Raw genomic sequence first — 121,896 nt, forward strand, 5'->3', positions numbered from 1 at the left:
TATAATGCAGTTTTTGCAACATATCAGAACCGTGGATTTTCTATGTTATCTTCAAACATATGTAAAAAATATTTTTTTTAAATGAAAGGACTGCAAGATACACTCATAGCTCAAGTGTGGCTTTCTCTGGGGAGGAGGGGCAGAGAGTTGGGAGAGTGAGTAGAGGTGAACAGGAACTTCAACTTTCTTTGTAACTCCTAATGCTTTCTTTAAAAAAAACTGCACAGTCATAAAACACTGGAAACAAATGTCAAAATGTAAATGATGGTTAATTCTAGGTGATGGGAAATATGAGTAACTGTTATTTTCTTCTTTGTCCTTTTGGGGGTTTGCTTTAGTTTCTTTTTTTTTTTTTTAATGCAGGGATATTAGTACACAAGTGTCCATAGCACCATTATTCACAATAGCCAAAAGGTGGAAGCAATCCAAATGTCCATCAATGGACGAATGGATAAACAAAATGTTGCAATGGAATATTTAACTCTGCCTTAAAAAGGAAGTAATTGCTGACATGTGCTACAACACGGATGAACCTTGAGGACATTATGCTCAGTGAAATCATGCAGCCACAAAAAGACAAATAGTGTATGATTTTACTTATGTGAGGTACCGGGTAGTCAAAATCACAGAAACAGAAAACAGAATGATGGTTGCCAGGGGCTGGGGAAGAGGAGAGAGTTATTGTTTAATAGGGGTAGAGTTTCAGATGTACAAGAGTTTTGGGCATGGATGGTGCTGATGAGGGCTTCCCAAGTGGCTCTGTGGTAAAGAATCTGCCTGCAATGCAGGAGACGCAGGTTTGATGCCGGGTGGGGAGGTGGGGGGAGATCCCCTGGAGGAGGAAATGGCAACCCACTCCAGTATTCTTGCCTGGAAAATCCCATGGACAGAGGAGCCTGGTGGGCTACAGTCCATGGGGTCGCACATGACTTAGCAACTAAACAACAACAACAAATCAGGCCGATGCTTGCACAACAGTATATGTGTATTTATTTATTTATTGGCTGTGCCACAAGGCTTGCAGAATCTTAGTTCCCTGACCAGGGATTGAACCCAGAGCCATGGCAGTGAAAGCACTTGGTCCTAAACACTGGACCGCCAGGGAATTCCAAATACATGTATTTAGTACCATTGAACTGTCCACTTAAAATGGGTAAAATGGCAAATTTTATGTTATGTCTATTTTAACAAAATAAAAAATTGTAAAAAAAAAAATACAGTAGAAGACAATTCTATTTAACAAAATCCTGCTATTAGACATTCCATCAATCTAGTACCATACATCATCAAATATAAGATGTCAACTGCAGAATGCACCATTATTTTATGTAATACCAAGAAAGAAAAACTGGTACCAATTAAACTCTGATATCAACTGATTAAAAGACACATTCTATTCCAAAGATGGTAATTTTTTAAGTGCATCTTAGATTCAAAAGAATATGGTAAGCAGTGTGTATACTAAATGATCACCTTTTAAAATCCACCTGCAAAGTTCAGATTGTTGTTGTTTTTTTTTCCATTTGGTTGTGCTGGGTCTTAGTTGTTGTGTGTGGGGTCTAGTCTTAACCAATTAACCAAGAGGGAAGTCCCCAGATTGGTTTTTAAGTGTAGAACACCTGTCCTTTGTTTTTTGAACAGACTGTGTTTGCAAATCATCTCAGACAAATAAATGGTGATTGTCTACCTAAAAAAGAGAAAAAAAAGCAGTGATGAGGTTCAGGAGTGACTCTGTGTGTGTGTGTGTGTGGCTTCAGTTGTGTCCCACTCTTTGCTACCCTGTGGACTGTAGCTCTCGAGGCTCCTCTGTCCTTGGGATTCTCCAGGCAAGAATACTAAAGTGGGTTGCCATGCCCTCCTCCAGGGGATCTTCCAATCCAGGGATTGAACCCATGTCTCTTATGTCTCCCTGCATTGGCAGATGGGTTCTTTACCACTAGTGCCACCTGGGAAGCTCAAGAGTGACTGTGTGACCCATGAAATCCCCAAGGTCAACCGTGGCAAGGATGATGAGAAAGTAGAGTTGCCCAATGGGTGTGGTAATGTAAATGTCATTGGAGATCTTGGCAAGAACAGTGTCTGTAGACAGAGGTGGAACATGAGTCTGCATGAGGAGGGTCTGAAGAGAAAAGGCTAAGAGGAGTCGGAGTGTGAATGTGAAGAGCCGACTCACTGGAAAAGACCCTGATGATGGGAAAGATTGAAGGCGGGAGGAGAAGGGGATGACAGAGGAGGAGATGGTTGGATGGCATCACCGACTCAATGGACATGAGTTTGAGCAAACTCCAGGAGATGGTGAAGGACAGGGAAGCCTGGCATGATGCAATCCATGGGATCACATGACTTAGCGACCGAACAATAACAATAGGCCCCAGTAGCCTCTTCTGCCAGTTGTCAATACCACCAGTATGGTTTGTCTTTTCTTTGGTGTGTATCTTATGAACCCAGCTGGACTGTAAGAACCTTAAGGACAGGGACTCCACATGATGTTTCTTTGGGACCCCCATGATACTGATTGGCTGTGCAGAGTATTCATTTACTCCTATTTACTGAGTACTTGCTGCAGGCTGGGGTCTGTGCAAGGTGATCCAGATCAACAGTCCCTACCCTCAAAGAGTTCATGGCCCAGATAGGAGGCAAACGGATAATCAAATAATAGCAAATAAAATGTCAAGTGCTGTACTAGAGAAATGTAGGGTGTGGTGGGGGCTGAGAGAAGGAAGAGGTTAACTCCTTGGGGATGAACAGGGAAGATTTTGCTGGGGAAGTGGGGGTGTGTGGCAATGACAGAGCACTTGAAAGACGGCCAGGAGTGTTCCAATGGACTGGAGGAGAGAAGGCAGCAGAGGGAGGACGCAGAGTCACAGAGGTGTGGAATAGTGTGCGTGTTTGGGAAAGGGCAGGTCTTTTGATGTGGTGGTACGGTGGGTGGGGGCACAGCAAAGAACAATGGTAGGAAAAGATCCTGGAGAGACAAGAAAGAGTGGACTGGGGAGAGCCTCATGTGCCAGGCTAGGGAACTTGGCCATACACCCGGGGTTAAGGGGAAGGACGGGATCAGACTTTTAGAGAGAACTCTGCAGTGACAGTGGACTAGAGGTTGACTTGCTTTTGGCAGTCATGGTTTTAGAAGCAGTTTGCATGTGAGCTAAGTCGCTTCAGTGGTGTCCGACTTTTTGTGACCCTATGGGCTGTAGCCCTGCAGGTTCCTCTGACTATGGGATTCTCCAGGCAAGAATAACTGGGGTGGGTTGCCATGCCCTCCTCCAGGGGATCTTCCTTGACCCACGGATCTGACCGGCATCTCTTACATCTCCTGCATTAGTGGATTTTTTTTTTTTATCCCTAGCACCACCTGGGAAACCCTAGAAACAGTTTGTGCATGCGTGCATGCTAAATTGCTTTAGTCATGTCTGACTCTTTGCAACGCCATGGACTGTAGTCTGCCAGGCTCCTCTGTCCATGGGATTCTCCAGGCAAGAAGGCTAGAGTGGGTTACCATGCCCTTCTCCAGGGGCTCTGCCTGACCCAGGGATCAAATTCATGTCTCTTATGTCTCCTGTGTTGGCAGGTGGATTCTTGACCACTAGTGCTACCTAGGAAGCCCCTAGAAACAGTTTACTTATATTTAATTAGGTGCTGATATTTAAAAATCGAGAAATTTCACAAGAAAGCCTAAATTCCAGCTTCTTGAGCCACACATTGTTCTAGGATAGACTTCAGCCAAAGCTATCTGTTATGGAAGCTGTTATGAATTGAATTGGATCCCCACCTCCCACCAAAATGTTGACGTCCTACCTGTAACTTTGAACGTGACCTTATTTGTAAATTGAGTCTGTTCAGATGACCAGGAGAAGATAAGGTCATCAGGGTAGGCCCTCTTTTTTTTTTTTTTTTTGGCTGCAGTGGTTCTTTGCTGTGTAGCTCTGGCTTTCTTTAGTTGCCCAGGGCATCTCTTGTTGCAGAGCAAGAGCGCTCAGGCTACAGTCGTTGTGGCACCTGGCCTTAGTTGCCCTACAGCATGTGGGATCTCAGTCCCCAGACCAGGGATCGAACCCCTATCCCCTGCATTGGAAGGTGGATTCTTAACCACTGGACCACCAGGGAAGTCCCCAGGGGAGGCCTTAATCCAGTACAACTGGTGTCCTTATATAAAGGGGAAATTTGAACAGACAGATGCACACAGAAGAAGATGATATGAGGATGTGGGCTTGGGGAGGGGGTTGCTATCTATAAGCCAAGCAACAGCTGAGCTGCCAGAAGCTAGAAGCGAGCGTGGCGGATTCTCCCTCCCATCCCTCAGAAGTAACCTGCTGTCGTCTAGATTTTGGATTTCTGGGCCCTGGAACCATGAGATACAATACATTTCTGTTGTTTGGGCCACCCAGTTTGTGGCACTCTGTTAAGGCAACCTCACGAAAGTAGTACACCCCACTCCTCCCTCTTAGAGGGTGCCTCCATCCTCCAGTGGTTTGAGTTGTTAGGTTTGAGTTGTTGCCCTTGTTGGGAATGGATTCGAGGTAGGGGGCAGACTGAAGCCCATCTAGGCGGTGGTCTGTGGTGACCCTGTCAAGTGGCGGGAAGGGGGCAGTCATGAGCGCCCCGCGGTGCTGGTGCTCACTGACCAACGTAAGGGCTTAGCAACAAGCCCAGAAGGGCTGGAAATCAGCTCCGAATTCCAGACACATAGGGGCTTTCCTTTTGCTCGTGTATTTTCTCTTACACAGCATCCCACCCTCCTCCATCTGACACCCCAGCCACACACCCCTCTTCCAGGCTTGAATACTACTCCGTGAACACTTTCTCCCAGCCTCCGGGTGGGTGTGATTCAGCAGCCTTTGTTGCAACTTCCTGTGACAGCTGTAACCTCTGTTCTCACTGAATTGCTGAGATTGCTGATAAATGCCAACTGCTTGGAAGTTTTTATAACTAACTGGGAATGTGTTTTGTGCCAGTCCATGGAAATTTAGTGAATTAAAAGTAATGCTGTTTTTAGGTTCACGTGTGTCCATTCAAGAAAAAGACTAGGTCTCAGATGAAAATCATTCTTCCAGCCATTTCCCTGTTCGAAACCCCGGCAGCCCAACAGAGGGCGAGTGCTGCTACCTCACCATTCCCCATGCGATCTTTCTTGCTCACATTTTGATTATTTGGAAAAGGATTGGAAGAAACAATAGAAGGCAATCCAACCCCCCATCCCCCAGCCTCACCAGTAAAAGAAATGTCAACGGCTAAAGAAATAAGATGCTATTCAGGTGGTATCCTGAATAGGATCCTGGAACACAGAAAGAACCCCAACGGGCAACCGCGGAATCTAGGTAAAGCCAGTCATTTAGTTAATAGTATTGTGCCAGTTTTAATGTTTTTGTTTGGATAAATGTACCATGATTATGTAAGATGTTAACCTAGCAGGGAGTTGGCTGAAAGGTCTATAGGAACTTGGTGTACTACTTTTGCAACTCTCTGGAAATCTAAAACGATTTCAAATTTAAAAGTTTAAAAAGAAATTAAATATATATATTTAAATGTCTCTGTGATAATTGGTGCAGAATACACCTTTAGATTTATGCTGTTTGACCCTCAGCCCTAAGTATGGTTTAATGGCCAAAAAGAGATCAACCAGATGATTGACATTTGGCAAGTGTCTATTCATGGCACTGCAGGGATACAAAGACAAAACCACATAGAATCCTGCCCTGAAGAACCTTACTCTCTACTGAAGAGGACGAACATATGTATGGATAGCTACAATATCAATCGGAAAGATTGATCAAGATCTTGAAGGTGAAGAGAATTTCAATACAGACAAAAGCCAAGGACTCAAGGCTGAGAGTTGCTGTCAGCAAAACACACGGGTGTGTGACTTTTTAGGAATTGACTCCCTGGACTGTAACCTGCCAGGTTCCTCTGTCCATGGGATTCTCCAGGCAAGAATACTGGAGTGGGTTGCCATTCCCTTCTCCAGGGGATCTTCCCAACCCAGGGATTGAACCCGGGTCTCCTGCATTACGGGCAGATTCTTTACTGTCTGAGCCACCAGAGGAACCCTACCACAAGAGAGACCACAACGATGAGAAGCCTGTGCACCGCATCTAGGTAGTAACCCCCCCTCTCTGCAACTGGAGAAAATCCGTGCACAGTAACGAAGACCCAGTGAAGCAAAAAATAAATATTTTTTAAAACTAAAACACAGCTTCAAATTTCTGCTGTGACTTGAGTTGTGTGACCTTGGACAAATGTCTAAAGTTCTCTGTATGGCTTTTCTCCCCATTTGTAAAATAATAGGGTAAGGCTGGTAAAAGAGTTTAGAGTGGTAGCTAAAAGCCTAGACTTGAAACCAGACTGCAAAACCGCTGTGCTCCCCTGTGGCATGGTTAGTCAAATGACTTAAATCTCTTTGCGGGCCTGCTGCTAGCATTTGGGTCTACCAAGGCAGGAGTATAAAAGGGAAGCCCGCATATCTTATGTCTAAGCATTTAAGAGTTATAAGTCAAGCTAACAAACAGTTTTTTAAAAATATATGTTTTACCCTTGTACTGAGTTGGCCAGTACAATTAGGTATAGCAAAATTGCCTGGTGCAACAGGAAAATTTGGCCTTGGAGTACAGAATGAAGCAGGGCAAAGGCTAATAGAGTTTTGCCAAGAGAACACACTGGTTATAGCAAACACCCGCTTCCAACAACACAAGAGAAGACTCTACACATGGACATCACCAGATGGTCAACACCGAAATCAGATTGATTATATTCTTTGCAGCCAAAGGTGGAGAAGCTCTATACAGTCAGCGAAAACAAGACTGGGAGCTGACTGTGGCTCAGATCATGAACTCCTTATTGCCAAATTCAGACTTAAATTGGAGAAAGTAGGGAAAACCACTAGACCATTCAGGTATGACTTAAATCAAATCTCTTACGATTATACAGTGGAAGTGAGAAATAGATTTAAGGGACTAGATCTGATAGACAGAGTGCCTGATGGACTATGGATGGAGGTTCATGACACTGTACAGGAGACAGGGATCAACACCATCCCCAAGAGAAAGAAATGCAAAAAAGCAAAATGGCTGTCTGAGGAAGCTTTACAAAGAGCTGTGAAAAAAGAAAAGAAGCGAAAAGCAAAGGAAAAAAGGAAAGATATACCCATCTGAATGCAGAGTTCCAAAGAATAGCAAGGAGAGATAAGAAAGCCTTCCTCAGTGATCAGTGAAAAGAAATAGAGGAAAACAATAGAATGGGAAAGACTAGAGATCTCTTCAAGAAAATTAGAGATACCAAGGGAACATTTCCTGCAAAGATGGGCTCAATAAAGGACAGAAATTGTATGGACTTAACAGAAGCAGAAGATATTAAGAAGAAGTGGCAAGAATACACAGAACTATACAAAAAGATCTTCACAACCCAGATAATCACGATGGTGTGATCACTCACCTAGAGGCAAATATCCTGGAATGTCAAGTCAAGTGGGCCTTAGAAAGCATCACTACGAACAAAGCTAGTGGAGGTGATGGAATTCCAGCTGAGCTGTTTCAAATACTAAAAGATGATGCTGTGAAAGTGCTGCATTCAATACGCCAGCAAATTTGGAAAACTCAGCAGTGGCCACAGGACTGGAAAAGGTCAGTTTTTATTCCAATCCCTAAGAAAGGCAATGCCAAAGAATGCTCAAACTACCACACAATTGCATTCATCTCACACGCTAGTAAAGTAATGCTCAAAATTCTCCAAGCCAGGCTTCACCAGTATGTGAACCATGAACTTCCAGATGTTCAAGCTGGTTTTTGAAAAAGCAGAGGAACCAGAGATCAAATTGCCAACATCTGTTGGATCATCGAAAAAGCAAGAGAGTTCCAGAAAAACATCTATTACTGCTTTATTGACTATGCCAAAGCCTTTGACTGTGTGGATCACAATAAAATGTGGAAAATCCTGAAAGAGATGGGAATACCAGACCACCTGACCTGCCTCTTGAGAAACCTGTATGCAGGTCAGGAAGCAACAGTTAGAACTGGACATGGAACAACAGACTGGTTCCAAATAGGAAAAGGTGTTCATCAAGGCTGTATATTGTCACCTTGCTTATTTAACTTATATGCAGAGTACATCATGAGAAACGCTGGGCTGGAGGAAGCACAAGCTGGAATCAAGATTGCCAGGAGAAATATCAAAACCTCAGATATGCAGATGACACCACCCTTATGGCAGAAAGCAAAGAAGAACTAAAGAGCCTCTTGATGAAAGTGAAAGAGGAGAGTGAAAAAGTTGGCTTAAAACTCAACATTCAGAGAACTAAGATCATGGCATCTGGTCCCATCACTTCATGGCAAATAGATGGGGAAACAGTGAAAACAGTGTCAGACTTTATTTTTTTGAGCCCCAAAATCACTGCAGATGGTGACTACAGCCATGAAATTAAAAGATGCTTACTCCTTGGAAGAAACGTTATGACCAACCTAGACATCATATTAAAAAGCAGAGACATTACTTTGCCAACAAAGGTCCAACTAGCCAAGGCTATAGTTTTTCCAGTGGTCATGTATGGATGTGAGAGCTGGACTATAAAGAAAGCTGAGCAGCAATGAATTGATGCTTTTGAACTGTGGTGTTGGAGAAGACTCTTGAGAGTCCCTTGGACTGCCATAAGATCCAACCAATCCATCCTAAAGGAGATCAGTCCTGAATATTCATTGGAAGGACTGATGCTGAAGCTGAAACTCCAATACTTTGGCCACCTGATGCGAAGAGCTGACTCATTTGAAAAGACCCTGATGCTGGGAAAGATTGAAGGCAAGAGGAGAAGGGGACGACAGAGGATGAGATGGTTGGATGGCATCACCGACTCAATGGACATGAGTTTGAGTAAACTCCGGGAGTTGGTGATGGACAGGGAGGCCTGCCGTGCTGCAGTCCATGGGTCGAAAAGAGTCGGACATGACTGAGTGACTCAACTGAACTGTACTGAGTTGGCCAAAAATTTCATTCAAGTTTTCCAATAAGGTGGTATGGAAAGACCCAACCAAACTTTTTGGGCAACCCAATACTTTGACAAATATACCTCCAAAGTAACCTTGAAACCGGGTTTTGAGTTGAGAATTCTTGGGTTCCTTGGAGTACCAGGTCAGAATGTGGCTGAGCTAGATCGCTTCTGTTCCTATTTATGGCTCCTGTATGCACCTCCCACACCTCAGACCACATGGGCAGAATGTATCCACACCCCTTATGAGTAGCCAGCCCTGAGTATGGAGTGTACTCAATGGCAGGGAAGTTTGCCCTTGCAAGGACAGACCCAGGGAAGCGGTTGGTACAGTTGCTGAAAGTGGACCCTGGCTATTTGGACAGGGAGTTCTGGAGTCCTGGTTCTCACTGTGTGGTCTAGAAGAATGCCCAGGCTCAGGACGGGCATGGCTTCTTAGACCCAGGGGACTCCTTGCCTATGAAAATGAGCACAACAGGAAGTGGGTCAGAGTGAAGCCCTTGTAAGTGCAGGGCCTAGGACAAGGGCCCTGTTGACATGTCTAGGAAGATGCTGTCTCTTTGGGCTTCAGTTATTTTTAGAGGGACACACTCGCTAGGGTTTGCTCAGGGCTTTCATGGTTGTAGCACTACAAGTCCTGAATTCTAGGAAAAACCCTTAGTCCCAGGCAAACTGGGAGAACTGGTCACCCTCACTTCCTCATCTTTACAATTCAAGTTAATAAATCTCATAAGATTGTTTTGGGGGTTAGCATGAGTTAACAAACATGGAGTGTTTAGACCAGTACCTGCCATGTGGTAAGTGGTCTATGAGTATGTTCAGGCTATTAACATTTTTTTTCAATTTTTTTTATTGTAGTAAAACATATGTATCATAAAAAGTACCATCATGACTATTTTAAAGTATACAGTTCAGTGATATTAAATACACTCATAATGTTATGCAACCATCACCACCATCCATCTCCATAACTCTTTCCATCTTATGAAACTGAAACTCTATCCTCATTAAACAGTATCCCTCATTCCCTCTTCCCCACCAGCTCCTGGCAGAGGTATTCCCAGAACCATACTTGCTGGAACATAGAATATGTCTGCTTTCATTTTTGGTTTTTTTTGGCTGTTCTGGGTCTTCATTGCTGAGCATGGGCTTTCTCTAGTTGCAGCGAGCAGGGGTTACTCTTCATTGCAGTGCACAGGCTCCTCATTGCAGTGGTTTCTCTTGTGCAGCACAGGCTCTAAAGCATGGGCTTCAGTAGTTGCTGCCCATGGGCTCAGTAGTGGAGCACGGGCTTTCATTGCTCTGCAGCACGTGGAATCTTCCTGGACCAGGGATCAGACCCGTGTCCTCTGCACTGGCAGGCGGATTCCTATCCACTGTACCACTAGGGAAGTTCATAATAGTTCCCTTTTTAATTTTAGAATGAACCTCTATACTGTTTTCCACAGCGACTGTACCATCTTACATTTGCATCAACAGTGCACAAGGGTGCAATTTCTCTACACCCTCACCAACACTTGTTTTTTACTGGATTTTTGATAGTAGTCATCTTAATTTTGATTTGCATTTACCTAATGACTATTGATATTGTTTATCTGCATTGTGTATATCTTTTTTTTGGAGGAATGTCTATTCAAATACTTTGCCCATTTTCTTTTTGTTTATTTTTTGTAAAAACGTCATTGAGGTATAACTGACAACTGACATTATGTTAGTTTTAACTATACAACATCATGATTTGGATATTTGTATGTAGCAAAATCATTACCAGAATAACATCTAATTAATATCTGTCACTCTGTATGTTAGAAAATTTTTTCTTCTTGTCATGAGGACTTTTTAAGATTTACTTTCTTAGCAACTTTCAAGTATGCAATGCAATATTATTAACTATAGGCACCATGCTGTACATTACATCTCCATGACTTATTTATTTTACAACTGAAAGTTTATACCTTTTGACACCTTTCACCCATTTCATCCACTTGCCCCACCCCCTCCGCTCCAGCAACTACCAAGCTTTTTCTGTATCTGTGAGCTTGCTTCTTTTCATTGGGGGGGGGGGTGTTTTAGATTCTACATAAAAGTAAGATTAAAGGGAATTTGTCTTTCTTTGTCTGACTTATTTCACTTAGCATAATGCCCTCAGTGTGATATTAATGCCTTATCAGATATATAATTTGAAAATATGTTCTTACATTCTATGGGTTGCCTTTTTACTCTGTTGATAATGTATTTTGACACACAAAATTTTTAATTTTCCTGAAGTTCAATTTGTCTGTGTTTTTCTTTTGCTGCCTGGTGTCACATCTAAGAAATATTGCTAAATCCAGTGTTACGAAGCTTTTTTCCTATGTTTTCTTCTAAGAGTTTTATAGTTTTAGATCTTACATTTAGATCTTTGATGGATTTTGAGTTAATTTTTTGTATATGGTGTGAGGTAAGAGTTCAACTTCATTCTTTGCATGTGGCCATCCAGTTTCCCAGCACTATTAGTTGAAAAGAGTGTCCTTTTGCCCACTGAATGGCTCTTAGCACTCTTGTCAAAAATCATTTAACCATATATGCAAGGGTTTATTTCTAGGCTCGATACTCTGTTCTGTTGTTCTATATGTCTATCTTTATGCTGGTACCATGCTGTTTTGATTCCTGTAACTTTGCTGCAATTTCAAAATCAAGGAGTATGAGTCCTCCAGCTTCATTCTTTTAGTTACTATCATTTAAAATATTCCATTGTATTAGAAAGACTCCCCTGTGGCTCAACTGGGTAAACAATCCACCTACAATGCGGGAGACCTGGGTTCAATCCCTGGGTTGGGAAGATCCCCTGGAGAAGGGAAAGGCTACCCACTCCAGTATTCTGGCCTGGAAAGTTCCATGGTCCATGGGGTCACAAAGAGTCGGTCACAAAGAGTCAGACACAACTGAATACATCTTAGCACTCTTGTCAAAAATCATTTGACTATATATGCAAGGGTTTATTTCTAGGCTCGATACTCTGTTCTATTGGTCTATGTGTCTATCTTTATGCCAGTACCACACTGTTTTGACTCCTGTAACTTTGCTGCAAGTTTCAAAATCAAGGAGTATGAGTCCTCCAGCTTCATTTGTTTAGTTACTATCATTTTAAATGTTCCATTGTATTAGAAAATGCTGTTTCTATAAGTGGAAGTTTACAGAAAGAGGGAAGAGTTGACTGTCTTTTTGAGGGGACTGGGTTTTGTTGCTGTGCACAGGCTTTCTGTAGTTGGGGAAAGCAGGGGCTACTGTAGGTGCAGTGTGTGGGCTTCTCACTGTGGTGGCTTCTCCTGTTGCAGAGCATGGGCTCTAGGTGCATGGACCTCAGTAGTTGTGGTTCAGTTCAGTCAGTTCAGTTCAGTCGCTCAGTCATGTCCAACTCTTTGCAACCCCATGAATCACAGCACGCCAGGCCTCCCTGTCCATCACCAACTCCCGGAGTCTACACAAACCCAAGCCCATCGAGTCGGTGATGCCATCCAGCCATCTTATCCTCTGTCGTCCCCTTCTCCTCCAGCCTCCAATCCTTCGCAGCATTAGGGTCTTTTCCAATGAGTAGACTCTTTGCATGAGGTGGCCAAAGTATTGGAGTTTCAGCTTCAACATTAGTGCTTCCAATGAACACCCAGGACTGATCTCCTTTAGGATGGACTGGTTGGATCTTCTTGCAGTCCAAGGGACTCTCAAGAGTCTTCTCCAACACCACAGTTCAAAACCATCAATTCTTCGGCATTCAGCTTTCTTCACCGTCCAACTCTCATATCCATACATGACTACTGGAAAAACCATAGCCTTGACTAGACGGACCTTTGTTGGCAAAGTAATGTCTCTGCTTTTAAATATGCTATCTAGGTTGGTCATAACTTTCCTTCCAAGGAGCAAGTGTCTTTTAATTTCATGGCTGCAAGCACCATCTGCAGTGATTTTGGAGCCCCCCAAAATAAAGTCTGACACTGTATTCACAGTTTCCCCATCTGTTTGCCATGAAGTGATGGGACCAGATGCCATGATCTTAGTTTTCTGAATGTTGAGCTTTAAGCCAATCTTTTCACTCTCTTCTTTCACTTTCATCAAGAGGCTCTTTAGTTCTTCTTCGCTTTCTGCCATTAGGGTGGTGTCACATGCATATCTGAGGTTATTGTTATTTCTCCCGGCAATCTTGATTCCAGCTTGTGCTTCCTCCAGCCCAGCGTTTCTCATGATGTACTCTGCATATAAGTTAAATAAGCAGGGTGACAATATACAGCCTTGACATACTCCTTTTCCTATTTGGAACCAGTCTGTTTTTCCATGTCCAGTTCTAACTGTTGCTTCCTGACCTGCATACAGGTTTCTCAAGAGGTAGGTCAAGTGGTCTGGTATTCCCATCTCTTTAAGAATTTTCCAGAGTTTGTGGTGGTCCACACAGTCAAAGGCTTTGGCATAGTCAATAAAGCAGTAATAGATGTTTTTCTGGAACTCTCTTGCTTTTTCGATGATCCAACAGATGTTGGCAATTTGATCTCTGGTTCCTCTGCCGTTTCTAAAACCAGCTTGATCATCTGGAAGTTCACGGTTCACATACTGGTGAAGCCTGGCTTGGAGAATTTTGAGCATTACTTTACTAGTGTGTGAGATAAGTGCAACTGTGTGGCAGTTTGATGTTGCCTTTCTTAGGGATTGGAATGAAAACTGACCTTTTTCAGTCCTGTGGCAACTGCTGAGTTTTCCAAATTTGCTGGCATATTGAGTACAGCACTTTCACAGCATCACCTTTGAGGATTTGAAATAGCTCAACTGGAATTCCATCATCTCCACTAGCTTTGTTCATAGTGATGCTTTCTAAGGCCCACTTGCCCCAAGGCATGTGGGATCTTCCTGGACCAGGGATCAAATCCATGTCTCTTGCATTGGCAGGTGGATTCCCCACCACTGGACCACCAGGGAAGTCCATTTGTGTGTGTTTTTAAAAATTTTTTTAAATTTTGATTGTGCTGGATCTTTGTTGTGGTACATGGGCTTTCTCTAGTGGTAGCACCTGGGAGCTTCTCTTTAGTTTCAGCGTGCAGGCTTAGTTGCTCCGCAGCATATGGGATCTTAATTCCTTGACCAGGGTTCAAACCTCCATCCCTGCATTGGGAGGTGAATTCTTAACTACTGGACCATCCAGGAAGTCCTGGAAGAGTTGAATTGGACTGAAGTTTTAGGCCTGAAGGGTGAGAGCCTAGCAAAGCCTCTAACAGAATGGAGAAGCGAGATGTGGTCGATAGGAAGATGTTAGTTCAATGAGGGGTTATACTGAATTTGAGGGCTTTATGGAGCATCCATGAGGAGGTGTCCTTTAGGTAGCTGGAAATGTTTTTTTAGAGTTCAGGGGAGAGATGGCAGCTCAAGAAGGCATCCCCATAAAAGGAATCATTAGAAGAAGGCATGGACTTAGATAAGAGAGATGAAGGTTAGACCACAGAGTGAGAAGATGGCAGGAGCAATGACACCTTGGCCCCATCCCACTCACACATTTAATAACTTTACCATATTTTGTTGAGTCACAAATGCCATTTATTTTTAAGAAGTTATTTTATGTGCCACTGAGAAAATATGCTATCAGCAATTATGAAATGGTATTCATGGACTAGGAGCACACTGATTTTAAAGATACTCAAATGGGGGGACAAAATACATCTTAGAACTGATTAAATAAGATATGTGCCAGCCACTGTGTCAGGCATCATGGGGCGGGGAGGGGGGAGTGGGATACAACTATGAAAAAGATCTTGCCTTCAAAAAGCTTCCAGTCTCATGATGACACTTGCAGATACTTCTACCAAAAGATAGACACACTGATACAGTGTAAGCACCAGAGCTGCTGTAAGATCAGCTGCTGCTTGTCAAGTATTTATAGGCATTATTAACATAGACAAAACTGACAGCCATGTCTTTCTCGGAATTTCTAGTCCTCCCCCCCTCCTTTTCCCTAACGCCTGAAATTTCTGGGGACAAAACCTTTCAAATTCATTTTTGAATGAATTGAGATAATGGACTAAAATACCACATGGTGGGTGTTGAACTGGTACAACTCCTATGAAAGGCAATTTGGCACTACCCAGATTACAAATCTGTTTGTCCTTTGACCTAGCAATACTACTCTAGGAATATATCTTTCAGATATACTTCAGTTCAGTCGCTCAGTCGTATCCGACTCTTTGCGACCCCATGGACTGCGGCACATCAGGCTTCCTTGTCCATCACCGACTCCCGGAGCTTACTCAAATTCATGTCCACCGAGTTGGTGATGCCATCCAACCGTCTCATTCTCTGTTGTCCCCTTCTCCTCCTGCCTTCAATCTCTCCTAGCATCAAGGTCTTTTCCAATGAGTCAGTTCTTCGCATCAGGTGGCCAAAGTGTTGGAGTTTCAGCTATACTTACCCCTCAGATATACTTACCCAGATGGAAAATACAATCTATATTAGCTTGTTCATTACAGCATTGTTTGAAATAGCAAATATTAACCTAAAGGCCATGGACAGGGCACTGGTTAACTAGATTATGGAGCATTCATACACTGGATCCCAGATCCAGGAAATGCTTGACATATGAATATGGAAAAGATCCCTGACATGTGTTCTTAAGTGAAAAAACACTAAGTGCAGAACAGTTACAGTAGACTGCCATTTTCTTATGAAGGGGGGATTAAGAATACGTGGCTACAAATTTGCTTACATACATGTAAGCAAAATTGCTTAAGTGATGAAAACCCTAGGACACACAAGAAACTAGCAACAATGGTAAAAGTAGGGGGAGGGTAAGTAGAGAATTTGGCAGATGGGGATAAATGTCAATAACCTCAGATATGCAGATGACACCACCCTTATGGCAGAAAGCGAAAAACTAAAGAGCCTCTTGATGAAAGTGAAAGAGGAGAGTGAAAAAGTTGGCTTAAAGCTCAACATTCAGAAAACTAAAATCATGGCATCTGGTCCCATCACTTCATGGCAAATAGATGGGGAAACAGTGGGAGACTTTATTTTTTTGGGCTCCAAAATCACTGCAGATGGTGATTGCAGCCATGAAATTAAAAGATACTTACTCCTTGGAAGGAAAGTTATGACCAACCTAGATAGCATATTTAAAAGCCAGAGACATTACTTTGCCAACAAAGGTCCATCTAGTCCAGGCTATGGTTTTTCTAGTGGTCATGTATGGATGTGAGAGTTGGACGGTGAAGAAAGCTGAGCACCGAAGAATTGATGCTATTGAACTGTGGTGTTGGAAAAGACTCTTGAGAGTCCCATGGACTGCAAGAAGGTCCAACCAGGCCATCCTAAAGGAGATCAGTCCTGGGTGTTCATTGGAAGGACTGATGCTGAAGCTGAAACTCCAATACTTTGGCCACCTCATGCAAAGAGTCTACTCATTGGAAAAGACCCTAATGCTTGGAAGGATTGGGGGCAGGAGGAGAATGGGACGACAGAGGATGAGATGGTTGGATGGCATCACCGACTCGATGGACATGGGTTTGTGTAGACTCCGGGAGTTGGTGATGGACAGGGAGGCCTGGTGTGCTGCGATTCATGGGGTCGCAAAGAGTCGGACATGACTGAGCAACTGAACTGAACTGTACTGAAGTAGAGAATTTGCCAGATGGGGATAGATGAGGGAGAGAAGGAGTAGGAATTTTCATACTTTATTTCTCAACTGTGTGAATGTGTTTATTTATTCAAAATGTTAAGTTAATTGAACTTTTAAAAATACTCCATGGGAAGAGTTAACCCAGAGACTATGATTTCTACCCAAAGGAGAAAGTCTATTAGGCATCATTCATTCATTTATTCAGTAACCTATAGCAAAAGAACCTTCTCTAGCAATAATGGTTAACAAGGCTTAGCACTGAGAGGGGCCAGGCATCGTGCTAAGCACTTTCACATACATCATCTCACTTAATCCTCACCACCTCTGTCTGGTGCAGGTGTTGAGCATCACAGAAGTGGAAGCTGAGGATGAGTGAGGTGGTTCTTGCCTAAAGTAACCTGCAACCATCCAGGCCCCACCCTCCAGGGCCAGGCTCCGTCTGGGCAGGTACCACGGATACCAGAGACACAACTCTGCCTTCTTAGGCTTAGTTGTCTAGTGAGGGAGAGAAGCAAGTAAAATACCAGATTCACAGAGGTTTTGAACGGGGAAGAGAGTGTTAGAGCATGATGCCTAAGGATTAAGGGACAAAGGGGACAGCGAGGCTGGGGACAAGGAGAAAACCTCTCCCACGACATCTTCGGCCAAGGACAGGCCCTGTAAACAGCAGTGGAACTCAGTGGCGCCTCTGTGGGAGACAACCCTGCAGCCTCACAACCAACAATGAACAAAGGCAGCCGGTGCTCTGTAAGAACAGAGCAGATCTGACAACAGCCGGACTTGTTTGATCAGCGTAGACATCCTTTTGGACTTTGAAGCCTGAAGGGCTCTCCTTTAGCTGTCTACACAGATCAAATAAGCTGGATGGTTGCCATATCTCAACTTCACTTCGTGTTAATCCATAGTCACAGCCAGCTCCCCAGCAATTCAACCAAACCATCTGAGCAGAGGCAAAAATAATTCTCATCGGCAAAGACAGATAATCCCAAAATGTGAACGTTAACTCCTCGCTGCCACTTCAGGAGAGAGTGCATTTTGAAATTAGTTCTTGGAACCTTCCAAGAAGGGAGCTTCTGCCCCTTTCCAAAGTGAGATGGCAAAGCTGTTTCCTCTCTCACAGTTGAAAGCTCATCCGATTCCAATGCTCGTTCATGAACACTCAGAAGAACTGACAATACATAGCTGTGGTCTAGCTCTCAGAAAGGCAGCCCCACCCTAAAGCCCCACCAAACCCTTTTTTGGGGAAACCCGACTCCAATCTCCTCAGTCCTTAAGCAGCAGTGGGGATCTCAGGAAATCCTTGTCGCAGAGACTGTCAGGACCAGGCATCTAACAACAAACCCAGAAGCCAAGCGGCATCGTTAAAAAAGAAAGATGAAAAATCTACATGAGTTCTAACATCTTCTTTCCTAGCCATGGTTTCCATGGAAATAGACATCTGCTCTAGGGAGAAAGAGAAGGTGGGGCAGGGGGAAGTGGTATAAGTGCTTTAAAATAATCAGTGTTTTGAAAGATTTTTTTTTTTCTGCCACAACATTAATCGTCAGAAAGGTGAGACTTTTGTGGCAAATTTTTGTATTAAAAAAAAAATGCGTCAAATGAGTGGGACCTTCCTCTGCAAACCTCCAGATCAAGTACAAAGACTTCTAGATAAAGCGTGGTTCAGGGTATAACAGACTTCTCAGCCTTGGGTTTCTTGCTCATGTGTGTTGCCTGTTAATCTGTCACTTTTCAGTGAGGTCTTATCCCGACTCCCCTCCAGTCTTCCTGACGATTTCTGAGGTTTCGCTCAGAAAACTGACAGATGGGAACACTGGATTGTTTGGCGGCTAAGTTTGGTCTGAGGAGAAGAGAGCTCAGAATCTGAATTATTGCTGGTCCTGCTCACATGCTAAGGGGAAAACCACTTAGATTGGGGGCGGGGGAGAGGCCGACCCCACACAAGGGCAATTGTTGGAGAAAATGCTGCAACAAGCATATTTCAGGCAACAGTGCATTGCTAATTGTTTGCTTTGTGTGGTGTGTCTGCTGCCTGTATAATCCAGTTTTCCTTGTCTCAAGCACCTATGAATTATATTTAACTCCTGCATATCCATAGTAAATAGCTAAACATGGGGAGTCTTTAAATTAGGACTCCTGCTCCATCAAAGTAGGTCATGTTTGTTTCTTGGTTTGGGGGAGGTGGAGCCCATCATTTTACTAAATGACGTGTCCTTCTGCCTTGTCAGGATCTCAAGGTAGGTGCTTTGGTGTAATGACCACCACCAAGGGTGGTGGGAATGGGAGAAGGGGCTTGGGAACCATGTTCATTTTATTTATTTTTCCTCTGTCCCTTCCGTGTTTAAGAATGAGGCCAGCTGTTCTAAGATAGCCAGGGTCAGACCAATTTGTGTTTCTGCTGTGCATCTGGTCTATCCAAGGCAGGGGGAACTGTGACCTTGTGGCTTCTTTTGTTTTGATTCTTTATAAGGGCCCAGCACCGATGTGGGAGCACGTGCTTCAAGAACAAAAGCAACACTAAACTGCAGTCTGTGTAGTCTAGAACTGCAATTGAGCTTCCTTCCCTATCGTCCGTCCGGTAAAAGGCTTGGCAGAACAGATGGAGTCTGCATTTAAGCCGAGTGACTTTGTTAGACCAGAGGAGATCAAATTCCAGAGCCTTTTTGCTTTCCCCCCACAGGTCTCTATAGAGGGTCACCAGCTCGGGGACCCTAAAACTGTAGCGAGAACGCACGCAATGAGTTAAGGGCCACGCCCGTGCCCTGTTGGGGCTGAGTGAGTTAGATTATGATGATGTCACAATACAGGTGACAGGTGGAGGCGTCGAGTGGCATTGTCCCGTCACAAGGGCTTGGGCGTCTTAGGTGGCTGCACCGATGGGGCCCCGGAAGGGCAATGCGCTGTCCCAAGGGAGGGCTGCCCTTGGGGTGTGATGTGGGGCAAGTGGCTCCACAGAGGTGGAGTCCAGGGGGGCCACTGTCTTGAGAGGTGGAAACGGACCTTGCCCCGCCCTTTTCCTAAGAAGGGGAGAACTGGTTCAAACCCAAGCGGGGGGTCACCGCATCACCCCCTTCCCCTGCCAGACGACCGTCCCGGCCCCCCCCCACCAGCTCACACCTGGAGACCACCCCCCACAAAGCAGCCCCCACCCCTGGCATTGTCCGTCTGTCCCACCAGCCTGAACTACACTTCCCGATGTGCTCCGGGGTCCCCAGGGGCGGGGTCCACTTGGGCTGTGGGGGGTGTGGGGAGGGGTCGGCACGTGCCGCCGCTCCCAGCCAATGCGGAGCCCGGCGGGGAGGTCACGTGCCGCTGTTTGGCGCTTTTGTGCGCGCCCGGGTCTGTTGGTGCTCAGAGTGTGGCCAGGCGGCTCGGGCTGAGCAGGTGGGTGTGGGACTCTCGGGAGGAGGCGGCGGCGGCCGGCCAGGGGCAGCGAGAGGGACGCGGCCAGCGGGAGGGGCCGGCCCTGGGGCAGCGACCCCCTGCTGGAGGCCGGCGGGCGGGGCCGCGGGCCGTAAAGGGGCTGGAGGGCGGGGTGGGGGGTCCCTCCGCTTTGTGTGTGGCTCGGGCGGAGCCTCGGCTTTGTCCCTGGCTCCCTGGGGGCGCGGCTGTGGTGGGGAGGGGGTGCGGCCAGCTGGGCGAGCTCGCCGCGGTAGCCCCGGGATGCCTTCGAGGAGACAATAGGGGGCGTAGGCCCACCCTCCCCCGCCCCCTTGCAGGCGCGGGCCCCGCCGGGGTCCCCATTGTTTGAAGGGGCGGGGCGGCGCCCCCAGGGAGCGATCTGGGGGCCAGACTGCGAGGCCGGAAAGGGCAGCGCCCCCGCCCAGCGTTCGTGAGGCTGCCCACGAAGGCTGACACCCCCACGAGAGCTGTCCGGTCCTCTCGGCCCGGGGACGCCGACGGCTTTGGGTGGCGGAAGATTGGGAGCGAAGGAAAGAGGTGGCGAGCCGATGGCGAGTACCCCACGGTTTCCTCCCGAGTACTGGCACCTCCTGGCCAGCTGCGGCGGGGCTGGGGGCGGGGGGGCGGGGGCCCGCCTCAAGGTGTTTTTGGCGGGAGTTGATGGGGGGCTAGTCCGCGCGGGGCGAGCCCGGGGTGGGCGGGGTTACCCGGATGGGACCGTTAGCCCCGCCCACCCCTCCCCTTCCCACGCGCGCGGGCTCGGGGGTGTTGAGAGTTCGGGGAGATTCGAAAAGGCGCGGGGAGGAAGGGGCGGGGCCCGGGGCCGGAGTGCAGGGCGGGCTCTGATTGGCCGGGGGGCGGCCTGCCGCTATTCCTCGCCCGGACCAGGGCCACGCCCATCCTGGGTCTGGTGCGGGGAGTCTCACGCTCCGACGGGCTTAGAGCATTTCCCTGCCTCGGATTTTAAGTTCCCGCTGTGGAGAACTTGTGTTCTTACGGGTTTGACACTAGCCTTGGGTCTGCAGGAATCATGACCTTTGAAAAGATCGAGGGATGTAGAGTTTTTTTTCTTGGAAAGATTCTGCATAAGGCAGCAAAGAGGTGTAACCTAAGACCTAAAGCTTCATAAAATTGTTAATAATTCATGTTAACCCGCTGTTGAATGAGGACCTTAAACCGCAGGAACAATAGGAGCGCGACATTATTGGTTAATACTAGTTTGGGCGTTTTGTTTTCTACATGGCAGACACAGACAAAGCAGGGGTGGGTATTTCTCGTTTGCACAAAGAGTGTAGGCAGTGTTAAGATGGCTCCGGTCTCACTAGGCGTTGAATCTGCACTATCTTCTCACCAGGGAGAGAATATACTGAGGGGCGGGGACCTCGTGATTTAAATCCCTGTCTAATTTTAAAATTCTTAAGTAGATTTTGAACGGGGAAGCTCAGTTAACCTCGTCTACAACCAACATTCTATTCCATTCAGATTTCCCAGTGTTTGAGTATTTTACAGATTTTAAAACAATTTTCTAATTAATGATGTCATTTAATTCCACGGTAGTGGATTTTTTTGACATTGATTTATATGGATGTGATTTGAGGTCCCTTTGAATCAATGACATGGAAATGCAAAGAAATTGATTGCATGCTTTTGAAAATCGTTTTCAGGGTTTTCCTTGCCAGTGAATCGTGTAGAGTACACTGCCAGTCTCTTGTCTTCTCTTCACCATGGCTTCTTCTGGTAGGTGATGTATTTGGAAAAGCTGAGATTGTGATGGGCTTCTAATTTTAGAATAGGAGATGGCTCAGGTCTTAAGCCATCTTAACTTGGCACTTGTGTTTTGGTCTTACCAAAAAAAAATCTTATAAATTGGAGAGTAATTAAAGAAGAAAAATTACCACTTGAATGTACTGAGAGTACATAGTTAATTGTTTCATTGTTGGACGATTTGGTTTGGTCTAAAGCGAAATGTGGAGTTTTGCATGTTTTTGTTCTTTTCAGGGAAATGATTGTCAAATACTGATGTCTCAGAATGGTGTTTATCAATCCAAAAATGTTGAGCTTTGCTTTTCTGGGACATGGTATTTAGATAATAATTTCTTGCCTGTAAACACAGCTGCTTCACCAGCCCTAATTCTATTCATTAAATTGATTTGGTTTTTAGAAAACGATGGAACAGTTTATTAGAATAGGAAAAACTCCATTTTTCTGAATAAATTATAAATATGATCAAATCCAGATATCCAGGTGAAAGAACTGGAGAAGCGTGCCTCAGGCCAGGCTTTTGAGCTGATTCTCAGCCCTCGATCAAAAGAATCTGTCCCAGAATTTCCCCTTTCCCCTCCTAAGAAGAAGGATCTTTCCCTGGAGGAAATTCAGAAGAAATTAGAAGCTGCAGAAGAAAGACGCAAGGTAAACACCAATTTACAGAAAACCAGATATTAATATAACGTGGCAAGTCTGTTTTATAAGAGGAGGGAAAACAGAATTGTAGCTAGATGGTGACTATAACTGTGAAAATTACAGTGCCAGTGGCAGGGAGAGAATACCAGCCATCATTTATTGAGCTCCTATTGTGTACCATCTCCTTTACTTACATAGTTCTCCTTTTCTACCTTGACCCTAGAGGAGGGTAGGTGTTGTCTCAGATACTGGACTAGAAAATGTTCTCAGGAGTGTTAACCCATTTCCCTGAGTCATACAGTTAGTACTGGAGCTAGAGTTTAAGCCCAGTTTTGTCTGAAGCCAAAATTCATGCTTTTCATGCTTTTTCTTTGGAAAATAGATTGTTGTTGATTCGTTTTTTTGTCTCTTAAGGTTTTGGGGTTTGGTTTTTTAAGTTTGTGTGTGAGTCTGTGGTTTTTTTTGTTTTTGTTTTGTTTTTTGAAAGCTGTACAATAAAAACATTTTAAATTGCTAGTGACATGATTGTGTTGCTCAGCTGTCATACTGGTATTATGGTAGCTTTTATCTAGTACTTCTGTTTTAAAGTAGGTATCTTTAAAAAGAACTAATCTAGAGACTAATATAGAACCCTATATGCGAGACAGAATAAGAGACACAGATGCATAGAACAATTTTATGGACTCTGAGGGAGAAGGTGAGGGTGGGACGTTCTGGGAGAATAGCATTGAAACATGTATATTATCATATGTGAAACAGAACACCATTCCATGTTCGATGCATGAGACAAGGGCTCAGGGCCGGGGCAATGGGATGACCCAGAGGGATGGGATGGGGAGGGAGGTGGGTGGGGGGTCCAGGAAGGGGAACACATGTAAACCCATGGCTGATTCATGTCAATGTATGGCAAAAACTATTACAATATTGTAAAGTAATTAGCCCCCAACTAAAATAAATAAATTTATTAAAAAAAAAGAACTAATCAGAAAAGTCAGCAAATATTAATATGCTTGTTATAGAAAAACAACCACAGAAGTTTATAAATAAATTAAAAAATTCATATCCTACTTTGCAGAAATAACTATTGGTAACATATTGGTATATTTCTTTCTTCACTGTCCTTCTAGTTGTTAAGAATTTTACATAAATTCTCATTTAGTCCCTCTTTCTAGCAACTCTTGATTGGGGTGCTTGGGTTCAATTTTAAAATTAGGGAAATGAAGGCACAAAAAGGTGAAGTAGTAACCTGCCTGCAACCAACACAGTTTGGTGCTTTGAAGTCTGGTACCTTTAACCCCGTGCATACACTTTGGGGCCCCTTTTAAGCTGCTGTAGCGTGTGCTGTGCACATTTCAGTGCCACGTGTTTTCTGTATGTGCACTGACCCACTGTCAACAGTGAATTATCTCCCCAGGAAGAGTGGCTGTATTTGCAATGGTGTTTCATCTCCTACCTGCTCTTCTATTTAGTCCAAGTTGATAGATTTCATGTAGTTTGAGTTCATGGAAGAGATGCAGCCAAAGGCAGGACAGAGAATTTTTTTTTTAAAGAATCAACACTGGCCCTATAGTCATTAGCCAGAGCTTTACATAGTTACTGGCTAAATATAGTGAAACTCTTATCATGACTGGGATTTTGAAGAAGAGAATTAACAGAACCAATGGCAGATGCTCTGAAGTTTTCCTGCAAGTTGATGCTTCCAAACACATCGGAGTCTGGTAATAAGCTATTCTGAGTCTGTTGAAGGAGGCATACCATGGTAACAGAGTTCCACTAGTCTGGAAGTTAATGCAGTGTCCGTAGAAAAACACTAATAAGCTTTTCCTTGAAACAAACCTTTGGCTTAAATAGTAATCTAGAGGCTTAGTTTTAATATTTCTATCATTTCTGTGGATTTTATTTTATTTATTTCAATGTGGTTACATTTTTTACAATGAGCTCATTTTCTTTAGGTAGCCTTTGACATTAAAAAATCAAAATTCTTTACAATAAAGTGCCATTTCTAAGTATATATCACTCAAATCATCTTGATACCATTAAGCAGTAAATCTTACAAAGATTTCCTTAAGGAATAATTGGGCAAGAATCTCTGAACAAATATGGGCAGTTTTCCAAAGTAAATACAAACACTAGGAAAAGAATATCATTTTTACGGTATTCTGATAATGGATAATTCAGGTCCTGACTTCAGTATTATTTAAAGGAGTCTAACTTTCTGTCTTCAGTCTTCTCAATTAATAATTTCTTCTGTGATTTGAACTAATGCTATATAACATTTCAGAGAGCCTAGCCTGTTAAACTTTTTTCCAGTCCCATGAAGCTGAGGTCTTGAAGCAGCTTGCTGAGAAACGGGAGCACGAGAAAGAAGTGCTTCAGAAAGCGATAGAGGAGAACAACAACTTCAGTAAAATGGCGGAAGAGAAGCTGACCCACAAGATGGAAGCCAACAAAGAGAACCGAGAGGCACAAATGGCTGCCAAACTGGAGCGTTTGCGAGAGAAGGTTGGTGTCCCCTCCTGGCTTTGAGAGGCTTAAGAGCCTGAGGTTTGATGCACCAGTGAAATGGCTTGAACTCTTAGCCTTGCTCACACGCGCTTGGTGTCTTTGTCATCAATTTTGCGGTTAACAAGTTAAATCCAGAGGTGTCTTATTTTAAAATAAGAAGGAATATTCCCTAATTTGCAGCACAATTGCCTGTTCTTGGGAAGAGCAGTAGAAGGCTGAATCATTAGGTTCAATGAGTGACCTAGGAAGTTTGAAGGTGATGACTTAGAACTCTAATTATGTGATTCCCATAATACATATTTATATAATAATAGTATATTATTATATATGTCATATAATGTACGTGCTAATGCTGACTGGGGCCTCTTGGGGGCGTGACCTAGCAGGCTGCCTTACCTGACTGGCGGTGTACACTGTTTCTTTACAGGACAAGCACATTGAAGAAGTGCGGAAGAACAAAGAATCCAAAGATCCTGCTGATGAGACTGAAGCCGACTAATTTGTTCTGAGAACTGACTTTCTCCCCCTCCCCTTCCTAAATATCCAAAGACTGTACTGGCCAGTGTCATTTTACTTTTGCCCTCCTGACAAATATTCTAGAAGCTGATGTAGGACTGTATAGGTAGATCCAGACGGTATGATGTTGTTTTAGGGGCTAAAGGGGAGAAACGAAAAGTGTTTTACTCTTTTTCTAAAGTGTTGAAGTCTTTCTAACGTAGCTATTTTTCTTGTCGCATCTTTTCTACCTCAGTACACCTGGTGTGCTGGGCTAATGGCTAGTACTGTATTGGCTCCGTGAAAACATGTCTGTGAAAAGAGTATGTAGTGGCTTCTTTCAAATTGTTAGATGCTGAATATCTGTTCACTTTAAATCCCAATTCTGTCCCAATCTTACAGACGCTACTGTACTTGAATGGTTAATAAAACTGCACAGTGCTGTTGGTGGCAGTGACTTCTTTCTGTCCAGGTAATAAGTTGTCCAGTAGTAGAGACTCTCCTAGTTTATATTTGTTCCAGGTGGGGCCTTGGGGCTGCTGGCGCACATATCCCTGTGAGTTCTCTGCCCTGCGGTTTCTTGCTCCGGAGTTGTTTGCATTGTCTTCTTCCACAATCGTCACTTTGTTGTGATGCCCCAGCCCAGATCAGCTGTTACGATAGTCTTTCAGATGTTTTATTTGCAAACAAGCATTTTTTGTTTTCTGTGTCCCCATTAAAAAGGCAGACTGAAGGCGCAAATGGTGTTTCTAGAGAACAGTTTAGAGAAACCTTAAAATCCTAGTTAGAGATACTGGGTGCTTTATTTGCTTTATGTTACAGGCTGGGGTTGGGGGTGAATCCTAACGCTTGCCTGCCATAGAAACCATTTCTCAAGCATCAAAATATTAGTAAAACTTTCTGTACCCCTCTAGCAACCCCTGTGAACTGATAGAGGGAACCTTCTTCTCTGGAGCAACATTGACTTGGGTGGTGAAGGTTGGTGGTTGCTTTGTCTTGCATCCAGAGGCTACAGTATTTACAGTTTTCACCGGCTTGCCTCTGAATTCTGGGAAAGCCTTTGGCAGCTTTCCTAGGCTACTTGGGAAATAGCCTTAATTACATATGATTATTTGCTTCTCAGACTATCTGCAGAAAAGCTCTTGGAAGCCACACATTTACAGTGAAAGAGTTTCCAGGATGACTGCTAATACTGGAGTGGGGTCAGCATGTTGCCACGCTTGTGCCTCTGCAGCTCTTGATTTGGGTTTTATCAAACTGGTAAGGATAATAATAGCCTATCAACCTTCCTGTGTTGTTAGGATTAAAGAAATGTGTGTGTGTATGTGTGTAGTAGAGCACACTTAAAACTAGTCAGTATATATTTCTCACTAATAATGATAATCATTTTTAACCAGAGGCTAGTGAGGGAGCTAATAAGTTTATATTGAGTTGGAAATGACTGTGCAGCCTTTAAGTGCCTTGAATTGACTTAAAAATTTATAAGGTGATCAATTGTAGGGGTTCTGAAAGAAGATTGAATTTAAAGAGTCATGGCTGTATAGGGCAAACAGGAAAAGATCAAGTATAGTTCAGTATAACGGTGGCAGTATCTAAACACAGGCCGAGGTGAAGCTTGTGTGCAGAAATGCACCGTTGTCCGTCTTCAGTCTGTCCTATGGTAGGTATTAGAGCTTTGTGTGGGTGAGATGGTACCCATGGGAACCTTTAAAGCACCAGTTCTGAGTAGCTTGGATATAAAGATGGCCCGAAAGTAGAAATCCATCAGTTATGATACTAGATGTCCTACAGAGAGCAGTAGGTTTTTGTTCCTGTGGGACATGTGGGGAACGGAACAGAGCTCAGGAAAAAACAAGAAGAGGGTCTAAGATGGACCTGAGGAGGGATCCCCCAGTTGGTTACAGCCAACCCCATGGTGGCCCTGACTTAGTGTCAAAAAGTGGTCCTGAGTTGCCACCTTGTGATAGCAATTGTCATGGGGGACTGAAGGAGATCCATCTCACCCATAAAATCAGAAGCCCTGGCTTTTCTATTTTACCTCTGACCTTCAGAGAGGTTATTAGTTTTCTCATACATAAAAAGAGAAGATTGAATTAGGTTAAGTAATTGCCACTCAAATTCTTTGCCTGTGACTTGGAAGGAGGGCTTCCCAGATGGTTTAGTGGTAAAGAATCCACCTGCCAGTGCAGGAGATGCAGGAGACTCAGGTTCGATCCCCTGGGGGAGGCAATGGTAACCCACTCCAGTATTCCCGCCTGGAGAATCCCATGGACAGAGGAACCTGTCCTCTGGGGACAGTGCATAGCGTCTCAAAAGAGTTGGGCGTGACTGAGCAACTGAGCGTACGTGTACGTGCACAACTTGGAGGAAAGGAGGAGTGCGTGTCCAGGAGCTCCTGGGGATTGTGTCTGTGCTTTCTTGGGCCGGAGGACTCGCCTGTCTTCAGAGTGAGCCAGGCCAGCTTCTGGCAGCTCTTGTGTCAGAGGTCAGAAGTGGTTTGACTGCAGCCTGGGGGCTGTCGCCATAGAGCACACTCTGTTTCCTTTGACTTGAGTGGAAAATGAGGTGCATCTCTTCCTCTTGAGGCTTTTGTGCTTGGATGTGGTGATTTGCCTTGGCAGAAAGGGGGGGCTTGAGGAATGGGAAGAAGGCCCTTAAATGCACGTTTAACAAATAGCTACAATGTGCCCGACTTTGAGCTATGTGCTAGGGAAGCAAAGATGAAATGGGGTCCCAGCGCATCTTGTGTTTATGCCTGAAGCGGGCGGGGGGGTTGTGGAACGCCTTGGTGAGAATATGGCCTCAACCACATGCTTGTACTCGGCCAAGTTTCAGTGGTTTGGTGGAGGGTGTAACCACAGGATTTGCTGGTCTGGGAAGCTTAATAGAGGAGGGAAGACTTCAGCCAGTCCTCTGAGAAATCAGATATGGACTTAATAACACTTCACTGACTGGGAGGTTTTTGCAGAAACGAATTGGCGATTTGTTATATGAGTGAATTTTGAAACACTGGTCAATAACGTTCGGGTGACAAAAGACATATGTCTGTGGTGAGTAAGTTGTTAACATGTACTTTATGAGAACCTGTCATGGTTACTGGCTCACGGCAGGCTCTCATAAAGATGCCCTCTCCATTCCCTTTATCCTGAGCAGTGGGGGCTTCAGAACACAGGAACAAAGCCATTCTGAGGGAGAGAATGGAGGCCTGGGGCAGGGTGAGTCGGAGAGAAGGTGATGGAGACCAGAGCGGGAGGCTGTCGAAGCACCACGGGGATGAGGTGATGAGCCTCTGAGCTGGACGGGGGCACTGGGCTCTGGAGACACTGCACCAAGGAACTGGGAGGCTTAACTGCTGACTGTGGGCAATGGGAGGAGAAATAACCACTCCAGGGCTGGCGGGGGAGTGGTGTTGCCAGTCCGAGGCTACTGTGGGGTGAGCAGTTCCTTCCGGGCGTTGTTATGTTGTCTCCTCAGGTCCAAACGTGTGAGGTGGGTGCTACTACAGGACAGAGAAGTAAACGGGTCTAGGAAGGTGAGGTAACGCCCACAGCTCTAGGCCGGTCAGGGTCTAACGGGGGCACTGAGTCCAGGCCTTTCCTGGGAAGGGGGGCTGCTTTGGCATTTTGACATCCCCTCTTGTCCTGAACCATCCCCCCTCTGCTCCGGATTCAGCCAGTGCTGCACTCTCAAAAAGGCCATAAGTGACCATCTTCTGTTCTTCTACGGAAGAAAGATTTCACCCCCACCCACCAGCCCCTTATAAAGGTGTTGCTTTCTTCTGTGTTTTCCTCCCCATGAAGAGTTTTGATTTCCAGTGACATTTTAGCACCGCTTTGTCCTCCCAGATAACTGCTTGGCCACCTTATTGTTAGCTGGGTTTCTGAATCACTGTTGAAAGTGATTGCTTGCGAACAAGAATATAAGGCCAGGCTCCTTAGAGAGGAGCTTCCCGCTTTGAATGGGAAGTTGGATTAGATACCCTGGAAATTGCCTTCCACATTCAAGCCTAGTTCCAGGTCTTCTCTACCTGATTAGATCGGGGATCCTATCTTGGCCATCGAGGGTTCCTCCACTGAGCTGAACTTGAAGGCACCAGAAACATCACTGGCACTTAAGTCTCTTGCCATCTGCCTCTTGGCCTAGGTCAAGTACAAGATCCACAGTGTCCCAATGGCTGAGGTCCCTGCCAGTGGAAGCTAGCATTCTGTACTTTGGCGGCACAAGGAAGGTTTTCTGACTCGTTTTATACAGACATCCAGATTTGTAACACGTAACTGTATGATTTGATGCATCAGCCTCTGAAATGCATCAGCCTCAGTGGAGGGGCTCTGGACCGTAGTGGGAAAGGCCTAGCCTTCTCCCAGTGAGATCAAGAGCAGTACCTTCGTTGGGCACCAAATCCTACCAGGGGTAAGTGTGGGAGATTATCCAGATGCCCATGGCCGCCACAGCAGAATGGAGAGCACACAGGGGACTGAGCTCTGGGGGTGCAGCGGTTCCTGGGCCCAGGCTTCCAACCTGTGACCTCACACCTCTCGGGGGGAAAAGCTTCTGGGATTGGGGAGGGGCTTGATGGGGTACTCTGAGAAGCCTAGGCTCCCTCTTACGTGCTCTTACAGCTCTCTCTACTTTGTGGCCGTGACTAATGATCATTTGCATGATCTCAGGGGATCCCCAAGACAACCCTATGACATTATCATGCCCATTTCACAGAAAAGGAGGCCACTGAGACAGGTGAGGATATTTGCCAGAAGTGACATAACTTACCAGGGTTGGCATCAGGAATCCAACCCCAACCCCATGCTATACTGCAGCTCCTCATGTTTCACAATGAATTCATTATCGTGATTATTTGTTTCTCCAGTAAGAAGGAAGGGTTCCCCCAGAGCAGGAGCTGTGCCTGTCACGTCACTGGATCTCCAGCACTGAGCCTGGCACATGGTGGGAGGTTAATATGTACTGAATTAGATGACTGTGAATGGGTGGTGACTCCTCTGGGCACCTGAACTGTTCCTGTCCTGTGTGGACCCATGGGGAGTCAACCCGATTTTCTAGAAACAAAGGCTGGCTCTGTCCTGGCTTTGCAGACAGGACTTGAAGGTGCCCAGTCCTTAACATCCTTCTCAGATTCAAGATTCAAACGCACCAACTGCTGGCCTGCAGCCAGAGTTAGTCCACAGGCTTGTTGTCTTCACTCTGTGCCATGCTTTAAATTTTTTAAAATTAGTTGACAATTAATTACAGTTGAAAATGTGATTTCAGGCTTATCTTGAAAAGCCAGAAAATCCTGCAACCCTGTACTCACAGTCCCACCCGGAGGTAATCAGCAAGCTCTGAGCAGGTGCTGCCCCCTTGCGGTGGCACTTGCACGCTACAGCACTTCTGTGCCTCTGGCCCACCCACTTCGGTCCTTATGGATGGCAGGCCCCAGATGCAAATACAGGCGACAGTTTGCAGGGGTTTCTTTTTTTGGCCACCGTGGCAAGTGGGAGCTTAGTTCCCCAACCGGGGATTGAACCTATGCCCCACGCATTGGGAGCACAGAATCTTAACCACTGGACAGCCAGGGAAGTCCCTGCAGTTCTTGACAGAGATGATAGCCACTTTATCAGTCCATCAGACATTTACTTTTTTTAGGTCGAAAGCCCAATCGGTACAAAAGGATAGATAAAAGCGACACTCCCTTCTAACGTCCTCCAGGCTGGAGGTCCCTGTGTTCCCTTCTACAGACATGCTGCATCACTGTGATCACAGCCACCAAACCACTCACTGGCACCTCTCACGGGCCAGACACCAACTGGGCATCAGAATCACATGGCACTTTTTCAAAATACAGAGACTCAGGACCCTCATCAGACCTTTGGAGGTAGACTTTCTAAAATTGGAGCTCAGGTGTCTAGATGTTTCAAAAACCCAGTGTTTTCTGTTGCTCAGCCAAGCAGAGACCACTGTATCTGACACAACATTCCAAACACAGGTCCCACTCTGCAATCCCCACAGCCTGGTGGAAATGTGCCCGGAGTCCCAACCATCAGGGCAGCTGCTCAGAGCTGTGCAGACTATACCCTGTGCACAGGAGCACCTAGCCAAGACCTGAAATCTAGCCAGGCCCTCAAACCAAGGCCCACCCAACCCCAGAGGAGTAGGCACCACTTTCAGATTTTCCACATCAACCATTCAATGAGAATACATGCAGGGAGACTGTGCTCTGATGCAGGGACACAGACGGGGGCTCCTCAGTTCTGCTCTGAGCCCAGGATGACTTCCTGTAGCAGGTGATGCTTGGGTCAAGTTTGCTATAGGGGTTAGAAGCAAAGAAAGCACAACTTTATTTCTCTCAGGTAGTTCACCCCACTCCTTCCCCTACCTCACAATTCACTATGCTTGTCAGGGGCCACCAACAGGAACACTTAATTAATTATACACATCAAGAAGACCCTGGGAGACAGATTAGGGTGGAAGGAGGGGTCCAGGCATAAGTCACATCAGTGTGTCTGGCCTGGGGCTGCTTGGGGTTGACTGGCTTGGTATCCAGAAGTTTCTGCTTGAGAAGCAGTGGGTAAAGAAATGTTCCTTCTGGAAGTTCTCCTGAGAGACTGCAAAACCAGAGTCCACCTCTGAGCAGCCTGAATCAGTTCTATCAAAGAGCAGCCCTGGGATTGCTGCTGCTGCTGCTTCTGCTGCTAAGTCGCTTCAGTCGTGTCCGACTCTGTGTGACCCCACAGACTGCAGCCCACCAGGCTCCTCCGTCCATGGGATTCTCCAGGCAAGAACACTGGAGTGGGTTGCCATTTCCTTCTCCAATGCATGAAAGTGAAAAGTGAAAGTGAAGTCGCTCAGTCGTGTCCGACTCTTAGCGACCCCATGGACTGCAGCCTACCAGGGTCCTCCATCCATGGGATTTTCCAGGCAAGAGTACTGGAGTGGGGTGCCATTGCCTTCTCCGATTGCTACCAGTCCATAAAACATTACCGGTCTGCAATGAGATAAGAACAGTAATTGAAAGTAAGCATTTAGGAACTTTTATAACAGTCTAACAAGGTTTGTTGAAGACTATTCAAGTTGAGGCTGGCATTTTTATTTCATCAAAAATTTATTGTAAAATATACATAACAAAATGTACCATATTAATCATTTCAAATGTACATTGCAGTGGCATTAAGAACATTCACAATGTTCTGCCACCATTACCACTATCTAGTATATTTAATTTTATAAAAATCTAAGTTCTTAGATTAAAAGCCTTTTTTTTTTTTAGTTTGAGAAGCATTGACCTAAACTTTGACCTGTGGGCTCTCAAAAGCCTTGAAGATTTGGGCGAGATTGAAGGGCTTAATTCATTGTTTAATCTTGTTTCCCCAGACTGTTGAGATCTGCCCCAGAGAGTGATGGGGGCTGAGGCCCAGGCTCCCTGGGCTAGAGGTGTGGAGGGATGGGTGCCACTCTGGAAGGGAGAGGAGATGGCAGGAGAGGCATTGTGCTGCCCGCGGCTGGGGCAGGACGGGCTTTCCCTGGGCAGGGCTGCCCCATTCTCCGGGGGGCAGGAAGGCCGGATGAGAGGTGCGGGGTGTCTGGCAGGCCTTCCTCCTGACTCAGCCTGGGGAGGCTGTTGTTCAGAATTCTAAGAATGTCAGCTCCAGCTGGAGGGGCCCTCAGTGATCAGTGCCTACCCTCCTTGTTTAGAGGAAGAGCTTGAGGCTGGAGAGAAAGGATTGCCCAAGGTTACAGCCACTTAGTTTTGGTCCCAAATCCGGGCCTTGCAATTCCCAGGCAGAAGTGCGGTGGAGCTTTTTGGAATCACACAGAATGGAGCCCTGTTAGCTCTTCAGGGGCTGGGGGCATCTGTGCCCTCACCTGTGAAATGAGGATAATCCCTTGCAGGACAGGTGAGTATTGAGAGTCTGCTGAGTTAAATGAAGCGCCCAGCGCAGGGCATGGGCAGGAACAAGTCAGTCCCCTGCCCCTCCCTGTCCCTTCTTGCCCAGTGACCCTCTTCTCAGTCTGCCCTTTTCCCTCGCTGTGGCCGAGGGGACAGGACAGCGGGCCCTCTCCCTCTGGATGGTGGAGAACAGGAAGCATAAACCACTGCGCCGGGCCACCTGCGTGATTCCTCCCGCAACTTGCCATTCCTCCATGCCTGGCTCTTCTGCTGACTCTCTGGGCGTCTTTGAGACATTTTTGTTCCTTCTGGGGCTCAGAACATTTGTAGAAGGAGAGTGTTGAACCAGAAGAACTCAAGTCAGTTTCGGGGAGTGGGTACTACAGTTTGGGGTGCTTTATATTTCTGTATCTTTTGTGGGAGAGTCAAACTCCCAGCGGACCAGTTGCCCCTGGGTTACAACCACCTGCCTCTTTTGATTGTCATCTCTTTCTCTTTGGATTTTCTGACCCTTTCTGACTCTTTCCTATCTCTTTCCTCCTTTTGCGGTTAGGGGGTTTTGAGCACGTACTATTTGCTCCACACTGTATAAGCGTTTTGCATATTCCATCTTACTGAATCCTTAAGACTTTCTTGTGAATTAAATATTATTATTCCATTTGCATGGGAGGAAACTGAGGTTCAGGTGGCTTCCAGTCACCGACCCCAGAGCTGGTTAGCGGCTGAGCCAGCAGGAGGCGCTCTCAACATTATTCCCCAGATGGTGAGGTCATCTGGCCAGAATAAGGCAGGCTCCATATGGCGTCTGCCTGTGCTCATCTCCTCCCTCCCATTTTCCACCGACAGGGTCTCACTCCCACCCCAGAGACACTCTGCCTGGCAGGATCACTTGGGCAGTCAGTTCAGTTCCGTCGCTCAGTCATGTCCGACTCTGCGACCCCATGGACTGCAGCACGCAAGGCTTCCCTGTCCATCGCCAACTCCCGGAGTTTATTCAAACTCATGTCCACTGAGTTGGTGATGCCACCCAACCATCTCATCCTCTGCCGTCCCCTTCTCCTCCCGCCTTCAATCTTTCCCAACATCAGGGTCTTTTCCAGTGAGTCAGTTCTTCGCATCAGGTGGCCAAAGTATTGGAGTTTCAGCTTCAGCATCAGTGCTTTCAATGAATATTCAGGACTGATTTCCTTTAGGATGGACTGGTTGGGTCTCCTTGCAGTCCAAGGGACTCTCAAGAGTCTTCTCCAACACCACACACAGTTCAAAAGCATCAATTCTTTGGCGATCAGCTTTCTTTATAGTCCAACTCTCACATCCATACATGACCACTGGAAAAACCATAGCTTTGACTAGACAGACCTTTGTTGACCAAATAATGTCTCTGCTTTTTAATATGCTGTCTAGGTTGGAAGTCAGTGGGAAGGGTTTGGATGTTGGTGGAAAGATGGTCAGTCATTGGTTCCTGTTTCTGACTTGAATCTCAGGTTATCACGTTCCCTACCTTCAGTCTCCTTCCTCTCCTTACTCTTTAGATGTCTAAGAGCTGAAAGGTCCCCTAAGGGAACATGCAAACAAACCTCTCCATTCATCCATTCATTCATTTATTCACTGAACAAATACTGAATCCTCCACCATGCCAGGCAATCTTAGGCCTTGGGGATATGGCTGTGCACAAGGCAGACGTGGTCCCTGCCCTCAAGAGCTTACATTCTGGTGGAGGAGAAAGACAATAGAAGAGCTTATGAGGAGTGCATGGAGAAAATGAAAGGGGTGATGTCATAGGCAGTGATCCATGGCAGAGAGTGAGGAGCCTCTGGATGGGCAGGGGATAGTGCATTCCTGGCACACGAAACAGCTTGTGCAAATGTCCAAAGGCAAGAGCCCGCAGGTGTGAGGAAAGGGTGCAGACAAGGCCTGTTCAGCTGGATGGGGTGAGCAAGAGGGTCTGCTGCAGGGAGGCGGTCAGGGCCCAGCCATGCAAGCCTGTGGGCCACGGTGGGGATGCAGTATATATATTCTGTGTAATGTGAAGCCTCTAGGGATTCTAGGGGTAATGTCTGTAAAGGATCCTTCAACCACTGTGAAGAAGAGAATGGATGTAAAGTGATCAGGAGTACAGGAGGGAGAGATGAGGGAAGCTTGGCCTAAGATGGGGTCAACAGGCTGGAGAGGCAAAGTTGGGTTCAGTATCTATGTCACAGTGGAGACAACAGGACGCTGATGGGTTGGATGTGGGCCATGAGGTAAGGGATGACCCCTGAGTTTTTCACTTGGGCAGCTGAGTGAAGGTGTCGTCTACTCCAGTGAAGAAGTCTGGAGATGGGACATATGTGGGGGCTGTGGGCTGGGAAGAAGCAATGATTCCATCTAGCAATCACGGCAGACCTTGCTGACTGCCTGTCAGTACCTACTCTCTCCTTCCTTGTAACAGAAACCTGATGAACTTTTCTTTAAGTACCGATCTTTTGCCCCTTTTCCATCTTCCTCCTCCCTGCCTGGAATGGAAACATCATCCTAGAGATACAATATCCACCTTGTGACCATGAGGGTAAAAGCCATATGATAAGATGGCTGGAGCAGAGTGGTAGTCGGAGTCTGAGTCTGTGGTTACACTCACGAGCTGACATACCAGTCTTGGACTGTCCGCCCCCAAGTTCTTGTTCTGTGAAACAAGTTAATCCTTTTACTAGTTCAAGCCACTGTTTTGTGGCTTTTCACTGTGTGTCACTGAATACAGCTAGAGCTAATGGAGTCATGCTGAGTTTGAACACACCCAGCCCAGGAGGAGGACAGGTAATTAATATGTATCACAGTGTGATGGATGTTAGTTGTCAGAGGAGTCAACAGAAGCACAGAAAAGGGGAACCAAGTCAGACTGGTGTAATGGGGATCAGTCAGGGAGGGCTTCCTGGAGGAGTTCACATCTGAGCTGAGGATCAGAGGAGAAGTAGGAGTTGGGCAGGTTTAAAAAAAAAAGCAGCAATGAGTGTTTCAGACAAAGGAGCAGCACATGGAGGACTGAGAGAGGCGAGGTGGCAACGTGAGGGTGATTGGACTGCAGATGGAGAGGCACTAGGGAGGCAGGAGTCTGGGAGGCCATGCAAGGTGTTGTCAGTTGGGACAAGGGGTTTGGGGTTGACTGGGAGGCACCAATGGATGGCAAGCAGGGTGGGTCCAGGTCAGATTTGTCTGGGCACCCCATAAACACTTGTTGATGGAATGAACCAGTGGCAGAAGGAATGATAACTGTGGGTTTCCATGCAGGGAGGCGGCGGTTGAATGACCTGACAGCGGAAGGACAAGCCAGCCAGACACCTGGATGCCAGATCACCATTTCTCCCAGCTCTTTTTCCACGACTCCCCCGACTGGACCAGCACATCACTCTCCAGGATCCTTTGGGGAGCCTCCACACCAGCCCCCACAACTGCTGCCTTGGCCCCTCTACAGTGTGTTCGCCAAGGCAGCCCCATGACCCCTGGAGTCAGATTCTTCATCCCGGCGCTCGGCCCGATGCCTTTGCCACCTCAGCTGCATCCACATGGAAGAAGCCACTGCCATCTGGCCCTTCACCCCCCATGCAAAGCTGGCTTCATGCCCACAGAATGTTGCGATGAACACGTGACAGGACAGATATGCGAGCGATGAACTCAGAGCATGAGAACCGTCCTGACCCTGAAGGGCTCCCTTGACCTGGGCTGACAAGGAGGAAGATCCAGCATCATCCCTGTCCCATGGCTTCACATTGCTCTCAAACTCTGAGATCAAGAGAGAAAATGACCCAGGTCGGGCATGAGATGTCCAATATCCCCTCGCAGGTGCTACTGCCCAGGTGGTACCCTGCCGGGAGCCTCTGTTCAAGCCACCAGGATGGCCCTGGGCTCCGGAACAGTGTCAACCACATGGTGCCCGTAGTGAGAGCTAGTCCTGCCCCCACCAGTGTCTGGGCTTGATTGACAGTGACTCGAGAGACACCCTCATAGAGGTCCTGACAAAAATAGGTTATGACTTCACTCCCACAGCTGGGAGGGAACTGGTGCTTGAGGTGGGGGGAGCAGGGGGGAAGGTGGGCACTGAGCTGGACCCGGAGCAGGAGACAGGCCTGCTGTCCTCGTGCTCCTTCCTGGAGAAGCGCTGAGCCTCTGATGGAAAGGAGGTCGCCCTTGGTAACGCGAGGTCCAGTTGCTTGGCAAGAAACTCTCTGATCCCATCACCTACTCTTCCCCTGCTGTCATCAACGTGCCAGCCAAGGCCCTGCATCAGGGTTTTTGTACAGAAGTCCCCTCTTATCTGTGGGGGATATGTTCCAGGACCCCCAGTGGATGCTTGAAACCTCAGTACGGAACCCTATCCACATAGCTGATCTTTTATCCTACATGTACATACAAACCTATGATAAAGTATAACTTATCAGTTAGGCATAGTAAGAGATTAACAACAATAAAAATAAAGTAGAACAATTATGGGCTTCCTGCGTGGCTTAGTAGTAAAGAATCCGCCTGCCAAAGTAGGGGACACCAGTTTGATCCTTGGGTGAGGAAGATCCACTGGAGGAGGAAATGGCAACCCATTCCAATGTTCTTGCCATGGGAAATCCCAAGGACAGGGGAGCCTGGCGGGCCACAGTCCATGGAGTCCCAAAGAGTTGGACACGACTTAGCTACTAAACAATAACAAGAACAATTGTAGCAATATACTGTAATAAGTTATGTGAATGTGGTTTCTCTCTTTCAAAAGTTCCTGTTGTACAAATTTAATGCCTTTTCCATGTTTTGTGGCTGTGCCATGGGGTATGTAGGATCTTAGTTCCGCAACAAAAGATCAAACCTATGCTCCTTGCATTGGAAATGCAAAGTCTTAACCACTGTGCTGCCAGGGAAGTCCCATGCCTTTTTCTGATTAATTAAGCATTTATCATGCACAGTGCCCATAACTTTTGCAATTTGAGGCACGATGTCAAAATTAACACAAATTTCTTTACCTTCTTCACAATCCCATGGAGAGAAGATCCAGTCAAGCTCAGCATGGAATTTTTTTTTTCTTTCCTTAAGCCCACAACTTTCACTCTTTCAGTTAAAGGAAGCACTTGTCTCTTTGGCATATCTGAATTGTCAGCATCACTACTCTTGTGCTTTGGGGCCATTACTACGTAAAATAATGGTGATTTGAACAGAAACACTGCATCACCCGACAGTCTTTCTGTAACCCAAATGGCTACTGAGTGAGTAACTGGCAGGATGTGCTGGACAAAGGGATGATTCTAGGCCTGGCCAGGACCGAACTGGACCGCACGAGATTTCATCATGTGACCCAGAACTGCACATGATTTAAAACTTATGAGTTGTTTATTTTTGTACATTTTTATTTAAAAAAAATTTATTTACAAATTTAACTGGTTGGTCGTGGTTGTGATGGGTAACTGAAACCGAGGAAAGGGAAACGGCAGATAATCGGGAACTGTTGTACTTGCTCTTCCCTTGGTAATCACACAAATGCTGCTTTATCCACAGCAAGGCCTTCTCCGGTCACCCTCCCTAAAACAGCCACCTCCCTGCCCCCAGCATCACAGTCTTTTCTTTACCTTCCCTCATTGTAGTCACAGCATTCATGCTTATTATCGTCCCCCTGTTAGGAGACAGGTGTCTGTCCTGTCCTGAGTCCCTGGCTCCTGGAATAGGGCCCAGAACACAGTAGGTTTTGCTGTTCAGTCGCTCAGTCATGTACGACTTTTTGCGACCCTATGGACTACAGCACACCAGGCTTCCCTGTCCTTCACTATCTCCTGGAGCTTGCTCAAACTCATGTCCATTGCGTCGGTGATGCCATCCAACCACCTCGTCCTCTGTCATCCTCTTCTCCTGCCCTCAATCTTTCCCAGCATCAGGGTCTTTTCCAGTGAGTCAATCTTCACATCAGGTGGCCAAAGTATTGGAGTTTCAGCTTCAGCATCAGTTCTTCCAATGAATATTCAAGACTGATTTCCTTTAGAATTGACTGGTTTGACCTCCTTGCTGTCCAAGGGACTCTCAAGAGTCTTCTCCAACACCACAGTTCAAAAGCATCAATTCTTTGGCGCTCAGCCTTCTTTATGGTGCAACTCTCACATCCATACATGACCATTGGGAAAATCATAGGTTTGATTATATGGACCTTTTTTGGCAAAGTAATGTCTCTGCTTTTTAATATGCTGTCTAGGTTTGTCATAGCTTTTCTTCCAAGGAGCAAGCATCTTTTAATTTCATGGCTGCAGTCACCATCTGCAGTGATTTTGGAGCCCAAGGAAATGAAGTCTGTCACTGTTTCCATTGTTTCCCCAACTATTTGCCATGGAGTGATAGGACCGGATGCCATGATCTTCATTTTTTTAATGTTGTTTTAAACCAGCTTTTTCACTCTCCTCTTTCACCTTCATCAAGAGGCTCTTTGGTTCGTCTTCACTTTCTGCCATGGCACTTTCTGCCACTCATCTGCATATATGAGGTTATTGATATTTCTCCTAGAAATCTTGATTCCAGCTTGTGCTTCATCCAGCCCAGCATTTTGCATGATGTACTCTGCATATAAGTTAAATAAGTAGGGTGATTGAAGGCAGGAGGAAAAGGGGACGACAGAGGATGAGATGGTTGGATGACATCACTGACTCAACGGACATGAGTTTGAGCAAGCTCCAGGAGTTGGTGATAGATAGGGAAGCCTGGCGTGCTACAGTCCGTGGGGTCGCAAAGAGTCAGACACGACTGAGCGACTGAACTGACTGAACTGAAGCAGGGTGACAATATACAGCCTTGATATACTCCTTTCCCAATCTGGAAGCAGTCCATTGTTCCATGTCCAGTTCTAACTGTTGCTTCTTGACCTGCATGCAGGTTTCTCAAGAGGCAGGTAAGGTGGTCTGGTATTCCCATCTCTTTAAGAATTTTCCAGTTTGTTGTGATTCACACAGTCAAAGGCTTTAACGTAGTCAATGAAGCAGCAGTAGATGTTTTTCTGGAATTCTCTAGCTTTTTCTATGATCCAACAGATGTTGGCAATTTGATATCTGGTTCCTCTGACTTTTCTAAATCCAGCTTGAACATCTGGAAGCTCTTGGTTCACGTACTATTGAAGCCTAGTTTGGAGAATTTTGAGCATTACTTTGCTAGTGTGTGAGATGAGTGCAGTTGTGTGGGAGTCTGAACACTCTTTGGCAATATGGTGAATGCAGTAGGTGAGCTACTCCATAAACACTTGTTGACAGAAGACGCCTGGGCCACTGACGAAGCCCATGTAGCCTATAACCAGGTGTGTCCCTCCCCCACCGTCATTGCCGTGACCTCTCTGTGTCTCTAGCTCCAACGCACATGTCTCCCACCAGCTGTCAGAGGGAGAGTGGAAATTTCCATTTGACACTGGAACAGTAGCCACGTTCCCTGAGCTAGAGGGGCTGAGAGGAAATTTCCATGAACCACCTCTGGCAGCCTGATGGAGTGGTCAGGGAGTCCAGGGAGGGGCCGTGGAGGACCTCTCTCATGGACCTCTATACCTGCCCAGCTCAGCCTGGTGTGCAGCAGCATCTTCTACGGATGGGGACTGCGGATTGGGACTCTATCCGGGCTTATCTCACACTAGCTCCAGCCTGCCGGGGTGTCCTCCACCCCTGAAGCCAGAGGGACCCTTAGCCATCATCAAATTCAATCCCCACCTTTTTAAGACGGAGACACTGAGGCCCAGAGAGGGGAAGCCATTTGTCTTGGGTCACACAGAACGTTAATGGACTCAAACTCAGTTCTCTGACTGCATTTTTGCTTCTTTTCTCTTTTGTTCCTCCCCTCCCTCCCAGAGTCCTCCAGCTAATCTTTCCCAAGGGCCACTTTGGGCCAGCCCACTGCCCTGGACCCTTAACTCCCTGCCCTAGAACCTCAGGCCTTGAGGTTCATAATATTGCCACTTCCTCCGAAGAGACCTCCAGCTGCTCCTGCCCCTCCACCCCACATATCCTGTCCCTGCCACCAACTTTGAAACCCATTTGAAAATCCTGATGCCCTAATTGCTTCTCATATCAATTCAATTAGAATGTCTGAGGGTGGAGTCCAGTCATCGGTATTTTTTTTTTCTTTAAATCCCTGGGTGATCCCATTGCAGCAAAGTTTGGAAACCACTGTTTCGGCCTTGATTAATATCACCTCCCCCTCCTGTCCCTGGGTCCCTAGGTTGCAGATTACACGGTGATATTTATTTTTTCCATCGAGATCTACTCTGGGCGCGTGAACCTGGGCCTCAGGCCAGATTTCGGCTGAGCAAACCTCTCCCCCTCCTGCTCCTGTGCTTTGCCCCGCTCTGTGCTTCCAGTCAGACTAAATCATGTGGTCTGACTTGTCTCACCAGCAAGTATGCATTAAATATTTACTGTTAATGATGTTAATGACCTCAGTCTGGCCAGTAAGAACTTTGATGTGGAAGAAAGAAAATGCTTCTGGTGTCAGGCAAACCTGGGTTCTAATTTGGGATCTGTTTGCTCTTTCTCGGTCTTAGTTTACCCAGCTATGAAGGGAGGTTGAGCGGGGGGTGTGAAATGCCTACCAGGTAGTTTCCGTAAAGCTCAAAGATCCTGCCTGAAATATGGAGAGGGCCCAGCAGCCCCGCATCCCAGTTCCTCTGGGGCTAGGCTGCTCTTGCCCAGATGGTAGGGAAGCATGATGGTTTCTGTGGGTGGAAAGTGGAAAGGAAGGTGGCTGTGAACCTGCCCAGGGGTGCTTCTTCCCAGGGCGAGGCACCCACAGTGGAGAGGTGCAGGGAAATGCAGAAACAGAAGGGTGGGGGTTCGAAGGGATCAGCTGGACAGGGCCACCACCCTGCCTGGAATGCAGCATGAAGCCTTGGTAGGGCTTTCTCTTGGGAACCCACAAAAGCACCCCATAAAGACAGAATCTGCCCTTGGGTACCAGCTGCCCAGAAACACTAAACCTCAATCACAACCACACTAGACAAAGAATACCTCTTCTACTCCTATCTCCTCCCTTGACTTATCAGAGAGGGGAAGCTTTAGACCCAAAAGAACATGATAATGTTAATGGACAATAGGACTGGACTTTTGAGGACCCAGAAGTTGAGACTGTTCTTGTACGCCCGAGAAGGAAAGGCTAGAGAAGCATCTCGGGCTGGGACAAGATCTTCAGAAAGATTAAAGGGGCGCTGGCAAGAACACACGATGGGGCTGTCTGTGCCAAGCTGAAGCCAGATCAGTTGTTCAGTGACTGGCATTTGGGTTATGAAATCAGTCTTCTGCTGGTCATTGATGGAGCTGTTGCCAAGTTTCTATGCCGCCGTGGGAAGAGCCTTTATTTCTCTGAGCCTCAGTTTCTCTAGCTGTGAAATGCCCCTGATTTTAAAGGTCCCTGCAAGACTTTACCAGTTTGTATAAAAGACCTGAGTCGTCTTATTTCCAAGCAGGAAAATTAAATATGTCCTGAGCACAAAGTCTGAAACAATCTCAGGAGGTCAGGTAACAGGCTGAAAAATGATACTGAGAAAATTAAAGAAAAAATTAATTTGTTGTTTAGAGGTTAATTGTCACATTATTTTCAACAGTTTTATTGAGACATAATTTTACATCCCATAAAATGTACCTCTTTTAAGCGTATAATTTAATGGCTTAGCGAGTTTACAGAGTTGTACAACCATCACCACAATCTAATTTAGGATATTCAACCATCCTAAAGAGACCTCTCACGCCAATTCCCACCCTCAGCCCTGGAAACCGCTAATCTGTTTTCTGTCTTAGAGACTTGCCTTATCTGGACATTTCATGTAAATGGAATCATGCAATGTGTGTTTTTTGCATCTGGCTCCTTTGACTGAGCACAGTGTTTCTGAGGTTCATCCATGTTGTACTGTGTATCGGTCCTTCATTCTTTTTTATGGCCAAATCGGAGAAGGCAATGGCACCCCATGACAGTACTCTTGCCTGGAAAATCCCATGGACGGAGGAGCCTGGTAGGCTACAGTCCATGGGGTCGCTAGGAGTCGGACACCACTGAGCAACTTCACTTTCACTTTTCCTTTTCATGCACTGGAGAAGGAAATGGCGACCCACTCCGGTATTCTTGCCTGGAGAATCCCAGGGACGGGGGGGCCTGGTGGGCTGCCGTCTATGGGGTCGCACAGAGTCCGACACGACTGAAGAGACTTAGCAGTCACAGATATTCTAATATTCAATTTTTAAATGGGCAAAGTTTTTGAATAGATGTTTCACCAAAGAGGATTTACGAATGGCCAGTAAGCACTTGAGAAAATGCTCAGGATCTTTAGTCATTGTAGGAATGCACATCCAAACCACAATGAGTTATCACTTCATGCCCACTAGAGTGGCTGTAATTTAAAAGAAAGGAAACAAGTGTCAAGGATGAGAAGAAATTGGAACACTGTTCATACACTACTGATGGGAATGTAAAAATGATATTCTATTATATGGATATATCACATTTTATTTATCTTCTCATCATCAGTAGATGTTTGGGTTGTTTCCACTTTGGGAAAATGCTTCTTTGAACATTTATGTATAAGTCTTTTTTCTTTTTTTCTCTTTTCTTTTCTTTCTTTTGGCTAGGCTGTAGGGCTTGCAGGATCTTACTTCGCCCACCAGGGATTGAACCCTCACCCTTAGCAGTGAAAGTGCTGAGTCTTGACCACTGGGCCACCAGGTAATTCCCATTTGTCTTTGGAAATTCCCATTTCCACGTAAATCTTTGTGTGGACATGTGTTTTCAGTTCTTTTGGACATAGCCTCTGTTTCTCTAGCTGTGAGATGCTCCTATTTTTGAAAGGCCCTTGCAGACTTTGCTAGTTTGTAAAAAATACCTGAGGTCTCTTAGTTCCAAGTAGGAAAATTAAACGTGTCCTGAGCACCAAGTCTTTGTGTGGATGTGTGTTTTCGGTTCTTTCAGGTAGACTCCTAGGAATGGAATTGCTAGGTCATACGATAGATAACTCCATATGAAATTCTTTGAGGAACTGCCCGTTGTTTTCCAAAGTGGCTGTATCATTTTTACATTCCCATCAGTAGTGTATGAACAGTGTTCCAATTTCTTCTCATCCTTGACACTTGTTTCCTTTCTTTTAAATTACAGCCACTCTAGTGGGCATGAAGTGATAACTCATTGTGGTTTGGATGTGCATTCCTACAATGACTAAAGATCCTGAGCATTTTCTCAAGTGCTTACTGGCCATTCATAAATCCTCTTTGGTGAAACATCTATTCAAAAACTTTGCCCATTTAAAAATTGAATTATCTGCTGTTTTATTTTGTTGTACGAGTTCTTTATATATCCTAGATACAAGTTCTTGAGCAGACACATGATATTTAGGAATATTTTTCTCCCAGTCTTGACTTATCTTCTTTTTAGTTAATTATCATAAATGTAAGAGTTTATTTCTGAACTCTCAATGCTATTCCATTGATCTATATATCTGTTGTTATGCCACTACCACACTGTTTTGGTTATGTGGTTTGATACTATATTTTGAAATCATGAAGTATAAATCCTCTACTTCATTCTTTTTCAGAATTGTTTCGCTTATTTTGCGTTCAATGTATTTTCATATTTTAGGAACAGCTTTGGAGGTTGGATCAGGATCAGCTTGCCAATTTCTGCACAAAAAAAATGTTTTCTGGGAGTTTGACAGGGATTGAAGTGAATATATAGAAGAATTTGGGGAGAACTGCTGTCTTAACAATACCGAGTCTTCCAATCCATGAACATAGATTGTCTTTCCATATATTTATATCTTTTAAAATCTCTTTCAGCAATATTTTATAGATTTCATTGTACAAGTCTTGTGCTATTTTTTATGATAATTTCTATTTATTGTTGAGAACAGAAAATATGGTTTTATTTAGACTCTCCTTTAAAATTTTCTTCTTTTTTTCAGAGGGTCTGAACAGATCTTTTTATTTTATTTTTACAGAACAAGTTTACATATAGTTCCACTATATACTGCAATTATTTTCTAAGTAGATAAATTAAGATTTTTAGTTGGAGTTTCAACATCAAACTCTCAAAAACTCTTAACATTCACTAATAGAATGACTATACAGAGAAGTAGAAGGGTATAGTAGACCTGAAGAGCACTATGAACCAATTCAACATAATTAAAATTTATACAATTTTCACACAACAGTAGGATACAAAGTTCCCACAGATTATAAACTAGGAGACACTGGAACATACCCAGGGACATAAAATAAGGTGCAAAAATCTCATGGTCTAAAAGTATTGAAATCATACAAAGTCTGTTCTCTTATCACTGTGGAATTATGTTAGAAATGAATATCGAAAGATATTTGAAAAAAACCCACGTATTTTCAAGCTTGCACAATTTTTATCCTCAATGTTTACTTATTTTTTATGTGATTATGTGCAGCGTTATTTTACTTATTTATCATTGAGGTATAATCGACATCTAACATTATGTTAGTTTTAGGCATACAACATAATGATTCAACATTTGCATATATTGTAAACTGATCATCACAACAAGTCTAGTTAACATCTATCACGATCAGTTCAGTTCAGTCGCTCAGTCTTTGCGACCCCATGAATCGCAGCATGCCAGGCCTCCCTGTCCATCACCAACTCCCGCAGCTTACCCAAACCCATGTCTATCGAGTCTGTGATGCCATCCAACCATCTTATCCTCTGTCGTCCCCTTCTCCTCCTGCCCCCAATCTTTCCCAGCATTAGGGTCTTTTCCAATGAGTCAAATCTTCTCATGAGGTGGCTAAAGTATTGGAGCTTCAGCTTCAACATCAGTCCTTTCAATGAACACCCAGGACTGATCTCCTTTAGGATGAACTGGATACATAGGTATAAATTTTTTTCTTATGATGAGAACTTTAAAAGATTTTTTTCTCTTGGCAACTTTCAAATAGGCAATACGTTGTTATTAACTATAGTCACCATGCTATATATTATATCATTTCAGTTCAGTTGCTCAGTTGTGTCCGACTCTTTGCGACCCCCTGGACTGCAGCATGCCAGGATATATTATATCCCTATGAGTAATTTATTTTGTACCCAGAAGGTTGTACCTTTTGACCTGGTTCACCCATGTCATCCATTCCCTACTGCCTGCTCCTGGCAACCACCGCTGTTCTCTGTATCTATGAGCTTGTTTTTTTTTTGGTTGTTGTTGTTTGTTGATCTCACATAAGCGAAATCATACAGTATTTGTCTTTCTCTGTCTGACTTATTTTACTGAGCACAACACCTTCAAGGTCCATTCATATTGTTGCAAATGGCAAGATTTCATTCCTTTTTATGGCTAAATGGTATTCCATGTTGTGTGTGTATGTATATCTGTACACAGATATATGCCACATTTTCTTTATCCATTCATCCATTGATACTTAGGTTGTTTCCACATGCAATGTTATTTTAATGCTGTAAGCAGAGGAGAAAGAAAGGAAAATAAAAATATCCTGAGTAGGCTTTTGATAAATGATTGAGCACATTATGGTCTGTTCTACCAATGAGATATTCTGGGATTATTAAAAGTGGTTGTTATGCGTTTCCCCCAGAAGGGTCACTCTGACCATGGAGATGTTGAGTGTAGGAACAACGATGAATTCATCTCCCTTTTCCCGGGACAGCCAGACACAAACTAGATGCTGCCTGTGGTAGCAACTCATGCAGGCCACCAAATATTTGTTTCTTCTCCTGTTGTACTTTCTTACCCCTTGAAGTTAGTTGTGGCCATGTGACTTGCTTTTACCAATGAAACATGAAAGAATGCACTATATGTCACTCTTGAGCAGAAACTTTAATAGCCAGTGTGCAACTTTCCATACTTTAACCTCTGCAGAGGTGGCTGGATGCACCTCAAGGCTGCTCCGTCAGCCTGGCCCTGGAGTGAGGATGACAAGGAATAGAGACACTGACAATGGACATGTAGAATGGGCAAGAAATAAAATCTGCTTTAAACTGCCAAGATAATGTTGTTACTGCAGCAAACCTAACTCATCCTGACTAGTATATGGATAAATATTTGTTGAAAAAGATGAATGAAACTAAAGAGTAGAACATTAAATTCTGTCTTGTCCAAAACTATGAAAAAAATGTCTGAAAATCGGCTGTAAACTTAAGGAAGTTAAAGTCAGCGTGTTAAAGGTGGGGATTTGGGGTGAATTGTTTCTCCTTTAAAAGTGTCTTTTGGGACTTCTCTGGTGGTCCAGTGGTTAAGAATCCATTTGCTTATACAGGGGACACAAGTTTGATCCCTGGTCCAGGAAGATCCCACATGCCTTGGGGCAACTGAGCCCGTGTGCTGAAACTAAAGAGCCAGCGTGCTGCTACTGAAGCCCACATGCCTAGAGCCCGTGCTCTGCAACAAGAGAAGCCACCACGATGAGAAGTCCATACACCGCAACTAGAGAGTAGCCCCCACTGGCTGCAACTAGAGAAAGCCCACGCACAGCCTTGAAGACCCAGCACAGCCAAAAATAAATAAATAAATAAAATTAAAAGTGTCTTTTGGATTCCTGGACCCAATCCCAAAGTCTATGTGGGGTGGGGGAGGGGCGGACTCCCAGACAACACTGGACGATTCTCAGACCCAGCAAGGCTTCTGAGAATTCAACTCAGTTCTGACACTCTCTACCCAGAAACAGCATCAGATTCCACAGGTTTGAGAACTCAGTCCCACGAGACAACCCCTCTCTCCCACTTCAGATGCCAGTCACAAGCTTGGGTTATCACCTGTGCTTCTGACCAACCAGCTATGGATCAGAGGTTCCAATGACCCCCGCTCCTTGGGTCTGATTAACTTGCCTCAGGGTTTTAGAAACCCTGTGTTAGGAACAGGGTCAAAGACAAGTATTAGAACAAGAGATGCTCTTAGTGCCCACATCACTTAGGAAATGACAAGGATTTCAGAAGTTCTATATCAGAAACGGGGCCAAAGATCAAATGTATTTCTTTTGCTGCTGCTGCTACGTCGCTTCAGTCGTGTCTGACTCAGTGCAACCCCATAGACGGCAGCCCACCAGGCTTCGCCGTCCCTGGGATTCTCCAGGCAAGAACACTGGAGTGGATTGCCATTTCCTTTTCCAATGCATGAAAGTGAAAAGTGAAAGTGAAGTCACTCAGTCGTGTCCGACTCTGCGACCCCATGGACTGCAGCCTATCAGGGTCCTCTGTCCATGGGATTTTCCAGGCATGAGTACTGGAGAGTGGGTTGCCATTGCCTTCTCTGGTATTTCTTTTAATAAATCACAATATCATAGTGTGTTTTAATGGATATTCAGCATCACTCATAAGAGGAGAAATGTGAAGCAAAAGAAAACCAAGATTACATTTTCACGTAGCACTTTGGCAAACATCAAAAGATTTGACTCACACTCAGTTGGTGGAAGTGTAAATTAGTCCAATGTGAAGAAGTGTACTTTAGTGATAACTATCAAAATTCCCTTTGATCTGATAGTTCTGCTTCTAGGACTTTAACTTACAAAAATCCTTGCACAGAGGCAAATGTTGTACCGAAGAAAACATCTTGTCTTTTGCCCCCACTGCCTGTGAAGACATTTTCTGCAGCCGGGTCTTCTCGTCCCTTGGTTGAAACGGAGAGCAGATTCCCGGACTTCACTGGATGCTCTCAGATTTTAAGTTTCCGATCTCCTAAGTCATGAAATAGTTTCAGTAATTTGAAAGAGTTAAGAGTCACAACTTCAGACCTCTCTCCCAGCCCAGGCTTGCTCCACAATGAAAACATTTTCCTTTTCCCCTTCCTCCCTCTTTTTCTCCCTCCCTCCATTCCATCAACCTCTGCTGAGCACCTACTGTGTGTTAGGAACTCTTCCAGTTCTGGGGAAATAGCAGGGACCAGGAAGGATGGATGACTTTGGGGTTATTAGTATGGCAATGATAGGGACAGAGTAAAGGAACAAAGTAGGTAATTAAATAGTTAATCCCACTAGAGAATTGTAAGTAAAGAAAAAAAAAAGAAGAAGAAGGTGTGGGAGACCCCTGTAAGTTAATGATTACTCAAGAAAGAAAGTTAACGATTCAGTTCAGTTCAGTTGCTAAGTTGTGTCTGACTCTTTGTGACCTCATGGACTGCAGCACCCCAGGCTTCCCTGTCCATCACCAACTCCTGGAGCTTACTCAAACTCAAACTTTAAAGTCCCTGGAGCTTACAGGCTAATGGAAAAGACAACAATAAAATAGGAAATCAATTGCGGAAGTTAATGGTTGGTTAACCACAAAACCAAGCAGGTTACTTGGCATAAAGTGCATGCAGCAGAAGCATGAGACGTGCCCCCAGACAATAAAGATGGTGGCATGAGGCGCCCATCCTGCCCAGTGAGCTCAGCTAAGTTAATGAGCCCTAGGACATGCTCTCTGCACACACACACACGCACAATAATTTATGGGAAGGTGACATTTCAAAGCAAAGACTCTCATTGTACTGAGACCTGGAACAACTTTTCCATTGTGCCATGACAGTCCTGTCTTGACCCTGTAGGGACAAGAAAATTCCCCAGCCCAACCTGGAGGAGGTGCTGATGATGGAAGTGTGATATCTGTTCAAGAATGAGGAGGAAGGTGGTCTTTTCCCCGCCCCACTTGTCCTTTGATTGTGAAACGGTAGCCCACTAAGTTCTCCCTGTGCAGCACTTGCCCACTTGTAAGCCTCATAAGCATCCTATTCTAATAAACCACTGATCTACCACTTTGCCTTTCATGGAATTTTTTCTGTGCTGAGACCTAAAGGACCAGAGTTCCTTGGAGCTCCCTGAAATGCCACCTAGCATTTTCTGCAGGCATGCTGAGTGTCCAGAAGGAAAATGAGACTGGGATGGCTTATCAGAGGTACTTGGTGGGATAGGGGTGCCATTGAAGATCGGGTGCCAGTTGATATGTGGTCAGGGAAAGCCTCCGCTGGTAAGGTGACATTTAAGTAGAAATGTCAAGGAAGCGGCAGCCAGACATTCAGCTTTTTGGAGCCAGGCCCAGATTCATGGCCATGGAACCCATGCTGTCACATGGGGCTCTGTGCTCTGAAGGGTCTCATGCTTGATTTAACACTCTGCTATTGCTATCTTGAAATTTTTAAGTTTTGAATAAAGCCCTGCATTTTTGTTTGTACAGGGCCCTAGAAATTAAGTAATAGCTCCTGTCTGGGGCAAAGTGAGCTTCAGACAGAAGGAACATCCGGTGCAAAGGCAAAGAGATGGGGATGTGTTGGCAGCTTGAGTCTGGAGTAGGAAACAAGCCAGGCTGGCACCATGACTGGCTCCTTTATGCCTGCCGTATGAGACTGCACCCCTCCCCGCAGCACGTTATAGGAGCAGAAAGTATCTGACTTAACCCTCTGTCTTTAGCTAGTTTTCTTGCTTTCCAGGTTTGTTGGGCTTCCTTGGTGGCTCAGATGGTAAAGAATCTGCCTGCAAGGCAGGAGACTTAAGAGACTTGGATTCAGTCCCCGAGTTGGGCAAATCCCCTGGAGAAGGGAAAGGCTACCCACTCCAATATTCTTGTCTGGAGAATTCCATGGACAGAGGAGCCTGGCGCGCTATAGTCCATGAGGTCTCAAAGAGTTGACACGACTGAGCAACTACCACTTGCACTTTCAGGTTTGTTGTTGTTGTATAGTCGCTGGGTTGTGTCTGACTTTTTTGGGACTACATGGGCTTGGGTCCGCCAGGCTTCTCTGTCCGTGGGATTTCCCAGGCAAGAATTCTGGAGTAAGGTTGTCATTTTCTTCTCCAGGGGATCTTCCCTACTCAGGGATCGAACTGGAGTCTCCTGCTTTGGCAAGTGAATTCTTTAACAGCTGAGCCAGAGGGAAAACCTCAGGCTTGGCAGAGATTTAAAACTGACTCTTTTTTCCTGTGGGTGGGGCTGCTTTCCTGGAAATCCTGGTCTGGTTTTCCCCCAAATCAGAGCCTGAAACAGAGACTTAGGTGCAGATAGTTTATTTGGGAGGTGATCGCTGGAAGTGAAGGGAGGGAGTGGGCAGAGTGAGACCAGAAAGGAGGCAGAGCACAAGGGCACAAGGGAGGAGGTGTCTGCCTGTCTGCCGTGCAGACAGTGCCCTTCGGAGCTGTCTTCTTTGGGACAGGAGTCTGGGACTTTCTCCAACAGCTCTGACACACCCGTGGGTGAGGGTTGCTCCCAGGGTGTTGACCGCCTGCATTTCTAGTCTGCAGCTCAGCTGGCAGGCTGAGCTAGAGCTTCCAAGAGAGCCCTGAGGCCAGAAAGTAGAGGCAGGCTTGGTGGGTGCTTGGAGTGGGGTTGGGGTCAGCACGTTCCGAACAGTCCGCCACTGCTGAGGCTGAAACCTTGGTGGGTCAAGAAGGTGTGGGCCACTCCTGTGTCTGCCACGCGGGATGGTCACTGCGGGGCCTCCCACCTGGCGATCCCTTGCTTCCCTCGCTGAGAACAAAGTGCATCCACCAGCCAGTTGCTTACAGTGAACATGCCCTGTTCCCAAAATATCTCAGGACACCTCCAGCCTCCTTCTGCTGAGGCACTGGGCCATTTCTGGAGACCTCTCTGGGTGGGATGTAAGGCTGCCCCAGGCTGGCTCTGTCCTACGACCCAGTTCTGGGGGCGGCACAGACCCATGACCTGCTCACGTATGAGTGCAGTTCCCTCCTCCCAAAGCCCCCTCCTCTGCTGCTACTAACCCCTTGGGGATCCTTAGGTAGGAGTTAGAGACCAGCCACAGAGTCCAGCCCATTACCTCTCTGACTGGTCTCCCTGAAGCCACCTCACTAGGCTTGAAATGAGAAGAAAGCCATCCCATCCCACCTAACTCTCTCCAGAAAAAAACCCTCTCTCTAACTCCAGTCTCCCCACGGCCCTCAGGATTGAAGCCTTCCTGCCTTGACTCTCTACATTCTAGCATCGCCAACCCCCCCTACCTTTCCAATGTCCTCTGCTGCCACCAGGTCCCCTATATTTAAAGTTTTCCATCCCCTAAACTTACCCCACTACTCACACCTCTGTGCCTTTGCACATACTGTTCCCTCTGCCTTAAAAGTTCTTTCCCCTCCCCAGGGATTGGGGAGAAACTCCTCATACTGTAAGACTCGCCCCAAGTGGCCTTGACATAGAGAATCTCCGTAGGAAGCCACTCCTTCCTGCATTGTACTCCCCATGTACCCGAGCAGGGTTGAGATTATGGTCTTGAGTCAGATTCCCCAGGTTCGAACTCTGGCTTTGCTATGTGTACGAGTCAGGAATTGCTTCAACGATGCTGTGTAACAAACCATTTCAAAACTTGGGGGCTTACCGCAAATTTTTCTTTACTTTTTTTATTTTTCTCACCTATTGGCAAGGGGATGGAGTAAAGAATTGAAACAGACTGATAGTTGGCCTTTATCGAGTAGTCCCTCTGTGCCAGGCTCTGTGACCATGTCACATGTATTATTTCACTTACTCCTCATGCCAACCCTATGTGGTGGGTATCATTAGCCTGTTTTAGAGTGAAGGAGATACATAACTTGCTGGTAAGTGGTAGAACTAAGATGTGAACCCAGGTAGAACACACTCATGTGCCTCATGGCTTTGCTGCCTCCAGAGGACAGAAGCACTTGCTTGGGGAGAAAAGACAAGAATGTGTTCCAGGGACTTCCTTCATGGTCCAGCAGTTAAGACTCTGTGCTCCCAATGCAGGGGCCTAGGTTCTACCCCTGGTCAAGGAACTAGATCCTGCAAGCCACAACTAAAACCCGCTACAGCCAAGTAAATAAATAAATACCAAAAAAATAAAAAGATTGTGTTCCAGACACCTCAGGCGCCCCATTCATCCTTTTACTTCGAGTCCACTGGAGCTCTTCCAGAAGGCCTCCCCACTCAGAGCCCGACTTCTGAAGCCTTTGGCTCCTTAGGCCTGCCCAGAAATCCAGTCTTCCTGTTCCTTCAAGGGCCGAGGTTATAGAATAACCTGTTATAACCAGGTTATAGAATAACCTGTTCCCCTTTCCAAGGACGGGACTCAAAGGCTTACTGGGGCTCTGGGATCCTGGAGCAGTGGCGTCACTGGGCCTCAACCAGGTGGCCTGTGCCAGGGGAGGGCAGGGAAGGGAGGTGCCTTTGGCTGCCCTGGGGCTGCTCTCACCCTCCCTGGGCTGGAAGGAGTTGGAACAGAGGAGGGCAGGGAAGGACGCGTGCTGGCTCCACAGCTCTACTCGTATACCAGTACTGTGTAGCAGATAAGAGCTGGACTTGGATCCAAGTCTGCCACTAGGCAACTGGGTGACCTTGGGCAGGTAGGATCCTCTCGAGTCTGTTTCCTCATCTGCAAACAAAGATAATCACAGCACCCCATCATGGACCTACGGTGTGTCTAACGGGCTCTGCATACGGCAAGTGCATCATGACTGATCACTGTTTCTACTTTTATTATTTTTATCATTCAGCTCTCAGGTATCCAAGCCAAGTTTCCTGGTTAAGTGGTTTTTCTCCCTCAAGCACAAATACAGGTTCACTGATGCATGTGTGTGTATGTGCTCAGTCACTTCAGTCATGTCTGATTCTTTGCGACCCCATGGACTGTAGCCTGCCAGGCTCCTCAGTCCATGGGATTTTCACGGTAAGAATACTGGAGTGGATTGCCATACCATCCTCCAGGGGATCTTCCTGACCCAGGGATGGAACCCGCGTCTCCTGCATCTCCTGCCCAGACCCTAAATACACCCTGAGTTATGAGACCTGGGATATGTCATTTCTCTTCACTGAGCTTCATGTTTTCTAGCCATAAAATGGGGAGCAATACATTCAATGTGCAGGAATGCATGAGGCCAAATGAGAGAATTTAACAGTTTCATGTCCCCTTTCTGAGACTCAGTTTCCCAATTTGTGAAATGAGTTAATAGGATTATCTGGATCAAAGGAGGTAGTTTTGCCCATGGCAAGAGCTTAATAAACTATAGCTTTAAAAACAAGTCCAGGGACTTCCCTAGTGGTCCAGTGGCTAAGACTCCTTGCTCCCAATGCAGGGGGCCAGGGTTCGATCCCTGGTCAGGGAACTAGACCTGACATGCTGCTTTAGACCCTGCAGGATGCAACAAAAAGAATCCACATGCCACAACTTAAAGAAACTGCATGCTGCAAAGAAGATCAAAGATCCAGCATACCACAGTTAAGACCTGGTGCAGCCAAATAGATAAATAAATAGATATTAAAAACAACACAAAACAAGCAAGTCCAGGACAGAGCAGGTGTTCCACAAATGGAAATGGAATCCAAATCACCTTTCAAGTTTTTATTCACTATGGTAGAATATTTTTATCATGTAGACTGTAATCTCTGTAATGTTCTTAATTGTTTTCATTTGCTATACCCTACCTGTTCTAATGGAGAAGGCAATGGCACCCCACTCTAATGATCGGATTTTCTGCGACACTTTTCCTAGCTATAAGGGCAATGGAGATTTAAGTAATTCTTGTGTGCTTGTCTGAACCTGTAGAAGCAAAGACTTATTTCATCCTATTACATTATGATTATACAGGTTTTGTTATAAAAGAGAAGTGTACATTCCTCTAGCACATTGCAGTTGACAAACAACCTTCATATCTACTTTAGTTTTACTTCTCCTAACACCCCTGTCAGGTTGGTATTATTAGCTCTGTTTTACAGGGAATAAAACTAAGGCCCACCGAGAACAAGGAGACTTGCCCAAGATCACATGGTTAGTTGGGGTAGCACTAAACTTGGATCCTGTCATCAAGCCTTCGCCCCACAACCATCTCTCTGAATGGGCTCAGATCTCCCTGAGGGCAGGGGGTGTACCCCCTAGATAGTCGCCTCTCAATTCCACCCATCAGGCTGACGCTTCCAAGACAGGTCCGGGTTTCTCCCCACTCTGCCTGGTCCAGGTCTTTGTATACCTGAGGAGTAGACAAGCCCTGCCGCTGCTGGTCCAGTATCTCCTGAGGGCCTGCTAGGGGCAGGGATAGCCCACCCTTCACGTATTCCCTCTCCTGCGGGGAGACTTTACACCAGGGAGTAGAAAGCGGGTGTTTGTTTGGCCACACGGAACTTTCCCACACTTGTGGGCACTTGGATCTGCGACTAGGGATTGAACTCGTGGCCTCAGCAGTGGAAGCGCTGAGACCTAACCACTGGACCACCAGGGAATTCCCAAAGCCGGTGTTTTAATGGAAGTCTAAATAGTGTGTCTTGGGCTGGGCAGGGTAGGTTAGGGGAAGCTGCCCAAAGACAGGGCTTTAGGTGGGGACTTGAATAAGACAGGGGTGCAGGGGGTGGGGTGGAGCTCCCCAGGCAGAGAGGTGAAGATGGGGGAAGGTCAGGAGTATCTGACCAGAAGCGGCCTAGTGAGGAGGGCTGTGTGGGTTTTCGTGGTTTCAGGGCTGGGCTGCAGGCTCTCACTGGAAAATTCGAGTGCTCCAGCTCCAACTCGCCGCCTCCCTCTCGGGTCAGCCAGGTCCAGACTCCGGAGCTTGCGGCTCAAGACGCCGGAAGTGGGAACGACTCCCCAGCTGAGCTGAAACTTCTGCTTTTTCTCGGCCTCCGAGTCCCCCTCGGCCCCAAAGACACAGGACCTCGCCAGTCTGTCGTCGCCGGTGTGGGTGACCCCTCTCGCCTCCGCGTGCAACACGTGGGCGCGGGGATGGGGGGCGCTGGGGAGCAGCTGGCGTCCGGCCAGGCCGGCTCGGTGGGCCGGCGGGATCGCCCAGGCCTGGGCAGGCGGCGGCCGGGTCCTGAGCCCCGAACCCGGAGTCGGCGGCCAGTCCTCCCCCGACTCGGGGCGGGGCCTCCGCCCGGCCGCCCCCTTTTATCTGCGCTCCGGATGCCTGGATGCCGAGGGCAGCGTCTCGCCGCTCGGCTCGGCCGCAGGTACCTGGCTGCCGGAGAGCTGGGGGTGTTGGGCGGCGGGGCCGGGCGGGGCGCAGGGTGTGGGGTGCATCCGAGACTCGGGGTTGGGTGTCTTGGTTTGAGGGGTGGGGGCGGGCGGGGAGAGGCACATAGGGAGGGAGGGAGGACCGGCAGGACTGCGCCGCTAGAGAGGGAGCATCTCCCGCTGCAGCGGGGAGCTGACGGTGAATCAGCTGGAGGGGGCGCCGCGCCGCTGCGGAGGGACTGGATTAGGAGGAGCGGAGCTGGAGGGGGAGCCTCTCCGGGAGGAGCGGGAGGAGGCTGGAGGCCCGGGGCCGTCAGAGCCGCAAGGCGGAGCACGCCTGTGACGGGGGCGAGCTGGCCCCGGGGAGGACCACGCTCCTCCCACGGAAGGGGGAATCTAGGGAGATTCTGGGGGTGAAAGGGGGTGTGAGTGCCTGGAACTGGGTGATGTGACGGACTCCCAGCCGGAAAACCGGAAACACTGGAAGAGCACGGCAGGGGGCTCAGAGGGGCTCTCACTTCACAGGAGCACAGGTCCGTGGGATCGGGGCTCCTTTGGTGTCAGGAGAGCATGAGGGATCCCCCAACTCGTTGAGGGCCGCACTATAGGCTTTGAGGACTTACAGGGAAACCAGAGGTTTCCCTGGAGCATCCGCCCACCACCACCCAACTAAGCCTGGCGGGAGTGAGAAGTCAGGTCAGGCCAAGACTGGGGAGTTGAAGAGTTTGATGTATTGTCAGGGCCTGGCTGCTCCTAGGTGGATGGCCCTGACATTGGAGAGGGACCCAGCCTCCCATCTTGGGGCTTATACCACCGCGGGGCCCCTTGGTGAGAGGTTGCTTTTCCCCAGGTCAATTCCCCTGCCAAGAGGTCAGTAGGGAAACTGGTTAGTGATAAATCCAGGTCCCTTTTCTGTCCCGTGTCCTGGGCAATTGTAGCTAGCTCACCCAGCCCCTCTGGGCCTGCTTTACTCCAGCAGGTGTTTCCCTGTCCTCAGAGTAGTTGTAAGTCTAAGATCCGTAGAGGAATTCCTTTAAGAGTGATTTATTTCATTCTGATCACACTGTTCAGTGCAAATGGAGGCCCAAAGTGCAGTTACAAAAACACAAAAGAGGTTTCTGTTCAGTTTTGCAAGGAGGAACTTTTTCTTTAAACACAGTGGGAGGAACTGGCGAATTGGTTTGCATTGAAGGAGGTGACCTAGTTGCTGAGATATCAAGAAGCCAGCCAGGGATGAAAATGTTGCTTGTATAATCTGTGGCCACCTACTGGGTGCCTGGGAGTTGACCGCAGTGGCTGAAGGGCAAGAGCACTGGTTTTGAAGTAAGATAGGCGTGCTCTGTCATCCTGCCTCCCTCTGGGGCTGTGACACCAGCATAGCCACAGGTTCAAAGAGTTGCTGAGAGGGAGAGGTGAAATGTGTGTAAAGCCATTGTAAATGATGACTGTTAGTGCCTAGTCTTAGTAATAATATTTCAGGGTCTGCCATATTGTGTTATCCTTGTCAGGACCTCTCAAGAGGGTTTACTTCTGACGGCCCCTTTGTTAACAGTGGCCTGGCCTTAATTGTTTTTATCTAATGAGGTTAAACTTAGCCTTCCATAGCAAGATAAAGTTGTCTTTAAGAGAGTGTGCTGAACTGTCAGGACCCAGAGAAGCAACAATGAATATTTTGCTTGACAGGAAGGAGGCAAAAGAAGTAGAATTATAATCAAATACTACTTATAATAGGTGCTATTTAATAAGGCTGTTAAGCTCCAAGAGGGCAGGGAGGGTATGAATACCCTTAGGTGTTACCCTTTAGCTGTTAATTAACTGGGCTATTAGTTCCCTGAGGGTGGTGTTTTAACTGCATTGTTCACAGCTGAAGCTCCAGCTTCTGACACAGGGTAAGCCTAAAACAAATACTATTGGAATGTCTCAGGGCCTGAAGGGCCCTTTGAAGTCACCAGAGAGTGCATTCTGTCCTTTGACATTTGGAGAAACTGGGCTAAGAGCAGAAGGGGCTTGTCCAGGGTCACCCAGGGGTTGAGTGGCTGAGTCAGGACTAGAATCAACAAAGCCAGTGGAGCCAAAGCCATGCCAGAGCCAACATCTAGAATATGTGACTTTGTTTTTCTTGAGGTAGCTGCTATTATTCTCAGATTTTAAACGGAAAGGGACGGAGAGGTGAGGCAAAGTCACACAGCTGGCAAGTTCCAAACCTGAATTCCCATCCTCACATAAAAACAGGGACCTGGCTGGTCTTGAAATAACTGCCTGAGGAGAGTAGCAGATGCCCTTCCTGGGAGCAGCAGCTCTCTCCAGTCCTCCATGATTACCAGCCGGGGGGCTTCTCTCTGGGCTTTATTTTCCTGGGCTCAGGGGTATTTCATTTGTGTGGGTGAGCCCCATCAGGCAGCCTGTCTGCCTCATTCACCATATGCCCCCAGCCCAGCAACCCTATGCCCTGCATACAGCACTCACTGAGTAAAATCTGTGAGATGGGTACAACCCAGGGCTCTCCCACTCCGAAGCCCATTCACCACCTAATCCCCACAACCTGGTCTGCTGTTTTGCCCCCCGAGATATTAAGGAGCCTCTCTCTGACAGTGTGTATCAGGGGGAGACCAGGGGAACTTGAGGGTGGCAAGCTTTGGTTGAGGAAGCAGGTGAGGAGGTTGACTTTAAGTTTAGAAAAGGGAGATATGAATTGGGAGAGCTGAGGAGGTGGGAGGGAAGAAGAAGAAGATGATGCTCAGGCTGACAGAAGACTTCCCACTGGTGGTCCAGTGGTTAAGAATCCGCCTGCCAGCGCAGGGGACACAGGTTCAATCCCTAGTCAGGGAAATTAGCACATGCTGCAGGGTAATTAAGCCCACACACCACAACTACTGAGCCTGGGCACCCTAGAACCTGTGTTCTGCAACAAGAGAAGCCACTGCAATGAGAAGCCTGCACACTGCAATGGAGAGTAGCCACCACTCACAGCAACTAAAGTCTGCACGCAGCAAGGAAGACCCAGCAGAGTCAAAAATAAGTAAAATAAACTAAAAAAAAAAGACAAAAAGACATCCCACTTGGGCCCTGGAGATCCCAGTTCTGAAGTTCAGCCAAACCAGAAGGCTCCCAAACCTGCAAGACAGGCCACATATTCCCTGCTAGCACAGTCTCCCACCTTGACCCTCCTGCTCAGGGATAGGGCTCCTGGGGCAGCTGGGGCTGAGCCCCCTTTTCTCTGGATTTCACTTCTCTTGGGTCAAAGGGCAAGTGCAAATCTTCAGGGCTCTGTGAATCCAGAGAGGTTACTCTGAATGGCCTTTGCTAAGAACACTTTAATTATTAAATAAGGTCAATGTCCCCAGAAGTCCAAACTCCAGCCATATTGCCCTGGTCCCTAAATGTACCCTCAGAGGAAGGTAAATGTTTAAAGAGATACAGATAACTTTGTGAGGCCTCCAAACCCAGTGGAACCAGATATTGAGGCCTAAAAGAGGACTGAGATTTTTTAGAGAGCTCAAAGCCAACTTTTCAAGTTGGGAATATTTAAATACTAATACCCAGGCTAGGAATATTTCATATACTACTACTATTAATAATTGACACTAATAATAGGAATCAGTTACTGAATCCCTAAACTGTGCTAAAACTGTTCTCATAGATTTAATCTTTGTAGCAGTCTATGAGGTAGATAATGTTAAAATTCCCATGAGGGAGCTGAGGATTAGAGAAGGTAAGTCACTTGTCTTAGGTCACACAGCTAGTGTGTTATGGAATCAGAAGTCAACTTGGTTTGTCTGAATCTGAAGTCCATCTGCTTCATGAGCATTTATAGTGTCTGTTTTCTCCTTGATTCCTAACTTCCTTCCATTCTGATTCCCACTGAGTAGGGGACAGAAACCAGTCAAGTTTGCCTGATATCCATCAACCAGGCCCTGGACAGCTGGTCTCAGCCCAGCTTTCCCTGCCTTGCCGTGTGATCTTGGGTAAGTCACAACATTTCAGCTAGCTCTCAGTCTACCCAAATATTTCATGCAGGGGTTAACCATGAGCTTCCTTCTTCAGCTGAGGCCTGGCTAGTGGGGACAGAGTTTAGCCTGGATTTGACCAAGGTAGTAGTGGTGATAGAGGGGAGGGTGGAGGGTGGAAGTGGTCTTTAGCCCCACCCTCTGGTGACATCACACAAGACACCTACAGTCCCTGGAAGCCCCACCCTAGTGACCCTCACCTGTGGAAGTGCCATCCAGTGCCTGGCATCTGGTGAATTTTTTCTGTTCTGTAGCAGAAGCCATCAGCCCAGTGTTCAAGAGAAACCCTTAGGTAACTAGTGCAATTAGGGAGACTTGGAGGGGGGCCATGGGGCTTCCCAGGTGGTGTTAGTGGTAAAGAACCTGCTTTCCAATGTTTAATCCCTGGGTCGGGAAGGTCCCCTGGAGAAGGACATGGCAACCCACTCCATTATTCTTGCCTGGAGAATCCCATGGACAGAGGACCCTGGCAGGCTACAATCCATGGGGTTGTAAAGAGCTGGACATGACTGAAGTGACTGAGCGTGGAAGAGGGCCAGGAGGGTGTACTGGATTGGGTTGAGATGCCTGGAACAAGACTGGGGTGGGCAAACTACTCAGAGGATGCCCTGAACCTGCCCTCTGGATGCCCACCCTCATCCTTCTGGTTGTGCTAGACTCCTGCCTCTGCTTCTTCCCCTGGATCCAGGGATGCTTTCACAGAGTCAGGAGATGGGAACTAATTCTGAAAATAGAGCTATTCACATGGAACTGGGCTGCTGGCTGAGGTCTAAAGGAAACAGGGCGACTAGACTTCTGTCATCCCAGCGTCTGGTGTCTGGGTTCTGTGCTCAAAGTCCACTGTGTATGGGAGGGGGAGGACTGGGAGTGAGCTATCACCCACCTGAGGAGGTGGCTGTGAGCCAGGCTTCACTGGTACAGAGAGTGGGGAGCTGGTAACTTGGCGAGAGTGAGGTCCTTGGATACAAGTCAGTTGCTAGAAGCCTAAGGAAGCAATTTGCAGGAAAGGACCTGGTCACCTGCTTTAGACCAGCGTTTTCCAGAGTGGTTCTGTGGGATGCGGTTGGCTGTGACAGGAAGCAGGGCAGCAGGAATGGCTGAGAGTATCTGGGCTCTGCAATCACAGAGCTGGGTCCAGATCCTGGCTTCACCTCCCTCTACCTACCTCACAGGCTAGTTATGAAAGTGCAACAAGGCTATGAGTGAAAGTGAAAGTCATTCAGTCGTGTCCGACTCTTTGCGACCCCATGGACTATACAGTCCATGGAATTCTCCAGGCCAGAATACTGGAGTGGGTAGCCATTCCCTTCTCCAGGGGATCTTTCCAACCCAGGGATCGAATCCAGGTCTCCCACATTATGGTAGATTCTTTACCAGCTGAGCCACCAGGGTATGAGTGAGCACATAGTAAACTCTTACTGCATTTCAGCTAGCTTTGTAGTCATTACTGGGAAAGGAAATCCTTGGTCATGTGAGCTTGGCAAATGTATTGAGCTGGTCAAAAACTTTGGGTTTTCCCATTAACATCTTATGGAAAAACCTGAACAAAGTTTTTGGCCAACCCAATAGGTTCAACAAAGTGAAGCAAGCTTCTTTGGTGCAGGCCTTCTCTGATCTTTTAATATGCTGTTAGGACTTGGGAAGTTCTAAAAGTGGGGTATGGAGCATTGGACTGGATGTAACAGATTTTAGGGAGCCAGGAACTAAGGCACTATTGCATGTCATCATTCCCAGGCCTTTGCCCTCATGGTGGAATGGAAAGCTAGCTGAATTGGGCAACTCTCGGGAAAGCCTTCCTGTCTCTGGGCTCCTGTTTCTCAAGGTAAAACAAAGGAACATGAGATGCTTTCAGAGGCCTTTTCTGGTCCCCTGAGGTTCTGAGTTGGGAATACAAAGCTGTAGACAAGGGTGGAGGCCAGACTGTTGAGGCTAAAGCCCTGTCTCTCAGGGAGGAGAAGAAATCCAGTTCTGGCAAGTAGATTCAACCAGCAAGTGGGCCGGGGGGTTCTTGTTCTCTGCACAGAAGTGGCCTCACTACTGTCATTAGCAAGGTGTGATGAATTGGTTCATCAGCAAGGTCTGATTCCTAAACCTGCCAGGCCATCTTGGAATAGAAAGTAGAAGACTCTTGTACTCCCCTGTTGTAGTACCTCCCATGCAGTGGTGTAATGACTTATTTAACTCCTACTGCCCTACCAGGCTGGGAAAGGTCAGAGGCCAGAGCTGACTCCATAATGTAATGCAGGAGGAACTAAGGGATGCAAATCAGGCTGGGTGTGAGGTGGAGTGTAGGCTGGGGGTGGCTTGATGTTGCCTTTGCACAACAAGCACCCTGTGTTTGCTTGGACTATGTGCGAATTATTGGGGTTTTGGGGGTGATCATGGTACTGCTGATGGTGGAGAACTTGAGTGCTTTATCTTGCCCAGATTTCTTGCATTTTAGAATGACTGGTGCAAGGGAAGTTGCAGTAAATATCTGATGAATGATGAACAGAGTAAGTTTGGTTGCTGTGTCCATTAAGCTTCTTGGGGAGAATTTGAGGGAGGGGAGTTGTCTGTCTAGCTAGTTGTCTGGATAGTTTATCAATACATATTTGATTTAATGAATGGCACAGTAAGTAATGATAAGCCTGAATTAAGCAACTGGTACCAGGCAAAAACAGTATATAATTATTAAATTATTAATAGTATTTGCCACCTTGTCTTGCAGAGGGCAGTTTTGGGAAGTGTTTAAAATTACAAACTGAGAGACTTCCCTGGTGGTCCAATGGTTAAGACTCCATGTTTCCAATGCAGGGACTGCAGGTTCGATCCCTGGTTAGGGAACTAAAATCCTACGTGCTGTGCAGTGCTGTCAAAAAATAAAATAGTAATAATAATAAAAAGACTGCAAACTGAGTTTATATCATGCCTTTACTGCTTCTTAGGCAGGGTACTCAACTTCTCTGTGCTTCAGTTTCCTTACCTGAAAAATGGGCATAATGATAGTACCTATCTCATTGGTATTGTGCTGCTTAAATGAATCAAATATGCATAAATTGCTTAAGACGCTGTCTGGTACATAGCACATGCTGTGTAAGCATTTGCTATGCTTTGGTTTCCTCTCTATAACCTCTACCATATTATGAAGTTCCTGAAGGCAAGGATCAAATTCTTTTCCACTCTCCTCCCACCCCACCCTCTGGGACCCAACACAGGACATGAGGCAGAGAAGGAGCTCAGTAAGTGTTTGCTAAATGAATAAATAAATGAATATGTTTTAAATGATAACTTGCATAATCCATTATAGATCTTCCACAGGGGAAAGTGAAGGGGCATTAAGGAGGTGGCAGCTTGTACTGGTCTTAAAGGATTTCAGTAGAGGGAAAGGAAGTTGGCACAGGGTCTCACATTTGGGTTAGGTGGGAAATGAGGGTGGGAGCAGGTCATAGGGTCTTGAATGCAGGGTGAGGGGTTAGATTGGATTTATTTGCAGTTAGCAATGGTGGAAGGTCTGGAGGCAGGAACTTTTGAGCAGGGGTGTGGCTAGGGCTGTTTTTATAGGGTCAGTTGTTACTAGGGGCTTGCGGGGGGGAAAAGTAGTTTTTTGAGTTGGGCCTTGAAGGCTATGAAGTATTATCAGGATGCTATTATGCTGATTTTTCATTCCACAAGCATGAAATGAATGAAAATGAGCACCAGCTACCTGCTAAGCACCAGTGGTTCACAAAATAATAAGACAAATAAGCCTACCCTGGAGGAGCTTTCATTAACAATTTAATGCCTATGAGAAGTGTTATAATGGTCAAAGGATGGTAGGCATTCGAGTAGAAGGGTCAGCATCAGAGTACTGGGGGGCCAGGGAAACCTGGGAAAATATCACAGAAGAAATGGGTTTTGAGGGATGACTAGGAGTTTGCCAAGATGAGGTAAATGTCTCAGATGGAGGGAACAGCTTACCCAGAGCTACAGACATATGAAACAACAGGTCCAGGGGCTTGATGAGGCTGGGGCTGGGTGTGATGTGTACTGTGATTGAGTAATAAAGCTGGGAAAGGTAGTAGGGACCAGATCATGTGGGATAATGGAGGGTTAGTGGGAGACCTGGGCCATTTTGAAAGAGCTAAAGGTAGAGGTAGCAAATCTCTTATTAGCAAGGACATTGTCACCACCATGTGAACACTGATGGTGGCATGAACACAGAAAGAAAACAACGGGGGCTGCTATATGGAGCCTGGACTGGAAAGGAGTTGGCTGACATAGTGAGCCTCTTTAATTAACACCTGCCTCAAACATTTATTGAGCACCTTCTATATGCCAGGCACTATTCTAGGCCCTTGGGATAGATTAGGGAGCAGAAGAATCCTGAGTCAGAGCTGAGCTCTCCCTGAGGACGACTCCGCTCCTTTTAAACTCAGTGTAGGGATAAGGGGTAAGGAAGAGGGAGGAAGAACTGGGCAGCAGAACCCCCCCAGTTGCTGCTCACGGGGCAGGAGGGTGAGGATACTAGCTCCCTAACTTTGCTTGGGTCTCTCTCTTCCAGCTCCGTGCCCAGCCCACGGCCATGGCCACGATGGTGGCCCAGAAGCTCAGCCACCTCCTGCCCAGTCTGCGGCAGGTCCACCAGGAGCCTCAGCCGTCTGTGCCACCAGAGCCTGTGTTCACCGTGGATCGAGCCGAGGTGCCGCCCCTCTTTTGGAAGCCGTACATTTACGTGGGCTACCGGCCGCTGCATCGGACCTGGCGCTTCTACTTCCGCACGCTGTTCCAGCAGCACAACGAGGCGGTGAACGTCTGGACCCACCTGCTGGCCGCCCTGGTGCTGCTGCTGCGGCTGGCCATCTTTGTGGGCACCGTGGACTTCTGGGGAGACCCACATGCCCTGCCCCTCTTCATCATTGTCCTCGCCTCCTTCACCTACCTCTCCCTCAGTGCCTTGGCTCACCTCCTGCAGGCCAAGTCCGAGTTCTGGCATTACAGCTTCTTCTTCCTGGACTACGTGGGTGTGGCCGTGTACCAGTTTGGCAGCGCCCTGGCGCACTTCTACTATGCCATTGAGCCCGCCTGGCACGCCCAGGTGCAGACCATCTTCCTGCCCATGGCTGCCTTTCTTGCCTGGCTTTCCTGCACTGGCTCCTGCTACAACAAGTACCTCCAGAAGCCTGGCCTGCTGGGCCGCACTTGCCAGGAGGTACCCTCGGCTCTGGCCTACGCGCTGGACATCAGCCCCGTGGCGCATCGCATCCTTGTGTCCCCCGACCCTGCCACAGACGACCCGGCTCTTCTCTACCACAAATGCCAGGTGGTCTTCTTTCTGTTGGCTGCGGCTTTCTTCTCTGCCTTCATGCCTGAGCGCTGGTTCCCTGGCAGCTGCCATGTCTTCGGGCAGGGCCACCAGCTCTTCCATGTCTTTTTGGTACTGTGCACGCTGGCCCAGCTGGAGGCCGTGGCGCTGGACTATGAGGCCCGGCGGTCCATCTATGAGCCTCTACACACCCGCTGGCCCCACAACTTCTCCGGCCTCTTCTTGCTCACCATAGGCAGCAGCATCCTCACCGCATTCCTCCTGAGCCAGCTGGTACGGCGCAAACTTGATCTTGATCGGAAGACTCAGTGAAGGGGGTGGCAGCTGGTAGGGAGGGAGGTATAGTGGGGCCCAAGGGTCCAGGTGGGAACAGATGGGAATAGATGGGAACCTTGGCTCCAGATGGGAACAAGTCCTGGTAAAGTTGTTTGTGTCTGGCCCGCGGTGACTCTCTGTGCACGCCTCAGCTGCCAAGGGCAGCACTGGCCAGTCCTTGGATTTGAGGATTGGCTGGAGCTGCTGGGGTCTACTCTTGGGCCTGCCCCAGCTGCCTGCCCTGGAGGAGGGAAAGAGAAAGATGTGGGTCACCCTGGTTTTGCCTCCCCTCACTGCCTCTCTCACTTAGGGGTGAGGATGGGGGATCAGCTGGGGCCAAGACCCTGACTTGGGGCTTCCAAATTATCTGGGAGGGGGTGAAGTTGGGATTTAGGTTAGAGTCAGATCTGAGCTGAGGGACAGGGGAAGCATCAGCAGCGCCGTCTACCCAGATCCCCTTGGGAAAGGACAGCCCTCTGTTGTGTGCAGGACTTTAAGGTTCCTTGAACTCCAGCTTGGAGTTTTGGTGCTCTGGAGAACCCGCAAAGGTAGACGATTGTGCCAGGTAGAAATGGATCCCATCCAGTGCCCCGCAGCTCTTCAGTCACTGTCCCAGTGAGCTCCACCCTCCTAGCGCTGGACTCTGTGTCCCATGCATCCTGTTCCCATTGTCTTTCCTGGGTCCCTTGTTCACAACTCAGTGTTTATCCATTCAGTGTTTCTTGGGCCTCTACTCAGAGACAGGCTATTGATGGGGAGCCCTGTGGATTAATGCAGGATGGTGAAGGCTTTACTATCCAATGAACTGTCAGGGGAAACACTGAGGAGGGAATAATTAGTGCTGCCTGGGACCCTCAGGGTCTTGGGTTGAGAAGGGTGAATAGGAGTTTGCAGATGGAGAAGAGGAAGTGTATTCCAGGCAGAGGGAAAAACCTGTTCAAAGGCCAAGAGGGATGGAAGGAGTTCACTGGGGCTGAAATCAGGGGTGGTCTAGACTCTAATGTCCTGGATGCAATAAAATGACTGTGCTAACAGCTGCCTCCTTGCTTCTTGTCTCCTATCCTGGAGAGAGGGCCTTGGTGCACCCCTTGGGCCTGCTTAATGTGTTGGAGGAGGTTTTCAGGGCGAGCTTGGGGGTGGGCAAAGGGAGGAGATCCTGTTTTATCTTTGCCTGGGGGTGGGGTTGGGGCCTTATTTACTGTATATGGGAACATTTTTTTGATAGGAAAGGTGGGACAGTTTTATTACTAAATAAATATTGGACGTTAAAAGAATATGTTTAAAATATATAATTTGACAAATATTTCATTTCTTGGTCTTTTAATCAAGGAAGATCTTTATGTTAACTTTTATGATATTGTTACATGTCAATATTTACAGTATTGCCTTTTCCCCAGTACATAAGCAATAAATGGCAATATATGTACAGAGAAGGAAAATTAGGAAGTACAGGTAAGAAAAGCAAAAAATCTTGAATGAATAAGGAATATCACTTCACTGCTAAAATATCCTGTCGTGCATATATTTTATCTGTGGAGATTGTGGTTATATGTGCTAGCATTTTTATATTTTGAGGACTTAGAACAATGCTTGGCGTGTGTGTGTGTGTGTGTGTGTGTGTGTGTGTGTGTGTGTCTGCTCAGTCATGTCCGACTCTGTGACCCTGTGAACTGTACCCCACCAGGCTCCTCTGTCCATTGGATTTCCAGGCAAGAATACTGGAGTGGGTTGCCATTTCCTTCTCCAGGGGATCTTCCTGACCCAGGGATTGTGTCTCCTGCATTGGCAGGTGGATTCTTTACCAGCTTCAGCAACTGGGAAGCGCAGGTGCATTTGGCTTTCAGAATTTCCAAAGTACTTTCACAAACCTTGCTTGATCCTCTTTAAAATTCAAGGTCGAACAGTAAGTACTGAAAGCTAGTTCTTGACTCTAAAGTTTTAGTTTTCATTCTACTTAACGCTTTCTAAATCCTTTCCCATGAGGTTTCATAGTTATGCTTAGTTTTTTTGTTTTGAATTACAAAGGTAATCTGTTTAAGGTAGTGCTGAGGACCCCAGCTATGGAGCTGGCAGACCAGAACCTCCTCTCCTCCTTTTTGAGATGTTCCTTGGCTTCCCAGGTGGCCCTAGTGGTAAAGAACCCGCCTGCCAATGCAGGTAGACCGTAAGAGACACGGGTTCGATCCCTGGGTCAAGAAGATCCCCTAGAGGAGGAAATGGCAACCCACTCCAGTATTCTTGTCTGGAGAATCCCACGGACGGAGGAGCCTGGCTGGTTACGGTCCATAGGGTCGCAAAGAGTCGAACATGACTGAAGACTAAGCATGCATAAGAATTCAGCAATAAGACAAGGAAAACCCCGAGCTCTGATGGTTATGAGTAAGAGAGGGCAACTAACTCAACAAAAAGAAAATTCATATTCCTTGTGCAGCGTCGCGAACGCATTCACACAGCACAGTTCCGGGATACAACTTTTGGATGAGAAAACCAGAAAGAACTTGGCCTTGGTAATGCGCTCCACGCCTCACTGTTGTCTTGCTTAAGGCTTGAGACCCGCAGGTCTGGGGGAAGGGGGCGGGGCTTGGGCCGGGGCGGAGCTGACGCTGAGGGCGGTGCCTGCGCCGCGGAGGTCACGGCGTAGCTCCGCCCCCAGCGTTGGCGGGAGATACGAATATCTGCCGGGTCTCTGATGGCGGTTGCGTGAGGTGACTCGAGTTTCGAGCGGGTGTCCCGTTGGCTTGGTCTTCTCAGCGGCCATGAGGCGCAGAGGCCCGGAGAAGGAGGAGGAGGCCTGCGGCGTGTGGCTGGACGCCGCGGCGCTAAAGAGGCGGAAAGCGCAGGTGGGGCGTTGCGGGGGAGAGAGGGTGGTGGGGGAGGACCTAGGGGCCCAGAGGCGCGTGAAGAGAGGAGTTTGGGTGAACCTGGAGATGACAGAGGTAGAGTCGGGGGGCGAGAACGAACATATTTGGCAGTTCAGGGGAGAGAGGGGCCGGAGTCTGAAAAAGGCTGAAAAATGAGATTTGGGAAGGGTGGAGAGAAGAAAATGGGGGTAGGAAGGCAGACAGGCAGGCTGGGTGGGGCGGCATTGAAGAGGCTGGGACAGCGAGTTTTCGAGGTGAGGGAGAGGATGGAGAGAAAATTTGCTTTGAGGAGCGTAATGGAGCAGACAGACTCCTTAAGGTAGAATCCCTGCGAGAAGGTAGCAGAGGCTGAAGTACGCGGAGGGGTGGGTGCGTATGCAAAGGGAAGTTCTCGCCGGAAGGGTCCGCTGCCCAGAACCGGTAACGTCAGGGGAGAAAAAAAAAAAAACAGAAGGAAAAACAGAAAAATAGTGAGCATCCACTGGATGCCACACACTGTATTAAGTGTTAATATGTATTCTTTGTATCATCATCTTTATGGGAGTAAGGAGACTGAGGTGAGGTTAATTAAGCCAGGCTCAACCAACTAGGAGAATTGGAAATCACACAGGTTTGGCACATATGCAAGATTCTGTTAGTCATTACAAAGAAACAAAAGTATGAGATAATAATGTTTACTGTTTATTGAGCATTTTAAGCCAACATTGTGCTGAGTATTTCCGATGAGTTATTTTGTTTGGTACAATTCTATGTAGTAGTAATATAATGATAACCATTTACAAATGAAAAACAGGCTCAAAACAGATACTTAGGGCAGAATTCTTGCTCTCAAGTTGGTTACAATCTTGTGGAGAAAAGAAAAAAGTTGTACAGGTAAGAGCAATATGTAACTTACTGACTGTTTCCTATGTGTCAGGCACTCAGCTGGAACATTACATGCCTTATCAGTGGCTGGTATTTAAAGTAGGTACTGTCATTATCTCTGTTTTACAGATGAAAAAATTGAGGCTTGGATTTAGAAATTTGCTGAAGTGAGCAGGGGTTCAGGCTCAGTTCTAACTGCTGCAAAGGCCAGTGCTCTTAACCATTGTGAGGCAATATGTGTCCAGATGAGCAGTTTCAAGGGAAATGTGATTTTCTAGGCCAGAGAGATTGTCATGACTTAAGGTGATCAGGGATGATTTAACTGAGCAGGTGGAAAGGAATTTGAGACTGGAAGGATATGCTGGATTTGGGTGTTTTTGGCAGTAGTCCAAAGACCAGGTGGTTAACCTAATCTAAACCATTAATGAGAGTCTTTCCTGTAGGTAACTACAACCTGCTGAACAAAATCAACTGAGGATCATTAAAAAGTGTCTTACAACTAAAGTCATTTTTAACAAATGAATCACTTCCTTAAAAAATTTTTTAAACTTAAAAATCTTCTTGGAGTAGGTAATATATTCATATGGTAACTTAAAATGTTTAGCATATGCAGTGAAATATCTAACATTTATAACCTTTCGCTGTCTCAGAGGCCACAACTTTCTTGGGTATCCTTCCAGAGATAATCTGTGCATCTACCAGCAAATGCATAACTATTCTTTTAAATAGTAGCATCATATATATTGTTCTGCAACTTGCTTATTTCACTTACTGTATCTTAGGGATTATTTCATATGATTCACAGAAAGCTGCTTCATTCATTTTAAGGACTACATAGCATTCTGTTTTGAAATAGTATCCACTGTATGCAATAATAATGTCTTAGTCAGCTAGGCTGCCATAACAGAATGCCATAGACTGGGTGGCTTAAACCAACAGAATTAGTTTTTTCATTGTTCTGGAGGCTGGAAGTCTGAGATCAGGGTGCCAGTATGGTTGGATTCTGGTGAGGACTTCCTGGCTTGAAAACAGCTGCCTTATTCCTGTGTCCTCAAATGGTCTTTTCTTGGTGTGTATGTGTGTGTAGAGAGAGGCAGAGATATATGCAAGTACTTGACCTGAAGCCACAAGAAGGCTAGTGTTGCTAAAGCAGAGTGAGGCAAACAGGAGTAGATGAGATCTAAAGAGTGTGAGAGAGCATATGTGGCCAAATAATGTCATGTGGGTATTAGAGCTTAAACATACGAATTTTGGAGTACATGATATACAGCCATCGCAAGTATATATGTACTGTGCTTAGTTGCGTCTGACTCTTTGTGACCCCATGGAATGTAGCCCGCCAGGCTCCTCTATCCGTGAGAATTCTCCAGGCAAGAATACTGGAGTGGATTGCCATGCTCTCCTCCAGGGAATCTTCCCAACCCAGGGATCAAACTCAGGTCTCCCTCATTGCAAGCGGATTCTTTACCGTCTGAGCCACAGGGATGCACTCAAGTATATATAGTATTTATATTTACCAGTCTTTTCTTGATAAAAAGCTGTCTCTAATCTTTTGCTGTTAAAAACACTTACGAGATGAAGAGTTTTATACACACATCCTTTTGTACATATGCAAATAAATCATCTGCAGATGAATTTCTAGAAATGAGATCACTCGTTAAAAATGTATGTTTTTAAAATTAAGAATATGAAACATGTAACCTTGTTTAGTAAATACAAAAGTCTTTTTTTCTTCTATCCAGTAGTTAAAATGTAGATCACTTCAGAAATCTGAAACATATTTCCTGTAGCACAGGAGTTCTTGAGAGAGTCTGTGTCAGCCTTATTTTTTTTTGCTAACTATGCTTGTTGAATTAGCAAAGTTATCTTGCTTCCTTGTCAACTTTTTTGTTCTTCTCTAGTGTGTGAATGAGTATGCTTCAAAAATAGGAGTTTTATCATATTATAGCATAGATAGAATGGTGACCTTTTCCCTCACATATAGGGGGAAAGGCTAATTAATGGTTGGTAGGGAAATAAACATACTTATTAAAAATGACCAAAATGTGCAACGGGTGTTTTTTACTTCTGGAGTTAGGAATAAGCCTTTTATACTTTTAGAATAAATACATTCTTGAATAATGTGAGATGGATGGGAAATCTGTGTACCAGTTTGATTTAGAAAGAAGTAGAAGAGAGCTAGGAGAGAAAAAGGGAATATCCCTCAGGGAAGGGGAGAATCAGTATTTGTTTCTATGTCTGTAACTCTGACACTCCAAATCACACCTTTTCCTTTGATGATGTTATGATGAAAACGTTTATCTGTTGATGTAGTGCAAGGCAGGAGTCCTATCTCCAGGATCTCTAGGTCCTTTACTTTCCTCTGATTTCTGGAGGCCTGGACCTTATGACTGTAGTCACTGACACCATTTCTCCTTCTTGTTATTTTATTCCTAAAGATACTTTTATAAACTTTTGTTCTTCCACTAGTTCCTGTTCTTCTGACGTTAAGATCTCTAGCCCAAAGCAAAGTCCTAAAGATTTCCTTTTATAGGATGTAGAATCCTGCTTCTTCCTAGGTTAGCTATCCAATAGGCCTGATTGAGTTATAATGTCACGTGTCAATGAAAAATTAATAGTCAATTTAAGAAAAAGGAAAATTTTATTTGAGCCAGCTTGAGGATTATGATCTGGGAGACAGTTTTTCAGGAAACTCTGAGGACTATTCCTCCTATAGAGGTCAAGGCAAGGTTATATAAATTTTTGAGACAAATGGTTTTATACAAATTAATAAATTGAGTTTACATAGTATAACAGGATGAGTAGTGGGTTATTGTGGCCCAGTACAGGATTGAGGAAGAAGTGTTATCCCCTAAGGAGTTACCTTGCTGGTGCCAAAAAGAAATTGCTTCTTTTTGGTGAGTAGGCATTCCTGTGTTTTCTAAGTTACTGTATAATGCAGATGCACAGTGCACACTAAAGGGGAGGGGTAGTGGCTCAGGTGGGCAGAGAGAGAATTTTATGTTTAAAATTTTTCTTGTCCTACCCTAAAAATATTTTTATTTCATCAAGGAGATAGGGATGGATAGGCAGTAGCCAGTGGCCTGTGTTTGAGAAAGCATACCCTTTCCCATTTGATCCTTAAACAGAACTGTCTTGTGATATTGTGATTTATAAGAAACATATATTTGGTCATTCACCTGACCAAAATATATTTCTCATATATATTTGGTATTTGCAGTTCTTGGCCCACAGCTCCTAAAAACCCTTGGAATTGCCTGTGTTATGAGTGATAATGGTGTCTTATATTTAATGAGGTGATTTTTGGAAAGCCCTTATATAACCTAAGGATGAACTGGTTGCCAAGAAAATCATTCATGTGATTAGAGGGTTGGAACTTTCACCCTCCCGTTCCCCTACCTCTTGGGAGGGGAGAAAGACCAGAAATTGAGTTCAGTTGCCAATGGCCATTGATTAAATCAATCATGTCTATGTGTGAAAGTGAAAGTTTCTCAGTTGTCTCCGACTCTTTGGACCCTATGGACTATACAGTCCATGGAATTCTTCAGGCCAGAATACTGGAGTGGGTAGCCGTTCCCTTCTCCAGGAGACCTTCCCAATCCAAGGATCGAACCCAGGTCTCCTGCATGGCAGCCAGGTTCTTTACCATCTGAGCCACCAGGGAAGCCCTGTATGTAATGTTCAGTTCAGTTGCTCAGTCAAGTCCGACTCTTTGCGACCCCATGAACCGCAGCACGCCAGGCCTCCCTGTCCATCACCAACTCCCGGAGTTTACCCAAACTTACGTCCATTGAGTCGGTGATGCCATCCAACCGTCTCATCCTCTGTCGTCCCCTTCTCCTGCCTTCAATCTTTCCCAACATCAGGGTCTTTTCAAAAGAGTCAGCTTTTCGCATCAGGTGGCCAAAGTATTGGAGTTTCAGCTTCAACATCAGTCCTTCCAATGAACACCCAGGACTGATTTCCTTTAGGATGGACTGGTTGGATCTCCTTGCAGTCCCAGGGACTCTCAAGAGTCTTCTCCAACACCACAGTTGAAAAGCATCAATTCTACTCAGCTTTCTTGATGGTCCAACTCTCACATCCATACATGACTACTGGAAAAACCATAGCCTTGACCAGATGGACCTTTGTTGACAAAGTAATGTCTCTGCTTTTTAATATGCTGTCTAGGTTGGTCATAACTTTCCTTCCAAGGAGTAAGAGTCTTTTAATTTCATGGCTGCAATCACCATCTGCAGTGATTTTTGGAGCCCAAGAAAATAAAGTCTGTCACTGTTTCCATTATTTCCCCATCTGTTTGCCAGGAAGTAATGGAACTGGAGGCCATGATCTTCGTTTTTTGAATGTTGAGTTTAAGCCAGCTTTTTCACTCTCTTTTACTTTCATCAAGAGACTCTTTCGTTCTTCTTTGCTTTCTGCCATAAGGGTGGTGTCATCTGCATATCTGAGGTTAGTGATACTTCTCCCTGGAATCTTGATTCCAGCTTGTGCTTCGTCCAGTCCAGCATTTCACATGATGTACTCTGCATATAAGTTAAATAATCAAGGTGACAATATAGAGCCTTGATGTACTCGTTTCCCAATTTGGAATCAGTCCGTTGTTCCTATCTTCTAGTAAAAACCAACATCTTTTTAATGCCCATAAGGCACCATCTGGCTGTGTATGCCCTCTTACGCTTTTTAGACCTCATCTACTCTTCTACTTGGATGCGATCTCAAAAACGACAGGATGATCTCTGTTCGTTTCCAAGGCAAACCATTCAATATCATGGTAATCCAAGTCTATGCCCCGACCAGTAACACTGAAGAAGCTGAACGGTTCTGTGACGACCTACAAGACCTTCTAGAACTACTACCCAAAAAAGATGTCCTTTTCATTATAGGGGACTGGAATGGAAAAGTAGGAAGTCAAGAAACACCTGGAGTAACAGGCAAATTTGGAGAATGAAGCAGGGCAAAGGCTAATAGAGTTCTGCCAAGAGAACGCACTGGTCATAGCAAACGCCCTCTTCCAACAACACAAGAGAAGACTCTACACATGGACATCACCAGACGGTCAACACCGAAATCAGATTGATTATATTCTTTGCAGCCGAAGATGGAGAACCTCTATACAGTCAGCAAAAACAAGACCGGGAGCAGACTGTGGCTCAGATCATGAACTCGTTATTGCCAAATTCAGACTGAAATTGAAGAAAGTGGGGAAAACTACTAGACCATTCAGGTATGACCTAAATCAAATCCCTTATGACTATACAGTGGAAGTGAGGAATAGATTTAAGGGACTAGATCTGATAGAGTGCCTGATGAACTATGGACGGAGGTTTGTGACATTGTACAGGAGACAGGAATCAAGACCATCCCCAAGAAAAAGAAATGCAAAATGGCTGTCTGAGGAGGCCTTACAAATAGCTGTGAAAAGAAGAGAAGCGAAAAGCAAAGGAGAAAAGGAAAGATATATCCATTTGAATGCAGAGTTCCAAAGAATAGCAAGGAGAGATAAGAAAGCCTTCCTCAGCGAACAATGCAAAGAAATAGAGGAAAACAAAAGAATGGGAAAGACTAGAGATCTCTTCACGAAAATTAGTGATACCAAGGGAACATTTCATGCGAAGATGGGCTCAATAAAGGACAGAAATGGTAGAGACCTAACAGAAGCAGAAGATATTAAGAAGAGGTGGCAAGAATACACAGAAGAACTGTACAAAAGAGATCTTCACGACTCAGATAATCACGATGGTGATTTGGATTTGGTTTGCTGTTAATTTGTTGAGGAGTTTTGTGTCTGTGTTCACCAGTGATATTGGCCTGTAATGTGTGTGTGTGTGTGTGTGTGTGTGTGTGTGTGTGTGTGTGTGTGTGTGTGTGTGTGTGTGTGTGTGTGTGTGTGTGTGTGTGTGTGTGTGTGTGTGGTATCTTTGTCTGACTTTTGTATCAGGATGATGCTGGCCTCATAGAATGAGTTTGTGTTTTCTTTCTCTGCAGTTTTTTGGAATAATTTGAAGATAAGTGTTAATGTTTGGTAACATTCACCTATGAAGCCATGTGGTCTTGAACTTTTCTTTTTCTGGTTGTGCTGTGCGGCAAGCGGGATCTTAGATCCCTGACCAGGGATTGCACCTGTGTTCCCTGCATTAGGTGCACAGAGTCTTAGCCACTGGACTGCTAGGCAAGTCCCTGGACTTTTGTTTGGTGGGATTGTTGTTGTTTTATTACTGATTCAACTTCATTACTGGTAATTAGTTTGTTCATATTTTCTGTTTCTGCCTGGTTCTGTCTTGGGAAATTGTACATTTCTAGCAATTTGTCCATTTTTTCTAGGTTGTCCTATTTTATGTTAGAGTGTAGTTGATTAACAATGTGTTTGTTTCAGGTGTGCAGCAAAGTGATTCAGTTATACATATACTTGTATCTATTCTTTTTCAAATTCTTTTCCCATTTAGATTGTTACATAATGTTGATCAGAGTTCCCTGTACTATAAGTAGGGTCTTGTTGGTTATCCATTTTAAATAGAGCAATATGTACACGTCAATCTCGAACTCCCTATCTCTCCCTCCACCCCATCCTCTCCCCCGGTAACCATAAGTTCTTTCTCTAAATCTGTGAGTCTGTTTCTGTTTTGTAAAAAAGTTTGTATAATTATACAAAAATTATTTGTATAATTTTTTTAAGATTCTGCATATAAGCAACATCCGTATGAAATTTCTTTTTCTCTGTCTGACTTACTTCACTCGTTATGACAGTCTCTGGACCCAGACATGTCTCTGCAAATGGCACTATTTCATTCCTTTTTATGGCTAATATTCCATTTTATATATGTATCACATCTTTTTTTATCCATTCCTCTGTTAATGGACATTTAGGTTTTCATTCAAAATGTCATTAAATTAGTGCTAACAGAGACTAAAGAGGAAGGGGTCACATGATGATGATGCTTCCTGTGATTCTAGAAGTGGGAAGAGATGCCCTGGGAAATACAAAGGAAGCATTTCAAAAAGAACTAAATACAGTCATGTATTTCAAAGCTCTCACGTTATATGGAAAGTGATATTTCATACACAGATTCAAGACCAGAGTAACCATTATGAAAAAAAGAAGTTGGATCAAATTAGGTACTAGGCTTGAAGACATATGAATCATTAAAAAAAGAAAAGAATAAATTGGTTTAAAAGTAGAACTTGGAGACAAACTTGCAGATAAATTCTCAGAAGAGATAGGATAGAATGAGGGCTAAAGAGATTTTAAATTCTATGGAAGCATGGAAACATTTTCTAATAATAAGAAAGGTGACGTATATGACCCCAGATTTGCTTTGCTACCAGAGTTGTGAGTATAAAAAAGGATCATTCTTGGGGTGACTTGCAGCACCCCCCAAAAACATCATTCTCGATAGGAATACATCATAGGGGATCCTTGTAATATAGCAAGAGTAGCAGGAACTCTATAGTTGAAGTCAGTTTTCCCTTCTACCACTCTGAAAGAGGCAAACAGCTGGGCCATGAATGTGATATACCAAAGGACTAGAGAATCTTTGGTTTTGGAGGGAATGTGTCTCTTGAAGTTAGGTTCTTCATTGCATTCTTATAGGGTGAAAAAGTGTTAATATGTAGGCTGAGGTTTACTAAGGGGTTTGCTCCTGTAGGAACCCTATGCCTAATAGATAGGCTTTCTTGTATTAATACTATGTAATGTATAATACATACAGGGGCTGCTTTTATTTTGAAGTAGGGATCATCAGCCGAAAAACTTCGTACCTGAGTCCTTCTCAGTCCCAGGTGACCAGTCTCAGAGTCTTAATCTGTAATTTTCTGTAAGTCATCTTTATAGGATTCAGCATATATTCAGTAGTTTAAATAACTATTACTAGTTTGTCTGTTTTTCCCTTAAGCTGTAACCTTTATCAGGGCAGAAACACTGTTATGTTCATCACTGTTTCCCCAGTACCTAGTACAAGTTATTATTAATGCACATTATTTCACATATCTTGCATATGTGTCTCATACAATTTAGAGAGCCATGTGCCTGATTTGGGTTCTTCATAGCATGGTGGCCAGGTTCCAAGTGTCAACATCTCAAGAAAGCAAGGCAAAGTACATGATATTTTTATGACCCAGTTTTAGAAATCACATAGTGTTACTTCTGTCATACTTTATTGGTCAGGCAGCCACAAAGTTCTTGACAGGTTCAAGGTGAGGGAATATGGCTCCCACCACTTGATAGGAAGAGTAGCAAGGTCAGATTATAAGAAGAACATGTGAAATGATCATCTTTTATTGATGTTTTTTAGTCACTCCATTGTGTCCGACTCTTTGTGACCCCATGGACTGCAGCATGCCAGGCTTCCCTGTCCTTCGCCATCTCCTGGAGCTTGCTCAAACTCATGTCCATTGAGTCAGTGATGCCATCCAACTTCTGTTCAACCATCTCATCCTCTGTTGTCCCCTTCTCCTACTGACTTCAATCTTTCCCAGCATCAGGGCATTTTCTAATGAGTCGTCTCTTTGCATCAGGTGGCCAAAGTTTTGGAGCTATAGCTTCAGCATCAATCCTTCCAATGAGTATTCAGGATTGATTTCCTTTTAGGATTGACTGGTTTGATCTCCTTGCAGTCCAAGGGACTCTCAAGAGTCTTCTCCAACACCACAGTTCAAAAGCATCAGTTCTTTGGTGCTTAGCTTTCTTTATGGTCCAACTCTCACATCCATACATGACTACTAGAAAAAACCATAGATTTGATTATACGGACCTTTGTTGGCAAAGTGATGTCGCTGCTTTTCAATATGCTGTCTTGATTTGTCATTGATCACTTAGGAAGGCTTCCTTAACTCTCCTTGCTATTCTTTGGAACTCTGCATTCAGATTGGTATGTCTTTCCTTTTTTTCTTGGCCTTTGGCTTCTCCTTTTTTCAGCTATTTGTAAGGCCTCCTCAGACAAACCATTTTGCCTTTTTGCATTTCTTTTTCTTGGGCATGGTTTTGATCACTGTCTCCAGTATAATGTTAGGAACCTCCATCCATAGTTCTTCAGGCACTCTATCAGATCTAATCCCTTGAATCTATTTGTCACTTCCACTGTATAATCGTAAGGGATTTGATGTAGGTCATACCTGAATGGCCTAGTGGTTTTCCCTACTTTCTTCAATTTAAGTCTGAATTTTGCAATAAGGAGTTCATGATCTGAGCCACAGTCAGCTCCCGGTTTTGTTTTTGCTGATTGTATAGAGGTTCTCCATCTTCGGCTGCAAAGAATATAATCAATCTGATTTTAGTATTGACCATCAGGTGATGTCCATGTGTAGAGTTGTCTCTTGTGTTGTTGGAAGAGGGTATTTGCTGTGGCCAGTTCATTCTCTTGGCAGAACTCTGTTAGCCTTTGCCCCACTTCATTTTGAATTCCCAGGCAAAACTTGCCTGTTACTCTACATATCTCTTGACTTCCTTCTTTTGCATTCCAGTCCCCTGTGATGAGTCCCTTGGACTGCAAGGAGGTCCAACCAGTCAGTCCTAAAGGAAGTCAGTCCTGAATATTCATTGGAAGGACTGATGCTGAAGCTGAAACTCCAGTACTTTGGCTACTTGATGCAAAGAACTGACTCAATGGAAAAGACCCTGATGCTGGGAAAGATTGAAGGCAGGAGGAGAAGGGGACGACAGAGGATGAGATGGTTGGATGGCATCACTGACGCAATGGACATGAGTTTGAGCAAGCTCCAGGAGTTGGTGATGGACAGGGAAGCCTGGTGTGCTCCAGCTCATGGGGTTGTAGAGTTGGATACGACTGAGCAACTGAACTGATGATGAAAAGAACATCTTTTTTTGGTGTTAGTACTAGAAGGTCTTGTAGATCTTCATAGAACCGTTCAGCTTCTTGGGCATTAGTGGTTGGGCCATAGACTTGGATTACTGTGATATTGAATGGTTTGCCTTGGAAACGAACAGAGATCATGCTGTCGTTTTTGAGATTGCACCCAAGTACTGCATTTCGGACTCTTTCGTTGACTATGAGGGCTACTCCATTTCTTCTAAGGGATTCTTGCCCACAGTAGATATAATGGTCATCTGAATTAAATCCGCCCATTGTCATAGCTTTTCTTCCAAGGAGCAAGCATCTTTTAATTTCATGGCTGCAGTCACCATCCGCAGTGATTTTGGAGCCCAAGGAAATAAAATCTGTCACTGTTTCCATTGTTTCCCCATCCATTTGCCATGAAGTGATGGGACCGGATGCCTTGATCTTCATTTTTTTAATGTTGAGTTTTAAGCCAGCTTTTTTACTTTTCTCTTCCACTTTCATCAAGAGGCTCTTTAATTCTTCTTCACTTTCTGCCATAAGGATGGTGTCATCTGAATATCTGAGGTTATGGATATTTCTCCCTGCAATCTTGATTCCAGCTTGTGCTTTATCCAGCCCGGCATTTCGCATGATGTACTCTGCATATAAGTTAAATAAGCAGGGTGACAATATACAGCCTTGACGTACTCCTTTTCCTATTTGGAACCAATCTGTTGTTCCATGTCCAGTTCTAACTGTTGCTTCCTGACCTGCATACAGGTTTCTCAAGAGGCAGGTCAGGTGGTCTGGTATTCCCATCTCTTGAAGAATTTTCCAGTTTGTTGTGATCCACACAGTCAAAGGCTTTAGCATAGTCAATGAAGCAGATGTTTTTCTGGAACTCTCTTGCTTTTTCAATAATCCAACAGATGTTGGCAACTTGATCTTTTGGTTCCTCTCTGTTTTCTAAATCCCCGCTTGAACATCTGGAAGTTCTTGGTTCACTTACTGTTGAAGCCTAGCTTGGAGAATTTTGAGCATTACTTTGCTAGCATGTGAAATGAGTACAATTGTGTGGTAGTTTGAACATTCTTTGGTATTGTCTTTGGGACTGGAATGAAAACTGACTTTTTCCAGTCCTGTGGTCACTGCTGAGTTTTCCAAATTTGCTGGCATATTGAGTGCAGCACTTTCACAGCATCATCTTTTAGGATTTGAAAGCTCAGCTGGAATTCCTTCACCTCCACAGCTTTGTTTGTAGTGATGGCCCACTTGACTTCACACTCCAGGATGTCTGGCTCTAGGTGAGTGATCACACCATCATGGTTATCTGGGTCCAAAATGCAGCACTTGGGTACTTTCTACTGGCTGTCTTTGAAAAAGACAATCACAGTTTTTTGTAGTTTTCAGCAAATTCGAAAAAATCGGGGCCATTATTTCTAAGTATATTTTCTGCCATCTTTCACCTTGTTTTTTGGAATTCTTGTTATGTGTGTGCTTGATATCCCACAGACCATTCTTTTCAGTTCCTCACTCTGCTTCATTTTTGGATTGTGTATATTGCTATGACTTCAGGTCCCACTGTTCTTTTTTTCCTGTAGTCTCTATAATCTGTTAAGCCCATCTAGTGAATGTTTAATAACTTCTATTTCATTATTTTCACATTTTCCTTTAAATCCTTGAGCATATTTAAAGTTTGCTGATTCTGTTATCCTTGATACACACACACACACACACACACACACACACACACACACACACACACACATACATACATACATACATACATACATACACACACACACACACACACACACACACACATACATACATACACACACACATACACATATGGGCCTACAGCTCAGCTTGCAGTTCCCTGGATCTTTGTTCCCTGACCAGGGAGTGAACCCAGGTCCTCAGCAGTGAAAGGGTGAAGTCCTAACTACTAAACTGCCAGGGAATTCCCAGTCATCCCTGGTTTTTCTGAGTCTGTTTCCATTAACTGATCCCCCCACTCCACCCCCACCTCCCCATTATGGATTACTTTCCTGCATTTCACATATCTAGCAATTTTTTCTTGGGTGCTCGACCATGGTTCTACATTGCTAGGGGTCTGGATTTTGTTGTCTTTAAAGAATATTGAAATTTGTTTTGGAAGGTAGTTACTTGCTAATCACTTTGCTTTTTAAAAAAAAGGTTATTATTTTTTTTTGGCTGTGCTAGTCTTTACTGATGCATGGACTTTTCCTCTAGTTGCAGAGTGGAGGCTACTCTCCAGTTGCGGTGCGAGGGATTCTCGTTGCTGTGGTTTCTTTTGTTGTGGAGCATGGGTTCTAGGATGCACAGGCTACAGTAGTTGCGGCTCCTGGGCTCTAGTGCACAGGTTCAATCAGTAGTTGTGATGCATGGGCTTAGTTGCTCCTTGGCATGTGGTATCTTCCTGAATCAGGAATCGAATCCATGTCTCCTGCATTGGCGGGTGGCTTCTTTGACACTGAGCCACCAGGGAAGTCCCAATCAGCTTGCTTTTAAGCTTTGTTAGGACTGGTCGATTCAACAAACATGAACTTGGGCAAACTCGGGGTGATGGTGAGGGACAAGGCAACCTGATGTGCTGCAATCCATAGGGTTGCTAAGAGTCAGACATGACTTGGTGACTGAAAAACAATAGCAGGACAGGTTTGGAATAGTTTTTGTTCTGGGGCCAGTTTAGAATTGCTGAGGGGTGATCCTTCTACTAATTCTGCTAAATATCACTGATGTTAAAAAGGTCTTTCTAGGAAGAAATGTCTCTTTAGGTCTTCTACCCAGTTTTGATTGGGTTGTTTTTTTGATATTGAGTTCCATGAGCTGTTTGTATATTTTGGAGATTGGTCTTTTGTCTGTTGCTTTGTTTGCAAATGTTTTCTCCCATTCGGAGAGTTGTCTTTTCATCTTATTTATGGTTTCCTTTGCTGTGCAAAAGCTTTTGAGTTTAATTAGGTTCCATTTGTTTATTTTTGTTTTTGTTTTCATCGCTCTAGGAGGTGGGTTGAAAAAGATCTTGCTGTGATTTATGTTAGAGTGTATTTCCTATGTTTTCCTCTAAGAGTTTTTTATAGTGTCCCGTCTTATATTTAGGTCTTTAATCCAAGTATCACATATTAACACATATATGTAGAATCTAGAAAAATGGTACAGATGAACCTATTTCCAGGGCAGGAATAGAGATGCAGATGTAGAAAATTGGTGTGTGGACACAGGGATAAGGTGAGGGTGGGGATGAATTGGGAGATTAGGATTGACATATATACACTACCATGTGTAAAACAGATAGCTCATGGGAACCTTCTGTATAGCACCGGGAAATCAGCTTGGTGCTCTGTGATTACCTAGATGGGTAGGATAGGGGTGTGGGTGGGAGGAAGGTTCAAGAGGGAGGAGTTATATGGCTCAAACAGTAAAGAATCTGCCTGCAGTGCAGGAGACCTGGGTTCGGTCCCTGGGTTAGAGATCCCCTGGAGAAGGAAATGGCAACCTGCTTCAGTACTCTTGCCTGGAGAATTCCATGGACGAAGGAGCCTGGTGGGCTACAGTAAATGGGGTCTTGAAGAGTCAGACACAACTGAGCGACTAACACTTTCACTTCTCAGTTGTACAGCAGAAACTAACAACACTGGAAAGCAATTATACTCCAATTTAAAAAATAAAAAAAGCTCTTTCTACGTTGGCTAGTGAGAACCCTCCCAGCCCTGTGTGAGCTCTAGGAATTGTTCATCTTGCACCTGCTGGCATTTTTTGTCTGACCTCATGGGGTTTTGCCTACCACACAGGTAGGTTTGTTTTCAGTAATGAACTGAAGGGCTCTCTATGTAGATTTCTGGATGTGCTTCTCTGTGCTGCAAATCCCAGCCAACTCATCTTCCCCAAATTCCAGTTTCAGCCTGCTCAATTCATCAAGACTGCAGTTCTCTGCCTGGGTACCTCTCTACATACAGTGCAGTCTGACAAGTGCTACCTAGGGCGATCCAGGGTTCACCTTATTTTTTCTGCTTTCAGGGATCACAATCCTGCACTGCCTGTTATCCATCATCCAAAATCAGTTGTTTGTGTATCTCATTCAGTTTTCTAGTTTTGTATGGTGGAAGGAAATACTCCATACTAATACTACAAGTCAGAGTATGAATTTTATGCCCAAGATTTCCCAAATGTTAAAATGAAGTCAACTTTGGGCTAGAATTAATAATTTGGGTTCAAATTTCAGGCCTACTTCCAAATTAGTACATTGTTGTTGTTCATTTGCTAAGTTGTGTCCAGCTTTGCGACCCCATGGACTGCAGCACGCCAGGCTTTCCTGTCCTTCACTGTCTCCTGGAGTTTGCTGAAACTCATGTCTATTGAGTTGGTGATGCCATCCAACTTCTATCCAACCATCTCGTCCTTGTTGTCCCCTTCTCCTCTTGCCTTAATCTTTCCCAGCATCAGGGTCTTTTCCAATGAGTCGGCTCTTTGCATCAGGTGGCCAAAGTATTGGAGCTTCAGCATCAATCCTTCCAAAGAATATTCAGGGTTGATTTCCTTTAGGATTGACTTGTTTGATCTCCTTGCAGTCCATGGGACTCTCAAGCGTATTCTCCAGCACCCCAGTTTGAAAGCATCATTTCTTTGGCGCTCAGCCTTCTTTGTGGTCCAACTCTCACATCCATACATGACTACTGGAAAAACCATAGCTTTGACTAGATGGACCTTTGTTGGCAAAGTGGTGTCTCTGCTTTTTAATATGCTGTCTAGGTTTGTCATAGCTTTTCTTCCAAGGAGCAAGCATCTCCTTGTCAAGTGGGCCTTAGGAGGAATTACTGCAAACAAAACTAGTGGAGGTGATGGAATTCCAGCTGAGCTATTTCAAATCCTAAAAGATGATGCTGTTAAACTGCTGCACTCAGTATGCCAGCAAATTTGGAAAACTCAGCAGTGGCCACAGGACTGGAAAAGGTTAGTTTTCATTCCAATCCCAAAGGCAATGACAAAGAATGTTCAAACTACTGTTCAAATGTGCTCATTTCGCATGCTAGCAAGGTAATGCTCAAAATCCTTCAAGTTACACTTCAACAGTATGTGAAGTTGGTACATGGATATTGGCAAATCTCATTCTGTCTTTGACTTTCACAGCCAAATTGAATATAATCCTACTCTCCCTACTTTTTGGGCATTCTACAACAAGCAAATGGAAACAAAACCAAATCACAAATAAAGGAGCATGGGATGAGTATAAGTGTAGTAAGATTTGTGCTGCTTCATTGCTCCTCTTCTTAATAATAGCTGACTATTATTAAATGTTGTCTTTGTGTGAGAATTGTGTAAGCCTTTTATGTGAGTTAACTCACCACATCCTCATAACTGCCCTGTGGGCTTGGTACTGTTATTGTCTCCATTTCACAGATGAGAATGATACAGAGATCAAACAACTTCTAGAGGGTCATGCAGCTAATGGGCTGTGGCAAAACTGGTGTTGATTTGAGCAGAAGCTGTGTGACTCGGGAACCATGCTGTTAAACCACTATGTGACTATTTGAAAACTATTGAAAATTAATCAGCTGCTGCTGCTGTAGAATCATAAATTATCTTTAAATATAAAGGAGAGAGTATCTTCTGTGGAATCCCTTCAACAGATCCTGTTTAGTCAGCCTGCCTGATTTCCATGGGGAAGCAAAAAGAATGGGCTAGAATTGGAATATATGATTCTTGAGGAAAAACAGACACCATCAGTATGGCAGAAAACAGTGGAAGGGGAGGTACAGCCAAAACTAGAGAAGAGTATATGCGTGGAGTCCAAAAGATCTAGTGTGGTTCCAAGAGGGCAACTGGTGTTTATTGAGTCTTTCTTGTCTGGTGGCTGTCTTGATATTAATTGTTTCTATTATTCTTTTTCTCCCCTTCCTTAGACACATTTAATCAAGTCAAGCACCAAAATGTTAACACTGCTTCCTGGAGAGAGAAAGGCTAAAATTTCTTTTACTCAAAGTAGCTGTCCATCTGCAGGCACTCGGCAGACCAGCATTGCTTCCTTCCTCACCTTGCAGCCAGGTATGGTGAGCACACTAGAAGCAATCAGGGTGCAAAAGGGAGCACACTCATTTTTCCAAGCCGGAACATTTATGAGAAGTGGTGTCACTAGTGCTTTGTGTTAAACTGAGCTGACTTATTAGACAAGTTATAAAGCACAAAAAGCATCATCTTTTGGAAAGCAATATGTATGTGCTTTTACAAACATGCTTTTCTGGTTGTGTATCAGTCTAAAATTAAATATTGGTATTCTTTGACACAACAGTGAGGAAAGGTATACTGAGGACTGGGGGTGCAGAGGGGAGCCATTAGTAACGTATATATATGTATTAGTAAGGTTTGTGTCTTGGATTGGCCACGATTAGTAGTCTGTATAAGATTGATAATTGATATGTCTATATGAAGCTTCTCAATCCAAGTTCAAAGGTGTGTTTTTCTTAGAAAGCTTGCCATAAAGTTGGCTTGTGTCTCATCATTCCTTGGTAATTCTTTGTTTGCATGTTCCTCTTTGGGGACCAGCTGCCTCAGAGCAGGCTGAGGCTTACAGAGCAGGATTCTTATCAGTTGAAGGGTGCCGGGAAGAGTTTTAATTCTTGGTGCCATTCCCAGGACTGCTTTGCCTCAGCCTTCAAAATGCCTTCTCCCTACCAGAAACAAAAACTTAAAACGATCTTTTGCTTTAAGCAACGAGTGCAGAGTTCTTCAAAACCACTTTCCAATTCAAAATTCTTGCACATTCTATATAGACTGTATTGAAATCTTAGACAAAGTTGAGAACTCTTTTAAAAAACAATTTCTGTAGTATATTTCTTGGAGAAGGAAAGAAGAAAGTTATCAGCTTTGTTTATAATTAGATCTTGGCATCATTTGTGGGGGAGTAAGAATTTCATGTTACATTTATCCTTAAGGCAGACAGGATCCATTCCACACCTGATAAAACATACAGGCTGTACACTAATAGTTTTTTTAATCATCCTTTCTACTGATTGACTTAGCAAATAATTGTATCTTTATTCCCTTTTCCATGAAATATTTGGGGAGCAGGAGACCTACATTCTCACTGTCAGCAGAAGATTTCTGAGTTGGCTGGTTAATGTGATCTCTGAGACTTTACAAAAATGGTATATGTTGAACATGTTTCTCAAAGGATAATATCCAGGAGTAATATTTGGCCAGCATCACTATTTAGAAGAAACTACATGTTAAATAAAAAACAAGCAAAACTGATCTGCCCTATTGTATTAAACAAACCCATAACATGAAAATGCAACTGGAAGAGTAGGCTGTGGTCTGATTATATGCCATGTTTGACTTTATTAGGTCAAAGGAAGCACCCATATATTTGAGAAGGGGAATATAAGAGCTGTGTTTTAGAATAGAGCTTGCAAGAAGGAAGATCAAAGGTAGTTATGATAGCTGACACTGATTACAGAAGAAGCCACCTAAATCCTACTCAGGTGGAGTTTTCCTGCAGAATAATTTGTTGTTCATCTGTTTTACTAGGAAAGACAAATGGTGCTGACCAGAGTGTTTCATCTCATACAGAAAGTCAGACCAACAAAGAGTCTAAGGAAGATGCAACCCAGTTGGAACATCTGACCCAGGGCTTGCAGGATGACTTCATGGCACCCCCTTTAGCCACTTCAACCCCTGCAGACATCCAGGAAGCTAGACTTTCTCCTCAGTCTCTCAAGGCTTCTTGCCACCATGGAATAGGAACCCCACGCTTGACTGTGCTGTCTTTATTCCGGCCTGATACCTCAGTCTGTGCTGGAGAGAGTAAGGCCTCACTGGCCTGCTCCTTCGCCCAAGACCTGAAGAGTTCTTACTTGCTGGACCAAAAGGAGGGAGAGGATTCTTCCTGTGAAAGGGAATGGCTTCATGGATGTAAGAAAAATAATTATCAGAGTGTGGAGAGACACAGGAAAACAACTGGGCACAAGGGCCATCAGCTCTTGGATAAAACTAACTTGGAAAATGTGTCTGCCAAAAGAAATAGGCAGGCCCCTGTCCTTCAAACATACAAGGATTCCTGGAGCAGAGCAAACACGAAAGCAGTGAAACAAAGCCCTTGTCCTATTCCTGAGTTTTCCTGGGACAGTGAAAGGAATGACAAGGACTCCTGGAGTCAGCTTTTCACCGAGGATTCTCAGGGCCAGCGGGTCATTGCCCACAACTCTAGAGCTCCTTTCCGAGATATAACCAACAACCAAAATCAGGGCTATGGGCATGTCCCTAATAGCCCTTGGGCTCAGTGCCAGGACAGGACCACCCAGTTCAATCTGCAGCCTGACTCGCTCTTTACCCAGGACTCTGAAGGTAATCAAGTTATCAGGCACCAAGCCTAAATGTCTTTGTGAGGGTTTTGTTCTAAAAGTACCTAGAAATAACATATAAGAAAGCATCTTCAGGGGGTGCGTATGTTTGAGCAGGGGAATGTAAGATCTTTGTTTTAGAAAGGTCATTCAGAATGATCTTTGGTGGGAGGGAGGCATGGGATGAGACTGTTGTTATTGACCATTTTGTGTCAATAAAGCAGGTGGTACCACTTGTTGAGACAGTGTGATTGGCTTCATGTCTTTCCCTGAGGATGAAGTGGCTGGTGAATTACCTGCATGAGTTGTGGTGAGCACTGAAGGGGCAGGGCAGGTACTCATTTCTCCACTAGAGCCCGCTACGCAGCCTGCAGAGACACCTCTTTGCTCTTTTAGATGCTTCTGACTTGGAAGCTGCTTCTTATGGATGTGTGTTTTTCTGATCTCTGGCCGTAACCTTACCCACTCAACCTAAGCTTGTCACCATTATTCTTGACACTTTTTTGAGTGATGAGGCAATTCTCCCAGACCCAGGCATACAGGGGCAGGGAGGATAGACAGAGAAGTAGAATGATTGATTAGGCAGTTTTGTTATTTTATTCTTGTGGTAACTTTATAGCATTTTGAGGTTATATATGTTTAAACATCTCCCTGAAAAGGGCTGACTTATAATGATCTAAATGTGACTCTTATCATTCTTCTACTACAAGGTGGGAGACAACTCCTTTTGTAAAACTATGAATCCAAATAAATGACTGTTTACAAAGCTGGCTCTGATGGTAACTAAAACATTACCAATTTCATTTTTTTGAAAAAGCAGTGTTCCGTCATTGTCATGGGTCTGATCTGAACACAGATCTAATCTGATTTGTGTTCTGTTCAAGACATCATCCACCGGGTGGTGGTTTCCCATGCTGCAGGTGTGGTACCTAGGAGGCTTAAAAATAAGCCTCTAGGGGGCAAGCGTGCAAGTTACAGGATGGACTGGCTTTAAGAAGTTAAGTGTTTCTAAAGGGGACAAGAAGCTCCCTAGGGAAGAAGCTTCCTCCTATAAAGGCAGGAACCAGTTTACAAAAGCTCATATACCTTGAAATTAATAGAAATTCTATACCTGTGGGGGATACTGGGTGGTCACAACTCAAGAGATGGACACAACCAACGCAGTATCTCTCCAAATCCTTCCTTTAATGTCAGGTAGTGCTTCAACCCAAACACACAGAGGATACATACTGAGAAAAGGACCTGAGGGCATCTGAGTCATGCATGGTATGATAAGTATAAACCTTGGCCCCACGCAAAGGAGCAGTCAAGGGCCTGGAAGATTCACCTCTTCATTTCTCTTTCCTGCTGGGCTTAAAGTCCATGGAAGAGAAAGAGCTTTCAATCAGTGGAACCAATGAGGCATCGAGGCCTTGGAGGGTAGATTTGGTTGTACAGTATTACAAAATATATTTAAGAAAAAAACAGCCCAGGCCTCCCAGCAGTAGCCCAAGTCTCAGCTGGTCAAGTGGCCCAACCTCTATATGTAGGTGTTAAGAAAGGGAAGGGGGAGAGAATGATTGCTGGGCATTGGTGTCAGTTCATGATGGAGCAGCATAAGATTTTCCCTGCCCTGTGAACGTGCACATACATTTATAGCCCCCTCCCCTCAGCCCTGCTCTGCTGCAAGGAAGCGGCTGAGAGTGAGTGACAGCTGGGCACAAAGTGTTTGGTGAGACCAGTTATGGGGTCTAGTGCAGTGAAGTCAGTCTTTCATTTAGGACCTACTTTCACACAGGAGAAAGGAAAACCCAAAAAGTTCTATCTCACCCTTTAAATTGGGACATTCCAACATATATAATTACCTGTGTCTCAGCTCAAAACAGTCCTTTAGCTTCTAAGGTTTGAGTATGGAAAACATAATGCAGCCCTTCTTAGTTCAAGCTCTAGCTTTCAGCAAGACTGTTGCAGATTTCTAACTGATGGGCAGAAACATCTGCGGTGAGGAAGGCAGCTACTGAAGGAGCTCCAGGAGCGTGAGACTGAGTTGCAGAGCTGAGTGCTATCAGTTCCCTTTTCTACTAATATCTTCTTCCTTCAGAGCAAACTTCCTCCTTAGGACCTCAGAGATAAGAACAGCAGGGTCTTCCTCCTTCAGTGAACTCCGGCTCCTAGAAATAGAACAACATATTGAGTACTTTGGTTTTTCCAGTAGTCATGTATGGATGTGCGAGTTGGACTATAAAGAAAGCTGAGCGCTGAAGAAGTGATGCTTTTGAACTGTGGTGTTGGAGAAGACTCTTGAGACTCCCTTGGACTGCAAGATCCAACCAGTCCATCCTAAAGGAGATCAGTCCTGGGTGTTCATTGAAGGACTGATGTTGAAGCTGAAACTCCCAATATTTTGGCCACTTGATGTGAAGAGCTGACTCATTTGAAAAGACCCTGATGCTGGGAAAGATCGAGGGCAGGAGGAGAAGGGGATGACAGAGGATGAGATGGTTGGATGGCATCACCGACTCAATGGACATGAGTTTGGGTAGGCTCTGGGAGTTGGTGATGGACAGGGAGGCCTGGTGAGCTGCGGTTCATGGGGTCGCAAAGAGTCAGACATGACTGAGCAACTGAACTGATTGAGTACTTACTCTGTCCTGAGCAGTGTTTTGTATGTTGGAATACAATCTCACTTAATCCTCACAACACTCTTATGAGGTAGAAGCTATTACAATCCTTTTTTACCAATGAGGAGATTAAAGCAGAGCAATGTTATGACTATGCCCAAAGTCATTAGTAAGCAATGAGTCCACAGTTTAAAACCAAGCTTGCAGATCTCATCTTTTAACTAGACATGGTTTTACTATTTCCTGAAATGGCTATAAAATGTGGGTAAAGGACCATTAACCTGTTGGTACTGGCAGTCGTGGCTAAGCTTCTGCTTCCACTTTCTGGCTCTATCTTATAAGCAATCCAGAATTTATAGTTAAATGTTCACATCATAAGGGACCCATGGGAGCAAAACCAGTTCCAGATTAGGGTAGGTTCAAATTACCTGATAACCTCAGGTATCTTCCTGGAAAGTAGTCGCTTGAAATCCTAGTGAACTTATATATATACATCCGCATGAAGGCATTTTATTGGTCATTATGCTAGATGTAAGGGCTAAGATTATTATTGAACCTCGAAAACCAAACCAAGAAGAACTGCCTTCAGTCTGTCACATTTCTGAACCTTGAGGACAGGACTACTTTCCCATTCTTAGTCATCAACCCAGCTCCTTCTATCAACAAAGGAGAAAAGATCCCAGGACATGAGTGAGGAAGGGCTCAGCAGTAGGGGATCACAGATCTAATTGGTACAAGAGGCAAGTGTAAGAAAGCTGGAGAGTCAGTCTATAAAATACTGACCAGAAGAAGAAAGCAGCAGCAGCTGGAGATCAAAGAACTGTGGGTCTACATGACCAGCCTGACTAGGGACAAGTACTAGGATACACTACCAGCACCCTTGTCTAGTTTTCAGAAGAAAATGGGACCAGAAAACAAAAAGGGATCTTACGTGAGGTGAGTCACCATCCCTTTAAGAGTAACTTTATCGTTTCAGGAGACAGCCCTCACCTCCCCAGCCCTGAAAACAGCTTTTTTTTTTTTTTAATTTTTAAAAGGCAAAAGAATTTTTAATGGCATAAATGAATAAGCAAACAATGTACAATGTCTGAGCCCTAGTTAACTCGTGTAGCTACAGATTTGATTAACCTGTTTGTAGGTTCACAGATGGTTCTGTAACTAGGACACTTAAAGGATAATTCTGAAACGTAAGATTTACATGTCTGCAGATACTGGCTTATTTGCATCCACCCATCCATCCAACAATTTTTTAAAATTTATTTTTTATTGAACGACAATTGCTTTACAGAATTTTGCTGTTTTCTGTCCAACCTCAACATGAATCAGCCATAGGTATACATATATCCCCTCTTTTGAACTTCCCTCCCATCTCCCTCCCCATCCCACCCCTGTAGGTTGATACAGAGCCCCTGTGAATTTCCTGAGCCATACAGCAAATTCCAATTGGCTATCTATTTCACATATGGCAATGTAAGTTTCCATGTTACTCTCCATACCTCACCCTCACCTCCCCTATCCCTATGTCCGTAAGTCTATTCTCTATGTCTGTTTCTCCACTGCTGCCCCATAAATAATTCTTCAGTACCATTTTTCTAGATTCCGTATATATGTGTTAGAATATGGTATTTATCTTTCTTTTTGACTCACTTCACTCTGTTTAATAGGTTCTAGGTTCATCCACCTCATTACAACTGACTCAAACACATTCCTTTTTATGGCTAACATTCCATTGTGTATATGTACCACAACTTCTTTATCCGTTCATCTGTTGATGGACATCTAGGTTGCTTCCATGTTCTATCTATTGTAAATAGTGCTGCAATGAACAATGGGATACATGTGTCTCTTTCAATTTTGGTTTCCTCAGGGTATATGCCTAGGAGCAGGATTGCTGGGTCATATGGTGGTTTTATTTCTAGTTTTTTAAGGAATCTCCATACCATCTTCCATAGTGGCTGTATCAATTTACATTCCCACCAACAATGCCAGAGCGTTCCCTTTTCTCCACACCCTCTCCAGCATTTATTGTTTATAGACTTTTCGATGATGGCCATTCTGACTGGTGTGAGGTGATATCTCATTGTAGTTTTGATTTGCATTTCTCTAATAATGAGCGATGTTGAGCATCTTTTCATGTGTTTGTTAGCCATCTCTATGTCTTCTATGGAGAAATATCTGTTTAGGTTTTTTCCCCACTTTTTGATTGGGTTGTTTGTTTTTCTGGCATTGAGATGTACGAGCTGCTTGTATATTTTGGAAATTAATCCTCCGTCAGTTGTTTCATTTGCTATTATTTTCTCCCATTCTGAGGGTTGTCTTTTCACCTTGCTTATAGTCTCCTTTTCTGTGCAAAAGCTTTTAAGTTTAATCATGTCCCACTTGTTTACTTTTGTTTTTATTTCCATTACTCTAGGAGGTGGGTCATAGAGGATCTTGCTTTGATTTCTGTCATCGAGTGTTCTGCCTATGTTTTTCTCTAGTAAGAGTTTTATAGTTTCTAGTCTTACATTTAGGTCTTTAATCTATTTTGAGTTTATCTTTGTGTATGGTGTTAGGAGGTGTTCTAATTTCATTCTTTTTCATGTAGCTGTCCAGTTTTCCCAGCACCATTTATTGAAGGGGCTGAAAACAGCTTTTTAACTGCATTAAAAAAATACAGCTGCACACCTGGCCTCCGGACTGTGAGATGTCAAATATTTCAATGCCCAGGAATCTCATTTAAATAAACACTTCTGGTATGTCCTGTGCAGCAGAGAAACACTGCAAGCAGGTGACTCTCAGGCTGGAGCTCTAGGGCTTCTCTGCTAGGTGAGTTTCTCATGGTAGGTATTTCCCAAATCCCCTCACACTCTCATCAGAAACACCTAGAGTTCTACTCCTTGGGTGTTCTGCTTTGGTAAGTTTAAGGTGTATTTTGAACAAACCCAAGCAATTCTGATAGGCAGCCAGGGTTAGGAACTAGGGGTCTCAAAAGCTTTGTTCGTAAATCTGTGTTTCCAGGGTTGGTTTGAATAATGGCCCACTGTTTAAAGGGAATTCTCCTTCCACCAAGTAAGTCTACTTTTTTGAGATACTAAAATAACTATTATGCAACTGTACTTTGAAGGGTGGGGCACAGGGACACTTATTACTAGCAGTATGAGAACCAAAGTGGTGAAGCCTCACTGGAGGACAGAAACTGGATTAGATGAGCCTTCTTATTAAACCTCTGTTTAGTAACATTTGGTTGGGTTAGATCACCCCAACCAAATGTAAAGTGTTGCTCTTTTCTCAAACTGAGGCCCCAAGCACTAGCAAGCGGGCAGCAAGCTTTGTGAATGAAATTATACATTGCTACTAATGAGCATTTACTATGTAAGTATTTACTTTCTATTATATAATTGGCCACAGGCAACTTAAACAGTAAACAGACCATCATAGGGGACTTCCCTGGTGGTTCAGTGGCTAAGACTCTGAGGTCCGAATGCACGGGGCCTGGATTCAATTCCTGGTCAAGGAACTAGATCCCACATACCACAACGAAGATCCAATATCCTGAGTGGCATAATGAAGACCCAGCACAGCCCCCTTTGCCCACCCCCTCAAATGATCATCATAAGCTCCTTAACATATACTTACAAGTCTTGGCTCTGCTTCATCCGGTGGAAGTCCTTTAGGATACCCATCATATCTGCAAAGCTGCTGGCCTTGGACAGAGAGACACAGTCATCCTCTTCAGACGAGCTGCAGGTAGCTTTGTGTTCTGGTTTGCAACATTCAGGGCTGGCAGAACAAAGCAGGGGGACTGATGGAAGCTCAGGGACCTCTATCTCGGTCTCCTCGGTGATGTCACTAATGACAAAGGAAGTTGTAGAGTGGAATGAGGATCCAAAACAAGGTAAGGGAGAAGAGACATTTGAACTTCCTGGAGATAAGAAATCTGGCGTTAATGAAGCCGAAGCTGAAAGAGAAAACAATAGGCATGGATGGACATTGGGGCTAAAATACAGTAGTTATATCTTCCCACAAACACTGCCTACCAACTATTCATTTCCTGGGCTGACACCATGACATTCTGGGTTCCTCCACTACCCTCCCCTCTCAGGATCTCAAGAAGATGTAGCAGCACTGTGCTTTTCCAATGTTCAGAAGGGCAGAAAAACCCACCCCATAAAGGCCTTGCTTCCTAAAAGCTCCCATTTTGCAGTGGGCAATGGAATGACAGCACTCTTTAGACTGAAGCAATAGTGTAGAACCATGGCCTGAATTTGTCCTTTTCTCTAACTCGGCCAGTGCTTCTGACTGTGCTCCTTTGAATGCAGCTATCTGTGACTGGAAGAACTGTTCTACAGCAAAAAACCAGAATGGTCATAGTTCTCCCAGTTCCCAAATTTTAATGGAGAGAATTTCCTCAATTTCTAAGTTTCTAGGGAATATTTCTGGATTTTTCCTAAACTACTTCAGCATGTCTATTGGATGATAAAAAAAAAAATGTAGAGAACAAATATAAATGGAAAATTCAAGTCCATTTTCTCTATAAACTACCACATGAGGGAATTAAATACATAAAAATTCCAAAGAGAACACCATGATTTTCACATGTTCTACCAACTGACAAGGTTTGGGAGCTACGACTTTGAGTCAATGAGTAGCAAAAAAGTGAGAATGGGAGGAATGTGACGGTTAAACACTGAGCATCCTGGGAGAGATCCATCTGTTGATATTTCCCGAGTCTGGTCAGCCCATCCATTCCCAGTGATCCTGCCTTAACTGCAGAGAGAAAGGCTGAGATGGAGAGGTGGTCTCTGGGAGAAAGTCAGAGTGCAAGGAAAGGGAAAATATGCTTACAAAGGGGGATGTGTCTCAGTGGTAGGAAATACTTATTTCTCATATTGAAAAGGAAAGCCACTGAGCACTCATGGAAGACATGATCTTAAAAGACATTTGGAAAAGAGTTGGTTTTTGTGGCTGAGGGAGGGAATCTGCCTGGGGTCCCAGATTAAGTGAAGATTTTGTTCCTAACCCAACCAGTCAGCCCCAAATGGCTGACAGAAACCATCCAAAGATTATACAGGCTAGCCAGGCTTTAGGGCAGTCCTAGAGCCCTAGACTCCAGTACTCCCAAATCAAGGACCATTCTTATCCCTATCCTGTCCAAAAGCTAAGCAAAAACAAACAGCCTGCTATTTGGTCCTGGCTCGGGGGCTCCTACCTGCATCAGCTGCCACTATTTTGGCAATCTGGCTGCGCAGGTGGCTGAGCTCATCCTGCAACTCGGTGGTGCGGCTGAGGGCTGGCAGGGCTGGCTTCTTCAGGGCCAGAAGCCTCTCCTCCGACCCACGCAGGTTGGGCACTGAGGCATTGCGCTGCATGACAATCAGAGGGCTGGGCTTCCAGGTGTGCCTTAGGGGGCGTGTATCGCTCCTGGACCAGGGAGAGAAAAGTGTGTCAGAGACATGGGCCACTGCACTGCTTCCAAAACTCCTTCATACACTCCTGCAAGAATCATATAGCCAGACTTCCCTGGTGGTCCAGTGATTAAGAATCTGCCTGCCAATGCAGGGGACAGGGTTGCACCCCGATCTGGGAAGATTCCTCACGCTGCAGGGCAACTGAACTGTGTGCCACAGCTACTGAAGTCCATGCCCCTAGAGCCCGTGCTCCGCAACAAGAGAAGCCACTGCAACGAGAAGCCTGCGCATAGCAACCAAGACCAAGTGCCACCAAAAATTAAATAAATATAGGAGATTCATCTCTTGCTCTTAAAAAATAAAAGTAACACAGCCAGGTTCTACTTCCACTCCTAGCTCTCACTCCTGTTGCCCTCCATATCTCACTCTTCATCTGTGAAGAAGCTGTTCATTCTCCATTTGGCAGGCTACTGCCTCAGCTACCTGACCCGGGCATAAGTCTCCTCTTCATCTGCAGCAATCCAGGCGATGTCAGCCAGAGTAGGAACTGGGGGCACATCCCTCAAACACAGGTCAGAGATGTTGGGCAGGGTCTGTGGGGAAGGAAAATTCATTAACATTTACTGCCATCGTGATGAGACAACTGGAAACTGCAAAATACATAGAGGGAACATCTAATCCAGCACTGGGTGTAGGGAAGGCTTCCTAAAGGATGTCCCAGTTGCAAACAGCTTGAAAAAGAGGCCAGAAGTAAGAGTCTATGAAATTACAAATAATTCAACGTGGCTGGAACAGGAAGGATAGAGTCGTGGGGAGCTGGGAGAGACTGGAAAGTGAATTAAGAGCTTTGATTCTGAGATCAATAATGAGCCATTGAAAGGTTAAGTAAGTAAGGATTAGATGTGAGATTTTAAAAGATTACTCTGGCTACAGTTTGGAGCGTGGATGGGAAGGTGAAGAGAGCAGTCATAAGGTTTTACTGGAAAAAAGAGTCACACTCATTTGTTTAAGTCTTACTTGTCGTGGCTTTTAAGCTATAACTGCAGAAGTAAGTAGCTGTAATGGAGACCGCTATGGCCCAGAGCCTAAAATATTTACTATCTGGTCCTCTGCTGACCCCTGGCTAGAGCAAAGAAGTCTTCCGTAGGACTGGCAAGAGTTACTTTTTAACAGAGATGCCCATTTTCTAGCCTTCTGGTTGTGAGAATACAGGTGTAAGAACATGGACAATCTGTTGTATCAATAGGAAATTTCTCCTGGCAAGCTCTTTACAACACCTTTATAGCACAGTGGGATCTACATGTTACAGCAACACTGTTAGGCGCAAACTTGATAATTTGACTATTTAGATTTAAATTTTTAAAAATGGCTAATTATACAAAAGGAATCATAATTCCTTAAAATAGCTCTTTCACAACTAGGGAACAGGGAGATTGAGTGACACCATGTTAAATGAAAAATTAGGAAGGTTCAATTATATTCTGTTTATGACAAAGAAAGATTCATGCTTAGAAAAAGACAGGAAAGAACTAAAACGTGTGTTGACTATGTGATCACATGCAATTTTTTCCCCTTTCTCTTTTTTTCATAATTTAATATTTTCAGATGGGTAAATTTAAAAATTGATCAATAAGATTCCCTTAGAAATATTCAATCAATTTATAACAAATCTAGAGACGGTTTCTCAAAAATCCACTTATATATGAGTTAAATTCAGATGTTTCTGCTATAGACTGTTCAGTAGGTAGATCCGGAACTGACAGCTCTGACTTTTTGATAGGGACCCTGGGTCTCATAGAAGTGAAGTGATGCTCCAAGGTTACAAAGGAACTAATGACGCAGGAGTTAATGCTAAGATGAGCCATTTGGGGACGACTCCATTTGCTTTCCTTAATTAGCCAGAGTGCTCCTCTGCTATTGGCAATTAAATGTGTTAACATATATAAAGTACTTAGCACAGTGCATGGCACATAGTGTGGGCTCAATAAATGTAGCTGGAATTACTGATACTACTTCTGCTCTGTGGGAGCCTGTGCCCTTGGTCATCTCTGCCCAGCAACATCCAGCCAAAGGACTGGAGAGGCTATAGTCAAATGTGGGGGCAACCATGACTGACTCATGCTCCCAAGCTGTCCTTCCCTTTGTTCCTGATGCTTGAGGCAGCCAGGGCCACATTCAGCCCTAGGCAATAACTGGCAATCTGGGTCAAGAGACAACACCCTGCACCGAACCCCAAACCCATTCCAATTCAGACTCCAGATAAGCTCCTACACAGTTTGCAGCTCAGCATCTGATATACAAACTCAGCTCCTTCATTTGTTTCGCCCCGGGCCTACATCTTTTCAGGCACATATTTCTGTCTCCTTTGTGTAGGCAGAAAGCTGAAGTTGTTCTTTTGTGTTCCAGCTCCCCAAAGGCACAGACCTTAAGCATCTAGCTTGGAGCTGATAGTTAACTATTAGTTCTTATACAGGGAGACAGCTAGGACTAATACATGCTACTTAGCTTTCCACTGCACAAGGGAGTCTTACTCGCCTGGGTCAGGCACAAGTCTGTGCTATAGAATGAATGCTAAAGGCTCCCTGGGCACAGAGGTGAGACTGAAATAGCCCAGTAAAGGAATGGCTAAACTTGGCTAGAAAAGAGAGGATGAGGAATAAAGACATCAGGGAAATACTGAAAATAGGGAGCTAATCAGGGCAAGCCTTAGGGCTGGTGAAGAAAAGCAGTTTAAATGTTAGTCGCTCAGTCGTGTCCGACTCTTTGTGACCCCATGGACTGTAGCCCACCAGGCTCCTCTGTCCATGGGATTTCCCATGCAAAAACACTGGGTGCCATTTCCTTCTCTAGGGGATCTTCCTGACCCAGGGATCAAGCCTGGGTCCTCCACAGTGCAGGCAGATTCTTTACTGTCTGAACCACCAGGGAAGCCCTGAGTGACACCATATTAAAACAAAAGCAGAGTTCAACTCAAAATCACACACAGCACTCAGCGTTCTGTGAGGGGACCTGCTAGGGTTGCAGGCACACACCTCCGAGCAGACATAGCTAGTCTGGAGATCCAGTTCAGCAGGGGCCTTTGGCCTACTCTGATACACTGGATTGCTGGGGCCTGATGAAATTTGAGTTGCTTAGCAGAGGCATCAAAGATACAAGATGATTAATTTATGAGCAGATTGGAAGCTTGACTTGTGGTCACAGGTTTGTGTGCAATCAGGAAGCCACAGTGATCAGCATACAATAAAAGCAGTTAAATATTTTTTGAAAAATGAAGACGTGATCAGGAAAGCAACCTGTCTTGGCAACGCCAAGGAATATGGGCCACAGAAGCAGCACCACTCTCCCATACACTCTGGGCTGCTATTTTCCAGCTCACTTACCTCAAAGGATGCCCGGGGACATGGCTTCAGGGGCAAGTTGGTCCCAATTCTTCTCACTACACTTCGAGCAGCGCCATGCGGCTTATTTTGCCAGATTGGGATGGTCTAGAGCACAGAGAGACAGCCACAACCTCAGAAAAAATCCAACTGCTGTCCTCATCCTCTCCCCTACCTTCCCTTTAGCAGGAGTCAACCTTCACCTTGGCCAGATACCTCAGAGGACACCTACTGTTGCTGAGGCACAGTAAATGCTGGGAGGATCCAGAGAAAAGGGTGAGGAATTAGCTGCCCTCCCTTCCCACTACACAGAGTGATGAAACACACTGACTCCGTAACTGCCCCAATATCATAGTTGGTTCTGCCTGGAGGGAGGGGATGGAAGGCAGGACCCTTCAATTCCAAGCCTGGGTGGGGGAAGAATTAACTTGAGGATCTCAGAACTTCCTATAGAACTTTTAGCAGGTCTAGTGCTTATCTTCCCCACTACACCATTGCCCTGGGAATGCCCCTTACCACACTGGCTTCCATTCCTGACGTTTCAACTGGCTCCTGCACTTGAAGGACAAGGCAGCCACCGGGCAGCACTAGAGGCTTGGGGAGGCAGGGAGTGTGACGCCTTCATATCAGGCCATCTTAAGGAACACCAGACTTCTCTTCCTGTGAAACAACCCCCACAGGAGATTCAGTGGCCACCATACAAGCCCCACAAAACCAGTCGCTCAGTTGTGTTCAACTCTTTGCGACCCTGTGGACTGTAGCCCACCAGGCTCCTCTGTCCATGAAATTCTCCAGGCGAGTATACTGGAGTGGGTAGCCATTCCTTTCTCCAGGGAATCTTCCCAACCCAGGGCTCCCACATTGCAGGCAGATTCTTTACCATCTGAGCCACCAGAGAAGCCCGTGACTAACAATGAGGCTTCTCTGACGTTTCACAGGGGAAGAAAACCAGCCAAAGAGGCTGCGCTCACCCAACCATGGCTTCTACAAATCCAGACCCTTAAGAGGTTCTATTCCAGATGCACCATGTGAGCTTGGCCAAAGCTGGGAGCCTTCTTGAGGCCTTAGATTTCCTGAGGCAAAACTTCTAAAGAATATATATGTATAACTGAATCACTGTGCTGTATACCCGGAATAAATCTGATGTTGTAAATGAACTATACTTCAATTAAAAACAAACAAACAAACTTCTAAAGATGTAAACAGAACCGTTTGGTAGATAAAAAAGCTTATGGGAAAGGCGGAGTGTAGGTGCCATCCAAATCCAACATTTATTCCTGAGAATAAGATGTAAGAAGTCCAGCATGTGCCATCCAGCCTAGCACTGCTGGGCCACTACAATGGGCAGATACAAAACAGACAACGGGAGAAAGAAGCCAGTCTAGCCAAACTCAGTCTACAGGGCTACTGGGGAAGAGCCAAAATTTTTTATCCTGGCTCAGCCTTCAACTGGCTTAATTGCCTTAGGCAAGTTACTTAACCTTTCAGAATGTCGTTTCTCTATCTGTAAGAGACAGGAAGAGCTGCCACTCAGGGTTACCGAGAGGGTCGATCAGTGAAATAAGATTTTAAAGTACTTAATGAACTGTTGAAACAAGACACAGATGGGTGGATTCCTCATAGCTGCCCTTGAGTGGTGAGCAACTGCAGTCAATGAACTCATTCAGTCCCTTGTTCATCAAACACTTAATACTCACTCTGTGCCAGGACCTGTGCTGGTACTGTACGGGCTATGGAAAGAGTAAGCCATGCTCTCAAGGAACTCACAATCTAGAAGAGAGATAGGACCCGAATACCTAATTCTACCAAAGGCTGAATATCACTGTCTAAGAAAAGCACATCAGGCAGCTGGCCAGATGAGCTCAGTCCCCTGGCCCCAAGGCCCCATAGTGAGTTCAGAGGGGCTAAGAAGGGAAAGAAAACAGGCAACAGCAGCACAGGTCTAGGAAAAGAAGGTGAAGAGATGCATAAAGAGTAGAGTAGGGTAAGGCCATAAAGGTGTGGGCGGGGGGATGACGGTCAGGGAATGGTCAGGTCTCCAGGGCTGGGAATGTTCTAGGTAAGGAGTCAGTGCAGAGCCAAGGGCAGCCTCTGAAGAGGGGATGGGCTGGACTAACCAAAGCAGCTCTTTCTGGAAACCTCTCTTGGAGGGTTCTCTCTTCACCTCTAGGAGAGGCGGTATTACCCTGTGATACATGAGGAAAGGAAACTAGGAGAGAGGAAGGGACTGGTTTAAGTTCACTAAGTGGCCACAGCAGTAGAAAGCATCCAAGTCTGGTCCAGATCCTCTGCCTCCAACATGGGTTCCACCTTCTCAGCAAAGTTCAAGGCTTTTATAAAAGTCCTTCGGTGTGCCAGGCTCTGTGCTGTCAGTGCCTGCCACGAACTCCACACAACAGTACTTCCCTGTGTTTTTCACTTTAGTCACTGCAGCCACTACCTCTCCAAACTTACCTCCAGACTCGGTTGGGCCTAATCCTCACATGGCAATCAGAGGCCTCTTTTTAGAACACACTGGGAATAGATCCCTGCCAAGCTTCAACCCCTCATGCGTGTTACAGCCACGAAGATAACACCAAGACTCTTCAGCATGGCCCTCCCTGTCTTTCTCTCGCAGCCGACAAGGCCTGTCCACTCTGGTCCTTGCACGCTTCACCCCCACACCTGCCTTCCCCTGCCCTCCAGCCACACGGGCCTTGCAGCCCCTCAATGGCCTTGTCTACACTATTCCCTCTGCTAGAAACCCTACCAGCCTCTTCACCAAGCTCATCCTCAATTACGCCTGAAGATCAGCTGAAGCATTGCCTCCCCTTCCCCGACCGACGTCCCGCGTTTCCTCCGGAGCAGCAGTAACTAGATAACGGTGTAGCTTGCGCAGTTTGTCCGAAGGGCGAGGACTTCCAGGTACAGCCCTGAGCCCGCTCCGTACCCGGTAGGCACTCGAGCATTTGTTAAGAAACGAACCAACGAGAACGCCAACTTAGCCTTGAACCCTGCACAAGAGTCTGCCTAGAAGACTCCCCACGGCTTGCTGACCGCGCGCCTGGTTCCCACCACCTCCGAGCCCGCACTGCCCTTTCCGGGTCTGCTGTCCCGGTGTTTTGACACACGGTTCCCCAGCGCCTCCCGAGCGGGGCCTCGCCGCATCATCCCGGTCCCCGCCGAGACCGCCGCGCTCCGCGCCGTTCTGTGCCGGGGGTGGGGGAGACGCCGCGGGGACCTTTGTCCAGGACACGCCTCCCTTCCCCCCGCAACAGCCCGACCCGACGGGGTCAAGGTCGGCCAAGTTCTCGTCGCGGCTCGCGGGGAGGGGGGGTTGCCCATGGACTCAAAGGCCCGGCGCCGGGTCCCGGAGGAAGCGAGGAGACGGCCGAAACGAGAAGCCTCTGGTGCTGCTGGGTTACTCGGGCGAGCAACTGTCCCCTGGGGACTCAGTTTCCCCTCAGCCGAGTGTGGCGGACAACACGAGTTCCCGCGAGAACCGGCGCGAGCCCAGCAGCCGCGGGCAGCGCACGGCCGGCGCTCGGCCGGGCGACACGCCGGGCCGGAGGGCTGCGCTCCAGCTCTCGTTCCCGCTCCCGCTCCGGGACGGCACTCGGACCTAGTCTCACCTCAGACTGCGCCTCCGGATTCACTCACCTCACGGCCCCTCCTACCACAGCGGGCCGCCCAGCCTTACTCGCCCTCACTTCCGCTGACCCACCCCCCGGAAGCGATCCCTTGCAGCTGCGCATCGAGCCGGGGCCGCGCGCGTCTTCCGGAAGCGGGCCCTGCTGGGGGTGGGGCGAGAGAGGATACTGCGGGGCCGAGGTGAGGCTGTAGAGGAGATACGCCTACCATAGGCCACGCCCCCTCCTGGGGAAAAAGTTGATTGCGCCGGGAAGCCCTTGAGGTCAGCCGGCTCTTTCCCTCTTTCCACACTTAGTCCCGATCCAGCCTCTGGAAGGGATCTGTGTTGCTATTCGGCCTCCAGATTGATCGGTGTCTGCTAGTCCCCACCTCGACTACAAACTTCAGAAGCTTCGCTCCAGCGTTCAAGGCCCACCTCAACTCACTCTGGTTCCTTCAGTTTTGGGTTTTTTTTGTAAATTATTTTAATTGGAGGCTAATTACAATATTGTAGTGGTTTTTGCTATACATTCACATGAATTAGCCACGGATGTACATGTGTCCCCCATCCTGAACCCCCTTCCCACCTCTGGAACCAGAGTTCCTTCAGTTTATGCCTCCCAGCCAAGACCCTCTACAGTCTTCTCTGCACCAAGAATGAGCCTCTTTCTCCTCTTGACTCTTGCCCTCCAGTGCCTTGTAGCTTTCTTCTATTTTAGCCATTGTGTATCACACACTCATACCCACCATTGTCTATTGTGAGTTGGTTGATCAGATGGGTAGACTGAGAAGCGAGACGCCAGAGGCATTGCAAAAGAGACCCACATTCCTCCCAGGCTCACTCACCCACTCTGTTTTTGTGCTCAACCCTGCAGAGTCCTGGTCACCATGGCATCCAGGCCTGGGTCACATGCCCTCCTCTGACTTCAGTACGTGACTATGCCTGGCTCCCAGGCTGCTGTTCGTTGGTCTCAAAGCTTGAAAGTCCTAGCTGCCAGGGACAGATGGGCTTCATGGTGGGGAGAATCTGTGCTGTCACACAGGCCTTGTGGTCAGACAAACTCCTTCTTACTTTAATGCCCTATTGTTGCTCTCTTGAAATTAACAAAAATTTTTTTTCAACAAGGGCCCTGCATTTTCATTTTGCACTGGACCCTGCAAACTACGTAGCTAGTCAGAGACTGTGTCCACCCTGATTCCCACCATACTGCAAATGATGGAATTTTACTTCCAGGTCCAGCCCTCTTTCCAGGATGACAAATTGTTGCTTTAATCATTGCTTTCCCATCCTGGAAAATGGCAGATCTTGCGAATCCACTCTGGTTGCCTTTCCTTGGATGTGGTAGTGCAGTCTTTGTTTTCCCCAAAGATCCCTTTTACCCAGCACATGACTCTATCCCCCAGCAGCTGTGCTGGCTGCTCACAGCTGCCCCATTCTCAGAATGGAAGCCCTAACCTAATAAGTTACTCTACGTCTAAGCCTAGGAGTGACTGATCCAAGGTACAAGAGGCCAGTTCAATTTGGCGGTATGGTTTATGCTCTAGAGCCTTGCTCCTGCGATCTGGCCAAGGTTTGGCTTTCAGATTCTATTCCTGCTCAAGCTTCTTTCTTTCTCCTTTCTTCTTCAAGCCTTCTTTTACAGGTTTTTCCTTAAGTTCACACCCTCAAAAAAAAAAAAATGACCTAATGCTTATCTCAGGCTCTGCTTCTAAGATGATGGATTTAACTTCAGAATCTTTCTCAACACAGAACACCAGATTCTAAAAATAGTAAGCTCTCTAGGTCTATCACAAATTTATTTTAAGCAAGTCCCTCGAGGCTTCTGGTGACAAATAAACTAGTCCCCAAAGACATTCCAGTTGATCCCTTGCCCATCTGCCAACTCCAGCAAAGGTTGTTGTTCAGTCACTAATTTGGCTCTTTGCAATCCCATGGACTATAGCACGCCAGCCTCCTCTGTCTTTCTAGTGACTCATGTCCATTGAGTCGGTGATGCTATCTCATCCTCTGCTGCCCCCTTTTCTTTTTGCCTTCAATCCTTCCCAGCATCAGGGTCTTTTCCAATGAGTCCATTCTTTGCATCAGGTGGCCAAAGTATTGAAGCTTCACCTTCAGTATCAGTCCTTCCAATGAATATTCAGGGTTGGTTTCCTTTAGGATTGAGTGGTTTGATCTCCTTTCGGTCCAAGGGACTCTCAATTCAAAAGTATCAATTCTCCAGCAGAAAAGTGAGATGGATAACAAAATAGAACAACATCCGGCTCAAAGGAAAGGCACTTAGAACCACCCTAATCTCTTCAATTTTATTATAGAACACACTGCGGACAGAGGAGGGAAGCGGAGGAGGGGTGACAAGAGGGCAGCTGGGGGCCTCCCCCACCATGAACCTTTGAGCACAGTAGGGGGTCAGGCAGAGTCATCAGGAGAGGATGCAGGACGTGCAAACGTCACCTTCCATGGGACAAGGATCCCTCATCATGGCGCTGGCCTTCTTAGCCCAGCATGAGGGGAAGAGCCTGCTGGGTGGGAGGGCTGAATGTCTGCTGACACTGGGTGGCTAGTGGGATGGGCTACTGCCCCCCATGCCTGGAAGCACTGAGGCATGCTTAATGCCCTTCCTCCCTGTAAGCAGCATGAAAGCACTGCCTCCCAGGAGGGACACAAAGAACCTGGCCAAGCTTGCTGGCTCATGCCTCATTTGCTCTAGAGAAGACAGGGGAACCCGACATGTTGGTTTGAAAGGCTTTCTTTTTCGCCTTGGTGAAAACAGGCAGGGGAGAGGTGGGAGGGACAAGACAAAACACTCCCAACATCAAGACACAGGCTGAATGTCAACTCTACCACTGAGTCACCTTGGGCAAGTCACTTCGCTTTCCTGAGACTCAGTTCCTTCATCTACAAAATGGGAATGATGACTATCCGCCCCGTGTCCTTTGTTGTGAGGAGTAAATGAGAAATGCCTGTCATCTTAACAGAGTGCCTTAGATAGAGAAAGCTCTCAGTAACTAGCTATTATCGTGATATGTGATACATCAAGAACAAGACCGTGAGGAAGGCTCAGTGTGGAAACTTCAGTGGCGGGCAGGGAGACTCAGCAGGTGGGAGGCCAGGAAGTGCATCTGAGGAGATGTTTGCCTTCCTTCTCCTTTCAGGCTGAAGAGGGAGCCCCCCGACTCCAGTGGGGCGGGGGAGGGGCATACGTAGGGGTGGGGAGGGGCCTTCATGAAAGGCCCAGGGCTCCTCATGGGCCCAAGTAGAGGATAAGGATACAGTTGGGGATATACGGACCCTCTGGGGACTATTTTTAAAAAGTTGGTTGAGAAGAAGGAAGAGAGGGGGATGTTTCTTCCCACAAGAGCAACTGCAAAGACATCAAGCTGGATCCACCTAAGCTTTCAGATCCAGCCATCATGGGGCGGCTGCTGGGGGGACACCATTGCCCCCTTCTTTCTCCTCATTGCAGGGGCTATCAAAAATACATACAAACTGTGAGAAAGTTCACATAAAAACGCTTTTTGTATTAAAAAAAAAAAAAAGACTGGCCATGGTCAGTGGCTCGGGATGTGGACTCAGAGTGGCCAAGGGGAGTTAGTGGCCGCCCAACTGTAGACAACCTGGTCTGGGCTGCCTGACAGCTGGGACAGTGCCTGCTCTGGGGGAGGCTGCGTTCTTTGGGAGACGTTTCTGTGGAGCTGAAGTCTGGGGTGGGTGGTGGGTGGGGGTGTTATGGAGACACTGGCTCCGTGAGTCTCACTGTGACCTGTGCTGGGGTAGGCTGTAGGGGAAGCTGAGGCCCTTGGCCTCAGTGGACTCCTTGTCAAGGGCAGAAGCTTCCTTCACAGTAAACCTCCCAGAGAGCAGGCCTCTGGGAAGTCCTGAAATAGGTTCTGGGGTCATTTTGTCAGATTGGATTGAGTGGTCTGGGGAGCAGCAGGGGTACAGTATGATTTCCCCTTCTGAAGGAGGGTTCTGCCCAGAGCTTCTGGAAGGCTGATGTCACCTGGGCGGGGGGCGGACACCAGGCGCAGGAGGGCAGCCAGGCAGGCCTCTGGCCTGGAAGGAGGCTCCAGACAAACAGGAGTGCTTCCTTGGCAGCCTCCCCCCACCCCAGGCCAAGGCTTCTTGATGTCTCTTTTGGAAGGGGTGAAGGTAAGGAGAGGGGGTGGCCCTGTCTTTTTAGCACCCATTCTTTCCTACTGTTCGCCCTGCAAGGCCTGGGACTATGTGCCTGAGTGGGGGAGGTCCGGGGAGATGACCCCAGGCCATCTCTTTCGGGGTCCCAAGCAGCTTCCAGAGCCAGGAATGTAGTTAAAGACTGGTGGCGGCAGCCAGCACTCAAGGTCAGCCAAGGACCCCCTGTCCACCCACCTCCGAGGAAAAGCTCAGATCGCCGCCATTAGCTGTCCCCGGTCCCCACAGGCAGCCTGAGAGGTGGAGCGGGAGGGCTTGGTGCATGACACATGGGAAGGCTGCTCTGGAGCTCCCGGGAGGAGAGGCCTGTCCAGCTCCCTGCCCAGCGGGTGTCTCACCGGCCGGCAGGCTCACTAGGGCTGGAGGAGCGGCAGGCCGCGCCGGAGGCCCTCCTTCAGGAACTGCATGTAGGTGGCCGTGGACGGGTCTTCAAAGGTGGACGAGAAGCTGAAGACGTGGTTCTCAATGTCCTCGGGCTTCATGGAGGTGATGTCCAAGAAGTAGTTGGCATTGATGTGGTGGACCTGGGAGAAGAGCTGGGTGAGGAGAGCAGGGGTGCGGGGACCAGTGCCCCCTGTGGCCTCGACTTTCCTTGTCTGGGCAGATGATGGACAGGCCGGGCAGCCGTGAGCGCTGCTGGAACCCGTTCCCCCTTTCTCCTCCGCTCACAGGGCTCTATGCCTCCAGGGCTCCACACCTCGCCCACCAGGCGAAACCTAAGGCCTTTCAATATCACCTCCCCCTGCCTCTGTGCCTTTTGACCCTCTTGCCACTGTTGCCATAACCCCTGAAATCCACACTCACTTCTGTCAAAATACCTGCATGCCCAGATCTGTGTCTCCATCTGCCTCCCACTCCAGCTAGTGAGCACCTTAAGGGCAGGTGCCCGGTAAACGAACAAACAAATCAATGACTGAGCGGGAGAGTGCAGGGCACCCACAGCCCAGGCGGGGTCCTGTCTGCCCAGCTCCCCCACCCGGGGCCCTGCTGGGCTGGGTCCACCAAGGGGGTTGTCCATGGACCGGTGTGAGCTGGCTGGTACCCCAAGGCCTTCCCTTCCCTGAGCCTGAGACAGAAGCTTCCCTGGTGGCTCAGATGGTAAAGAATCTGCCTACAATGCAGAAGACCCCGGTCTGATATCTGGGTCGGGAAGATCCCCTGGAGAAGGGAGTGGAAACCCACTCCTTGCCTAGAGGATCCCATGGACAGAGGAGATTGGTGGGCTACTGTCTGTGGGGTCGCAGAATCGGACACAACTGAGTGACTGATGCTCGGGGCCAACCCAGCTCTCGCTCCTGCACTGCTCCCCACCTGCCGACCTGCCCCAGTCCCACCCTGCCCCTCCCCCAGGACTGAAAGGAGAAGCAGCAGCTTTACTCAGAAGAGCAAGCGACGCTGAGGCTCACAGGTGGGCGCCTGTTTTCAGAGCCAGCCATGCTTCTTACTTGTGCGGATTCTGCCAAGTCTCTGAACCTTTCTGAGCCTCAGTTTGTAAAAATCAGCATTTGTGATAATCAATCTCGCAAAGCTTCTGTGAGAATCCCACTTGAGGATTCGAGTGAGTGCTGTGTAAGGGGCCCTTAGGGAGAGGGAGGGTCTTGCCTCGGCCTGGGGTGGTGTCAGGTCCCTTCTGCTGTCACAAGGCCTGCCACCTGCCACTCCCCATCCCTTCCACCCCAGGGCTGGCTGCAATGGTCTGAAGTGAGACTTCCCTTCTGGGTCACATTCCTGTCCACTCTGCTGTTAGACTGTGCCCACTGCTGCCCACTGTGCCCCAGAGTCCTGCTGAGGTCCCCATTCTGAGGGAAGGTCCTGACACCTGCAGGCAGGCCGAGGGGACATCAGGGGATAACTGAGGCTCGGACTGGCTAAGAGACCAGCCAGGAGGTGGCAGAGCCAGACCGGGATGATGAGGTCTGTAAGCCATGGCCCTGGCTTGCTGCTTCCTCTGCCCGCGGCTGAGGCCGGGTGGCAGGGACCTACCACAGTGCCATTGGGCAGGCAGATCATCATCTCCACGGGGAAGCTGTACTTCTCCAGGTGCAGGCCAGCCAGCTTCTGGTGGGATGGGTTCTCCTGGTTGTTCTGCGGGGACAGTTGGGCATGCTCCTGGCGCCTGGGCTCCACTGTCCCAGGGGCTCCCATGGGGCTCTTCCCACCCACCTGCCACTCACCTGCAGGTCCTCCAGCTCCTTCACCAGGGACCAGGTGCTGATGAAGCTCTCGTTGAGGAGGGCGAGGATGGGCGAACTTTCCAGGACAGTCTCCCGGAGAGTCCGCCCCGAACCTGTTCAGGGAGAAGCAAGGTCAGGCACCCCACATGTCTCACTGGGTTTTCAATCAGCAGTAAACCTCAGGGACTACAGAATACTCTGTGCACCCAAGGGGAAATAACAGTGATTCAAACAGTACCACAGAAGAGGTACTGAATACCTGGTAGCTATAATTAACATCAGTAACATACTGGCATCCTGGGCTGAGACTTGGGCCCCACCTGGCCCAGGGGGTTGCAGACAGTGCCAGCTTCTTAAATCCACTAAACACTGCCCCAGGGCCTTTGCACAGATTATCCTTCTGTTTATCTAAAACACTTCCTCCTGTCACTCTTAATCATCCTTCAGAGTCTCAGCTTGTGTCCCTCTTTCAAATAAGCCTTCCCTGACCCCCCCAGTTACACATTCTTGTGCCACTCTGGACCTTGCCTTGTGTAAACTTGCCACACTTGCAGTGTCTGTCTTCTGCACACGCTGTGTGCTTCTGCCTTCCTCAGTGCAGGATGCCCAGCATCTAGCCTGTGGGCAGGCACAGGAAGTCTCCAGGATGTTTGTCGATTGGCTGGACGAGGGCAGGGGCGCTGTTTGCCCCTCTTTGTACCCCCCATCAGGCACCCAAAGAACTTTGCGCCCAGGGGGTCTTTGGTGTATTTTCTGATTCAGTGAAAAGTGCCCAGGCTTTGGCACTATTTTTCTCTCACTTGTGTGCAACACCTTCCAGAGCACGGGCACTTTCACATCTGTTTTCACAACGGTGGGAGGTTAAGTATGTTATCCTCTTACTGCTGAGAAAACTGAGGTCTGGGAAGGACAATCACTTGGCCAAAGTCTCCTGGCTGAAGATGGCAGAGCTGGGCTCCTTCTCCTGAGTCTAGCAGCTTCCTCGGAGCTCAGCACAGAACTCCCGAGCCCTCAGCCCACCTCCCTGCCCCACGCTGTCCTCAAGCAACCTCGGGCTCTGATAGCAGAGTCCCATGGTCTCAGAGGCTTCTGCACCCACGTGGAGTGACGCCTCCCCTCACTGTCCCCTTGGACTGGCGGGGTCTCCTCACCTCAGCAGGACTGGTCGTCCAGGGCCCCCCACAGCAGGATTGAGTGCACCAGCTTGTTCTTGGCCTTGGCTTGGTCAAAGGCCTCAGTGAACGGCAGGTAGGTGACCTGGGGCCAAGTCGGGACAGAGAGAAGCTATTGTGTGTGGCCAGGGTCCCACTGCAGGGGCTGAGTGTGAGATGTGCATGTAGGTGTGTGTGTGTTTGTAGTGGATATAGGTGTGTGTGTATGTAGGCACGTGTATGGATATGTGTGTATGTATGCATGTATGTTTGGTGTGTGTGTGTGTGTGTGTGATGCTGAGTCAGGGGATGGCTCCTCCAAGTTCTGAAGGAGGAGGTAGGCTCCCTGGCCCAGGCTGAGCCCCACAGTGAGGCAGCCTCAGCCACAAGCCCTGCATGGTGCCCAGTGCCCACCTGCCACTCCTCAGCTCTCGTCCCAGCCCCAGGGAGCCTGCCCCTGCCTGTGCCCGCTGTCCCGCCTCACCTTCTTGAAGGGGTACATGGCTACCTCCAGGCGCCGGGCTGCCTCCTCCCAGCTCAGCTCCTGCTGCCACTGGATCTCCTCAAACACAAACTGGAGGGGCTCCCCTGAGGGCAGGCGGCTGTCGATCAGGTTGCCATCCTCGTCCAGGATCACGGAGGGCACCGAGGGGCCCAGCGCCTCCAGCTCCATCTGGGCCAGGGGTCAGTGAGGGATGTCTCAGTGAGGGGCAAGAGTCCTCCAGGGGCCCTGAGAGACCCTCAGAGATACGCCACTCATCGCAGAGGTGGGGAGACAGGCTCAGGGAAGGGCAGGGCCCGGTCAAGGCTGGGCAGTGAATCCAGGACAGAGCCCAGTGTCCAGCCAGGGCTCCACTGTGGGAAGCCGGCTGAGGGCCCATGGCAGATGCTGGACTCTGCGCGCAGGAATACGTTGTCTTCCCAGGATCCTGCTTTGCCTGCCAGGAGCTCTGTCATTCCCTGTCCCGAGGCTCCTAGCCAGCTGGGTCTCCCTGCAGCCAGGCTGAGAGATCCGGTGGCAGGGCCCTGCTGCCAAGCCCCACCTTCCGACCTGGGGCTTCCCAGGTGGCTCAGTGGTAAAGAACCTGCCTGTCAGTGCAGGAGATGTAGGAGACCCGAGTTCGATTCCTGGGTCTGGTAGATCTCCTGGAGGAGGAAATGGCAACCCACTCCAGTACTCTTGCCTGGGAAATACCACGGACAGAGGAGCCTGGTGGGCTACAGTCCATGGGGTCACAAAGAGTCGAACAGTGACTATGACTAACCATGTAAAGGGACCACCTGTGCGCTCACCTGGGGTATGTAGCCGATGTCCACCTCCATATTGCTGTTCTCACTGGCCCCGTACAGCCACTCCATGTCCACATTCAGAGACCTGGAGACAGAGGAGAGGGCAGCTAGGGCACAACACCATCATCAAAGCCCATCAGACATCAGACTATCTCACCAAAAGCCTGCTGCTGGCCCCACATCCATGGCTCATGCACTGCCCGTGACCCATGACTCTCAGAGGCAGCGGTTATCGGTGCCTCCCCCAGCACCTCCCCAGAGTGGGGCAGGAGTGAAAAACGGGTACTGTCTTCTCGCTGCGGGCCTCCTCCACTGTCTCCAGTGGGAAGTCTGGCCTGATCATGTGCAACCTGCAGATCCGCCGCATGAGGGCGCCCCAGGACAGGCTACCAACCACCTTGGGCAGGTGAAGCAGGCAGGGTGAGCTCAGAGCAAGCGATAGGCCTGGGACGGCAGGGCCAGGCCAAGCCGCTCCTTCTGTTTCATCCAATCCAGGCCCCCACCTCCACCCCTGGGCTGGGGGCAGACGTGCCCTGGGCTGAGCCCCCGCAGCACAGGGACTTGCTTGCTGAGCAAGGGAGAGGAGGAGGGCTTGTCCTTCCTCATCATTTTCCCATGGAGCTGGAGCCCCTGGGCCCCTCGTTGCCCTTGGTAACTCTGAAGGAAGATGGCAGGTTGCTCCTGGTCCCGGGTTCTCTTCCCAGGCTGTCCCAGCGACCCTCTCACTCCTGCCTAAGACCCAGCCTCCCATCTAGCAGATGAGGAAACTGAGGCCTGGAGGGGGCCAGGGCCTTGCCCACAGCCACTGGTGCCACAGCTGAGACTTAGCTCTAGGCCATTCGGTTCCCAGCCCGGGTACCGTCCTGGTACAGTCACTCAGGCACCCCTGAGCGGCCGCTTGCCATCTGGGGCAAAGCTGGAAAGGCTCTCTGCGTCCCCGGTTCCCCTGACAAGAGGCTGACCCTGAGCAGGTGGAACAGGCAGGCAGGTAGGCAGGTGGCTGGCATCGAGCCCTTCCAGAAGCCGCCCCCTGGTCCCCACCCAGGGTCTGGGGTAGCAACTGCAGGTGAGGAGGGCCTGCCCCTTAGGTCTCTGCAGGTGCTGTTTCCTCTGCCCAGCTAAACTCTCCTCAGCCCCCAGGTCACTGCACAGATGTCCCTTCCTTTGGGAAGGCTTCCTGCACCCGCACCAGTCGGGTCCCTGCCCGCCTGCCAGCCTTTCCCTAGGGTGCCAGGGCAAGATGTCGTCACGGGTCTGTCAGCAGGATGAGCAGGGGTGGGGGGGGGCGGGCTCCAACTTCAGGGAGGGGCTGCCCGCTGCTGCCTTGGGTCCCAGCACAGAGCTGGCTGGTCACTCCATCATCCCATAAGCATGTCCCAGGCACTGCCTGGGATGACGGAATGACCACCTCCCTGCCCCCAACCACCTCATACTGCGTCCTCCGAGGTCAGCTCCAGGTGCCTCCCAAGAGAAGGGGCTCTGGGGAGAGACTGAGGGGGGCTGAGCCCCGGGAGCTGGCGGGGGTCACACGGGAGCAGAACACGGGTGGGAGGGAGGCTCTCACCTGTGGTTGGGCACGAAGAGCCGGAAGTCGCGGACATGGGTGGCGTCTTTGGAGAGGATGACGTGGCCGGTGAACTGGCCAGGGGAGAACCAGAAGGGGAAGTCGGGGGGCTCGCTGAGCTGGAACTCGGCGTGGATGCTGGGGGGAAAGGGCCCGGCTGGGAGCGGGTCCCCTTGCTGAGCAGAGCTTGCCTGCTCACCTGCTTCTGCCCCAAAGCCTGGAACCCACGCAGGGCTGGCCAGACTCTGGGTGGGGCAGAGGGCTGGGCGAGGGGCAGAGGAGTATGTGGGGCAGGGAGAGGGGAGGCCCTCAAGGCGCTGCCCCACCTTCAGGGCCCAGTTTCCCTACCGCCTTCCCTGGAAGCCTAGCTGACCCTCCTCTGAGCTCTCACAGCCTCTCCAGGGGGTGTGTGAGCTGGTGTCACAGCTCTTACGCACCCCCTGCCATGTGGATGACAGTCACGGCCATCAGCCCCGTGCTAAAGCACACTCAGCACCTTTTTCCTTCCTCATGGAGGAAGTCACCCCCTCCCTGGTGTGCGAGGAGGAATGTGAGGCTCAGAGAGCAAAGCTGCTTGCCCAGGCCTGCAGGGCGGTAAGTGGTGGTGATGGTGGTGGGGGGCAGGTTTCCAGGCAGGCCTTGCCTCCCGGGGCTGTACCCCTCCATGCTGCCCTGGAGTCTCAGGCCCAGGTGAAAGCAGGGACGGGGCTGCCAGGACCCCTCACCGGAACATCACCGTGTAATAGAAGTCGCTGATGGCGGTCAGGCAGGCCACGGCCCCCTGAGGGGCAAAGCGGGTCTTCACGAAGGGCCGCGGGTGGAACATGCTCAGCAGCCGGTGGATGATGACCTGCGGGGAGGGCAGTGGGGCCGGGGTTGGCTTGCGGGGCCCGGCTCCCCTGGGTGGATGTCGGCCCTGGACCAGGGGTGGGGCCAGATTGAAGCAGGAGCACAAGAGGGGGCAGGCTGGTGGCCTTGGGGTCCAGGTGCAGGGCTGGGGCGTGGGGCCCCGGGGCTGCCCTCACCTCCTTGCCCTTGGGCGGCGGTGGGTAGAAGCGGTTGTTGGACAGGTAGCCGGTGAAGACGCTCAGCTCACTGGGGATGATCCACCAGGGCTCGCCCAGCTCCACATGGCCCTGGGGCGGGAGGAAGGGCCGGAAGTGGCGGGCGGCAAACACGGCGCTCGGTGAGGCTGCCGTCGTCCAGTTACGGAGGCCGGACAGGGCCAGGCGGGAGACCTGGGGCAGGGGGACCGTCAGCGCTCTGGGGCACTGAGAACCTCCTAGGCTGCCTGGAGGTCTCCTCGAGCCCTGAGCCAACCCCCAAACCCGGAAAACAGAGGCACTGGGAGGCTCCTGCTCTGGTCAGGACGGGGTGAGTCTGGCTGGTACTGTCCTGCCAGAACTGAGGCTCACTTCGCCTCCCCCAGCCCCTAGCCTGAGAAGCAGTGCCGCTGCGGCCCCTCGGGTCCAGCCCAGGCCAGACACCTCTTGCGAGGACAGGGGAATCGAGGCAGCAGGAGGGGTCACCTAGGACTGGAACGTGTGGGGGTAGGCTCTGTGTGGTAGGCCCTGACCACCTCTTCCCTCCCTCCAAGCCCAGGTCCCACTTCCCTCTTGTGCATAAGCCAGCAGACCAACCCCAGGTGCCCCCGCCCTGCCCTGGGCTTCCTCACCCCATCCACTTGCCCTGCTTTCTGCTTTCTAAGCACCTCCTCCAAGTCTCCTCCCTGCAGCTAATGTCCTGGGTGACAAGAATTCAGGAGTCTGTGGAGGGAGCAGCAGCCACCTTTGGGTGAAATCTCTAGGGTCAAAGGCAGGATGAGACCAGGAGGGGGAGGAAGGGCACCGCTGCTTCAAGCGTAGCCTGGGCCATTCTGGCTGGGCACCCTGGACACAAGGCCTCCCCGAACCGTTTCCTTATCAGTAATCCACCCCAGTGCTGTCGGATGAGTGACGGGCAGGAGAGGAAGAGGGTCAGACACTGTGCAGGCCTAAAGCAGGAGGCGGCCCTGGACCATGCAGGTCCCCTGGTCAGAGCCCCACCTTCAGTGGCTCTCCCCTGGCCTTACCGGCCACCAACGGCAGCCGCCACGACAGTCAGTGCCTGGCCCTGCTCAGGGGTCCTCAGCCGCCAGAGAGCTGTCTCACCTTTGCAGGTCCCCTCCTCCACCTCCCTGGTGAGGGGACCTGGGCTCAGTGAGACTTGGAGGGGGAGCTTAGGGAGCAGAAAACAGGGCAGGCAGAGGGGGTGAGGAAGCCCAGGGCAGGGCAGGGGCACCCGGAGTTGGTCTGCTGGCTTATGCACGAGCTGAGGTGGGCAGAGGGAGGTTCTCAAAGCAGGGCTGGCTGAGCGGGGCCAGGCGGAGCCTGTCTGCCTGTTGGTCCTGCTCACCGGCTGCAGAGCTCTTGCGGAGCAGCCTGCAAGGGAGGGCCTGAGCTAGGGAGGCAGGGCTGGGGTGCTCTTCTAGACCCCACCTCCCCTGTCAGTGCAGGTGGGCCCCTGCACTGGCCCCACCCTGTTCTCTCCGCTCGGTGGGAGGGACTCATCCGCTCAGACATCACTGGCAGACTTTCTCCACTCAGATCTTACTGGACTCTCCCTAGACCTTCTCAGGGACCTCAATTCTAGCAGTGCAAACTGACCCCATATCCTCCCTACCAGACCAGCTCCCCTCCTCCAGCCCCCATCAGGTGATGGGTCCCCCATGCACCTGGCCACCAGCTAGAAGCCTGAGATACCCCACTGCCCCTCCCCACCCCCTTCCTTTAGTAGCCACGCCCTGCCTTTCTCCCCTTCCCAGCATCCCCCGCGCTGTCCTTTTCCATCACCAAGGCCTCCCCTACCTCCTTCCTGTCTTCCCGTCCCTCCTGGGAACTGGTCTTCTTCCCTCCCATTTCTCCCCAGCTGCCAGCCTGGAAAGCCTAGATCTGATGAGGGATGTCTCCTATTTCAAAACACACTATGGTATTTGGCTGCTGCAGAATGAAGGCCAAAGTTAGGCATCTCAGCCCCTGGGCCATCAGGCAACTTCTCTTCCAGTCCCACTGATGGGGATGCCCTTGCACGTGTCCCCTGTGTCCGGGGTCCAGTTACCCCCTCTCTCTGCCCTCGGGGTCCTGCCAGGCATCTCCTGCCTTCAGGCCTTTGTTTATGCTGAAGTGATGGTTCAGCTGAGACGGAAAGGCTGAGTAGGTGTGGGCAAGGCAGGGAGAAAAGGTGTTCTTGGCCGAGGGACCAGCATGTGAACCGGCTCACAGGTGGAGGAAAGCCTGGACATCTGGAGTCGTGGACAGCTGAGAGAAAAGGCAGGGCCTGGTGAGGCCAGATCCTGGGAGGGCTTGAGACCTTGTCCACAGGGCCTTGGGTCCGGGTAGGGCTGGTTAGGTTGGCACTTGTCAGGGTCATTCCCCACCCCAGAGCCCCTGCCAGGGACTAAACCTCGGGTCCAGTTCATCGGAGCTCAAGAAAGCATCTGATAGGCGCCAGGCACTGTGCTAGGGGCCTGGGGATGCACAGGTGTGTGTCACAGGCCTTGCCCTGAGGAAATCGCAGCCTTGGGCTGGAAGACTGACCTGTAGAAAGTAATGGTCATAAGCAAGGTGGCTGCATCGGCATGCTCTCTAGCATACCGGCTGTTTCCTTTAGGCGGATCCTCCCTACCCCGTTGACACCGGCCTGAGCCCTCCTCCCCTGCAGCTGCTGTCAGATGTCATTCCCTCCAGGGAGCCATCTGGGTCACAGGTTCATGCTTATCCCTCCTAGCTCCCCTACCAGACCAAGGGCCTGGACAGTGGGGACAGGGCCTGGCACACTAGTTGCACAGAGGGCACTGGATAAGGGAAGGAAGGAAGGAATGAAGGAAGGAAAGATGAGCAGAGCACAGACCATTTTCAGGAGGCAAGTACACACAGATGGCCCCCCCGTCTCTGGTCCTGCCTCTGGGAGGCCCCCTGCCCCTCCTGCCCCAACTTACCCCTAGGAACCCATCTTTGCTCTTGGTCATGGACTCTGGGAGCAGAGGCTGGAATCGGGCTTCTATGGTGAGAGTCTCCTCGCTGGGGTCAGGGGGCAGCTCCTCTTCCTCGTAGCTGGCTGTAGGAGTCGACCCTATGAGACACAGGCCACCGGAGAGGGGTCCTCCCTTAGATGGCAGGGCCTTACTTCCTAGGATGTCCGCATGGGCCAGTGATTAAGGAAGCCAGGCTTGGGAGGGATGGGGGTGGGAGGTTGTAACAGGTAACAATCACCAAAGTAACAATGTAGATCATATCGTTTATCAAACATATACAAATAAGTTGTATATGTATTGGGCTAGCCCCAAAGTTATTTGGGTTCTCCCATAACATCTTACAGGAAAACCCAAACGAAATTTTGGGCCAACCCAATATGATATACAAAGTGTACGTATAATGTATACAACATAGTATATCCCGTATATACAATCTCCCCTATATATATCACGTTTTAGTCTCACAGTAGTCCTGTGAGGCAGTATTATCAATTCCATTTTACGAATGAGAAACTGGAGGCTCAGAGAGTTGAAGTCACTTCCCCAAGGACACACAGCTAGGCCGCGCATGAATCAGGATTCAAACTTGGGCCTCTTGTACCCTAAACCTACAATCAACCACAACTCCCTTCTGGGGACATTAAGATCTCCAAAGTTTCCTCAAAGGCTCAGGAACCAGATGACCTGGGTTCAAGTAGCAGCCCCACCCCTCACCAGCTGCGCAGCGATTGGCCCAGTGGTTTGTTATGAGGATAAAATGAGGTAGCCCACGTGGTGTCTGTACCAAGCCTGGTACAGAGTAAACCGTAATAAACGTCAGCTGTATGACTATTACCAGTGGTTTCAGGGTTGGGGATCCACAGGGCTAGGGCCCAGACCTAATTCTGACCCTGACGCGTGCTCCTTCTGCCAGGCCAGGCTGGCTGGTCCCCTTCCCTGAGCCCATCTCTGGGGTGGGGTCAGCGCTATTTCCTGGACTGTTTGGGGCAAATCCCTCAGTTCTTCCAGGTTTCCTACATGAGAGATGAAGCCCATGCTACTATGCATGTCCGGTCATGGGGGTCTCATGGAGAAGCAAGGGCTGCTCAGAGAGGTCAGGGAATGTGGAATCAGGCAATCTTTGGTGTCACAGAAAGAGCGCTGGTCCTGAAGTGAGGAGACCTGCTTCTCCCTGATTTCCTGGGTGGCCCGTTTCCCCATCGGTATAAGGAAAGGCTGGACTGACAGTAGCTGAACTTGAGTCATTGGATCTCTTCCTGCTCAGAGACCTGCCAAGTCTGTAGTCTTTCAAGGGTGGAGGGAGTCAGGATGAAGGCTTAAGTGGGGGTGACTAACAGCAGGCCAGGGCCCCATGACCCAGATAACGGAATGAAGCATGGGTGGGTATTGCCATGACTGCTCTCTTGGGGGCAGAGACCATTGCTTGGCATTTGTTGACGGACTGACAGACTGGATGGGTACATTCAAAGGACTGCTTACCCAGGAGTCATTGGAATCACCAGGATGCCTTTTTAAACTACTGACGCCCAGAACCCCCTGAGTCAGACCTACTGAGTCAGTCTTCAGGGGCTAGAACCTGGAGAAAATGTGCTTTTGATTAGCACCCCACCCCCACCCCCAGTGGCTTCTGATGGAAACCCCTGTTCTAAAGCATCCCAGTTACTCCTACATTTCTAAGTCAAGGCAACAAAATTTCAAAACAGCAATCTGGAAACCTCAGAGGAAGGGAACAACAGGAATATGTAGGGTTACTTGTCGGCTTGCTTATCCAATCATTTTACTGTCATCACAGATAATTATGAATAACAATGCCCTGCATTTTGTGGCTCTTTGGTTTTTAAATAAAAAGTTGTATTTTCTGACTTAAAAGTAAACTTTGCTCACTATAGACAATTTGTAAAAATGTTAAGTGACAAAGCAGAAAATTAGGCATACATAACTGTACCACCTAGAGAGGACTGTTTGCCTCTATTTCCTGCTTAGATTTGGTGTTTCTTTTTGGTTTTAATTTTTGTCCTCCCAACAACTTGGTCCAGTTTTGTACTTACAGTGGCTTAGGTGGTAATGGAGGAAGAGACTATTTTCCCCCGATGGAGAAAAAGATGTGTGTGAAAAAATTAAAAGCATCCCCAAGCCCAGCAAGCTTGGCCAACATGTCATTATGAGGGAACTCTGGCTCTCTGGGCGCAGAAAAGCACAAGGAGGTGGCTGTGTGGCTGCTTGGAGAAGTGCGTGCAAAATACAAAGTCAGAGCAAATCCATACGGGGCTGACCTGTGTACTTGCCCATCTGCTTTCATGACAGAACCTGACTGCCTCTGGGAGGCAGTGACACTTCTGCTCCAGCAAATTAGCATTTTTCATCTGACTCTTCTTCTCTGGCAGTGACTGCAGGCCACCGGGCTGGGACTAGGCTGACCTACCCAACCCAATCCTGAGACACAGAAAGCCCATCTTGGACCTCGGGTGCTTACACGCCTGACAGCAGCTGGCGTCTCTTTCTGTCTTTCCCATCTATTGACCTACTTAAACCAGGTGATCTGGGTAACAGGTAGATGCCCAAGATCAGAAGTTCAAGAAACATCACAAGATATGGACACAGAGGTTAGGGTGGTGATGGAGCGGTGGGAGAGACATTTTATAATTCATTAGAATGCTTCAGCTCATCTTGACAACCAAAATCAAATTACAACCAGGCAAAAAGGGGTGACAGAGTAGAATAGAAATCTGACAGTTCCCCAGGAAAGTTTAATATTTAGTAACAATAGCAATAGCTCCTGTCTACTGATTATCCAGGCTTCCCAGGTGGCGCAGTGGTCAAGAATCTGCCTGCCAATGCAGGAGATGAAGGAGACTCGAGTTCAATCCCCGGGTCAGGAAGATCCCTTGGAGTAGGAAATGGCAACCCACTCCAGTATGCTTGCCTGGAAAATTCCATGGACAGAGGAACCTGGCAGGCTACAGTCCACGGGGTCGCAAAGAGTTGGACATGACTGAGCACATATACCATGCCATTGACTATCTACTGGATATTGGGCACCTTGCAGACGTTTTCTCTAATCCTCAAATCAGCTGCCCCAGGACCTGAAGACAAAAGCTCCCTAATCCTCACCCTGCACCTTTCCATCCTGGTCAGGCTGGAGAGCCTTCCTGCTCCTCAGTCTCTCATACCACACACACGAGGATCAGGTCAGCATCCATCTCACAGGCACTGCTAAGAGATAACTCAGAAGGTGCTTAAAGTGATGTCTGGTCCTGAGGAAGCGGTCAGAGAATGTTAACTTGTGATATTCACCCGTGAGGAGCACAGGCTCGGGTGTGTGTGTATGCGTGCATGTGTGTGTGTCTATGTCTGTGTGTGTGTCTCTATGTCTGTGTGTGTGTTTCTGTGTGTGTGTGTCTGTGTGTCTGTGTCTGTGTGTGTCTGTCTGTGTCTGTGTGTGTGTCTGTCTGTGTTTGTGTGTATCTGTGTCTGTGTGTACACATGGTGAGGCAGCTTGCCCAAACCACCAGCTAGAAAGTATCTTTGAAGCCTAGGGCAGCCTCCTCCTACTCCAGGCAGTCCTCCTGCTCAGAGCAGACACAGAGCAAGAACCAGAGGGCAGTGCCCCAGGTCCCTCCTCCAGGGTCCCCAGCCCCTCCTGGTACCTGTCAGCTTCTCAGCGATGGGCTTGAACTCCTCAGGGCTGATGTACATGTCCCGGTCAGCGTCCAGGGAGGAGAAGAGGAAGAGGCCTTCTGTCCCCAGGGTTTTCAGTGCTGAGTCCTGCTTGGGAGGAGGCGCTGGGTTGAGCAACCCGGATACCCAACTGGTGTCCCAAATCGCTCTTGCCCCCACCTTCCTGAGTTCTTTCAGCCCATCCATCTCCCAACCATCTATGTGTCCAAATGCCACTTCTGCGCGCCCCAGAGCCCAGGTCCCCCGTTCCCATTCCTCTCGGTCCCTGCTACACTCCGAGCCTTCGTCCACTGTCCACTCTCCGAGTGCCCGCTTTGTATCCGGATCCACCTAGAGTCTCCCTCTTGGTCCACCGATCGCTCTCCCTGGTCTCCTCTCCCCACCGTCCCAGCGCCCCCACCCAGCTCGCCCGGATGCTCAGGTCCCAGCCTCGCTCAATGTTTTGTCTGCGGTGAACTGTCCTAGTCACCCGTCCGCCCGCTCCCCTAGGAGCCTGTCCCAGCCCCAGCCTCACTCGGGGCCACTCTGCTCACCCCCGCATCGGTCCTTCCTAGCCCGCCCGATCTCTGGAGCCCCCCCTTTTCCTTCCTGGCCGCCCTCCCGGCCCTCCGGCCCGTCCCACTCCGGTCAGGCTGCCCTTCCATCCCCGCCCCGTCCCCCACCGGCCCCGGCCCCTCGGAGCCCTGCCCGTCGGCGAGCCCCGCCGCCCCGGGCCCACCCGAGTGTCCCGGGCCGGCCGCCGCGCCCTCCCCGCCGACTCGGACCTGCCTCGCGGCCGCCTGGGCCTCGGTGTAGCGGGCGAAGGCCCGGGCGGCAGCGGCCGCCGCGGCGGCGGCGAGCAGTGCCCCGAGCAGCGCCAGGGCGCGGGCGCGGCGCGGCTGGGGCGCGGGCGGCGCGGCGGGGCCGGGGCCCGGAGGCCCGCGCTCGCCCGGCCGGGTCCGGCCCATGGCGGTGGCTCCGGGCGGGGTGGCCGCGGACGCGGAGCCGCGGCGGCGCGGGCGCGGGCGGGGCCGGGGCCGGGCCTGGGCGCCGGGGCGGGGTCCGGCGCACGGCGGCGCTGCTGGCTCGCGAGTCAGGGAGGGAGGCGCGCCGGGGCCCCTGCTCCACACACACCTCCCTGCCATCCGGCGGTGTCTCCTTCCTTCTCTTTCCTCTCCCCGAACGAAACCGGGCCTCCGCGTCCCGCCTAGCCTGGAGGAGCCCGGGAGCACTTCGAGGCCGAGCACTGGGAGGAGGAGATGCGAGGGAGGCCAAAGGCCGGCCGGGTACC

General features: G+C 47.5%; 5 protein-coding genes and 2 long non-coding RNA genes across 36 annotated transcripts; 4 read left to right on the forward strand and 3 right to left on the reverse strand.

The window, feature by feature from the left end:
* The first annotated feature begins 19,484 nt into the window (after positions 1-19,484).
* STMN1 (stathmin 1) lies at positions 19,485-25,846 on the forward strand. Of its 5 annotated transcripts, none has more exons than XM_081586603.1 (5): positions 19,952-20,551; positions 21,665-21,737; positions 22,237-22,409; positions 24,711-24,902; positions 25,333-25,846. In XM_081586603.1, exons 2-5 carry the CDS (start codon positions 21,725-21,727, stop codon positions 25,402-25,404), a joined length of 450 nt encoding a protein of 149 aa, XP_081442729.1. In that variant the 5' UTR covers positions 19,952-20,551; positions 21,665-21,724; the 3' UTR covers positions 25,405-25,846. The 5 variants fall into 5 exon arrangements, with proteins under 5 accessions (XP_081442727.1, XP_081442729.1, XP_081442731.1 ...); XM_081586605.1 differs by having other exon boundaries at positions 19,952-20,537; XM_081586602.1 differs by having other exon boundaries at positions 19,952-19,982.
* Positions 25,847-26,314: 468 nt separating this feature from the next.
* On the forward strand, positions 26,315-37,737 carry LOC145543810 (uncharacterized). Its single transcript, XR_014081059.1, has 4 exons — positions 26,315-26,378; positions 26,524-26,660; positions 36,544-36,694; positions 36,745-37,737. It is a non-coding gene; the product is annotated as an uncharacterized LOC145543810 (long non-coding RNA).
* A 7,429-nt stretch (positions 37,738-45,166) lies between these two features.
* Positions 45,167-49,344, reverse strand: LOC145542611 (uncharacterized). 2 transcript variants are annotated; one of them, XR_014079973.1, is made up of 3 exons: positions 49,090-49,344; positions 46,401-48,927; positions 45,167-45,943 (listed from the first exon to the last, which is right to left on the reverse strand). It is a non-coding gene; the product is annotated as an uncharacterized LOC145542611 (long non-coding RNA). The 2 variants fall into 2 exon arrangements; XR_014079974.1 differs by having other exon boundaries at positions 45,167-45,951.
* A 6,372-nt stretch (positions 49,345-55,716) lies between these two features.
* PAQR7 (progestin and adipoQ receptor family member 7) lies at positions 55,717-66,762 on the forward strand. Of its 13 annotated transcripts, none has more exons than XM_081586620.1 (4): positions 55,724-56,118; positions 59,992-60,087; positions 61,864-61,951; positions 64,652-66,762. In XM_081586620.1, exon 4 carries the CDS (start codon positions 64,673-64,675, stop codon positions 65,723-65,725), a length of 1,053 nt encoding a protein of 350 aa, XP_081442746.1. In that variant the 5' UTR covers positions 55,724-56,118; positions 59,992-60,087; positions 61,864-61,951; positions 64,652-64,672; the 3' UTR covers positions 65,726-66,762. The 13 variants fall into 13 exon arrangements, with proteins under 13 accessions (XP_081442749.1, XP_081442746.1, XP_081442744.1 ...); XM_081586618.1 differs by lacking the exons at positions 55,724-56,118; positions 59,992-60,087 and adding exons at positions 60,328-60,421; positions 62,573-62,624 and having other exon boundaries at positions 64,652-65,853; XM_081586615.1 differs by lacking the exons at positions 55,724-56,118; positions 59,992-60,087 and adding exons at positions 60,328-60,421; positions 63,260-63,350 and having other exon boundaries at positions 64,652-65,853.
* Positions 66,763-68,382: 1,620 nt separating this feature from the next.
* AUNIP (aurora kinase A and ninein interacting protein) lies at positions 68,383-92,936 on the forward strand. 3 transcript variants are annotated; one of them, XM_081586625.1, is made up of 4 exons: positions 68,383-68,568; positions 85,154-85,295; positions 86,778-87,593; positions 92,777-92,936. In XM_081586625.1, the coding sequence occupies exons 1-4, from the start codon at positions 68,485-68,487 to the stop codon at positions 92,827-92,829; spliced, it is 1,095 nt and encodes a 364-aa protein (XP_081442751.1). In that variant the 5' UTR covers positions 68,383-68,484; the 3' UTR covers positions 92,830-92,936. The 3 variants fall into 3 exon arrangements, with proteins under 3 accessions (XP_081442751.1, XP_081442752.1, XP_081442753.1); XM_081586626.1 differs by lacking the exon at positions 92,777-92,936 and adding an exon at positions 89,507-89,576; XM_081586627.1 differs by lacking the exon at positions 68,383-68,568 and adding an exon at positions 84,003-84,203.
* On the reverse strand, positions 88,164-102,652 carry MTFR1L (mitochondrial fission regulator 1 like). Of its 8 annotated transcripts, none has more exons than XM_081586632.1 (7): positions 102,596-102,652; positions 99,473-99,616; positions 98,960-99,064; positions 96,063-96,172; positions 95,381-95,592; positions 93,808-94,093; positions 88,164-89,739 (listed from the first exon to the last, which is right to left on the reverse strand). In XM_081586632.1, the coding sequence occupies exons 2-7, from the start codon at positions 99,485-99,487 to the stop codon at positions 89,634-89,636; spliced, it is 834 nt and encodes a 277-aa protein (XP_081442758.1). In that variant the 5' UTR covers positions 99,488-99,616; positions 102,596-102,652; the 3' UTR covers positions 88,164-89,633. The 8 variants fall into 8 exon arrangements, with proteins under 8 accessions (XP_081442758.1, XP_081442754.1, XP_081442759.1 ...); XM_081586628.1 differs by having other exon boundaries at positions 93,808-94,129; XM_081586633.1 differs by having other exon boundaries at positions 102,568-102,652.
* Positions 102,653-104,855: 2,203 nt separating this feature from the next.
* Positions 104,856-121,648, reverse strand: SELENON (selenoprotein N). Of its 4 annotated transcripts, none has more exons than XM_081586609.1 (12): positions 121,395-121,648; positions 120,596-120,713; positions 116,913-117,046; positions 113,962-114,174; positions 113,662-113,786; positions 112,937-113,074; positions 111,376-111,457; positions 110,567-110,755; positions 110,083-110,188; positions 108,932-109,044; positions 108,741-108,842; positions 104,856-107,281 (listed from the first exon to the last, which is right to left on the reverse strand). In XM_081586609.1, the coding sequence occupies exons 2-12, from the start codon at positions 120,642-120,644 to the stop codon at positions 107,111-107,113; spliced, it is 1,422 nt and encodes a 473-aa protein (XP_081442735.1). In that variant the 5' UTR covers positions 120,645-120,713; positions 121,395-121,648; the 3' UTR covers positions 104,856-107,110. The 4 variants fall into 4 exon arrangements, with proteins under 4 accessions (XP_081442735.1, XP_081442732.1, XP_081442734.1 ...); XM_081586606.1 differs by having other exon boundaries at positions 121,391-121,648; XM_081586608.1 differs by having other exon boundaries at positions 110,591-110,755; positions 121,391-121,644.
* Positions 121,649-121,896: the final 248 nt, after the last annotated feature.

This window comes from Giraffa tippelskirchi, chromosome 3 (genome assembly GCF_054371585.1).
Source record: "Giraffa tippelskirchi isolate mGirTip1 chromosome 3, T2T-mGirTip1v1.2.pri, whole genome shotgun sequence".
Classification (NCBI taxonomy): Eukaryota; Metazoa; Chordata; class Mammalia; order Artiodactyla; family Giraffidae; genus Giraffa; species Giraffa tippelskirchi.

Bases quoted from the DNA above. Each gene is read 5' to 3' on its own strand.
- STMN1 (XM_081586601.1), top strand. From the start codon at position 19,794: ATGTGCTCCGGGGTCCCCAGGGGCGGGGTCCACTTGGGCTGTGGGGGG. The intron at 19,983-24,710 runs GTGGGTGTGGGA...ACTTTTTTCCAG, and splicing joins AGGCGGCTCGGGCTGAGCAG to TCCCATGAAGCTGAGGTCTT. The intron at 24,903-25,332 runs GTTGGTGTCCCC...GTTTCTTTACAG, and splicing joins TGGAGCGTTTGCGAGAGAAG to GACAAGCACATTGAAGAAGT.
- PAQR7 (XM_081586611.1), top strand. From the start codon at position 64,302: ATGAACACAGAAAGAAAACAACGGGGGCTGCTATATGGAGCCTGGACT. The intron at 64,371-64,651 runs GTGAGCCTCTTT...TCTCTCTTCCAG, and splicing joins GAAAGGAGTTGGCTGACATA to CTCCGTGCCCAGCCCACGGC.
- MTFR1L (XM_081586628.1), bottom strand. The intron at 96,173-98,959 runs GTAAGTGAGCTG...CCTTCCCCACAG, and splicing joins GTCCCCGGGCATCCTTTGAG to ACCCTGCCCAACATCTCTGA. The intron at 94,130-95,380 runs GTAGGAGCCCCC...TTTCTCTTTCAG, and splicing joins AATAGTGGCAGCTGATGCAG to CTTCGGCTTCATTAACGCCA.
- AUNIP (XM_081586625.1), top strand. From the start codon at position 68,485: ATGAGGCGCAGAGGCCCGGAGAAGGAGGAGGAGGCCTGCGGCGTGTGG. The intron at 68,569-85,153 runs GTGGGGCGTTGC...CCCCTTCCTTAG, and splicing joins TAAAGAGGCGGAAAGCGCAG to ACACATTTAATCAAGTCAAG. The intron at 85,296-86,777 runs GTATGGTGAGCA...CTGTTTTACTAG, and splicing joins CTTCCTCACCTTGCAGCCAG to GAAAGACAAATGGTGCTGAC.